This window comes from Adiantum capillus-veneris, chromosome 6, assembly GCF_014529385.1.
Source record: "Adiantum capillus-veneris isolate H3 chromosome 6, ASM1452938v2, whole genome shotgun sequence".
Taxonomy (NCBI): Eukaryota; Viridiplantae; Streptophyta; class Polypodiopsida; order Polypodiales; family Pteridaceae; genus Adiantum; species Adiantum capillus-veneris.
The window spans coordinates 168,276,370-168,420,548 of NC_140936.1; the positions used below are offsets into that span (position 1 = coordinate 168,276,370).

At 40.6% G+C, this 144,179-nt stretch overlaps 1 pseudogene; it reads right to left on the bottom strand.

Annotated features, from left to right (window-relative positions):
- Positions 1-11,950: 11,950 nt before the first annotated feature.
- Positions 11,951-76,148, bottom strand: LOC147456681 (uncharacterized; annotated as a pseudogene).
- Positions 76,149-144,179: the final 68,031 nt, after the last annotated feature.

Consider the following 144,179-nt stretch of genomic DNA (forward strand, 5'->3'; position numbering starts at 1 on the left):
GGTGGTCTAGCCTACGGGCCAACGGTGAAGCTCCACAAACATGGAAAGCTTTAAGAGCTTCCATTATGAAGCAGTTTTTGGCCACCGATGCCAAAGACAAAGTACTCACCGAATGGTGAAGCTTGAAGCTCTCTCCCAATGAATCCATCAAATATGTGACCGAAGAAATGGCGGAGTATGTCAACTCCCAAAGGCCACACACCATATCGGCGGTAATACATCATAATATGGTGACCTCTCAAATCAATTTCCAAATCGGAGCTAAGAGGAATTCTAAGCCCCTTGAAAACAAGGGTTCCAATGAGCCTAAGGGGAAGGACAATGTCCAAACGTCTCCTAAGGGCAATTCCAACAAAGCTAAAGAGAAGGGAGTTTACAAAGGCAAAAATAAACTCTCTCCTGAAGGGCTTGAGGATTATCGCAAGGATAACCGGTGTTTCAAGTGCGACGAACAAGGGCATGCGTACCGCGCTTGTCCCCAAAAGAACAACCGCCATGATCCTCCTAGAGCTACCTTGGTCGAAATCGAAGAGGAGGAAACTCACCACAAAGGATCTCCTCTATGCCATGCTTGGGGAAAGGTAAGAGAACATGATGCTTTTATTCATTTTGACCCCTGTTCTACTCATAATTTTATATCTATAGTGTTGGCCACCAAGCTAGGCATACAAACCTACGAGATGGGAGATGTCCTACCCGCAGACGTCGCTTTCAAGGGGGAAGAAGCTTTAGTCACTCCCTTAATCGGGAAATTGAGGCTCCATGTCCAAAGCTATGTGGACAAAGAGAACTTCTTTATCTCTCCTCTCAAGCATGAGGATGTAATCCTAGGGGCACTATGGTTGGATCGCATGGCTGCCAATGTTAAATTCCCCGAAAGTAGAATCTCCTTTAAGTTCAGGGAAAAAGATATGTATATAGATGCTAAGCAAATGGGTAACACTATACCCATTGTACATACACAAGCTTTCAACAAGTCAATAAAGAGCTCTATTTCCGTGTACATGATTTTTGTCAAAGATTCTCAAAATGAACCTAATGTTTTAGCAAAAGAAAATATACACAACCAAAAGGAATTAGAGTTATCCAATTTTATCAAGGGGTTTCAAGATGTCTTTATTGACGACATCCCTTGTGAGCTACCTCCTAAACGAGGTAATGATGACCATACAATTGAACTTCTTCCAGGAAGTTCACCACCTAACAAACCTCCTTATAGAGTTTCTCAAGCTCAACAAGAGGAGGGCAAGTGCATGAGTTAGTTGAGAAGGGCATGGTTAGGCCTAGCTCATCTCCATTTTGTTCTCCTGTGCTACTAGTGCAAAAGAAAGATGGCACATATCATATGTGTGTCGACTATAGAGAACTAAATAGGATCACTATCAAAAATAGGTTTCCCGTTCCACAGGTAGAATACCTATTTGATAAGCTACAAGGGTCCACCTACTTCAGTAGGATTGACCTAAAAAGTAGCTATCATCAAATAAGGATAGTTGATCAAAACATTGTAAAGATCGCATATCGCACTACGTTTGGCCTTTACGAATACATTGTCATGCCTTTTGGCTTGACCCCGCTAGCTCTCACCATCTTCAAAGGTGGATGAGGTCTTGGGTCTTAGACCGTGAGGGAATTGATGTTGTGTTTGATAAGTGTTTTGCGTAGTGCATGAAGTTTCCATCTTCTTTGCACTATCTAGCATTGAAGGAACACAAGAAATTGTATCGTAAAATGTCTCTCTTGATGGGAGAAACCATAATACAAAGCCTTTTGGAGGGGGGACCGGCTCCATGCAAATCCGGTCCTCAACTGTTGTCAATTGCTTAATTTCTCTCTCTTTTGAAGTATTTTTCATGCTATCTAACTAGGTGTTATGCTTTTTGTTGCTCTCTCCACCCAAGCACTCTTGTTATTCTCATTAGGAAGCTATTCTAATGAAATGCTCACTATGCTCATGCTATTTTCCGCTACACACAAGTTACTAGACCATTAAATGTTACATTTTCCCCCCCTCCCCCTAGACTCATCTTGGTAAGTGGAGACACCACACACTCGCATACATTTGTTTAAGCTCATACAAAGCAAGCATGTGCTACCTTGGACATGTGGCTTAGTAAAGCTTAGTAAACAAAGACTAGAGTCAACTTACTAAATGAAGAAGGCATGATCTAATCTTAGTCCTTAGCTTTTCCTTTCATTTATAATAAAAATCATAAGTTTACCTTTTAATTAATTAAGTCGGATGCAAGACCTTTGCACAAACCTTGGAGGCTTATGAAGCTGACCAGGCTACAACATACCTACTAATTTAGGACCTGCTAAATAAGGATAAGATTTGGCAAAAATAAAACTTATCCTTCGGGATTTAAGACCTTAGAATAGTGCTTTGGAGGTGCCGCGAACCTCTCAAAACCTATTAAATTTAGATATTTTTTGGCAAGTTAGAATTTCACCCTAAGGCTTCCTAGACTTCATATTTGGAGTCTAAAGAGATATTAAAATGACTTAAGCCTAGCACATTCACTTTCTATCTTTAGACTCCTATAATTTCTCTTGATCATCTCCTTTGTCATGTACCTTTGATCAAGGATGGCCAATATACAATTATCCTTCCTTGACATGTACCTATGACTGAGATAATCAGTTAGCGATTACCCTTGCTCTTTTATGGACTTTCCCCTTTTGACCAAGCCTTGTCCAGGTTGGTACACTAATTACAAGGTTAGAAATAAATATTCATGACATTACCTCTCCCTTGAAATCATAGTCACTCTTGAGTATGGGGTGGAAAAATAAATTCATAGTTAGTCCTGTTGATTTGGGTAGAGGATCCCATGTTACCCGTCATCCTTCCACAATGGTGAGACTATTTCCACTTGGTGCTTGAAAGACTTAGTTGTAGCAAGCATGTCTTTACTGAGCCCTAATCATCTTTCGTAGTAGATTGGCAAGGTTTACTAGATGTTTGAGAGACAAAGTTACCGCAAGATTGATTTATGGTATGCATACACTTAAAACTTACGAACATTTGAAAGAAATCTTAGAGCCAAAACAAGACAAAAGTCTTCATAAATATATATCGTTCAGACCTAATTCTTACCTTTGAGAGGAGACTTTGTTAAGTATTTAAAGGTTTACATTATCCGTTTGTTGGATGTCTTGCATCCACCTTGCATCTTCAAAAGGATAATTCTTAAATTTAACAAGATACCTTTGGATAGTCTTATCACTTCTTAAAACTTGGGTGGCTTGCCCTTATAAGGTTTCAAGTGGCTCACATGAAAGGCATTATGAATGAGCCAAGTACTTGGTAACTTTACCTTATAAGTTTTTTCATTGATAGGCTTAAGAATTTGAAATGGGCCATAATATCTTTTTGCTACCTTAGCATAATATTTTTGGTGACATGTTGGGCGACCTTGTATTTCCTTGCCCGTAGTATGACTTAAGTGTTACTTTGGAAACTTGATCCCTTTATGCCCCGCATAAAGTGGAACGTGAGATTCGTACGTAACCTTTTTACGTAAATTCTGTGTAACGCATAGCCTATTGCCACAGAGAATATGACCATCTTGGACATTGAATGGTTCCTCTTTTTTCCCTAGTGCAATAGCTGATATAATATCTTTGAAGTCTGGATCTGTATTATACTCATTTATCATAGAGGATAGATTACTGTGAGTAGCTATTGATACAACATTCACCCTTGGTCTTCGTGAAAGTACATCAACCACTTGGTTTTGCTTACCAGCTATGTGAGCAATATGAAAATTAAAATGTGAGAGAGTATTTATCTACCTCATTTGATTATCACTTAATTTAGTTTGCATCAAAAAGTATTTAAGACTATGATGATCTGTGCACAAAATAAATGGAGTGCCTATTGAGATAATGCTTCCAAGCATCTAGGGCATGTAAGAAAGCTAAAAGCTCTTTTTCATAAATGCCTAGATTCTTTTCTTGGTTATCCAATATCCTAATTTTGTTTGCTATGGTATGCCCTTCCTGACACAAAATATCTCCAAGGCATTGCCCACAAGAATCACATTGGACCTCAAAAGGATTTGAAAGGTTTGGTAATATTAGAACGGGTTGAGAGATAAGCTTTGCTTTTAAATTTTCAAAAGCTTCATTCTCTTTTGCAATCCAGGGTCCATTCAAATCCCTGCTTAGGAGATAATATGACCTAAATGGTGAGTCTCTTTTAAGAAAAACTCACTTTTCTTTTGCTTAATGCAAAGCTTATTGTATCTCAAAAGTGGAAATATTATCTAAAGATGCTTCTTATGTTCCTCAATACTCTTCAAGTAGATGATAATTTCATCTAAGAACTTTGATGAGGTCTAAAGGGCCTTTCCATTATTCAATTAAAGGTAGTTGGGGCATTGGTAAGTCCAAAAAGGATTGCCAAGAATTCATATAGGCCAAAAGTTGTTCGAAAGTTCATCTTATGAAAATCTTGAGGCAATGTCCTTATCTAATGATAATCACTTTTGAGATCTCTTCTACTAACATAGGTAAACCCTTGTAGCTTATCAAATAGATCTTCTATTGTGAGAACGGAAAATCTACTCTTTATGGTTATCCAATTAAGCGCCCGATAGTCCACACACATTCCATAAGTACCATCTTCCTTTTGTACTAGTAGAACGGGTTAACAAAATGGAGATGAACTAGGCCTGACCATCCCCTTTTCCACAAGCTCATTCACTTGCCTCATAATCTCCTCCTGAGCCAGTGAGACTCAATTAAGAGGCTTATTAGGAGGTGAACTAACAGGTAAAGGTCCTATGGAATGATCATCTTGTCCCTTTTGGGAGGTTTCTCCCTGGAAATTTCATGCGTAAACACATCTTGAAATTCATTGAAAACTAGAAAGTTCTAACTCGTCTTTAGTTTCATCTTTAACTTCATTAGGAACACATGCATCTTTCTTAGACTCTTTGACAAAAACCATGTAACAAGAAAGAGAGATTTTCATTACTTAATCTAAAGTTTGAGTTTATACAAGAGGTATAGTGTTGCCCACACTATTAACATCCAGTGTAACATCCTTGTCTCAATAGGAAAAGAGGACTTTTTTCTCCAAAAACTTCATAGTGGCAGCCATGCAATCAAACCATGGTGCCCCTAGGATAACTCTTCATGCTTGAGTGGAGGGATGAAGAAATATTTGTTATCAACATAGCTTTTCACATGGATCCTTAGCTTCATAATCAACCGAGTGACTGAGACCTCTTGCCCTTTGAAAGATCCATATACTTGGACCACATCTTCAATCTCAAAGTCATGAATTCCTTGCTTGGTAGCTAGCTCAATCAAAATGAAGTTGTGGGTAGAGCAAGGGTAAAACAATATAAAAGTGTCATGTTCTCTTACTTTTTCCCAAGGATAAGAGAGTGGTCCTCCTTTGCAATGGCCTTCTTCTTTTAGAGCTTCCACCATGGTGGCTCTAAGACGGTCATTACATTCATTTCTCTTAGGACATGCCTGAGAAACATGACCTTTCTCTCCACACTTGTTATGTTTACGATAATGTTCACCTCTTCAGGAGAAAGTTTTTCTACCTTTGCAGTCCTTTTCTTTCACCTTTCTTTTGTTGTTGTGTTGGAATTAGGGTTGCACAAAAACACACATAGCTTGGAGAAGACAAAGGAAGCTCAAGGCACACAACTAAGAGTGTATTACTTAGTGTACAATGGAAAGATAGATAGCCCTAGAATGAATGGGCGTATATACGATGCACGGGGGGAAAAACCTCCTAGATAGGGAAAAAATGCCCCAACAGTCCTAAGTGTGTTCATACACATCAGTACCACATGTATACGGTAACAAATCTGCCCTGGAGTGATGCGGTGAACGAGAGCTGGCACATGAGTAAAGGGAAGTGCCATGCCCTGAGGATATGATCGGACCACAAAGGGGAGTAAGCCCAAATCTTTGTGGAAAGCTTCAAACTTCTCACGAGACAATGCCTTTGTGAAAAGATCTGCAAGATTGTCCTGTGTTGGTGCATAAGCCAAGCTAATCTCTCCTACTAAGAGCCTCTCCCTGACATAGTGGTAATGCACCTCAATGTGCTTTGTGCGAGCATGGAAAACTAGGTTCCTTGCAACTACCAATGCGCTCTTATTTTGTCACTTTAGATAGTGTTGGCAGTGTCCTGTCCATTACCCAAATCAGCCATAAGGTGTATGATCCATGCACACTCAACCGTAGCTATGAAGACTGCCCTATACTTAGGCTCACAACTAGAAGTGGTCAGTAGGTTGCTTCTTGCTCAACCATGATATTCATGAACTGCCAAGCATGAAACAAAAACCACTTGTGGACACTCTTGTGTCAAAACAACCAGCCCAATCTGAGTCCATAAAAGCATGTAAGTCTGGCGGCAATGATCCCCCCTTGGGATAAAACAAGCCAAGATGTAAAGTGCCACTTAAATAGCGAAAAATCCTCTTGATAGTTTACCAATGCTTAGACCCTGGGCTATGCATAAATATGTTGACCTGTGAGACTGCAAACTGAATATCTAGCCTCGTATTCCAAACATAAATGAGGCAGCCAACAACAATTTGATAAAGAGTGACATCAGCAGGATCACTAGCATCATGTAGACTTAACTTCAAACCTGTTTCCATGGGAGTGGCAATAGGCTTGCAATCCTCAAATCCAAACTTACATAGCAATGTCTCTATGTAACTTTTCTGACACAAGGCAATACCACCATTACACTCCTTAAATTGTATGCCCAAGTAATGATGCAACAGCCCCAAATCTTTCGTCTTGAAAGTAGCATTCAAATCAGCCTTAAATTCAGTAATATGTGCCTCATTGGAACCAATGATTAGCAAATCATCCATATAAAGAAAAACAATGACAAGTACATCGCCCTCACGCTTGACATACAATGTGCTTTACGAAAGCCTTGTTTGACCAAATGAGTGTCAGCTTTCTCATACCAAGCATGAGGAGATTGCTTCAACCCATACAAAGCCTTCTTACATCTGCACACTTTGTCCTCTTGACCTTTGTTGACAAAACCACGAGGCGACGTTACATAAACTTCCTCAAATATGTCACCATTCAAGAAAGCAGTAACAATGTCTGATTGATGTACATCCCATCCAAAATGAGCTGCCAATGCACATAGAAAATGAACAGTAGTCATATGGCAAGTGGGAGAAAAAGTTTCTTCATAATCTATGCCTTTTTGCTGCACATAGCCTTTTGCAACAAGTCAAGCCTTATGGCGATCAACCTCACCATCCGGCTTATGTTTCAACTTGTAAACCCACTTTGTACCAATGGAATTTTTGCTAAGAGGCAAATCACATAAAGTCCATGTGTCATTTTCTATAAGTCCATCATATTCTAATTGCATGGCAACCATCCAATTTTTTGAATTTTGTGCTTCATCAGAAGACAAAGGTTCCTCAACATCATGTAAGCTAGACACAGCCGAAGCATAACAATCTGATGCATAAGAGGCATGGCAAGAACCTAAACGAGTACGACTAGACAAAGGTGCATCCAATTTACTGTCACGCAAAGTGTGCACCAGCCATTTTGGGATACCACTAGCCTGCTCATTTTCAGCCCTTTCCTCATCAAGTACATTACCTCTGTATCAGTAATAGGCTCATCTGTAACATTTTCAAAAACCCCCATAGGCTGTCCATTTGCCTCATTGGAATCTACGTTTGTACTTCCACCACTAAAAAGAGGCAACAAAGTGTCATAAATGTCATGTGAGCTTACATTATTGTCTCTAGTACATGATAGCAAGGGCTGAATAGAATCCTCCACAAACACAACATCCCGTAAAACCAGAATACACTTTGTTTGTCGATGATACAACCGATAACATTTACTTTCAGCACTATAATGAACAAAAATACATTTGATAGCCTTATCATCCAATTTTTTGCGCTGTGTTTGTGGCACCAAAGAATATGCCAAACAACTAAAAACATGCATGTGCTCAATAGAAGGCTTTCTATCATGCCATTCTTCATATGGAGTAATAGACTGCAAAGCTTTTGTAGGACACCTGTTTAGTACATAAGTGGCACACAGGATGGCCTCGAGACAAAAAGAATGCAGCAAAGCTTGACCATACATCGTGCCATTTTTGTAAGTGACCTATTTTTCCTCTCAACGCAACACCATTTTGTTCAGGTGTATAAGGCACTGTACATTGGAGTTTTATCCCACGACTAGCCATAAATTCATTAAATTCATGAAACATATACTCCCCCCCTCGATCGGAACGGAGGGTGCCCATAGTACATTTCGAGACATTTTCAGCCATAGCCAAAAATTATTTGAAGCACATAAAAACTTCGGACTTCGCTTTAAGAGGAAATACCCATGCATGCATGGAGTAATCATCAATGAAAGTCATGAAGTAAAGGTAATTTCCCAAAGATGGAGTTTGCATGGGCCCACAAACATCACTATGCACAAGCTGCAACCTGCATGTGGCCCTAACTGAACCATCCTTTGGAAACATAGAACGCTGCATTTTACCTAAAATACAGCCTTGAGAAACAAATTTGACAGGTGCTTCAAGAGGACGCAAAGAATAAACCTTATCAATTTCTGCAAGCGCAGCAAATTGACAAAATTCAGATGCCCAAAACGTGCATGCCACATTTTTGCATCTGAAACAGTCCTTGAATCAACAACTACATTTGCAAAATTTTGTCCACACTTGTAATACAAAGTGAGCTTATACAACCCACGTCACAAAAGGCGAGATGCAACAATTTCATCACCAAAACTGAGATCATGAACTGTACATATGTCATCCACAAATTTGACTACAAGTCCAAGTCTAGCAGCAGATACAAACAAAAGATTTTTATTGATCCTAGGTACATAAAGTGCATCAACAAGTGTGAAGGAACTTCCCTTTGCAGCAATAAGCACAATCTTTCCAATTCCTTGAACCGGATAAGAGGCAATGTTGGCACAAGTGACTAAATTCCCATGAGGGATAGACTCGAGAGAGGTGAACAATTCACGATGTGAGGTAATGTGCTTTGTAGCACCACTGTCGAAATACCACACATGTGAATCTGCAGCAACTGACATGCATGCATCATGGACAGCAGGATTGTAAGTGCACTCCGCACTAAAAGCCCATGCTGCATCAACATCAGCATCACGGTCTCCTTTCACTGAAGAGTCAACAATGGCTATATTTGTACTAGAACCAGCATTTGCAGTGGAACCACTCTCTTTCTTCTTAGCCTCTTTGGCCTTCAACTTAGGACACTGCTTGATCAAGTGATCATTAGCTTTACAATAATGGCAACACATCTTCTTTTTTCCCTTATCACCATAATTTTCAGACGAATTGTTGGCAGCAGAAGCATTAGGAAGAGGTGATTTTCCACTCGCAGAAGAACCATAAGAAGTGGTTGCATTGCTGGTACCACCCTTTCTTTGAGTAGCAATAAAAGCCTGTTCAATTGCACGCTATCTACTCCTGTTTTTTTTGGAAAGTGATTCTTGCAACAGCAATGTGCATAATGCATCAAACTTGACAACTTCAGGATTTCCTTGGGTCATAAGTCTCCAAGTACTAGCAAAAGTCTGGTAAGAATCCGGTAAGGCATCAAGAACTGTCTGCACAAGGGAACTGTCTGACATGACTTCACTTGTAGAAATAAGTTGCTCATTGATATCCTTGACACCAGCAAGGAAAGTGTCCATATCATCTTCCTCATGCATAATTTTCGACTCCAACTCTTTAGGCGCAGCAATGCAATTTTAGCCTCATTGCGACTTGCATAAAGACCATCCAGAATATCCCAAGTCTATTTTGTAGATTTTGTTGAACGAATGTGAGGCGTAATGGTGCGCTTCACAGATAATGCAATCAACGCATGAGCCTACGCATGCTTTACATCCCACTGAGCTTGTTTTATCATAGGCAAAACAACTCTAACATCAGCAATCCTTGCAACAAGACCTGTAACATCCTCAACATCGCCTACATCCTCAGAACCAGGATGTACATCGATGCCCTGCACAATATTCCAAACGCCCTTTGACACAAGAACATGTTATCATGTAAGCCCATTTACGGTAATTGTTCCCATCCAATATGTCCTCAGCAGCAAACATCTTGAACACATCTGTGTTGTTGCCAGCCATGGTAAATGTTGCACCTGATGTGAAAACTGCCCAAAAGAGGAGAAACAAAGCGGGAACAACACGTGCTATATAGCACAAACCGTAGAAGATTGTAAGGGACCTGTTATGCACAAAAAATGGCACTGATAGAAATTTTGCACAAAATGACAAAATAGCCTGTGCAGTATTGCTTGTAGTGGAAACGGAGGCTGAAATGAGCACGAATCAAAAATCTGAGTAGAGTGAGCTATACTAGCCCTCCCAAAATTTTTGTCGACCTACGAACGCTCGCCAAAGATCATTGAAATCAGAGAAAGTGAGCAGGTGTGTGTTGGAGTTGCTAGCGACTAAGCCCGGGAGGAGGCAACCTGATCTGATACCACTTGTTTGAATTAGTGTTGCAGGAAAACACACACAACTTGGAGAAGACGAAGGAATCTCAAGGCACACAACTAAGAGTGTATTACTTAGTGTGCAATGGAACGACAGATAGCCCTAGAATGAATGGGCGTATATACAATGCACGGGGGGAAAAGCCTCATAGAGAGGGAAAAAATGCCCCGGTGGTCCTAAGTGTGTTCACACACTTCACTACCACATGTATATGGTCACATGTTGTTGTTGTTAACCTTGGGAGAATTTTGCGTTGCATTGTTCTTCCCCTTTGGCTCAATTAATTCTTTGGCTTCCGTTGGCTTTGAGCCCTTCTTGGTCCCTTGTTGGAAATGAATCTTTGAAGCAATCATAGTATGATGTATGACCTTCGTAATAGTTTTAAGTCTTTGTGAGTTGACATACTCACTCATCTCCTCAGATGGGCCTCAGATAGGCCACCACAAAATTGTTGCTTTTGTTCGGCAAAGTCTATCTTTTTGTAGATAGTGGCTTTGAGATGTAACTCCCAAAACTTATCCACATACTTTTAGACATACTCATATGGGGCCATCTTCAAGCTTCGCCATTCCATGAGGACTTTGTCTTTGGCATCACTTGGAGGAATTGCTTTGTAATAGTAATCCTCAAAGCTTCCCAAGTCTTTAGAGCTTCACCTTGACTACGGTGACCCACCATTGACGAGTTGACTTTTGGAAATGCATAGAAACATTTTGGAGCTTTGAATATTTTGAGAAATATTCATCCTCCCCAAAAGCCGCGTTAAATTGTTGGATAAAGGATGGTACTTTGTGAGTTGCTCCAAAGGTTCCATCATAGGTAAGAAAGCTAATGTTCTTTCCTCTCTCTTGAATTTCTTCAACTTATGTAACCTCTTCCATGCCACATAGCTCCTCCTTTTACCTCTTCTCTTCTCTCTCTTGGATGGCAAGTCATTGTCCTCCGAGTCAGAAGATGGTGATGATGATGAAGAGGAAGAGGAGGAAGAAGGCAAAGATGGTGAACGCTTTCTTCACTTCCTCTAACTTGGATTTCTTTCTCCCTTATTTGGATTAGCATAAGAGGGAGTACTTGATGGCTTCCTCTTATTTTTGGGAGGACTAGGTGACCGTCATGCCACCATCTTCTTGGAACAACATCACTTTCATAGGTAGGTGGAGTATCACTTTCATACCTCTCCCTTGAAAGTTTAGGGTGCACTTCTTCTTCTTGAATAGTTTGCATTGGAGTTCTTTCCAACAACATCACTTTCATAGGTAAGTGGAGTATCACTTTCATACCTCTCCCTTGAATAGTTTAGGGTGCACTTCTTTTTCTTGAATAGTTTGCATTGGAGTTCCTTCCGATATCTCCTCTCCATTACCCAAAGAGATTCCTCTTTAGGGGGTCTCACTAGGAGGCCTCATAGGAATTATCTCTTCTTGGGTACTTGAGCGAATTTGAACTTGAAGGGCTTGAATTTGGTTTGACCCTCCACTTGCAAGATAGGGTTTCCCATTGCTTCTTGTAACTTGTCACTAAGGTAGTTGACAACTCTAAAACCATCATCAAAAGCTATACCATCAACCAAATCTGAGTTGTCAATAAAAAATACATTCCCTTCATTATGTTGGGCCATGATTAAATTTCCTTATATGTGTATGCTAACTCTTTTCTTGGCACTTCCAAAACTTTGGCTACCTTTCCTCTTATCCCTTGAAAATTAGCACTCAAGTAACTACACCCGTGGTTTAAATATTATTACTTTCAAAGAGTAGTGGAGTGGGTTTCACAGTGCAAGGTTGGCACTGTTTATCGGGCACTAATAGCTCAATAATGGTTAAGCCGTAGACAAGTCTCTAAACACTCCATTATTAAGACCATAGATCCCGACGGTGTCACCCGTACCCTATAAACACACATACCAAACAAGTTGATAAATATCATTCCCACTTACCCTATTGCAATAAATAACTCCAACCTTTTATAGATTACTCAAGGACCTCTCTTCTTAGGCAAGAAAAGAGAAACCCCAACTCTGATACCAATGTCAGAGAATCTAACACTTACATCTAGATTCAACAAAAATTAACTATGAAAGGAAAGAGTTTTCCTTTCATAGTTAATTTTTCCTCTCTTAAGGAAAGAGTTTTCCTTAAGAGAGGGATAGCTAGGAGAACATAGGTTGTGCTCAATTGATCTTTTTACACAAATACACATTAAACACACTTTAACCATTCACATAATTCAAAGAGAATAACCAATTAAGATTTTCAATCCATGAGCACAAGATTTGTTTGGAATCGGTCCCCCCTCCAAAAGGACTTGTATTATAATCCTCTCAAAAGAGAGCTTTGTTACAATACATGTTTGGGCTCTCGCGAAGCCTTGATTGAATCAAGAAGATGGTGTTCTTCAAGATTCCATGGTATAACCTTGCTTCCTAAACCCTAAACACCCGAATGGGGTAAGGAATTGTGGGGAAAGAGGAAGATGAAGGTAGAGAGAAGTATTTTTCAAGAAAGAGAATTGATATTCCATGTACACTTGCTCATGGGCAAGCTCTTAGCATAACTTAGTAATAGAATAGTAGAGATGGAGAAAAAGAAATTTTCATTGTCTTGGATTTGCATCCATAGCCAAGAGCTAGAGTCTGTCTCTAGAGCTCCCATGAGAGAGAGAGAGAGAGAGAGAGAGAGAGAGAGGGAGAGATTTTTCAATCTTGGGCCCTTGAGAGAGAGTGTGAGAGGAGCAAGAGACTCAAAAATGCAATGAGACCTCTCTTATATAGCTATGCAAGAGTGCAACTAGTCTTAAGTTAGAATGCTTTACACTTGACCAACGAGGTGGGAACACCTTTTAATGCAACTCAAGCATATTCCAACACCTGTCCCTCTTGCCTTTTCACGCTAGAATTCTCCTCCCCCTTATTGGGACTTATCTTGGCAATTGGAGACACCACACACACTCACATACACTTGTTTAAGTTCACACAAAGCAAGCATGTGCTACCTTGGACATGTGGCCTAGTGAAGCTTAGTAAACAAAGACTAGAGTCAACTTACTAAATGAGGAAGGGCTGATCTAACATTAGCTTTTAGCCTTTCCCTTTAACTAATAAAACCATAAGCTTATCTTTTAGTTTATTAAGTCGGGTGCAAGACCTTTACACAAACCTCAGAGGCTTCTGAAGTTGACCCGAGACTCATTATTAGTAATGGAGGGACGTCACCTGCGTGCAACTAGATTAGAGAAACCCCCCTATATAGGACTGCATCTATACAAACCAACCCCTCTATATACGAACAGCGTTGCAATAAATATGCCCCCTCATCTTACATATAGCGATAGCGCCCCTCCTTACATGGATATAAATTTCAACCTGAACATGTGCTATTTAGTAAAATTCCCACATAGGACTTAAAGCAACAAATGTGAAAATTTCACAAATTTCCTTGAATAAAAGATCATTAAAAATAATTAAATGACCATAAGAAGATTAAAGATTTATTAAAATAAACGACCATAGAAAACCCACCACTTAAAGTCACCACTCAACTACAAAACAATTGATTCAAAGTCACTAACAATCTCCACATTGATAATTTGAATAACTTTTTGACAATAAATAACAAAACAATTACCGCGACCTTCCAATTTTCCATACAAACGTGTCAAACTAAGAACACTTAATACATAGAATTGATATGTTACATGAAATCTACGGCAATGATTGCTCAAATAACAAAGTAAGTTTATGATCTCATAACTACCAATCTTTTGTTATTGTAACTTTTTGATCCAGACAATGTTTTGTGTTTTCCTTGAGGGGGGAGACATAGTATAACATGCTTGTATCACATGCATGCATAACCTCTTTTATACACCCTTATGTACCAAAATTTTCTCCTTTCCTTATACCCTTCTATCATTTCATCTTTATACATCCTTAACTGTACTACATTTATTACGAGAATGAGAATAAATCCTTCATTAAGAGCTATATTTGCCTTTTGAAGTCACTTTAAAATGGAATAACATCAACAATTTTTTTTTCATGTAGTAGCCACAATCCAAGAAAGAGTCTTGCCACTACAAAAAAAAATTTTAAAACCAAGAAGCATCTTATATACATATCTAAATGATGTAAAGAAATTTTACAAGTTGCCTTGTAATTGGATAGTTGTAAATGTGATGTATACATGGCCATAAGCTTGTTGTGTTGTACTTTAGTTAGCTTGGTCTTCAAGAGATTGTAAACTTTTGGTGAAAGTACAAGATTCCTTAGTTTAACATTTATGCTCTCTACTTTCTAAGGTGCTAACTAAGGAAGGAGCCAAATTAAACAAGCACCATCATAAGTACTACTTTTGCTTTGGTGAGAACAAGTTTGGCATACTTGACCAAAGCATCTCCAAGCAAAGTGTGGTTCTCCAACAACCCTTCCCTAGCAATTTTATCTTGAATTGCCTTGCCCATACATGTCAAATTGTCAATGATTGATGGGGGTAACGCACATGCACACTCATTATTGCCTCTTTAAAGCTTAAAGCACATTCTCACTCTATAATCATCTCTTAAAGCTCATCCATATCACACTCTCTCTCCCTCCCTCAACTTTAGGGAAGAAAAAGGATATTATTTTATAAAATTCCGTGAAGCTTTTCAAATGAGCTAGCCATTGGTTCATACATGCCTAGAAATCCTCATGCATATGATCCCATTTGTCTCATAGAGTCCCAAAGAATGACCAAACTCTGAGTGCAAACAATTGACCATTGTTGAATCCCATCTATAACATCCCGCTTTCAAGAAACACTAGACATAAACATAATGCATACTATAATGTGCTCCTATATACAATAGATATTTGCAGTACAACCTAAGCTTATGCATCTCCAGTGATAGAAAGTGGTATTTCTCTAGGGATGTGAATGAGCATCCCTACTCATTTCTCAAACGATTATAGTGAACGTATAGCCTTGCTACAGTGTCGTTGGCAATGGAGTTAGGACAATGGCGATGGAGGTCGGTACACGAGCGTGCAGACGACCGGACACCATCCTTGTCAATGACTTGGAGAGAGAGCTGTCACCTCCCTACAATGCAGCTAATGACGGGGGGGGGGGGGGGGGGAGAGAGAGAGAGAGAGAGAGCGTTCAATTGAGAGCAAGCCTACTTGCTTCGAGCATGTGGCTAAGGTCCATGTCCAAAAATCTATCTTTCAACCATCACAAACATTGAATAGGTGTAGTTATGATAAGAAACGTTTCAAAGACACCATGTAACTAGATATGGCCCAAAAGGAAACAACTCACTAACACATCATAAACAATCCTCCAAATAAGTTGACCATAAGTTGCATATTTGTGCTTTGGGGGACATTCAACAACAAGTTTTTTCTCCTGTCACTTGACAACAATAGCAAGGAGATGACCTTAAGAGTGCTACTTTTCTTCCTGATTTTGCTAAGGTAAATATGAGCTTGATGTTGTTGACCCTAACGCTTGCGGGGCATAAAAAAAGGTGAAGATTAAGAGAAAAGTTCCATAGTTAGATGCCTTGAAGCACCTTGCATGCAGGGAGATGTAGCAGGTAAAAGAGCACCATCACGTCTGTCTTCTCTTGAAATGGCACAGAACGGTATTTTGAAGAAAAGCCTTTGCTCTGGTCCAACCTTGATCTACCTCAGCTGCCTGTAGATGGTGAGGTCAATATCTTTTGTTGAAGAAGGGATGAAATCAACACCTATTGCTCGCTTGCAACCTCACAAAGCTTATCAGAATGGGGCTAGCTAGTTGTACACCTAAAAGAAATGTCTTCAAAAAATCTGAGGGGACGTCGAAAATAGCACAAAGGCCATCCACGGTTAGAGACACGCCTTTGAATTTTTTGACAACATCCTTTGGCAATAATATTTTTAAGGAGCTGAAGGCACAACTATAATCGTACAAGGGTTTACATATTTTAGCAAGTATGAGACGAAGCATGTAAGTAAATTGCAATTTTTGTCCACAAACATCTGTCTTCAACCTCCTACAACTTGGTGTGTAAAAGGGTCTTTCAGATTGAAGAATCACTATAGTATTGTTAGATTGACTTGTCAGCAATAAGCACTTCTTAACATCAGTAAGGCTCCGTGAAAGAGAAGAAAAAATAACTATAATGATATTGTTTCATCATTTGGGTAAAAAAAACAAGGGAAGTAAGGACGCATTTACTTACCACAATCCTTGCAAGAGCGTTTGCAAGAAGATCTACAACACAGAGATTGCTATTCTGCAAAAGCTTGAATAGCTACCTAAATATAGGGAGAACATTGGAACCAAAACAAAGTGCACATTAGCATTGGTTGTGCTGAATTGATGACACAAATAGCTGTAGAAAAACTTGTAAAATCTTACACTCAAGAAAGTCCCTCAAGGAGGTCAAATGCATATTTACCTACCTGAAACCTTGATAGCTTTCTCTAAAGCACTTGCACATGAAGATCTTGCAATTCCAATAGGATAAGGTGCACTGTACCGTTTCAAATTTGAACCCAGCTTTGCGCTCAATGGCCGATATCATATATTATTTCATGCGGTCATAAAAGAGTATAGACACACCAATAATCTAGCCTCTGCCAATATATGTAATGAAACCAATGACCCATGTAAACCCACGTAAATTTGAGCCACTATGAAACCATGAGAAGGCTTGCATATACAGCCACACACAAAACACTCCATATCACTCTATCCAATTGGGAAACTTAAGCATGCCTCAAAAAATTATCCATGGGCTTGTATGATATAAGAAGATACCTATTCTTCCCATCCCGACGGGAATGATAGATACAGGTCTAAAATTCTCGTGGAGGCTCACACTGAATAAGACAATAAAGTGTGAGCAATCAAAAGGATGGTTTTCACTTCCTTAATGTCAAAGTTAGATGTACCTAAATGATTAGTTGGACATCTAGACCTTGAGCAACTACATCAGTTTCCTAAAAAATTACGTCTAGAAACTTCCCAATCAAAAGCCAACAAGATTGATGTGACAACGGGATGATTAGCATCATCTTCTAGAAAATAAGGCTTATTAAACAAAAAGTGCAAAAAAACAAAATAACTAGAGAAAATTGTGTGCAACTAACTGATAGGGATACAATTCTTAGAAGATTGAAGTAGGCATTAACCTTGGTCAATGTTTTAAAGAAAGAGAATGATGCACTTCATAAGGAAGTCCAACACAATGTGTAAGCTTTAAAAAATTATAGAAACGGAATGGCTACCTGAAGGAACTCTGTGAGGTGATTCTATTGCACAATGGCTAGATGCAGTAGCAACCACGGTAGGGAAGCCATAGTGGGAAACTACACCTTGGTCCCTCAATCAACACCCCCGCCCCCCCTTCCCGCAATTGTATCTACTGAGCCTTCTACGACCCCTCCTCTACCATTATGGCCATCCCCACCATTATCGAACCCACCTCCATCTCTATTACCAAACCCCTCTCCACCCCCAACCCGCAGAAAGAAGATGAGGATGAAGAAGTGGATGATGAGCATGTTGGTTCCACCCATTATTGCCTGCATAGAGTTCAAAACTTTGGGCTGACAACATGTTAGTGTTAGTTATGTTCTCGTACACACATTGGTACTAGTGCACCCTTGACATGTCCACTGCTCTCTTGGTAATTGAGCAATTTGAAGAAGGAAGACCCTCAAGTAGTGCAAGCACGATATGCGGATTTAAAGTCTCCATCTCTTACAAGAAGATCAAGAACCTAGCTCATCAAGAATCATCCATGCCAAGAGCGCCTAGTTGTGCTCTGACTCGCCTCTACTTGAGGTTTTGCAATGGCCAAAGCTACAAATCCTATCCCCTGGAAAAATGACCTATCTAATATCTTAGGAGTGTCTGTGGGGTCAATGTGTCTGAAAAAATACGGGGGAAATCTTGAAATTCACACGATTTTGCCATCCACAATTTATTGATATCTCCTAAGGCCTCGTTTAGATTGCGCATGCCATGAGCCCACAGACAAGCTGTTGAAGAGCCTCAAAGCTTTAGGTCTAGCGAAGCAGGAAGAGCAAATTAGTTGTGGCTGCATGGTTAGCTCGCACAACATCTGAGCAAATGTGTTTGAAATCAACGCTCGTCCACTTTCGTCATTGTATATCTATGCGCACATCTTTTGCTCCAAGCTATTGAGGCCACCCATTGATTGGTGGGTCCAAAACACATTGTACTCTCTTTTAGCAAATAATTGACTACCACGATCGACCCACGACCCTGCCCTTTCCTCATGTCCATGCTGTCTGAACCACTCTTGATGGTTTGGAGGCACTTTTAGAAATTTATTTTGTAGACGATAGGTCTATATATATAAGTTACTATAGCACTAAAAAGTGTCACCAACATGGCATGTTTTTAGAGGGTTCAAAGGGTGCATGTCCTGCACGTCGATACTCTGCAAGGATTATCCCATGCACGCACCCACGCACAAGAGAGAAAAAGCGCCCTAGCCATTGGCCACACACAATTCACACACACACACACACACACACACACACACACACACACACACACACACACACACACACACACACACACACACACACACACACACACACACACACACACAGAGAGAGAGAGAGAGAGAGAGAGAGAGAGAGAGAGAGAGAGAGAGAGAGAGAGAGAGAGAGAGAGAGAGAGAGAGAGAAAGAGAGAGAGGTGTGCAGGGAGATAAGAGAGAGAGAATGAGGTCAGTTACACATATTGGGAAACTTTTTGTTTTGGAAAGTAGAAAGTTTCCCCTTTCAATTTTACAAATCGGCAAAAAACTCTCCTACTTAGCATTGTCTTTGATTCCTCCAAAGAAATGAACTTATGATGTGGGTGCTCAAATAGCTGGTGGGGGCTTGGCAAAAACACTTTTCCTGGCCCACCCAAAGAACTTAAGGGCATACATGAAACTCTTCTAGTTTTTTGGTCAAAATATGGAGTAGTTTCTTGAAAGGACACTAAGACTTGTTAAATTTTGCCAGTTTTCTTCAAGGAAAGCTTGAAATCTAGTCGGGATTTTGGAATTTTGGCTAGTTAGAAATACACTAAACCCTAGTTTTTTTGCAAACATTGTGCATTGGTCATGAAGAAAATGTTCTCGAATCTTCAATGAGAATAAGGAAGGGTTCATAGCCGTTGTCTCCTAGGGTGTTGGTCACGGTAGTGCCATAGAGGATGCCTTTCAACCTTTCCCTTGGTTGAGTGCTTGGCTCACTCCATCTTACCATACTCTTTATAACACCGACAATAATGTTCACACCAGTGTCTCCAAACCTAAGAAATGAAAGTTGGGCCCACCATCTAGGACCCTCACCAAAGAAATTCTTAACTTTCAAACTTGTTTTTAAAGGGAATTTTGACAGTTGGTCGTCCTAATGATATACTGTACAAAATACTCTCCTTCTTAATAGAAGGGCAATTTTAGGTTGACCCCTTCAAGTACAAGGTCGTTTATTAATGAACCTTTCTTAAGCACAAGGTTGACAACCATTTGAAGGGCAAAAGGGCATCAAATACTTATGCTTATAACACAACCTTTTAAATAAAGCTTTCACACTTTTTGGCCTTGAACATAATGGTTCCTGCATTATTTGACCGATCATATCACATCGCATTTTCTTTAGAACCAGTTTTGAAAAATCTCAGCCGGTCATTTTACATGTAACTTTGATTTTTTGGGGACATTGATTTAGGTCCAAGACTCCAACTACTTGCTCTCCATTTTTCTACCCCCAATCTTTGGCTTGAATAAATGTTTCATTTTACCTAGACTCTTGAACCAAAAGTACTTCAAATTCCCAAGGTTTTTGCATTTATACAATTGGGGATCCCATTTGTATTAATATTTAGACATACTTACACATACATACATGGTTCTTTATTTTGAGAAAAAAAACACCCCACCACCATGCCTATGATGGTTACAAAAAACATCAACAAGCATTGGCAAAAGGGGCTAGCCAAGAGAGCATGAGGCTTATACCCCTCCCCTTATTATCCCCCCCCCCCGCCCCAATACATACGGCATGAGCATGAGATAATAGGGGGACACTCCTATTGTATACGCTTATGTGTGACCTCCAAAACCCCCCCTTTTGTACACTCATGTGGTAACATACGAAAATACAAAGTGAATCCCCTAGGACCCGGGGTTACAACCTACCTGCTAATTTAAGGCCTGCTAAATTAGGATAAACTTTGGCAAAAATAAAACTCACCCTTTGGGCTTTAAAACTTTTACCTCCTATGAAAAACCTTAGCACAATGCTTTGGAGGTGTCGCCAAGCTGCTCCCAAAACCTACTAAATTTAGATATTTTGTGGCAAGTTAGAATTTCACCCTAAGGATTCTTAGACTTCGACTTGAGGTTAGCACAATCACTTTCTATCTTTAGACTCCTATAATTGCTCTCGGTCATCTCCTTTGTCTTGTGCCTTTGATCAAGGCTACCCAAGATACAATTATCCTTCCTTGACCTATACCTTTGACTGAGATAATTAGTTAGCAATTACCCTTGCTCTTTTATGGGCTTTCACCTTTTGGTCCCAAGCCTTGATTGGGTTGGTCCATTAGCACTTCATCAATTTCACTTGTTCTCTTTTTATTTTTCATGTACTTAAGTGGCCAATTTAAGCTAAAAAATACTTTTAGAAGGTTAGAAATTAAGATTCATGACAAATAATTTTGTCCAAGACACTAAAAGATAGATCTTAATTTTCATAAACATTAGACTATGCAAAAATTAGGGCAAATCCATCCCAAAATGATGCAAGCGTATATTAGGAATTTTTGAAATTTTTAGGGGTCTTTTAAGAATTTCCACAAATTTCAGGGATGTTTTAGTAAATTTTTTGATTTTTTTAGAATACACATTATCAATTATTACTCAAGACACACAAAAGATGTGCAAGAATCGAATAAATCCTGCTAAGCACAAATCAAAATTTGACGAGATTCTCGCTCGTAGAATTGTTAACCTGAAGGTTCTTGGGCTTTTTACTAAGGTTATACTTTAAGTCCCGTTTTCAAGTGATATGCAATTTTTGAGGCACTTGAATGTTGAAACTACTCGTATCTTCATGGAAAGAGACTCAACCTTTGGGAATCTCGTGTATGGAGCTGAAAATGATCAAGGGAAGGCGAAGGAATGGAGTTCTAGGGAGTTCTTGATGCATTCTTTCCATTCAGCTAGGCAATTTCTTGAATCATGCATGAACTGTTTCTTGTGCTTGTAACTCAATAATGGAATGAACAATGGAACCATTATGTGTGTTTCCTTTTGTATCTTCTTCATCATCATCAATTGTGGGTGTGTAAAACGTTGAGGGTGAGCCTCAGCACTTGCTGATGTTAATAAAATTAACAAGAATCATTAGTTTCCTCTGAAATACATTCACACACTTCTTTAAAGACCAAGGGTTTTAGAGCACTATGAAGATGAGTTCGATGATTACCTGCAATTTCTTAAATCATGCATGAAATATTTCTTGTGCTTGTAACTCAATGATGGAATGAACAATGGATCATTATGTGTCTATCTATGTGCATCTTCTTCTTCTTTATCAACTGTGTGTGTAAACATGTTGAGGGTGAGCTGCGACAAGAATGAGAAGGAGTCAATTTGTATGTATGTATGGTATGTATATGTCAATATGTACCAATTGTGAAATTTAGAGTGTTTAGTGGAAATTTAAGATGGTGGCCAATAGGCTTTTTTGGCCAACTAAAGCTACCAAGAAATACTTCTTTCCCTTTCTAAAATCTGTGTGTGTGTGTGTGTGTGTGTGTGAAAAATGCATAAAAACTAAGATTGAGAGTGTAGGGTTGAAATTTTGGATGGTGGCGGATAGGCTTTTTTGGCCTATGAAAGCTATCAAGAAACACTCCTTTCACTTCATAAAAGCTCTCTCTCTCTCTCTCTCTCTCTCTCTCTCTCTCTCTCTCTCTCTCTCTCTCTCTCAGGCCTTGCAATCTTGGCCCTAAAATAGGGCGCTTTTGCTATGTCTGTTAGTGCACACGTGCCTGCCATTTTGTGGGCATGCCCTCATGCATTGCTATAGTGTTCCCCTCATGCTCTAGTGCATCCACATTGCCTGCCCTCATGTACTGCTCAGCTAGTGCTACCCCTTAACCTCAACCAAGTGTTAAGGAAAGAGCTATCCGAGAAAGATGTCATGCATGGCGGATGAAGGTCAGGCAGCATTAGAAAAGTTTGGAGTTGAATTTGGGCCTTGTAATAAACGCCATTTCATCGTTGTTAGCAGCAAGCTCACCAGGATACCATTTTTTGGAGCTCTCATTGTAAAAACAATTATTATTTTGACGAATCGGGAATATTGTAACTCCTAATTTCCGGAAAAACTTTGTAATCGATGAGTCGGGGCTACAACATTCCAGATTGTATCAACTTGTCTTTAGTTAGAGCTCCCAGATTATTAGTTTTGACCATCGAAAACCTTGGCTAAGGTATAAAAGCCAATTTTGTAAGTTATTATTAAGTTTTGGATAATAAAATACATAGCGTGAGCTAACAACTCTCACTTCTCTCCTTTTAGCACTTTCTACTCCCTCCGTGATTGTCACATTGTAGTCGCGTCTATTGCGTTGCAACCGCAGGTAAGAGCTCTACGCATTGACGTAAGCATTTCACTGTATTTCGTAGCTTTTGGCGTCGCCGACCCGCGGCCGAATTTCATCATAAGTACGTATTTACACTTCAAAATCAAAAACTAAGCATAGGCGGGGTATTGGGGCATCATTGCTAACCATTTTAGATGCATTCTGTGTCGAAAACGACTAGGCCAAAAATCCATTGCTGTTTATAATCGCAATTTTTGCACTTGATCAAAAGTGAAATTTGAGACCATTAGCATGTGTGCTTAGGTCTTATAAACATGTCCTAGAAGTTTTGTTACGTTTGGATGTCATTTGATGATGTAATGGATGTGATTTGTTTGCCGATGAGCAATTGGCTTGTGGTGATTTCAGTCACTTGAGTGTAGTTTGAGTTAGCTGCGAGTTGTTTGTTGTTTTCCAAGAGATTGACAACCTCTTGTAGCCTCTATGCACTAGTCGAGTCAGCTTCATCCCATGGATTGACAATTTATTGTTGGAATTAGGGTTGCAGAGAAACACACAAAGCTTGGAGAAGATGAAGGAAGCTCAAGGCACACAATAGAGAGTGTGTTACTTAGTGTGCAATGGAAAGATAGATAGCCCTAGAGTGATGGGCGTATATACAATGCACGAGGGAAAAAACGTCCTAAAGAGGGAAAAAATGCCCCGACGGTCCTAGTGTGTTCACACACATCACTACCACATGCATATGGTAACAAATCCCCCCTGGAGTGATGCGGTGAACGAGAGCTAGCACATGAGTAAAGGGAAGTGCCATGCCCTGAGGACATGATCAGTCCACAAAGGGGAGTAAGCCCAAAGCTTTGCGGAAAGCTTCAAGTTTCTCACGAGACAATGCCTTTGTGAAAAGGTCTGCAAGGTTGTCTTGTGTTGGCACATAAGCCCAGCTGATCTCTCCTGCTGAGAGCCTCTCCCTGACATAGTGTTAATGCACCTCAATGTGCTTTGTGCGAGCATGAGAAAATGGGTTCTTCGCAACTGCCAATGCGCTCTGACTGTTAGCGTAGATAGTGTTGGAAGTGTCCTGTCCAAAACCCAAATCAACCATAAGGCGTCTGAGCCATACACACTCAATCATAGCTGTGACTGCCCTGTACTCAGCCTCACAACTCGAAGTGGCCACAGTAGGTTGCTTCTTGCTCAACCATGATATACATGAACTGCCAAGCATGAAACAAAAACCACTTGTGGACACTCGCGTGTCAAAACAACTAGCCCAATATGAGTCCGAAAAAGCATGTAAGTCTGGAAGCAATGATCCCCCCTTGGGATAAAACAAGCCAAGATGTAAAGTGCCACTAAGGTAGCGGAAAATCCTCTTGACAGCATGCCAATGCTTAGACCTTAGGTATGCATAAATCTGTTGACGTGTGAGATTGTAAACTGAATATCTGGCCTCGTGTTGCATACATAAATGAGGCAGCCAACAGCAGTTTGGTAAAAAGTGACATCAACAGGATCACCAGCATCATGTAGACTCAACTTCAAACCTGTTTCCATGGGAGCAGCAATAGGTTTGCAATCCTCAAGTCCAAACTTACATGGCAATGTCTCTACGTAACTTTTCTAACACAAGGCAATACAACCATCACACTGCTTAAATTGTATGCCCAAATAATGATGCAACAACCCCAAATCTTTCATCTTGAAAGTAGCATTCAAATCAGCCTTAAATTCATCAATATGTCTCTCATTTGGTCTTGTGATCACAAATCATTGAGAACCACAATGAGAAGTACTTTTTGTGCTTTTTGTTGGACTGTTATGAAAGCCTCGTTTGACCAAATGAGTGTCAGCTTTCAACCCATACAAAGCCTTCTTACATCTTCACACTTTGTCCTCTTGTCCTTTTATGACAAAACCGCAAGGCTGCGTTACATAAACTTCCTCAAATATGTCACCATTCAAGAAAGCAGTAACAATGTCGGATTGATGTACATCCTAACCAAAATGAGTTGCCAATGCACATAGAAAACGCACAGTAGTCATACGACAAGTGGGAGCAAAAGTCTCTTCATAATCTATGCCTTTTTGTTGTGCATAACCCTTTGCAACAAGTCGAGCCTTATGGCGATCGATCTCACCATCCGGCTTGCGTTTCAACTTGTAAACCCACTTCGTACCAATGGCCTTTTTGCCAGGAGGCAAATCACATAAAGTCCATGTGTAATTTTCTATAAGTGCATCATATTCTTATTGCATGGCAGCCATCCAATTTTCTAAATTCTGTGCTTCATCAAAAGACGGAGGCTCCTCAACATCATGTAAGCTAGACATAGCCAAATCATAACAATCTGATGCATAAGATGCATGGCAAGAGCCTGAACGAGTACGAGTAGACAAAGGTGCATCCAATTTACTATCATGCAAAGTGTGCACCAGCCATTTTGGCATACCTCTAGCCTGCTTATTTTCAGCCTTTTCCTCATCAAGTACATCATGTACATCTACATCAGTAATAGGCTGATTTGTAACATTTTCAGAAACCCCCATAGGCTGTACATTTGCCTCATTCGAACTTACATTCGTATTTCCACCACTGAAAAGAGGCAACAAAGTGTCATAAATGTCCTGTGAGCTTACATTACTGTCTCTAGTACATGACAGCAAGGGCTGAACAGAATCTTCCACAAACACTACATCTCATGAAACCAGAATACGTTTTGTTTGCGGATGATACAACCTATAACCTTTGCTTTCAGCACTATAACCAACAAATATACAATTGACAGCCTTATCATCCAATTTTCTGCGCTGCACTTGTGGCACCAAAGCATATGCCAAACAGCCACAAACACGCATGTGCTCAATAGCAGGCTTTCTATCATGCCATGCTTCATATGGAGTAATAGACTGCAAAGCTTTTGTAGGACACCTGTTAAGTACATAAGTGGCACACATGATGGCTGTTAGGAAATAAGACGTAGCTAAATAGATAATTGAGTAGATTACTTAATGGAGAGAGACAGATTTATATACACGAGATTATAGAGTAGAGAGAGAGAGTACACACGATATACGTGGTTCACCCAATGTGGGCTACGTCCACGGGAAAGCAGCCACTCAATGGCTTTAGTACTTCAAAACAAGAAGTAGTTTACAAAGGGGTTATACCCTTAATGTAGCTCCTGCCTTGCTTCACTCTCACCACCTCACACTCACCTTGTTGCATCAACTTCACACTATGAAATGTGTGTAGAAATGGCCTCCTTTTATAGGCCAAAAGGGCTGCCCTCTCTTATGAGAGACAGGCATGTGTAGCCGCCCTTGTGCGAATAAGTCCAAATCGGACCCTCCAATCCGCCCATGTGTGGCCGTCCTTGAGAAGACAAGTCCGCTTTTGAATTCGGCCACCGGCCACCGGCCATTGACTTCCGACCACCGGCCACCGGCCATTGACTTCCGACCATCGGCCATCGGCCATTGACTACGGGCCACCGGCCAACCGACCGATTGTTTTTCGACCACTTTCCGGCCACCGTCCGGCCATAATATTCCGGCGAAAAAAAAAGTGTCGAGGGCGGGGGTCCCCGAGGCCTTTAAAGTTGCCCCTGATTCTTGTCCGTGAAAATTTTGGTTTCCGGTGAGTGATTTTCCTTCACGCACAATGGCTTCTCCTCATAATGGGGGCCTTACAAATGTGCGCTTTTACCACAGAAAATTACAAGGGTAAATCAAGCTCCATACTTAACAATCTCCCACTTGGAGACTGATCTCCAAACCAAACCTGTGATTGCTTTCCATTCTGGCTTCTTATCCTTGAATGCCGATTGAAGATGAGCAAAAGCTCAACTTCTCCTTGTTGACCACCTTTGTAAACATGTCTGCAGAATTTTCACTTGTATGCACCTTTCCTAGCTTTAGTTGTCCCTCTTCCAAAAGTGTGCGCATGAAGTGATATCTCACCTCAATGTGCTTTGTCCTTGAATGAAAGGCTGAGTTCTTCGCAAGATGGATAGCGCTTTGGCTATCACTGTACAAGACACAATTGTCTTGTTTGAATCAAGCTCTTCTAAGAATCTGTGAAGCCACAGAATTTCTTTGCTTGCCTCTGTCATTGCTACATACTCTGCTTTCGTGGTAGAAAGTGAAACCACTTTCTGCAGCTTTGAAGCCCAGCTTATTGCTGTGCCTCCAACAGTGAACACATAGCCAGTAGTGCTCCTTAGAGTATCTTTGTCACCTGCCATATCTGCATCAGCATACCCTTCTAGAAAAATATCAGTTCCTCCAAAATACAAAGCATTTGTTGTTGTCCCTTTTAGATACCTAAGTATCCACTTCACAGCTTGCCAATGCTCTTTACCTGGGTTGTCCATGAACCTACTCACAACTCCCACTGCATGTGCAATGTCTGGCCTTGTCCAGACCATAGCATACATTAGAGAACCTACCACTGCAGTATATGGAACTTTAGACATATAGGCTATCTCCTCTTGTGTCTTTGGACACATATACTTCGTTAGTTTAAAATGACCAGCCAAAGGTGTAGAAACTGGTTTTGCATTTTGCATTGCAAACCTTTCTAGTACCTTCTTGATGTAATCTTCTTGAGATAGCTTTATTGTCTTCTTCGTCCTGTCCCTTGATATTTTCATACCAAGTATCCTCTTTGCACCACCTAAATCTTTCATTGAAAAAGATTTAGACAGCTCCTCTTTTAGGTCTTTGATGTCTTGCATGTTAGCACTTGCAATCAACATGTCATCAACATACAACATTAGGATGATGAATTTCCCATCTCCCAAATTCTCTGTGTAGACGCAGTGATCCGAGTTGCATCTTGTGAATCCATGATCCAACATCCATCGATCAAACTTCAAGTACCATTGTCTTGATGCTTGCTTTAAACCATACAAGCTCTTCTTTAATCTGCAAACCATTTTCTCCTTACCTTTTACTTCATACCCCTTTGGTTGAAGCATGTAGATTTCCTCCTCTAAGTCACCGTGAGGGAATGCCGTATTTACATCCATTTGCTTGAGATTTAGATCATGAGCAGCCACACGGCTTAAGACAAGCCTAATTGAGTTCATTTTTACAAAAAGAGAAAATATTTCATTGAAGTCAATACCTTTCTTTTGAGAAAACCCTTTTACCACAAGCCTAGACTTGTACCTTTTCTTCCCACCTTCTTCTTCCTTTAGCTTGTACACCCATTTGTTTTGAAGTGCCCGCTTACCTTTAGGCAACTCAACCAACTCCCATGTTTGGTTGCGATGTAGTGAGTCCATCTCCACTTGCATGCTCTTCGTCCATTCTTCTTTGGATTCATGTTGCATAGCTTCTTCATATGATTCCGGCTCTCCAGAATCTGAGATCAAGAGATGGTTGAAGGAAGGAACAAACCTTTCTGGAGGTCTACTTGCTCTTGTAGATCTTCGGGGAATAGGTTGAGGCTCCTCATTTGGTTGACGTTGTTGCACATTGTCACCGTTTGCAGTCCTTGAGTCTTCACCGTCCTCAAGCTCCATGTACTCATCACCTGTTTCTTTTGTTTGTTTTCTTTCCAAGTAATCTTTGTACATATTTTGTTCGTTAAAAATTACATCCCTACTCCTTAAGATTTTACCATCTTCAGGATTCCATAGGCGATACCCAAAGTCTCCTTCTCCATAGCCAATGAAGAAACACTTTTTGGACTTTGCATCTAACTTTGATCTTAGGCTTCTATCTATGTGCATGAAAGCCTCACACCCAAACACTTTGAGAAATGCATAATTCACCGGTTTACCTGTCCATGCCTCTTCTGGAACTCCCCCATCCAATGCCGTTGAGGGTGACCGATTGATTAAGTACACAGACGAACTTACAGCTTCCGCCCAAAGCTCAAGCAGTAGGCCTGCATGTAGCCTCATGCTTCGTGCTCGTTCCATGATTGTCTTGTTCATCCTTTCCGAAATCCCATTTTGTTGAGGTGTCCTTGGGGTTGTCCTTTGCCTCCGAATGCCATTGCTAGCACAAAAGCTTTCAAAAGCTTGGCTGCAATATTTGCCTCCATTGTCGGATCTGAGGCATTTAACCTTGGTACCTGTTTCATTCTCCACAAAGGCTTTCCACCTTTGAAATATGGAAAATACATCGGATTTATTCTTCATGACATAAACCCATGTTTTTCTAGTCACATCGTCTATGAATGTTACATAGTACAATGAGCCACCAAGTGATGGTGTACTTGCAGGACCCCAAACATCAGAATGAACCAACTCAAGTTTTTTATTTTTTCTTTCATTTCCTGATTTTTGAAATTTTACCCTCTTTTGTTTACCATAAACACAATCTTCACAGAACTCTAAGTCCACTTTTTTCAAACCTGGTAGAAGCTTCTTTGTTTGAAGGATTTGCATTCCTTTGGCACTCATATGCCCAAGTCGATAGTGCCACACTGCACTATCAACTTCTGTAGTTGCTGCACAAGCTGAAGGTTGCGTGCTAACAGTACACAAGTAAAGTGTACTGATTTTTTCACCCTTGGCAACCACCAAAGATCCCTTTGAGATCTTCCACCGTTTGTTTTCGAATGCAATGTTGGGACCTTCATCGTCCAATTGTCCCGTAGAGATCAAATTTTTGCGAAGAGAAGGAACATGCCTAACATCTTGAAGCTTCCATTCATTTCCGTTAGCAGTTTTGACAGAAACTGAACCTTTGCCGACAATCTCACAAGCTTCATCATCTCCCAAGTATACATACCCAAAATTACCTTTGGTGTAGTCTTGGAAATGTTGCTTGTGTGGTGTCGCATGGAATGAAGCCCCAGAATCTACTATCCAGGAATTAGACACATTGTCTAATGAGAGAATTAGAGCATCTTGCTCTACTTTACCTGCCACATTGGCCTCCGATGTTGGCTTGTTGTCTTGAGACTCTGTCTCCTTCTTCTTCTTGGACCAGCAATCCTTCTTGACGTGGCCCTTCTTGCCGCAGTTCCAACATTCAAGAACTGACTTTGTTCGTGACTTGCTCCGTCTTGAGCGATCACGACCCTTTTGGCTTTTGAACCTCTCCTTAGGCCTTCCTCTTGTTTCCACTGACAATGCAGCACTTGATGATTCTCCTGTGCTTCTCCTTCGTATTTCCTCGCTTAGGAGAACACCCACAACATCATCAAACTTAAGAGTATTTATACCAGAGATAGAATTACTTACAGCCATCACAAGGCTGTCCCAACTATCCGATAGAGATGATAATATAAGGAGAGCTTGCACTTTGTCATCGAAATTGATTTTCACCGATCGAAGTTGACTTATGCTTGTGTTAAAGTCATTTAGGTGTTCTGCAATTGAACCATTCTCTGCCATCTTTAGATTGAACAAGCGCTTCATAAGAAATACCTTATTGGATGCCGATGGTTTCTCGTAGAAGTCGTCAAGTGACTTCATCAAGTCCTCCGTGGTCTTCATCTCCGAAACATTGAAGGCCACCGTTGACGCCAAGCTTAACCGGATTGTTCCCAGGGCCTTTCGATCAAGGACAATCCATGCTTCATCTGCCATTGTTGCGGGCTTCTTCGCAAGACCACCTAGTGGCAAATAGAGGTCCCTCTGGTAGAGATAGTCTTCAATCTGTATCTTCCAATGTTGGTAGTTTTTGCCGTTGAACTTCTCAATCTTGAGCTTCCCTTCCTCCGCCATAACTCCCACTCAATTCAAGGAATCCTTTCCTTGAGATAATTTAGCTACGAGCAAACCTTGCTATGATACCAGTTGTTAGGAAATAAGACGTAGCTAAATAGATAATTGAGTAGATTACTTAATAGAGAGAGACAGATTTATATACACGAGATTATAGAGTAGAGAGAGAGAGTACACACGATATACGTGGTTCACCCAATGTGGGCTACGTCCACGGGAAAGCAGCCACTCAATGGCTTTAGTACTTCAAAACAAGAAGTAGTTTACAAAGGGGTTATACCCTTAATGTAGCTCCCGCCTTGCTTCACTCTCACCACCTCACACTCACCTTGTTGCATCAACTTCACACTATGAAATGTGTGTAGAAATGGCCTCCTTTTATAGGCCAAAAGGGCTGCCCTCTCTTATGAGAGACAGGCATGTGTAGCCGCCCTTGTGCGAATAAGTCCAAATCGAACCCTCCAATCCGCCCATGTGTGGCCGCCCTTGAGAAGACAAGTCCGCTTTTAAATTCGGCCACCGGCCATTGAATTCGGCCACCGGCCACCGGCCATTGACTTCCGACCATCGGCCACCGGCCATTGACTTCCGACCATCGGCCATCGGTCATTGACTACCGGCCACCGGCCAACCGACCGATTGTTTTCCGACCACTTTCTGGCCACTGTCCGACCATAATATTCCGGCGAAAAAGAATATTCCGGTGAAAAAAAAAGTGTCGAGGGCGGGGGCCCCCGAGGCCTTTAAAGTTGCCCCTGATTCTTGTCCGTGAAAATTTTGGTTTCCGGTGAGTGATTTTCCTTCACGCACGATGGCTTCTCCTCATAATGGGGGCCTTACAAATGTGCGCTTTTACCACAGAAAATTAGAAAGGGTAAATCAGGCTCCATACTTAACAATGGCCTCAAGCCAACAAGAATGAAGTAAAGCCTTACTTTTGACCATACATTGTGCCATTTCCGTCACTGACGTGTTTTTCCTCTCAGCAACACCATTTTGCTGAGGAGTATAAGGCACTGTACATTGGTGTTTTATCCCACTACTAGCCAGAAATGCAGTAAATTCATGAGACATATACTCCCCCCCTTGATCGGAATGGAGGGTGCCCATAATACATTTCGAGACATTTTCAGCCATAGTTAAAAATTGTTTGAAGCACATACAAACTTCGGACTTTGCTTTAAGCGGAAATACCCATGCATGCCTGGAGTAATCATCAATGAAAGTCACGTAGTATAGGTAATTGCCCAAGGACGGAGTTTTCATGGGCCCACAAACATCACTATGCACAAGCTGCAACCTGCATGTGGCCCGAACTGAACCATCCTTTGGAAACTTAGAACGATGCATCTTACCCAAAATACAGCCTTCACAAACGTGTTTGACAGGTGCTTCAAGAGGCGGCAAAGAAGCAACCATATCAGATTTCTGCAAACGCAGCAAACTGGAAAAATTCAGATGACCAAAACGTGCATGCCAAAGTTTTGCATCTGAAATAGCCCCTGAATCTGCAACAACAATTTTGTCCACACTTGTCATACAAAGTGAGCTTATACAGCCCACGGCACAAAAGGCCAAATGCAACAATTTCATCACCAAAACTGAGATCATGAACTGTATATCTGTCATCCACAAATTTGACTACAAGTCCAAGTCTAGCAAGTGCGGATACAGACAAGAGATTCTTCTTGATCCCAGGTACATAAAGTGCATCAACAAGTGTGAAGGAACTTCCCTTTGCAGCAGTAAGCACAATCTTTCCAACTCCCTGAACCAGATAAGAGGCATTGTTGGAACAAGTGACTGATTCCCATGAGAGAGGTAGCTTGGAAGTAATCGTACTTGCTGAGTGCCTTTAGGATTGTAGGATTGTAGAATTAGATTAGGATTTTGAGAATGATTGGTAGATGAGATAAGTCTTAAGATCAATGCTCAAGAAACCATAAAAAACAAGAAAATGAGTGTTTGTGGACACTTTCCACAACTCCATTGCAATAGAATCTAGGAGTAGGGTAAGTAGAATCCAATGTGGTTTTCAAAACATTGCTCTCTCCGAAAAAATCAATTGTGAGTTGTTATGTGAAGTTGCAGAATTTCAGGTCTTCAACCAGAATTAGCATGAAAAGACTGACAACAAGTCATTTTGATTGGAGAGTATGCTTTAAAAGTTGTATGAATCAGTGGGTAAGTTCAAGGACACATTGAGGTAAAAATTTCAAGAGTTTGCAAAAACTCAGACTATTTACTTTTTCTTGACATTTTAGGCCAAATTAAGTTTTGACGAATCAAAGGCTTAAAATAGCTCATGAAAAGACTGTCCACTAAAAAAGTTCCAAAAAGTGTTCATTTTGGGCCTAAAGTAAATAATCACGATTATTTACTTTCAGCTCAAAACTGACCAGGCTTGGTACCAGAGACTCTATGCATGTGTACAAACAATTTTGTAAAGGACCATAGAATTTGGATCACCAAATTGACCAAAAACAGGGTAAAAACTAAATTATGCACTGACTTTCGGGAACTTGAGTGTAAATTGGGAAAATTTTTGTTCAAACTCAATGAATCTTGATTCATAAACTTATATTGATGTGATAGACATGTGTACATGCTCAGTTGACCAAAAAGATGCAAAAATTTACCAAAAGTAAATAATCGTAATTATTTACATCTACCTCATTTTTCAATATTTTTTACCAAGTTAGCATACCACTAACCTTACCATGTTGTATTAAGCCCACAAACCAAATTTTGTAAGATTTGGATCATTGGATTGGAAATTGTGGACAAATTTACAAAATCAGTCTACATATACAAAACTGATGACCAATTGAACAAAAATTGTCCAAACTTGATGAAACTTTGGCTAGGGAGCTTAAGTTGAGATACTTAACAGATCTGTGCCAAGATTGGGACAAAAACTTGCAAAAAATTAGCTGGAGTAAATAATCGCGATTATTTATATCTGCTACAAAAATTGATAATCTTGCATATTTGAGTATATCACAAAGTCAAGCATATCAAGTAGACCACACAAATCAATTTTGGTGAAATTTGGATCACAAAAGTGAGCTTCAAGCCAGATTCTTCAAAACCAAGTCTGCGGACAAGAAATAGTTGCTAAACTTGAATAAATTTTATCCAAACTTAGTAAAACTTGTCCAGGGACCTTAACAGGTTGTATACTTGGCAAATCAAGCCAAAAAGTGCAAAAAACTGAGAAAAGTAAATAATCGCGATTATTTACTATTGCTACACAGAAACACCATTTTTTAGTTTTGAACTTGTATAGTGTTAGACCAACATAATACAAGGCCACCGGGCAATTTTGGGTTCAAACGGATCCAAAGTGGTACATGTTCACTCAGTTTCCAGGTTGCAAATTAATCCTTTGATTTTTGCAAAAGTAGAATCTGAAAGTCTCAACTGGTGACTCACTTAGCTCGAATTGAAGTGATACACATAGACCAGTCTCAATAGTTAGCAAAAACTATATAGTCTTTGTGAAAGAATAGCTAACTTAATTAAAATTGATACAGGAATCAGGTTGCAGACAACAAATCGGTAGCTTGACGAAAGTTGCAATCAAATCAAGTGGAAGAAATTGACAACAAGTCAATCCGACGGTAAGTACTCTATCCAGGGCTTCACAACTCTTTATGAACCTTAGATCTGGTCGTGTACTAGGAAACCAAGGCATATTTGGAGAAACCTCTAGTAGAGTATCCATCGAAGAAAGTGTGAATCAAGGCAATCCCTTGCACACTATCCTTAAAGAAGTCTCAGACACTTTTTTAGATTTAACATCTGAAATGTCTTCCTATTCGAATCACTCAGAAACCGGAACGACAGTGTGTTATAAGCGTATACTCTCTTTTTATAAAACTAATCGCCATGGGAGCTTAGGTTTACCTTGATCCTAACGAAGAGTATGCTATTTTCATTGATGACCATGGTATTGAGTTTGAAGAGGAAATCGGGGCAAACAAACAAGGAAACATGTATATGGATAGAAAAGGAACTCAATATTTACAAATCAAAAACCCTGACGTGATAGACAAATGGGGGTTAGAAGTAAATACCATAATTCCAGATATGGCATCAAAAGAAGGACCACCTACTTTAGAATTTGAGGGATATGATCAAGTTGATTTGAAGCCTTTGAAACGGCTTGATTTCCTCTTCAAACTCAATACCATGGTCATCATGCGAATAGCATACTCTTCATTAGGATCTAGTAAAACAAACAAGGAAACATGTATATGGATAGAAACAGAACTCAGTATTTACAAGTCGAGAACCCTGACGTGATAGACAAATGGGGGTTAGAAGTAAATACCATAATTCTAGATATGGCAGCAAAAGAAGGACCACCTACTTTAGAATTTGAGGGATATGATCAAGGTAATTTGAAGCCTTTGAAACGGCTTAGTACGGATAATCCTAGGATCAGAGTCTATTGTTGGGAGGATAGAAACGTCAAAGATCGTCTATGGACTTTGCATGCCAAATCAGGACAACTAACACCGATGAAGATCATCTATATCTTCAAGATCAAAGATAAGGGTTCAACAGATCTACCAACTACCTGTTTAGGGATTGCAATAACAATAACTTTGTTATGATGATCCTGAGGAGGTAGAACAAATCAAATACCAAGGGTACTCCATAAGGGATTGGATATTGGGCCAAGGACCAGAAACTATTCCAAGAGATGAACACCGTGAGAGATCTTCTAAGAGTAACGTTAAGAAACTAGAAACCACCTCATCATGACACTAAAACCAGTCCAGGGCTACATGAGTCACTATTTCCAACAGACTGGTTTGAAGGACTCGGAATGGGACCAATTGCCAAGAGACTAGGAGTTGAGCCAAATATACGTGTTAGACCAGCTGATTTTAAAAAATGAGTCAGAAAATACAGTGGATCTGGGGATCCATATGACCACTTAGCAAGCTTTTAGCAAGTGCTAAGAGCAAAAGGCATATTTGACTTCCATACTCAATTCGAGGGGTTTGGAATGACATTAAAAGGAAAAGCATTGACATGGTTCCAAAACATTCCACCAAGGTCAATCGTGGACTTAAATACATTAGCTCAAGGATTTGTAGCTACTTGTTTCAAAATGGGGATCAAACATAATACAGTAGTTCAAATCTACAGGTTTAAACAGAAACAAGGTGAGTCTATTAGGGATTGTACAACTGGAATGAAACAATACATTGCAAGATGCCCAGAGCTAGAGATACCTACAGAAGAAAGACTAGTATCATTGTTTCTAGAGGGACTGCTAAACAAAGAACTTCATGCTATACTATATAGCAAGAAGCATATGACCCTAGAAGAGTGTGTGTGAGATGCTATTGACTTAGGAGACAATTGTAATATTTTAAACAAAGAAGATGTCCCTAAGGATAACCAAAGCAAGAAAACAACATCCACCAAACCAGCACAAGGGGAAACGGCTGCTGCAGCATCGCTTTTAGCCATAGAAGACATGCTCAAAAGGATGAATGACATGATGAATAACATGCAAAAAGCACTTATGAGGGGACCAAGACAAGGGATACCTCAACAGGGACAACAAATTAGGCCGCAGAAATGGTGTGCAATCGAGGGTAAATGGACCAACCATGAGACCAATGAGTGCTATTACCGACCAAAGTATGATGGGAATGCTCAATACGTGTCTATAAGACCACAAGGACAACCCATGTACATATATCAGCCTAATATGGTCCCAGCTCAAAGACCACCGATGGATATGGAAATACCTCAACCCGTGTTGGGCCAACAACTTCCATATCCAGGACATAATGCAATTCTTCTAAAGTACATGCATCTAGATGGAGTCATCGATGAACAAGCACTACTGCATGTTAATCCCTATGCTCAGCATAGTCCATCTACAGTAATGGTAGAAGGAGATTGGTATAATTCACATCCACCACCAATGGAAGAACCTGTGACTTATACCACACCAGAGCTTGCACCAATGTATTATGTGGCTAATCAAGGTGTTAAACATCCAATGGTAAGACCCATGATTAAGCCAAGAACTGGAAATATCATAACTGTGGTGCAGATGATCATTGGAAGAATGAATGCCCAGAGCCTGACAAGAAACTCAAGCCAGTTGAAGCTTATTGCATACAATGTTGTAAAAAGGGAGGACACTTCCCGGAAGATTGTTTAAAAAATCCTTTAAGCAAGGATAAAACAGTAGTAAACGTAGTCCAAGTGATACATAGTAGCTTATCTGAGAGTGAACCAATTGTTCCAATCAAGGTAATCACCAGATCCTAGGCTAAGAAAAAGAAACATAACTCCTCTGATGATTCGGAGAATACAAAAATTTCCTCTCAAAAGACCAAGAAAAGCAGAAACAAAAGGTATGAGATGAGAGAACGGAAACAAAGGGCTGAAATCGAGGGAGAAAGCAAAGAAACTATTCCAGGAAAAGGTGAAAGAAATTGGAAGCGAAATAAAAAAAACCACCGTGAAATCTGGAGGATCAATTTTGGTTGACAAAAATTTGAGCCTATTAATGCAGCCTTGGAAGCTTACCAAGCGAAACTTAAAGTAGGCTAAAACATGGAAAACAAATGGAAAAACTATCCTTCTTCAGGCATGAAAGCAACTAAGCTTAAAGCTTATCAAAATTTGGTAAGAATCACATAAGAGATGCTGGAAAAACAAAAACCCAAGCTCAAGAGTATGGCAAAACCTGAGGAGCTTGTGGCAGGAACCAATAAGGAAAAATTCAAAGTGGTGGTAGAACCCCACCTTGAAACAAAAGAGCCATAACTTATAGTGCCGGACCATGAAGATGCCTTAGATGGAATTCCATTCGTAGAAGAAGACTGGCCAGGACATTTATGGGAAAAAAAATTAGACAGATTAATGATGGGAGCTTAACTCTGAAGTCAGCTCCTATAGAGGAAGTTTGGCTAGACAACCTACCACCTGATATGGGCATGGATGTACAATCCTTGTATGGGGATTGCGGATCTGAAGCTTCAGAAATGTCTAAACCATTGACCTTGAAAACACTACCCTCTCACTTGGGACATAGCGAAGATGAATCCATAGTGTATAAAACCACTCAAGTAAAAAGAGCGGAACAGACCCTAGAAGTAAACAACATCTATTCAATCATGTCTACACCCATTCAATGCACTCTTACTTTAGGAGAACTATTGAAAATCAGACCATATTTGTGGGATGATCTACAAAAAACTCTAGAAAAGGTGGGAATAACAGGGTTAATAAAAAAATATTTGAGAAAATTGAAACACGAATTGGATACCAAGGAGATTTGGTCTATTCCAATGATCAAAGTCGAAGAATACTACAAAGGGGAAGAAGGAAACACCACCCTTCCAGTGAAATATAATGACATAGAAACCATGGCAATACTGGATAGCGGGGTAGGCATAGCCATAGCCACGAAAGAAATATGGGAATCCTGGGGACAACCAGCCATTAGACTAACTCAAATGAAATTGCAATTGGCTGATGGACACATCGAAAGACCTTTAAGACTGCTTGAAAAAGTGATAGTTAATTCGTGTGGGATTGAATATCAACACACTTTTTCCATAGTAACTTTGGGAAGAAACTCAATTACGAAATCATCTTAGGAAGACCTTTCATGCGTCAAGTACAACTCATCCAAGATTGGGGAAACAATTACATGTACTTGAAACAAGTGGGATCAATAACAAGAGTTAATCAAAAAGATCACACTTATAGAGATGGGGTAGAGATGTCATGAAAACGCCCAGACAAGAATTTTACTCGGTCTCTTTGACTGAAACTAAGCTTCCATCTTGGTTGAACAAAGACACTCCTATTTGGATGTGCGGAGCTTCAGAAAACGGGAGCTTAAAACGAGAAGAATGTATCTTAGAAAGGGATTGCATAGATGAAGCCTATGTACCTGAACCCTTTCCAGAGCATTTGTTTGAGCCATTTGAGTGGACTCAAATTTTAGCAACAATGGATGTATGTGTAAATATGTCTATGCCTACTCAATTTTGCAATGAGGGGACGGCTATGAAATAATTCCCATACAAATGATTTCAATCCTTCACATTGAAGACGAAATTCAAAAATCCAAAGACTTGATGAAAGCTCAACAAGTCTTTTCAGACGTCTACTATGATGCAACAGATGAGTTAAAAGAACATTCAGCTACCTCAGATGATTCGGGGTCAAAAAAAGAACATCTGAGAGCTAAACTACTCATGAAAGGAGGAGAGGAAAAGTTTTTTGACTTTCCAAACCAGAAACCGAGAAGACAAAAATGGTACAGATGAAAAAGAGACACTAGAAATTTGAAAGCTGGACCTATGCCATCAGTCTCCAGCAGAACACAATTCTTGATGCAGATAGATGCACATGATTGTGTCAAAGATAAAATCACTGGTAGATCCTTTAAATGAAGAACATGAAATGACAAAAACATTGGGAAAGGAGAAAGAAAACTCAAATAAAGCCTAAAAACTAGGACAAGGGTTCAACCATGACATGAATTGAATGGAAAAAAAAGTATCAAGAGTTGAAAGAAGCTATAAAGGAGATATATATGACAAAAATGGAAACCACAGAAGAGGATGGTACATATGTAATGAGCGTTCCATCCCATTACAAGAAATATACTCTCCAAGATCAAGAAATCATAGTCGAACAACCTGTGAAGGAACTACGAAAACAGGGCGAGTCCTATGAAGGACCTGAAAACACAAAAAAAGATAGATTTGGCCAAACCAAGAGAAGAGCCTAGACCTGCCTACATTGCAAATGACCTGATAGAAGGAGAAGAAGAACTTTTTTTAAGATTACTGAAAGAATATCGAGATATCTTTGCTTGGTCTTATAAGGATTTCAAAGGTGTTGATTCAGAAATCTGTCAATATACTATACCCATGAGAGACTATTCGAAACCAAGTAGACAAAGGCCATACACGTATAATGAAACATTTGCCAGGAAGATCAAAGAAGAGATTGAAAAGCTAAAGGAGACCGAATTCATTTATGAAAATGAACACACAGATTGAGTCTCTCCAATTGTGGCAGTACCCAAGAAAAATGGAAAACTACGGGTGTGTGTCAATCTTAAGAAAGTGAATGCAGCTACCATTATAGACAACTTTCCTCTTCCAATCACTGAGCATGTTTAAGAATGAGTTGTAGGTAAAGAATCTTACAACTTTTTAGATGGCTTTTTGGGATACAATCAACTTTTGGTTGACCCAAAAGATCATCATAAATCTGCCTTTGCATTATGCCTTTTGGGTTAACTAATGCTCCTCTCAAATTTCAAAGATTGATGAGCCATGCTTGTAAAGAATATCTTAGGAATTTCTTGGAAGTATATATGGATGATCTATGCGTACATTCATCAATCCGGGCTGATCATTTTGAACACCTCAAAAAGGTATCCAAAAAATGTAGACTTTATAGGATTTTCTTAAATCTTGAAAAGTGCACATTTATGGGTAGACAAGGAAAAATTCTTGGATATATAGTGTCTAAAAATGGCATAGCTACTGATATGGATAAAATTCATGTTATTGCTGATTTGCCTAGACCGACAACAGTTAAGGGGGTTCGAGCCTTCATGGGACATTGTGGATATTACATACGGTTCATTTACATGTACGCTATAATTGCAAAACCCATGTTGATTACACACTTTGAATGGACTGACGAGTGTGAAGAATCCTTCATGAAGCGTAAGCAAGCTCTCACTTCGGCTCCAATATTAACAGCACCAGATTGGAATAATATATCCCACATACATATAGATGCTTCCAATTTTGCCATCGGATGTATACTAGCTCAACCAGGAGATGAGAAAATTGATTTGCCTATTTCTTATGCTAGCCGACAATTGAACATGGCAGAACAGAATTATACCACCACCAAGAGGGAAGGACTAGGAATGATCTATGCCGTAAAAAAGTATAGACATTACCTATTAGCAAACAAATTTGTATTCTTTGTGGACCACCAAGCCTTATTGTACTTGGTCAACAAGCCATGCAACACAGGAAGAATAGTGAGATGGTTCATCATTCTTCTAGAATTTGATTTCACTGTAGTTGTGAAAAAGGGTACCACTCATCAAAGAGTAGATTATTTGTCGAGGGTTATTTCAGGAGAACCACCAAAGGGATGATTTTCCGAAGCAAACTAAACAACGCCAGAAACGCTATAGAGCAAAGAGAAAAACAAAGGGGGTTAGAACCAATCCGATGCCTAGAATAAGAGGAAAAAATCAATTCCTAATGCTAGTAAAGGCGGAAGATTGTGTTAAGGACAAGATTTCTGGAAGAATGAGAGGCAATGATCAAAAGAGCTTACGAAAAGACAAAAGAAGCTCAAGAAATCAAGTTCAAAGGAATGAAACGAAAACTGAACTGAAAAATCAGAAAAGAACAAGCGCAACAGAGAACACACGGAGTCCAAGTTAGAACGTAGAAACAAGTACAGAGAGCTCAAGAAAACTCTGAAAGAAGTTTGGACGACAGAAATTGAGAGTGGAGAGGACGAAAACGCCAAAATCAAGGAAAACATGGATGTTCCCTCTCACTACAGGAAATTCACAATAGAGGATAGGAAGGTGGTATTAACCCAACCTATTCGAGAGAGAAAGGCGAACGAATCTTATGACGGACCAAAGGATGCAAAAAAAGTTGATTTAGCAGCTCCAGGTGAGACACCTAGACCGGTGTACATAGCCACAGATTTGTCTCCAGGCGAGGAAGAGAGACTTTTGAGTCTTCTCAGAGAGTACAGGGATGTGTTTGCATGGTCTTATAAGGACTTAAATGGAGTTGACCCATCGATATGCCAACACACAATCCCACTAAAACGAGATGCAAAGCCTAGCAGACAGAGACCATACACATATAATGATACATTTGCTAAGCGAATCAAAGAAGAGATAGATAAGCTAATGGAAGCTGAATTCATATATGAGATTGAACACACCGATTGGGTATCTCCAATTGTGGTGGTACCCAAGAAGAACGGAAAACTCCGAGTGTGTGTCAACTTAAAGAAAGTGAATGCTGCAACAATCAGGGACAATTATCCCCTGCCGATAACTGATCATGTTCTAGAGCGTGTATCAGGGAAAACAACATACTCCTTTCTTGATGGTTTTTCAGGATATAACCAGCTAGCCATAGCACCGGAAGATCAACATAAAACAACTTTTGCAACGGAGTGGGGAATTTATGCTTATCGGGTTATGCCTTTTGGTCTAACCAATGCTCCTGCAACCTTCCAGAGGCTGATGACGCATGCTTTCAAAGAATACTTAAGGTTGTTTCTAGAAATATACATGGATGACTTATGTGTACATTCTCTTCTGAGAGATGAGCATCTAGAACACCTAAGAAAAGTATTTGAGAAATGTAGGACATATCGCATTTGTCTCAATCCTGAGAAATGTGTGTTTATGGTCCGACATGGCAGAATTCTGGGACATATTATCTCACAAAACGGAATATCCACGGATTTAGAGAAGATAAAAGTTATAGTGGATATGCCTAGACCAACCAATGCGAAACAAGTACAGAGCTTTATGGGACATTGCGGATATTATAGACGATTCATTTACATGTACGCTATAATAAGCCAACCACTTTACAGGTTAATAGTGAACTTTGAATGGACAGAGGAGTGTGAGGAATCATTCAAGAAATTGAAAGAGGCACTCATTACTGCTCCAGTCTTGAAATCACCAGATTGGGAGAAGATATTCCATGTGCATATAGATGCTTCGGCATATGCAATAGGATGCATTCTGGCTCAGCCAAAAGAAGGAAACATGGATTTTTCTATCTGTTACGTCAGTCGACAGCTCAACAATGCAGAGAAAAATTACACCACAACAGAGCGAGAAGGATTAGGAATGATATATGCTGTGAAGAAATTTCGGCATTATCTTCTAGCCAACAAGTTTGTGTTTTTTACGGATCACCAAGCCTTGCTCTACCTAGTGAATAAACCATGCAATACCGGGAGAATAGTAAGATGGTTCATTATCTTACTGGAATTTGACTTCATGGTAGTAGTAAAGAAAGGAAAAACACATCTTAGAGCTGATCATCTTTCGCGATTGACGAATGGAGAAGACCCTATAGGAGTAGATGACGACATGCCAGACGCGTACTTGTTCAACATAGAAATGATACCGAAGTGGTCTCAAAATGTCGTTAGCCTATTAACCTATGGAGGAGAGTTTGATAGAAGAGAATACAACCAGAAACATATTGCTATTCAGCAATCCAAGAATCTTCAATTGGTTGCACGAAGGTTGTATCAATTGGGAAATGATCATGTTTTACGACTATGCATCAATCCTGAGGAATATAATATATATCTGTGCGAAGCACATGTTCAGGAATGTGCATTTCATTGTTCAAGAAGGAACACATATAGGAATTTGTTACAATTGGGAGTCTATTGGCCAGGAATGAAAGAAAGCGTACATGAATATGTCACTGTATGTATTGTATGTTCATCAAAACCGCCAGCAGAGTATTCGACATTATATCAGATAATGATCGCTCTGGAATGGAGTCAGTATATTGTTGAATATCTCACAAATATAACTTTCCCGAAAGGAACGTCAAAAGCTCGTTAGAAATCTGTAGAGACAGAAGCTAGAGATTACGCTTTAATAGGAGATCAACTCTATAAGAGAGGTAAAGACAACCAGCTTAGGATTTGCGCATCAGAGTCTGAGTATGTGATAATCCGGGAGCAAGCTCATGGAGGAGTAGGTGGAGGCCATTTCTCAGGTGATAAGACAACAAAACTTGTCTTATCCGCAGGAATATGGTGGCCAACATTACATATGGACGCTGAGGAATACGTTAAACGGTGTGATGACTGTCAGCGGACCAAAGTACCACTTAAAAGAGATGATATGCCGCTTAGACCAATGATGGGGGCAAGAGCTTTTGCAAAATGGGGGATTGATCATGTCGGACCCATTTCACCTCCTGCATATAAGACTCATGCACAATACATCGTTGTGGCTACAGACTATCTAACAAAGTGGGTCGAAGCAAAGGCAACTCAAAAAGCAGATGCCAGGACCACGACACAATGTCTATATGAATACGTCTTTGTACGATATGGATTGCCAATAGAAATTGTGAGTGATCGAGGCACACATTTTATAAATGAAGTGATAGAGATCCTTCTAGATGAATTCATGGTAATCCATAGGAAATCAGCCCCGTATCATCCACAAGCAAACGGACAAGCTAAAGCAACAAACAAAACCATATGCACGGTCCTTACGAAGATTGTATCTGAGTCGAGAACTGATTGGGACTAGAAGTTGCATTCAACATTATGGGCATATAGGGTAGCATATAAAACATCAATAGGAACGACCCCATATAACATGGTTTTTGGGCTAAATGCTATCTTACCAATAGAATTCTTGATTTCAACCTTAAGGGTGGCTAAGGATCTAGAGTGGACAGGGCACGAGCTTTCTGATAGAATAGATGACCTGGAAAAGCTAGACGAGCTTCGCCTAAAAGCAGTAGCTTCTATTTACGCTCAAAAAAGGCGACAAAAGGAATTTTTTGATAAGCATGTGCGGACTAAAGAGTTTAAGGTTGGGGACTATGTCCTAGTTTACACTCTGAAACAGCATGCTAAGAAGCTTAAAAAGCGAGGGATGGGACCTCTGGTGATTAAAGATCTATCACCAAGTGGAGCCGTCAAGCTTGCTACATTAGATGGAGAAGAAATGCCCAATTGGATTAGTGGATGCAGAATGAAAAAGTATCTTTTGCCGCTAACCCAAGACATGCTTCTCAAAATACATCAAGAAAAGCTGCGTGTCCAGAAAAAGAAAAAGATTGTGGAGGAAGCGAAGGCCGAGGCGAAGGAAAGAATGGAGAAAAGAAGACTACTACGTCAGAAACAGCGCAATGAAGGAGCAATACGAATAAACGCAGTCAGTATAACAGAAATGGATAATGACAAAGAAGAACCCATCATTGAATGCAAAGTAAGAACCAACCAAATAAAAGCCAGAGCACTATTGGATTCAGGAGCTCAAACTAACCTACTTTCACTCAGTTTGTATAGACAATTGACAAATGACACTAAATTACAAACTACCAAGCAAGAGTTAAAGAGTTACTTTGAGAATTCAATCAAAACTGTCGGATGCACAGTTTTACATATACAGATTAACCAGTATGTGTATCTTCATATGTTTTACGTGGTTGAAGACCAAGCTACACAACATCCATTATTGCTAGGACAACCATGGCAGAAGCAATACAATGCAATGATTGACTGGAGTTCTAAATCAGTGCTTATCAAATACGAAGGTGAACGTCAATCAGTTAAATTCACCAAAGGAGCAGAGCCAACTCCAAAGGAAGAATCCAAGAACAAAGGTAAACAACAACCAGAGAAAAAGAAGAAGCAATGGCAACCAAAAGTTTCTATACAACTGGATTGCTCTTCGACGAGGAACTCTCAACATTGGATAAGGAAGACAAGCAATAATATAAGAGCTCAACCTTGGGAAAAAACGGAGTCATATGGAGACCAAAAAAGGTTGTGCCAGAGAACACAAAGGTGGAAAACAGAGTCTTCAATACCAGACAACAGAGTGATTCCAGACAATCAAGGACAGTGAAACAGATCTGGATTCCAAAGAAGTTCATGACGGCACAAAGCTATAGCAAGTAAATTTGGATCCCAAGGATTTGTAAACAGGAACTCCCTTCAGTACAATCCACGGAAACTCCTAGGTATTTCAAGGCGAGGAAATCAACACAAAGAACAAAGCAGGTTTGGGTCGCAAAGAGTTTGTGGCAAGCACAAGCGAAGCGGAAGCAGATTTGGATTGTGAAAAAGAACAACAAGGTAAAGAAGAATCCATTTACTGATTCTACTACCGAAGTGCCAAAACCAACCCAAAACCCGACCACCAATTCTTCAATCAAACAAAGAGCAGCTTTATTGGAAAAACTGTTGTATCATCGCTCTACAATTGCATTGGGAACTTATGACCAAAACAACTACAATGCTTCGTCCACAGACACTTCATAGTCGTCCAGGAGGACTCAGACTAGGAGGGGGGGAGGTATACAGGTATACAGGAGCTACAAAGCAGCTACAAGCGACAAAAACAAAGAAAAAAAAATATATATTACAAGGGCAGTGTCTTACATGATTTCGCAATTTTTATGTTTGATTGCGGATATTGATAAAATTTATGCCCTTATATACCTTGTTTTGCAACAAGAAGAGATCAAATGATGAATTTGGGTCTCTAGACGTGTAAATATCACTAAATAAGAGTGTTTTTGGAGCTAAAAAGTGGAAAAAAGTGGTAATCCAAGTCCAGAAATCACAAATAAGTGTATATTCATATACATAGGGTTACCAGCTATTTATTGTGTATGTTTGGAATTTTTTGGCTTCAATTTGCTATTTTCCTTTATTTTTTATGATTTTCTTGATAAAAGTAAAAGAAAAATAAAAAAGCAGGTGAAATGAGATCAGAAAAAAGAAAAGAATAGATGGTGATGATCCTAATGACAAGGGCAACCCATGGTAAAAATTGAGTACAATTCGGGAAAAGTTGCGGAAAGCCCGAAATGACAGAATTTTGGCAAAGTGGACAGATTTCTCAGAAAAAGGTCAAACGGAGTCCAAATTGAGAAATTTCAAATCCTAAAGTGCATTTCACAACGAGATAGGAGCACATGTAAAATTTTGTAACAAGTGATCCAGGAAGTCCAAAGTTAAGTATTTTTTACTTCACTTACAGGCTCATTTGCACTATTACCCACTTGGAGAGAGCAAAGAGCACACAGGAGCATCCAACCTTCTACAGCCTTCTACGACTGCTACGAGAGCTCAGAGGACACCAGACATGAGAGGTAAACTCGTTGCCATAACCTTTTGATGCCTATCATTAACTTTTGTCGCGAAAACTGAGCAAAACCAAGAAACAAGAGCAGCTGGGGAATGCGGTAGAATGCTAGGTAGTGGCACAACCGCCTAACCAAACCTTGCAAGAACTTATAGGTGGGTTACCCTAGTATAGAAGATGGGTTTCTAACACTCAAAGCTCGAGAAAGAACGACTGGAAAAACCCTAGGTCAACAAAGCCTGCAAGAGGCAAACAGGAAAAAGTTGTCGAAACGACACAAAACTTCTCAGGAAGCTTAACAACATTGAGGGCAATGCAACCATGGAGTATCTTCAGGTTTGGACCACCAAAAGTGGGTCAAAACAACCGATTCGACGACAGACACACAAAGCGTCATTTTGGCATAACGGCTGAAATTGACGACCGAATGAAATGAAACTTCACAAGCAGCTTCAAGTAACTATTGATGACTTATGTTTGCAAGAAAAACCCAAAAGAAAGCTGATTCACTTACCGATGGTGAAAAAGACGCTTTCGGGCAACCAAATGGAGAAAGATGGAGAACGGGGAGCCAAAGTCAAGTTCAACCAAATAGATGGCTTCACAACATATCCAATGAGCTGGAAATGCAACTCTCGAGAAGAAAAGTTGAAGAGATTCAACTCCAAGGCAAAAAGATGACTTTGGAGACTGAAATGCCTATAAGGGGGCTTTTTAGCTAAACTGATGACTCCTTAAGTTGAAAACTAGTTAGCAGGGCTTAGGGCACTAGAACAAAGCATTCTTTGCACAAAAGGACCAACATTTCAAGAAAAGACATCATACGCGTATAATGTCTCACAGCATGAATTTCACATCCATTTCAACATTTGAGTGCATAGCCTCATTCCACATGTTAATCACATCCTATGAACCAAGTATCATGAGAATTGGAGTTAGAAAACCCAAGGAAAACCAAAAAGACGCAAAGTAGGCCATAAAATTGATTTTTGGTCCTAATTTTGTCAAAATAACTCCAAACTCATTGAAACTTTGTAGGATTGTTGTTAAACACATCTACAAGCTATCTGGAACCAAAAAGCACCATTTTGACACAAAAGACATCATACGCGTATGATGTCTATTTGCACTTATAGAGCCAAAACTGCTCATTTGTCATCATACATCCATTATATATATATAATACATGCTACATATGAAATTTGGAACCATTTGGTCAAGAGGATCACCCCATTAGCCCAATTGAGGGAAAATCCTTCACCTAAAGCCTATTTTTGGCCCAAATCCAACATACTCAAGTCCAAACCAAGATTTGAGTAGAGACAGTCCTTCACTAGTACATGGGGAGTCCACAGAACCAGTCCCATGCAAAATTGATGAAAAAGACATCATACGCGTATGATGTCTCCAGAGCCATTTTTAGCCCAAAATCTATCCAAACTTCATAAATCCACTGAATAAGCCTATCTAAAGCCAAATCCAAGCTTATAGAGAAAATTGGTCCAAAAATACACTAAAAGATGTCATACGCGTATGATGTCTCACTATGTGATTTTGGCACCTCAGGGCTTCAACCACCAAACAGAAGTGATCTACATGCCATTTGAAAGTGAACCACCAAGTTTTATCCAATTTGGATAATAAAATCCAATTCCCTTTCAAAATTTTGCCAAGAGCCGAAACTGGACTAAATTGGCCAAAACTTGACCAAATGGGATCCAAACTCAAATCCAAGCATATGATAATCATGTATACACTATCAGCTACAAGCACAACCAATATGAAGTCATTTTGACACAAAAGACATCATACGCGTATGATGTCTCCAGCATGATTTTGAGCCCATTTTGCATATTTTTTCACCTACCTTGCATCCTTAGGCCCTGAATAGCTCATGTTTCAATTTTCAAGTCATTTGGATAGTTAAAAGCTTCACTTCGGCTTTCAGTACTAAAAAGACGCTAACTTCTGAAATTGGAGTTACAGGATCCATGGATTCCACCAAGTCATCGGCAACGAAGAGAAAAAGACCGACAATCAAAGATGCTATTGCAGAAGCGGAACCCTTTGACATTCCAGCAGAAACCCTCAAGCCAACCAAAACTTGGGTGGAGGAAGCAGTATTGGAGAAAGAGGGAATAAAGATCTACCAGGGGACTTTCAGAGATCCTCAAGGGCAAGCGGTGGATGTACCGATGATCCCACAGGAATTGGTGGATTATAGCAGGTCAGGAGACATCAGCAGGTACCTGGAAAGGGCAGACTTGCACATTTTCTTCACCTCGAGACCATCAGGTGTGGATACAAGAAGAGTGTACGAGTTGGCAACATCCATTCAGAAGGATGGAAAAGCCACATTGACAGCCATGGATGGAGAGAAGGTAGAAGTACAGATCACTCCACAGCTAATTGCAGACGCATTGAAGCTGCACAACAAAGGGAGCTCGGTCAGGGAAAGAAGAGAGGCCATAGAGGTCTATGGGCCCAAGAAACAGAATGCGACCTATGGAGATATGGCGGACCCAAGAGCGGCAACCCTTTGCCGACTGTACAACCAATTTCTTCATGTTTGCAGTAAAAGATCGCAAAAGTATAGGACACCACCCCATGCCATTGCGACCACCATCACATGGGCATTAAAGAGCAATATGCCAAAAGAGGTGAATTACGCTCAACACATCCACGAGCAAGTAATTTCCATGCACAACGAGAAGCCAAAATACATAGGAGGAGCGGAAATTCTGACAAGAATAGCTTATGAAGCTATTGGAGCTAGAGATCAGTGGCCAAAGGCTCCCTCCCAGAATGAGTGGCTTAGAGAAGCCGACGAGGAGGAAGAACAACCCGAAGTACCCAAGAGGGCATCCACAAGAGCACGCCGGAAACTAGAAGTAGTTTCAGAACCTGAAGAGGATGTGGACGAGCCACTTAAGAAGAAAGTAAATAAGAAGGTTGCTCCCAAGCAAACCAAAAGTCAGAAAGCGGCAAGGATGGAAAGATTAGTGGAGCAGTTTAGAGCGGAAAGATCTCTAAAGGGTTACTTTGAAGAAAAGTGGGTGCCAGACCCCACTAAAGTCGGAACTAGCTCGGCCAGGCCACATATTGATCAATACGATCAATATATTAAAGCTTATGAGGAGTCAGAGGCTATTTTAAAGCAGCAACCTGTCGAGCCATACACTGAAGAGGAGGTCTAGCAATTAAAAGCTGAGCTGAAAAAAGACGACAAGGGGAAAAGGAAAGTAGATGAGTCTACTAAGCCTCAAGAGAAAGATGGGCAAGCCGAAAAAGGGAAAGCCAAGGAAGCTGAGGACAAACATCCCTCTATGACTGATGTACCAAGCCCGAAGAAGACGGAAAAAATTGTGGAAGAGACCACAGTAGAGGTGGACACAGATGTTTCGGAAAAGCCAGAAGCCGAGACCAAAGAAAAGAAGATAGATCCAGTTCAGCAAAAGAGAAATGATTATGGGGATCTGGTAGAGATAGGATACACCGAAGAAGAGGCCCTTGAGGCAGTTTATGGGATCACCCTACAAAAACAAGATGAACGGAGAGGGATGGAGAAAAAGACAAAGAGTAAAAAAGAAAGTGAAGAGAAACTGGACGAACCGAAAGTACTAGAAGAGCCAAAGCCAGTGGAGGTGGTGGCGGAAAGAGCTTTAGAGTTGACAGATGATGATGAAAAAGACATGCACATGGTGCATGAACTGCTCAGCAAGATAAAAGAAAGGTCCAAGGCAAAGGAAGTAGAGATTGAGACAGCCAAACAAAGGGAAGCAGAGTTGCAGAGAATTTAGAGAATGCTATGACTGAATCTAAAAGTCATAAAGCATCACTCTATGACGCGGAAAACGAGAGAGACGGCTTGGTACTCCAGCTAGCCGAGGCTTCAAGAGAAGTAACAAGTGCACAGGAAGCAAGGGAGCGGATAGAGGATGAGTTGGAGGCGGCTAAGGATGAGTTCATTGAGCTAAGGGAAAGAGTCGAGCTCCAAGAAAGAACAATCACTAGACTCAGGTCTACCCCTAGAGCTAGCAGAGCAAGAACCGAACAAGAGGGAGCTATCGTACCAGTTTTGGAAGACCAGGTCCGAAGCTTACAAAGAGAGCTAAGATTAGAGCAAGTGCAAAGGTTGCACATTGCGGAGGGATCATTGGCCGCAGAGGAGAGGCTCACATTAGAAAATCAAACACTACAGACAGAGAATGAGGCCCTCCGCAAACAGCTCCAAGATCTACAAGAGCAATAAAGAAGAGAAACAGAGACACCACAAGAAGAATCAGGTGGAGCAGCCATAGAGCTACCAGAAACTGGAGAGGCAACCACAATTGAAGATCCAGCCCCAGCTCAAGAGGTGGCCTCGACTTCAAGAATCTCTGAAGAAGAAGAACAAAGGCTCCATGACCAAATAGAAAAGTTAGCAGAGGAGAGTGCCAAGGCGGAAATGGAATGGGAGAGGAGACTCCTAATCTCCATTAGACTTCAGGGACTAGACACAAAAGTGCTCCATGAACAGTGGATGCAACCCAGCCTGCCTTTCCCTTTGATGAAATTTGAAGTGCTAAAGACGAAAAAGAGACTAGAAGGGGAGCAGTATGTCGCTCTTTACGAAGGCGACATCACAAAGGAGGAACAATCAAAGAAGATAGTAGATTCACAACCTAGATGGAGGAAAGGTTGGCTGAACAAATACCCAGCCTACCTCATCTACTTGGTGGAGGCACCAAAGGAGATTCGGGAGGATGCAACCTTTTGCCCGGTGCCAAGAGTCAGAAACTGGAAAGAGCCTTGCAGGATTGCAGAAAAGAAGCCAAATTGGCTTAATTATCCCAGGATGCCAGGACCAAAGGCAGGAGAGAGAATAGGTAAAGCCTACCTGGTGAAAACCCTAACGGGCACCATCAAGCTCTTTACTGGCTCTCCTGACCTTTCATGTCAGATGCTCAAGAAAATTTGCAGGACTCTCTTAGCTTGCATTGAAGTGTTCGCGCCAGATAAATCCACGACCTCGAGTCCACTATCGACGGTCGACACGGTGACTGATATGGTGTACGATCTTTCATTGCAGCCTTCTCCAAAAGTGCTACACCTCCTATACCAAAGGATTATGTTTTTGCCTAGCTTCCACATGCAAACATTCGAAGAAGCTTTCTACACCGGCTTTTTCACCCACGAAAGCAAAATATTCGGCCCAACCTTGACCATCGGCAACCTACGATACGAATCACATTTGCAGATGCTCAAGACGACAGGACTTTATTGACCAAGCATAAAATTCATGTCAGGGACGACATGAACGCGGAGGGGGGGAGTGTTGAGCCAGCAGAGGATCACACCCACATTTTTGCTCACACTCATCATTTTGTAACCATTGATTGTAATAAATGTCTTTCAGACATTAATTTTGATTTGAGCCATTCATTAAGTAACGGGACTCAATTGAGTTTCCAGCTTGTAATCCCGAAGTAATTTCACTTGCTGATGTAATTAGTTAGAGATGATCTCACCTCCAAGGCTGAGGTATATAAGCCAAAGTTTTTGTAACGTAAAGGAGGCAGATTATTAATCAAAGTGAGTTTTTTGAGCGCCGTGACTGTGTCTGAGAGAGAGAGAGAGAGAGTGAGAGTCTTATCTACTTGCTATGCGAGCTACGGAGCCGCCATTGGAGAAGCAACACCGCCATTGTGTTAGCAACGGCGAGAGCTACGCACAGATACCAAGAGTGCGTGCTATCGGCTTCTATGTGTGGTAAGTTCCTACGAGCTTCGGTGTGAGTTTTCTTCCAACTCGTGTGTCGGAATGGAGCGTGCAGCATATCTATAGAACCACAACGAGTAGAGCTACACATTGGTGCCATCGGGGTCAAGTTTCGATCACCTGTATTTTTCGGCCTGTGTTCATACGCGTTTACCACACGGAGTGGTTATAGGTTGATTTTGCAGTTCAAGTCTTTAGGGTGTTGTTCTTACCTAGTGTATAGACTTCCCCTTGAGTTTGAGATCGATTCAATGATTCTAGATCCTGTTTCGTATAGCATTCGTTCGTAGTACGGATTTCAGCCACTTGCGTATTTTAGAACTTAGATTTGATTTCCTTAGTAGTGATTGTCATTAGAAGGTCGAGTAGGTGATTTGACATCCAACTAGTTATTTCCATGCGCCTGCAGGTCAAGCTCCGTCCTCGTCTGACAAATTCTATTGTTGGTTGAGTTCTCGGTATTTAGCTTCCGCTAGCGGCGTAACCGCCTTAACTGAAGGCAATCATCCAGGCATTACCTTGGACCTCAAATAGCTTTGAGAGATCCCATAGTGTAAGCATAAGTTGAGAGATAAGTTTCTCTTTGAACTTTTCAAAGGTATTATTCTCTCTTTGTAGTCCATGTATACTTAACGTTCTTTTTCGTTAAGTCATGTATTGGAACTTCTATAAGCATGATTTTTTTCCCCTATGAAGCTTCTATAGTTATGCACTCATACCTTTAGAGCTTCGGAACTCATGTAGACTCCTTGGATTAGGCCATCTTTTTATTACCTCTACCTTTTGTGGATCCATATAGATACCACCTTTAGAGATAATGTGACCTAATTATTGAATCTCTTGAAAAAAATCACTTTTCTTTTGGTTAGAAGAAAGCCTAATCTCTCTCAAAACTTACTAGTTCATGCTATTTCCTTTTGAACTCCTCTTGCAAAGCTAATAAAGCTCAATAAGGAGGCTTATTAGGCAGTGAGCTTCGTGGTAGAAGCTCCATTGCATGGCCATTGTCCCCTCATTGTGGAGATAGCTCACGGGGGTATCATCAATAAAAACATTTTGGAATCCATTTAGGAATTTAGACAACTCTAATTCCTCTTGATTCCCATCTTTTTTTATTGTTATTGGTTGAAACATTAAATTCATTTACAGATTTTCTAAAAGAAATCATGTATATGAAAATAGAGATTTTCATTAACTTGTGAAAAGCATGCATATTTACAATGGATAGGATGCTACTCGCCTTATAAACATGTATGTACATATCTCCTAGTCATAGGAAAAACGAAAGCCTTTTGCTATGAGCATCCTCTTTTGGAGTTTCCAGCATAGAAACTCAAGGCGGCTCGTTGCGTGCATTTCTTTGGGGACAAGCACGATAGACATGCCCTTGCTGTCCGCACTTGTATCATTTGTTATCCTTACTATAAAACTCTAGCTCTCTTGGAGAAAGTCTATTTTTACCTTGTAAACTCCTTTCTCCTTAGCTTTGTTATCGCTGTTGCTAAAATTGCCTTTGGAGGAAGTTTGAGCATTATTCCTCCCTCTAGGCTCATTTTGATCCTTCACTTCCATGGGATTAGAATTTCTCTTAACCCCTTGTTGGAAATTGATTTGAGAGGTGACCATAGTATGATGTATGACTGCCGATATGATACTAGGCCTTTGCAAGTTAACATACTCGGCCATCTCTTCAGAAATACCCCCACATAATTGTTGCTTTTGCTCCCCAAAGTCTATCTTTTTGTAGACAGTGGCTTTGAGAAGTAAATCCCAAAACTTATCTACATACTTCTGGATAGACTCATAGGGAGAGAGTTTCAAGCTTTGCCATTCTGTGAGGACATTGTCTTTAGCGTTGCTTGCCAGAAATTGTTTCATGATGGAGGCTCTTAAAGCCTTCCATGTCCTTGGAGATTTTCTTTGGTCTCGTAGGCTAACCCACCATTGGCGAGCGGAGCTCTGGAAATGCATAGATACCTGACACAGTTTAGAGGACTCTATGAAGCCCTCATCACCAAAGGCCACATCAAACTGTTGGATGAAGGCCAAGATCTTGTCCGTACCACCAAAGGTGCCATCATAGGTAAGGAAAGTGGTGTTCTTCCCTCCCTCCTTGAACTTCTTCAGCTTCTTGGACCTTCTCCATACTGGATAGAACTTGTGATGGCCTTTCCTCTTGGGCTCTTTGAGAGAAGAGCTGCTACCTTCATTGGAATATGAGGAAAGTGATGAAGATGGAGAAGAGGGTGACCTCTTTCTCTCTTTCCCTTATTTTGGTACCTCTGTTCCCTTTTGGTACATCTTTGGAAGTATTGGGAGACTCACTTCTTTCTCCTTCCCTTGGTGAAGGCTCTATAGTAGAGACTTCGCCTTTCTTCTTGCATGGAGGTAAGCCTGCTAGTAAACATTTAAGCGCTTCGTATGGGTTCTCCTCTTCTCTCACCGTAGAGAGCCCTCTCTTGGAAATCTCTTGAAGACTTCTCAGGTGCTCTCTCTTTTGGGGGATTTTGGAGAATCCCATAACTATGAAGTTGTTGGAAAACTTCACCTTGTAGGGCTGGGTTTCCCATAGCTTGTTGCAGCTTAGAAACAAGACAATTGATAAGCATGGGAGCATCATCATTAGCACCTTCATGTGCAAAATCAAAGTTATCAATGTTCATTCTACTCTCTTAGTTATTGTCAGCCATGCTAATTAAACTTATGTATATACTTAGTGTATGCTTTGGCAATTCAAAACCTTAGTTGCCACTCCTCTTAGCCTTTGAAAATTGGCTCTTAAGTATCTACACCCACGGCTCAAAGTGGTTAATTATAGAGAGTAGTGGAGTAGGTCTAACATAGCAAAGTTGTCGAGGGCTAGCTCCTTTCGGACTTCTTATGGCTCAATAATGGTAAAGCCATAGAAAAGTCTAAAAAGACTCCATTATTAAGTCCAAAGCTCCGGAGGTGTGCACCATATCCCACATAGTGGGCTCAACAAAACGGATAATAGATCCCAGTTCCACTTACCCTAATATAATTAAAAACATCAACCAATTATAGGCTACTTAAGGACCTCTCTCCTTAAGCAAGAAAAGAGAAACCAAATGCTCTAATACCAATGTAATGGAAATGGCCTATGAACTTAGAGAATAGTAGAATTCAGAGAATTAGAGTGAGCAAACTTTGAGAGCAAAGAGGGTGAACTTAGTTGGTAGTAGCAACTTAATCATAACACTTAATTAACTAGACATGAGCAATACTTTTGAGAGAGAGAGAGAGAGAGAGAGAGAGAGAGAGAGAGAGAGAGAGAGAGAGAGAGAAAGAGAGAGAGAGATAGATAGATAGATAGAGAGAGAGTTTAGAGAATATGACAACAGTTGAGGACCGGATTTATGTGGCACCGGTCCCCCCTCCAAAAGGCATTTGTATTATAGGTTCTCCCGTTAAGGGAGACTTGGTACAATACAATTTTTGTGTTCCTTTAGACCTCTTTGGCGGTATGAAGAAAGAAGCTTCATACACCAAGCTTTTGCTTAAGAGCAACAATCAATCTTAGCTTGAAAACAATCAAGAACTTGTGAGAATTATCAATCATTGTGTTCCCTAAATCATTTGGGTGCATGAAGATGTAAACTTTTATGCATCAACTTGTGTTTAAAGCAACAATTAATCTATCTTGCAATAAACCATTAGCCTTCTTGCAATAAGCATAACATAAACTTGTGGAAAGCATTGACTATCCCAAGCCTCGGTCCCAAGACCTCAAACACCTTCGAAGGTGGAGAGAGCTAGCAGGGAATGAAGGTAGGGAAGAGGAAGAAGAAGTATTCCGTAGGAGAAAGAAATAGTTCCTCACTTATCATCACTCTTTTTGCTTAGCATACATAATAGCATAGTAATGAGGATGGAGAAGATGGCAAGCTTAAGCATTGAAGCATAGCTCTTGGTTGGATTTGCATTCCATAGCCAAGAGTGTTGGTGTAGGCTCTCAACTTCTCAAGGAGCTTGGAGAAGAGATGGAGTTCTTGCACCTTGCATAGCACACAATGAGAGTATGTGTGAGTGTGTGTGTGTGAGTATACCCTGTAAGCAACCCCCCTCCTTGCTAGGTCAACCCCCTCTTTTAGATCATGCTAGAAGCTCATTGGACCCCTTCAAGCCTGACCAATCACATGCAAGATTCATATCAAGCAACAAGGGTAGTCTTGGAACAAGTGTCCCCCTTTCCACTTTGAGAGAGAGGACTTGATAAATGCAAAAACAATTAGATAATTGTGGTAAATTATCGTTGGACCCCTTTTTAAGCCTAGCCAATAGGATTCAAGCACCTCATGGAGGTAACATGGGCAGGGTCTTGACATGTGTCCTTGCTGCCTCTTTAGGCTTAGGCTTACCTTGTGTGTGTGTGTGTGTGTTCTCTCTCTAGCCCCTAAGAAAAGGGCTCGCCCCCCTCTTTGTAGGGATCTTTTTGACCTTTGATGCTCAAGCACCTTAGTCATCAAGCATGACTAAGCACTTGGACTAGGGGTCAGTCCCACAAGCATCTCGAGCAAGTCAAAGCACCTCAAGCACCTTAATCATGTAGCAGGTCAAGCACCTCAAGCACCTTAATCATGCAGCAGGTCAAGTACCTCAAGTACCTTAATCAAACACCTCAAGTAGGACAAGCACCTTGAGCTTGGGTCGGGTTCCCACCTCAAGCTCAGACCTAGCTTGACTATGGTCCTAGGTCTAAGGAATTTTAACACTAACCTTTGGAGGTCTTGATGAAGCTAAACCTAAGATCTTTTAATCTCCATTGGTAGCCTTGCTCTTTGACAGACTATCTCTCATTTGGACCCCTTTACCATTGGCCTCGTGTTGAGATAGATCTGTAAGCACATGTCGATATTCTACCTCTTGTTTCCATTTATCTCTCCCATATTAATTGATCAGTTCAATATGAGAAAGTCTTTTAGGAATAGGTAGATAGTAGATTTTATGACAACATAACTCCCGAAGAGTTTGGCAAGTAAGACGTGTTTTACTTTGATATTTTGTTGGTTTCTTGTTTTTTTTCATCTCTAATCCAACATATATCTCTATTTCCATCTCTCTCCCTAATCAAATCTCTCTCTCTCTCACTCTTAGAAAGTCATTCTCCCTACAAATTCTGGGTTTTCCTTGCTACATGAACATCTCTCCCCATAGTATCCTTATTGCCTACGGGCAATAAGGATAGGGCTTGGGAGGTAAAAATCTTGCAGTATCCTTATTGCCTACGGGCAAGAATAGGGCTTGGGAGGTAAAAATCTCTTTTCTTCACTTATCTTATGTCTACATTTTTCACACACTAGAAATATCATAGATGAATAATCCACACAATGTGAACCTCTATCGCTTCCACTCTGTGCGATCTATTGCAATTAATGTTTGGATTAGTTGTAAAATACACTTTCAACAACGTATAGTGTTTCTCTTTGGCCTAGAAAGGAAGGCTCAATAAAATACTTCTTTCACCGGATCCCATCATACTACCCCTTACAAACTATAAATTTTCATTTGCCATAAGTGTAGTTATCTTGCTATGAACCAAGAGGATTTGTACAAACAATTAATCCCAATCACTAGACAAAAAATATATATTATAGTAAGCACAAAATTACAATTCCAAAGAACAATTCGTAGCCTGTTTGGTCGGCAAGGATTGAATGTTATTAACTCATCTATTAACCTTTTTATATTACCCATGATATGATACGACCATAGCCTTGATGTTTTCATCTTTGTGTTGTTTTGATATTGTCTTTTGTGTTCTTGCTTTGTATGTGTGAGTGCAAGAGAGAAAGAGTGGTTCTTTGATTGCACTTCCTTCCAAACCCTAGACTTCATGGCATCTATGGTATAACTCCTTCATATAGTTTTTGGAGTTCTCTCACAAACTCTCACAGCCAAAAGCCCAGTGCTTTCCTGGCAAGACCAAAAATTTCACGACATATTTTTGGTGAACCCGATGCAAATCTGCCAGGGTGAGATTTTGTGGGTAACCATGGGTGATCATGTGGAGCAACATGGTATGTATTTTGACCCAGCAACAATGCAAATGTTTCAAGTATTTGCAATGTTCATGCAAAAACAACATGCCACTGAAAGAAGGGAGATTTTAGCAACCAAATCCATACAAGCGGTCGTCAACAAAATGGATTAGTTCAATGGTAAAGATGTAACCAAGTACTTGTGCGTGTATGTGAAAGAGATGAGTTGTATCGTGTGTCAAAAGGTGAGATGATTCAAAGCCTTGAGCTAGTTGTTGCTCTAGAAATTAGGGAACATGTTAGGGCAATTAAAGATGGGCATGGGAGAAACTGGGAAGAACCAAAATTGTTACCATATACATGTGGTAGTGATGTGTGTGAACACACTAGGACCGCCGGGGCATTTTTTCCCTCTTTAGGAGGTTTTTTTCCCCGTGCATTGTATATACGCCCATCACTCTAGGGCTATCTATCTTTCCATTGCACACTAAGTAACACACTCTCTATTGTGTGCCTTGAGCTTCCTTCGTCTTCTCCAAGCTGTGTGTGTTTCTCTGCAACCCTAATTCCAACAATTGGTATCAGAGCAGGTCACGTCCTCCCGGGCTTAGTCACCAGCTGCTCCAGCACACGCCTGCTCACTTTCTCCGATTTCAGTGAGCTTTGGCGAGCGTTCGCAGGTCGACAAATATTTTGGGAGAGCTCGAAGATTCTGGTTTGCTCAGAATTTTGATTTGGGCTCATTTCGGCCTCCGTTTCCACTACGGGCAGTACTGCACAGGCTATTTCGTCATTTTGTGCAGATTTTCTGTCAGTGCCGTTTTCTGCATAACAGGTGCCTTATAGTCTTCTACGGTTTGTGCTATATAGCACAAGTTGTTCCGGCTCCATTTCTCCTATTTTCGGGCAGTTTTCACATCAGGTGCAACATTTACCATGGCTGACAACAACAACACAGATGTGTTCAAGATGTTTGCTGCTGAGGACAGGTTGGATGGGGACAACTACCCTATGTGGGCTTATATGATGCAACATGTTCTTGTGTCAAAAGGTGTCTGGAACATTGTGCAGGGCATTGATGTACGTCCTGGTTCTGAAGATGTAGGCGATATTGAGGATGTTGCAGGTCTTGCTGCAAGGATTGCACCTGTTAGAGTTGTTTTGCCTACGGCAGAACAAGCTCGTTGGGATGTTAAGGATGCACAGGCTCATGCATTGATTGCGTTGTCTGTGAAGCGCACCATTATTCCTCACATCCGTTCAGCAAAATCTGCAAAACAAGCTTGGGATATTCTAGCAGGTCTTTATGCAAGCCGCAATGAGGCTAAAATTGCTTTGCTGCGTAAAGAGCTAGAGTCGAAGATTATGCATGAGGAAGATGATATGGACACTTTCCTTGCTAGTGTCAAGGATATCAATGAGCAACTCATTTCTGCAGGTGAAGTCATTTCGGACAGTTCCCTTGTGCAGACTGTTCTTGATGCCTTACCAGATTCCTACCAGACTTTTGCTAGTACTTGGAGACTGATGACCTAAGGAAATCCTGAAGTTGTCAAGTTTGATGCATTATGCACATTGCTGTTGCAAGAGCCACTTTCTAGAAAAAACAGGACTAGGCAGCGTGCAGTTGAACAGGCTTTTATTGCTTCTCAAAGAAAGGGTGGTAACAGTAATGCAGCCACTTCTTATGGTTCTGCTGCGAGTGGCAAAAATTCTGTTCCTAATGCTTCTGCTGGCAGCACTTCGTCTGGCAATTCTGGTGATAAGGGCAAAAAGAAGATGCGTTGCCATTATTGTAAAGCCAATGATCACTTGATCAAGTCGTGTCCTAAGTTGAAGGCCAAAGAGGCTAAGAAGAAAGAGGGTGGTTCCACTGCAAATGCTGGTTCCACTACAAATGCAGCCATTGTTGAGTCTTCTGTGAAAGGAGATTGTGATGCTGATGTTGATGCAGAATGGGCTTTTAGCGCAGAGTGCACTTACAATCCTGTTGTCCATGATGCATGCTTGTCAGTTGCTGCAGATTCACATGTGTGGTATTTCGACAGTGGTGCTACAAAGCACATTACCTCACATCGTGAATTGTTTACCTCTCTCGAGTGTGTCCCTCATGGGAATTCAGTCACTTGTGCCAACAACGCCTCTTATCCAGTTCAGGGAGTTGGAAAGATTGTGCTCACTGCTGCTAATGGCAGTTCCTTCACACTTGTTGATGCACTTTATGTACCTGGGATCAAGAAGAATCTCTTGTCTGTATCCGCACTTGCTAGACTTGGACTTGTAGTCAAATTTGTGGATGACAGATGTACAGTTCATGATCTCAGTTTTGGTGATGAAATTGTTGCATCTGGGCTTTTGTGCCGTGGGCTGTATAAGCTCACTTTGTATGACAAGTGTGGACAAAATTTTGCAAATGCTGTTGTAGATTCAAGGGCTATTTCAGATGCAAAACTTTGGCATGCACGTTTTGGTCATCTGAATTTTGCCAGTTTGCTGCGTTTGCAGAAATCTGATATGGTTACTTCTTTGCCGCCTCTTGAAGCACCTGTCAAACATGTTTGTGAAGGCTGTATTCTGGGTAAAATGCAGCGTTCTAAGTTTCCAAAGGATGGTTCAGTTAGGGCCACATGCAGGTTGCAGCTTGTGCATAGTGATGTTTGTGGGCCCATGCAAACTCCGTCCTTGGGCAATTACCTGTACTTCGTGACTTTCATTGATGATTACTCCAGGCATGCATGGGTATTTCCGCTTAAAGCGAAGTCCGAAGTTTTTATGTGCTTCAAACAATTTTTGGCTATGGCTGAAAATGTCTCAAAATGTACTATGGGCACCCTCCGTTCCGATCGAGGGGGGGGAGTATATGTCTCATGAATTTAATGCATTTCTGGCTAGTCGTGGGATAAAACACCAATGTACAGTGCCTTCTACACCTCAGCAAAATGGTGTTGCTGAGAGGAAAAACAGGTCACTAACGGAAATGGCACGATGTATGGTCAAAAGTCAAGCTTTGCCGCATTCTTTTTGGCTTGAGGCCATCATGTGTGCCACTTATGTACTTAACAGGTGTCCTACGAAAGCTTTGCAGTCTATTACTCCATATGAAGCATGGCATGATAGAAAACCTTCTATTGAGCACATGCGTGTTTTTGGCTGTTTGGCATATGCTTTGGTGCCACAAGTGCAGCGCAGAAAATTGGATGATAAGGCTGTCAAATGTATTTTTGTTGGTTATAGTGCTGAAAGAAAAGGTTACAGGTTGTATCATCCGCAAACAAAACGTATTCTGGTTTCACGGGATGTAGTGTTTGTGGAAGACTCTGTTCAGCCCTTGCTGTCATGTACTAGAGACAGTAATGTAAGCTCACAGGACATTTATGACACTTTGTTGCCTCTTTTCAGTGGTGGAAATACGAATGTAAGTTCCAATGAGGCAAATGTACAGCCTATGGGGGTTTCTGAAAATGTTTTAGAACAGCCTATTACTGATGCAGATGTACATGATGTACTTGATGAGGAAAGGGCTGAAAATGAGCAGGCTAGAGGTATGCCAAAATGGCTGGTGCACACTTTGCGTGATAGTAAATTGGATGCACCTTTATCTAGTCGTACTCGTTTAGGCTCTCGCCATGCATCTTATGCATCAGATTGTTATGCTTTGGCTGTGTCTAGTTTACATGTTGAGGAGCCTCTGTCTTTTGATGAAGCACAGAATTCAAAAAATTGGATTGCTGCCATGAAATCAGAATATGATGCACTTATAGAGAATGACACATGGACTTTATGTGATTTGCCTCCTGGCAAAAAGGCCATTGGTACGAAGTTGGTTTACAAGTTGAAACGCAAGCCGGATGGTGAGATCGATCGCCATAAGGCTCGACTTGTTGCAAAGGGTTATGCACAACAAAAAGGCATAGATTATGAAGAGACTTTTGCTCCCACTTGTCGTATGACTACTGTGCGTTTTCTATGTGCATTGGCAGCTCATTTTGGTTGGGATGTACATCACTCAGACATTGTTACTGCTTTCTTGAATGGTGACATATTTGAGGAAGTTTATGTAACGCAGCCTCGCGGTTTTGTCATAAAAGGACAAGAGGACAAAGTGTGCAAATGTAAGAAGGCTTTGTATGGGTTGAAGCAATCTCCTCGTGCTTGGTATGAGAAAGCTGACACTCATTTGGTTAAACGAGGCTTTTGTAACAGTCCAACAGAAAGCACATTGTATGTAAAGCGTGAGGATGATGTATTTCTCATTGTGGTTCTTTATGTTGATGATTTGCTGATCACTGGACCAAATGAGAGACATATTGTTGAATTTAAGGCTGATTTGAATGCTACTTTCAAGATGAAAGATTTGGGGCTGTTGCATCATTACTTGGGTATACAGTTTAAGCAGTGTGATGGTGGTATTGCCTTGTGTCAGAAAAGTTACATAGAGACATTGCTATGTAAGTTTGGACTTGAGGATTGCAAACCTATTGCCACTCCCATGGAAACAGGTTTGAAGTTGAGTCTACATGATGCTGGCGATCCTGATGATGTCACTCTTTACCAAACTGCTGTTGGCTGCCTCATTTATGTATGCAACACGAGGCCAGATATTCAGTTTGCAGTCTCGCAGGTCAGCAGATTTATGCATAGCCCAGGGTCTAAGCATTGGCAGGCTGTCAAGAGGATTTTCCGCTACCTTAGTGGCACTTTACATCTTGGCTTGTTTTATCCCAAGGGGGGATCATTGCCGCCAGACGTACATGCTTTTTCGGACTCAGATTGGGCTGGTTGTTTTGACACGCGAGTGTCCACAAGTGGTTTTTGTTTCATGCTTGGCAGTTCATGTATATCATGGTTGAGCAAGAAGCAACCTACTGTGGCCACTTCGAGTTGTGAGGCTGAGTACAGGGCAGTCTTCACAGCTACGGCTGAGTGTGTATGGCTCGGACGCCTTATGGCTGACTTGGGTGTTGGACAGGACACTGCCAACACTATCTACACTGACAGTCAGAGCGCATTGGCAGTTGCGAGGAACCCAGTTTTTCATGCTCGCACAAAGCACATTGAGGTGCATTACCACTATGTCAGGGAGAGGCTCTCAGCAGGAGAGATCAGCTTGGCTTATGTGCCAACACAGGACAACCTTGCAGATTGGGCTGGTTGTTTTGACACGTGAGTGTCCACAAGTGGTTTTTGTTTCATGCTTGGAAGTTCATGTATATCATGGTTGAGAAAGAAGCAACTTACTGTGGTCACTTCGAGTTGTGAGGCGGAGTACAGGGCAGTCTTCATAGCTACGGTTGAGTGTGTATGGCTCAGACGCCTTATGGCTGATTTGGGTGTTGGAGAGGACACTGCCAACACTATCTACACTGATAGTCAGAGCGCATTGGTAGTTGCGAGGAACCCACTTTTTCATGCTCGCACAAAGCACATTGAGGTGCATTACCACTATGTCAAGGAGAGGCTCTCAGCAGGAGAGATCAGCTTGGCTTATGTGCCAACACATGACAACCTTGCAGACCTTTTCACAAAGGCATTGTCTCGTGAGAAGCTCGAAGCTTTCCGCAAAGCTTTGGGCTTACTCCCCTTTGTGGACTGATCCTGTCCTCAGGGCATGGCACTTCCCTTTACTCATGTGCCAGCTCTCGTTCACCGCATCACTCCAGGGGGGATTTGTTACCATATACATGTGGTAGTGATGTGTGTGAACACACTAGGACCGCCGGGGCATTTTTTCCCTCTTTAGGAGGTTTTTTTCCCCGTGCATTGTATATACGCCCATCACTCTAGGGCTATCTATCTTTCCATTGCACACTAAGTAACACACTCTCTATTGTGTGCCTTGAGCTACCTTCGTCTTCTCCAAGCTGTGTGTGTTTCTCTGCAACCCTAATTCCAACAAAAATTAGCTTTAAAGGAGGAATATTTCATGGAGGACTCTGAGAGAGTGACCAAAAGGACATTCTTAGAATGGGTAGTCAAGCCAAAGCAAGGACTATCAATAACATAGCTACTTAGGGAATTTGAGTGGCGCTATGCACAACTCACAAGGACAGAAAAGGCCACACTAGATGTAGATAAGATAGATCTTTTCTTACAAACTGCAGGTAAAGAGTTTCAAGAAACTTTGGAGCTTCTTCTTGAAGATAAAGATATTGAGCAAGGACTAAAGACCACCGACTGGAATGAGGTTGAAGGTGTTGTTTCACTACTTGCCAAACGACAAAGAAGAAGGGACAAGATGGTAGTAAACACTACAAGTCCTTCCACCTCAACTTCTGACAAATGGTAAAGCCTACTTTTATCGCTCCTAAGTTTGATGTGTCGATGCTAGATGAGCTTGTGGAGGAATGCGTGACTTGAAGGTGAAGCTTGCAAAGCGTGAAGAAAAAGGCCAACCATCAGAGTCACTTCCTAGGAAAAGACAACAACCCAAAGAAGGTTTTGTTAATATATGTATTTGGTGTGATAGTACATACCATGTAAGAAGGGATTGTGATAGTTTTAGTGATGCTTTGACAAAAGATGTTGTCTTTCTTAAGGATGATAAAATCCACTTAAGAGAGACAGGTCTACCCTTGAGAACTAACTTTGGGAAGGGGGGAATGCAAACCTTAGTTGAAGATATGGCAACTAACCATGCCACCTCTTCAGTTGAGGCATCTACTTATGGAGTAAAAATTGAGCATCTTAGTGATGAAGAGGTGAGTGACTAGCATGGTCGACTTTGGCCAAATGTCATGCAATTAGCTAAAAAGGGTTTTAAAGCTTACAAAAGAGATTCTACATGAAGCAGGTGATTGCATACGTCTAGAAACAAGATGGAGTGATCCAGTGGATTCAATGTCTGTCCATGCCTACATTACAAACTGCCAAAGCCATGAAGCTATTGTAGAAGAAAAGTGTAGGCGTGAAAATGGTGATGAAGGGCCTTCAAAAAGAGCTACAAGAAGTGGAGGAAATAATGATGAAGCACCTTTGCAAGCACCACCAACACAGGAGGCACCTTCACTAGAAGTGACCATGGAGGAAGCTACAACAGGGAAGAGGTAAGCCAAAAGGACCAACTTACAGACTACAATCTGACATTGAGCTTGCTACAGACTTGAAGAAAGTTCTAGAGGAGAGGATTTTGAATAGCAAGGTTGAGTTTTGTTTGGGGGAGGTGCTTGGCATAGCCAAGTGTGAATTCCATGAAGAAATTATCGACATCATCAAGAGAAAGAAGCAAACACTTGGAGAGCCTATTCGCTCACAAGCTGAAGGCGATACTGTGAAGACACAAGGAGTACAGGTGCATGCTAAAGAAGTTGATGGAGCTATGGTGGGATGCTACCAGTCTTCTTCGAATGTAAGGCAAGTAAAATTTACTGATGATGGGGAAGAATCTCAAAGTATTCCTAAGAGCCACTATTCTAGAAGCCATTGGACATGGGCTAGTATAGAGACATTGATCAAGGTAGGTGATCTTGAAGCACCATTTGTCGCCTTAATTGACTATGGTTCTAAAATAAATATAATGTCAAAAATTCTTTATAACAAATGCAAATGGCCAATGGAAACATAACATGGTTGGATGGTCAAAGTGGCAAACAATTCATCAGGTGAATTGTATGCAGCATGTCCAAGTGTAAAGGTGACAATAGGTGATGTAAAGGTTGAGTATTACTTCTTTATACAGGACACATCTTCATATCATCTTATCCTTGGACAACCCTACATTGTGGGAGTTTGAATGGAAACAAAGGTAATGGATGATGGTTCAGCTTATCCCAGGATACGATGCAAAGATGGTAAACGCGCTAATCAATTTCTCATAGTTTGTGTAAACCATGAAAGAAATCGTGACAACCTCAAAGATCATCCTCTACCAAAGGTGAGCAAAGAGTATCATGACCATAGGGAAATGATGGATTTTGGCCAAGTACCATTGTAAAGCGGGATTGCAGTGGTACAGAAAGAAAATGGTCTCGCCTGATCCAAAAATAAGTGAAACTTTCTCAATGGGCTCCTTGGCAATAAGGAATGGGTCAGTATGTTTTACAAAACTTGAAGATTTGAAGAGATGTGAGAGGAAATATCTACATAATGTACAAATAGGCATGAAAGAGAGTGGGTTGTCAGAGCCTAATGAAAATGTTTTGGGTTTGTGTGAGCAAGTTTCTTTTGTAGATACTATGGGTGAGCTTGATGCTATAATGGAGTCTATTTTGCATCTTGAAAATGAAGTTGTGGAAGTATGCTCTATGGAAATGTATCAAGTCATAGAAGCCTTTGAAGAGAACCAATGTTTTAAGCAAACAGTTGGCCCAAAAATCAATGGTGAAACTAAATACAAGAGTGTAGCAAAGAAGGTGAAACAAGAAGCTTCACCCTTACCACCCAACAACAGAGAAAAGATTGAGCGTGCTTCTTTGCAACCAAGTTTGAGGAATCCTAAAAAGATTGGGCACATCTGCACAAAGGCGTCTTTTCAAGAGTTGTAGATTGGTTGCGAGGAGTTTCTAATACAAGAGGAGACAAAGCGATTTAAAGAAATGCTTTCAAAGCATGGCAAGGATTTTGCCTTTGAGCCACATGAGATAGGATGTGTTGATCCTTCTATTGTAGCTCCTATGGTAATTTTTACAATACCTCATATGCCTTGGAATCTGTGGCCTATTCCGGTTCCAAAGGCTCATTTCCTCAATTTAGTAGAGCTATTGAATGAAAAGATCAAAATGGGGATTTTGGAGTCTTCTTGTGCTCCATACTTAAATAGGTCGTTCACAATTCCAAAGAAGAATGGTGCTCTACGCTTCATCCAAGATATGCAACCAATGAACAAGGTGACAATTAGAAATATAGGTACAGGTCCAATTGTGGATGAGTTTACAGAGGCGTTTGCAGGGAGTTCAATCTACTCGATGGGGGATCTCTACTCAAGGTATGATCAATTTTAGCTTGCGATTGAAAGCAGAGACTTGACAACCATGAGTACACCTTTGGGTTTGGTAAGGATGTGTACCTTGCCACAACAGGGAGCAACCAACTTGGTTGCACATATGATGAATGGGATGAATAAGGTCTTACATGACTTTATTCCTCAAATCACAATGCCTTTCAATGATGATTTTCCTATCAAAGGATGTGAAGAATGTGAGAAAGATGAAGCTTTGGATATTGGGGGGTGCCGCAGGTTTGTGAAAAATCACATAAATGATTGTGATAAAATTCTATCTAGGTTGGAGGAAGTGAATCTTACTTTGTCAGGGAGAAAGTCTATGTTTGGTGTCAATGAAGTGCTCATTGTGGGGCACATGTGCGGGCCATATGGTAGGAAACCTTGTCCAACAAAGGTAGATGCCATCCAAAGAATGAAAGAAATATGCACTAGCATCACTAAGGTTAGAAGGTTTTTGGGAGCATGTGTCTTTTATGTTATTTGGATTCCACATATTATGCACATGTAGCTAATCCTCTTTATTAATTGCTTATAGAAGCACATGTAAAAGCCATGAAAAAGTTAAAGGAGTTGCTCCAGTCATCAACACCAACTTTGAGAAAGGTAGACTATGAGTGTCAAAGGCCAGCAATTGTGACAGTAGACACCATTCCTATAGGAATTGGATGGGCAATAGGGCAAGAGGACAAAGAAGGACACAAGTATGTGGTGAGATTTGGAGCAAAGGTACTAAGTGCTCGTTTTTAGAGAAACTATCCACAGATAAAGAGAGAGTCATGGGGTATGGTTACAGCCTTGAAAAATGGGAAAGAGTACCTAATTGGTGCATGTGTGGTTGTAGAAACAAATTGTCTACCACTTCTTGGGATGATTACAAGCTGCTCAACGCCAAACATTGCTATGTTGGGATGGATTGCCTACATTAAGTCCTTAAATCTCGAGTTTAAGCACATTGTAGATAGCTAAAGACCCCGGGGCAGTCACTTATCAAAAGACCCATATATCACGTGCGTTCAAGAGGTAATTAATAATACGCCAATATACATACTATACTTACACTGTGAGCTTATTTAAAAAACCCCCACCCCCCTCTGTATGTATACATTTTTATACATTTTGGTCTTTTAATAATCCTCTCCGGTTAACTCATGTGATATCATACACATTCTAAAAAGTGACCGCCCCAGGGTAAAGACAATAAAATGGAAGATATGCTATCATGGGCAAGGTATGAACATGAGTCACAGATGATTGACGAGGGAGATGATGTGGGCACAAAGTTCTATTCTGTCTCTCATGTCAAAGGTAACAATGTCTGCATGACTAATCCACTTGAATTATTCTCGAAAGAGCTTTATGAAGGTGATTGGCTTCTTATTGGAAACTACTTGAGTACTCTAGCAAAATAGGATGATTGGTATGAACAAGAATTCTTTGCAGGAAAGCATGCCTACTTTTTGAGGGATGGTTACTTGTGGAAGAATCCTAAACAAAAGGGTGTTACACCACAAAGGGTTATATGTAAAAAAGAGACTCAAGTAAAGCTCATCCATGAGTTTCATGAGAGTCTATGGGTTGGACACACGGGTGCATGGGCAACCTTCTCCAAGTTGAAAGAAAAATACTGGTGGAAGGGTATGTATAAAGATGTATCTCAATTTGTAGAGTCATGTGTAACTTGTCAAATGTATTCAAATGTCCGACATCGTGATGGATTTCACCCTACATACCCACTATCCATGCACTATAAATGGGTTGTGAATCTAGTCACAATCCCTTTTCGACTTTGGCAGATGAGATACTTAGTTCTTGCACGAGAGGACCTAACTAATCAGGTTGAAGGGCGAGCATTAAGAGCTAAAACCATGGAAGCTGTGTGCAAATTCCTTCTTGATGAGGTGATTTGCCATTATGGTTGTGTGGGAAAGATCACTACAGATAGAGGTGAGCTGGATGTCGAGGAATCAAGGGAGTTCTTTTCTAGATTAGGAATCAAGCTTTCTCTTACTACAACTTACAATCGTGAAGGCAATGGAAAGGGTGAAAGAGGGCATCCTCCTATCATCAAAGCTTTGGCCAAGGCTTGCAAAGGAAGAGTTGGCGAGTGGCCAAAATTGTTGCCATATGCTTTATGGGCTGATCGTACAACACATAGCTCAATAATTGGTTATATGCGTGCGGAGCTGATGTATGGTTAAAATCAAGTGGTGCCGATTGAAGATACAATTCCCACATGGAATGTACTACCTTGGCAGGAAGGGCTTAACAAGGAAGGTCTCCTTGCATTGCACATAAGGCAACTAAAGAGAAGACCTGGAGACATTGAGGCTGCAAAAGAATGACAAAAAAATGCAAGGTTGGAAAACAAGGACTACTTTGATAAGCGACATCGGCTCAAGAGCAAAGCAATTGACAAAGGTGACTGAGTTTTAGTGTATGATAGTAGCCTTGATAACCAGCACGCATGACGCACACAGTCATGCATTAGTTTTCAAAAAGATGGTTTGGACCGTATGTTGTAAAGCATGTGCATGAAAATGCTACTTACACCTTGTTTGGACTAGATGGTACAGAGGTAAAGGTTCCCATTGCGGGGAAAAGAATCAAAGTGTTTAAGAGAAGAGGAGATAGTGATCCAGAAGATGTTGAGGAGGAACAGAAAAACACAGGTGAAGATCAAAGTGAAGATCAAGCGTTGGAAGATATCAATGAAGATGAAATCATGGAAGATCTACAAGGGAACTGAAACTACAGAAAATCATATGTGGCACATACAAGAGGATGCAAGTTTAGAGGGGGTGGATGTCGTGTTGTGACACGTATATAGTGGGAACGAATGCTACAAGATCTAACTTGCAACTTTTTAAATACATAATGTGCATATGCATATCTAAGTATAATAATAAGCTTTCTATCTCATCCTATTATTTATCTCAAGGGTAACATATTCTTACTTTACCATCAGAAAGTACTATGGGCAACGTGTCAATAGCTTCGCCTCTTTAACTTGGGACAAAAAGCATTGGTTCTTTCTTTTTACTATCTCATTATCATTTCACACCCTAGCTAGATCCTAAATCTAGGGCAACTTTCAATATATATATATATATATATATATATATATATATATATATATATATATATATATATATATATATATATTCTATGTATTTTTCATATATTTCACATATTTCTTTTTAATAGCTAGTAGGAAGGAATCAAATCCCAGTGGGAAACTAGCTTGCATGATTCTAAAAAAAGATACACTTATTTTAATGCATTATTGCAAGGATGATTACAAAAATTTGTCAAGGAGCAATGTCATGCTTTCATATTGCATGAGGTGTCCATTGTGGAATCAAATGAAAGTCTAGGCTAAGGGGACCACAAGAATTTTGATGCCAGAAATGTACCCTATGTTGATGATTTTTTAATACAAGGTTCCAATCCGAATTGTAAAAAGTACATAAAATGGGAGCCGTAGCTTATGGCTGAATTTTCTGTCCCTATTTTTACTTTTTTATTTGGAGCCACGGTTGAGGAGATATGATCAAAATGGCGGACCGTCTGGCCACATCATGCAGGGACAACTCATTTCAAACTTTGCCAGTTCCTGTTCACACTGGCTCTTCTCTTTCTTGTGTAACCCTTGGGGGTTCCCTTCACCTATAAAAGGGGACCTCTTCTTCCTTGAAATTCATTCATGAGGGAGTGAGAGGATTGATGCCTAATTGTAATTAGCCATAAACATAAGCCTAAGCCTACACTTGCTCCTAGAGGAAGACTAGCCAATCTTGTAAGCTATCCTTGGAAGATCAACTCTAACCAAAGAAGATCTTGAACTTGGTGCATCGATCAAGACTGAAGTCTTTCTTCTTCTTCTCTCTTCATCATAATGGTGCATAACTCCCGAAGAGTTTGTCAAGTTGATATTTTGTTGGTTTCTTATTGTTTTTAATCTCTAATCCAACATATATCTCTATTTTCATCTCTCTCCCTAATCAAATCTATCTCTCTCACTCTTAGAAAGTCATTCTCCCTACAAATTCTAGGTTCTCCTTGCTACAGGTACATCTCTCCCTGTAGTCTCCTTATTGCCTATGGGCAAGAATAGGGTTGGGAGGGAAAAATCTCTTTTCTTCACTTCTCTTACATCTACATTTTTCACACACTAGAAATATCCTAGATGAATAATCCACACGATGTGAACCTCTATCGCTTCCACTCTATGCGATCTATTGCAATTAATGTTTGGATTAGCTATAAAATACACTTTCAACAACGTATGGTGTTTCTTTTTGGCCTAGAAAGGAAGGCTCAATGAAATACTTCTTTCACCGGATCCCATCATACTACCCCTTATAAACTATAAATTTTCTTTTGACATAAGTGGAGCTATCTTGCTATGAACCAAGAGGATTTGTACACACAATTAATCCCAATCACTAGACAAAAAAATTACAATTCCAAAGAAAAATTCGTAGCCTGTTTGGTCGGCAAAGATTGAATGCCATTAACTCATCTATTAACCCTCTTATATTACCCATGATATGATATGACCATAGCCTTGATGTTTTCATCTTTGTGCTGTTTTGACATTCTCTTTTGTGTTCTTTCTTTGTGTGTGTGAGTGCAAGAGAGAAAGAGTGGGGCTTCTTTAATTGCACTTCCTTCCAAACCCCAGACTTCATGGAATCTATGGTATAACTCCTTCATATAGTTTCTGGAGTTCTCTCACAAACTCTCACAGTCAAAAGCCCAGTGCTTTCCTGGCAAGACCAGAACCTTCTCGACATTGATCTATGGTGTTCCATAGAACCTCCACATGCATGCGTGCACGGAACGAGATATGGTCTCGTGCAAAGAGAGAAGAACTCCTATTACATCGACCATCACTTGCTATTATTTATTTTGTGCAAAATGAATGATACAAATTGTCAGCGGAATATCCAAACTCTTGACATTTATTGGATCAAAAGAGGCCATTAATTTTTCTTTTGAGGAGGAAGATCGGCACATCATGTACAATCTATCCTCAATAATCCACTTGGCCGATTAGTCCATTCAATAGTGCACAGGGTTCTACTTCCATAGAGAAGATAAACATCTTGTAAGGTAAATGGTTCCTCTTTCTTCCCTAATGCAAGGGCTGAAATCACATCTCTAAAATTGAGATCAATAGCATACTCATCTATCATAGAAGATAGACCATTGTGAGTTGCTATGGAAACCGCATTCACTCTTGGCCGTCTTGAGAGTGCATCAACTACTTGATTATGCTTGCCAACAATGTGAGCAATATGAAAATGAAACTACAAAAGAAAATTTTCCCACCTCATTTGTTTGTCGGAGAGCTTGGTCTGCGTCATGAAGTACTTAAGACTTTGGTGATCCGTTTGCAGAATGAAAGGAGTCCCCAATAAATAGTGCTTCCATGAGTCTAAGGCATGTAGAACTGCGAGAGTTCCTTTTTATATATGCCTGAAGCTTGCTCAACCGGGTCAAGCCTTCGGCTTTCATAGGCTATGGCGTGCCCTTCTTGGAGTAAAACATCTCCAAGGCAATCACCACAAGCGTCGCATTGAACCTCAAATGGCTTTGAGAGATCCGGTAGTGTAAGCACATGTTAAGAGATAAGCTTTTCTTTGAAAGCATTGTTCTCCTTGGCAGACCATGTATACCTAACGCTTTTCTTTGTTAGGTCATGTAATGGTCCTGCAATTTGTGAGAACTTTTCTATGAAGCGTCTATAGTATGCACACATACCTATAAAGCTTCTTAGTTCATGAAGATTCCTTGGTTTAGGCCATCCTTTTATTACCTCTAACTTTGATGGATCCATTTGGATGCCATCTTGAGAGATAACGTGACCTAAATATTGAATCTCTTGCAAGAAAATTTCACTTTTCTTTAGATTAACATAAAGTTTATTCTCTATTAGAACTTGAAATATTACTTGGAGGTGTTGTTTGTGTTCATCTAGTGAATAAGAGTAGATAATAATATCATCAAAGAACACTCCTGTGAAGGTTCAGTGAGGCCTGAATAGATTCTCCATCAAGCGGTTGAATGTGACTGGTGCATTGGTCAAGCCAAAAGGCATGACAATGTATTCATAAAGACCAAACGTAGTGTGCAATGCAGTCTTTACAATATCTTGATCAACTATCCTTATTTGATGGTAGCCACTTTTTAGGTCAATCCTACTGAAGTAGGTTGATCCTTGTAGCTTATCAAATAGGTCTTCTACCCGTGGAACGGGAAACCCATTTTTGATAGTGATCCTATTTAGTGCTCTGTAGTCGACACACATACGATATGTGCCGTCTTTCTTTTGCACTAGTAACACGGGTGAGCAAAATCGAGATGAGCTAGGCCTAACCATGTCCTTCTCAACTAACTCATGCACTTGCCGCATAATCTCCTCTCGTTGAGCTTGAGAAACTCTATAAGGAGGTTTGTTAGGCAGTGAACTTCCTGGAGGAAGTTCAATTGCATGGTCATCATTGCCTCGTTTAGGAGGCAGTTCACAAGGGATGTCGTCAATAAAGACATCTTGAAACCCCTTGAGAAAATTGGACAACTCTAATTCCTTGTGGTTGTGTATATTTTCTTTTGCTAAAGCATTAGGTTCATTTTGAGAATCTTTAACAAAAATCATGTACATGGAAATAGAACTCTTTATTGACTTATTGAAAGCTTGCGTATGTACAATGGGTATGGTGTTACCCATTTCCTTAGCATCTATGTACATATCTTTTTCCCTGAACCTAAAGTAGTTTCTCCTTTTAGGGAATTTAACATTGGCAGCCATGAGATCAAACCATGGTGCCCCTAGGATTACATCCTCGTGCTTGAGAGAAGAGAAAAATAAGTCCTCTTTGTCCACATAGCTTTGGACATGGAGTCTCAATTTATCAATTACTCAAGATTCTTGCCCCTTGAAAGCACCATCTGCGGGTAGTACATCTCCCATCTCGTAAGCTTGTATGCCTAGCTTGGTGGCCAACTCTGTGGATATGAAATTGTGAGTAGAACCAGGATTAAAGAGAATAAAAGCATCATGTTCTCTTACCTTTTTGCAATCATGGCATGAAGGAGATCCTTTGTGGCAAGGTTCCTCCTCTTGGATTTCAACCAAGGTAGCTCTAGGAGGTTCATGGCGGGTGTTCTTTTGGGGACAAGCGTGGTACACAGGCCCTTGTTCGTCGCACTTGAAACATCGGTTATCCTTGCGATAACGCTCAAGCTTTTCAGAAGAGAGTTTGTTTTTGCCTTTGTAAACTCCCTTCTCCTTAGCTTTGTTGGAATTGCCCTTAGGAGACTTTTGGACATTGTCCTTCCCCTTAGGCTCATTGGAACCCTTGTTTTTTGTGGGCATAGAATTCCTCTTAGCCCCTATTTGGAAATTGATTCGAGAAGCCACCATAGAATGGTGTATAACCACCAATATGGTGCATGGCCTTTGGGAGTTGACATACTCCGTCATTTCTTCAATTAAGACCGCACAAAATTGTTGCTTTTGCTCTCCAAAATCCATCTTTTTGAAGACAGTGGCTTTGAGATGTAGGTCCCAAAACTTGTCTACATATTTGTGAATGGATTTGTAGGGAGAGAGATTCAAGCTTCGCCATTCGGTGAGTACTTTGTCTTTGGCATCTATGGCCAAAAACTGCTTCATAATGGAAGCTCTTAAAGCTTTGTATGTTCGTGGAGCTTCACCGTTGGCCTGTAGGCTAGACCACCATTTCCTGGTGGACTTTTGAAAGTGCATAGCTACATGGCGTAGCTTAGAGGACTCCGTGAAACCCTCATCTCTCCAAACGCTGCATCGAATTGTTGGATGAAAGCCAAGCCTTTGTATGTAGCACCAAAGGTGCCATCGTAGGTAAGGAAAGAGATACTCTTTCCTCCCTCCTTGAACTTCTTCAGCTTTGACGATCTCTTCCATGCGGCATAGGATTTCCTATGGCCTCTTCTTTTTGATGGTTCAAAGGTTGCACCATCACTTTCTTCAGAACATGAAGAATTTGAGGAAGATGGAGAAGAGGGTGACCTCTTTCTCGCCTTTTTCTTGCCTTGATCTTCTTTGTCTGCACCATCACTTTCATAAGAGGAAGAGGATGAAGAAGATGGATAAGAGGGTGTCCTCTTTCTCGCCTTTTTCTTCTCTTGTTTTTTATCATCCCTCTTTGAATTATGGTGTGAAGAAGTGTGTGATGGCCTTCTCCACTTAGGAGGTGATGGAGAGCGTTTAGCCCGCCGTCTTCATGGAGCCATCTCCGCCAAAGTGGCAGGAGACTCACTTCTTTCTCGTTCCTTTGGTGGAGGCTCGTGAGTTCTCCTTTGAGAAGGAGATGCGTCATCAAGAAGCAAATTTTTGAGCCCTTCGTATGGATCCTCTTCTTCTTCCCGAATTGGAGAGAGGCCTCTTTTGGGAGTTTCACAAGGAGGCTTCCTAGGTACTCTCTCGTCATGGTAGGGAGCTTGGAGAATCCCATGAGCACAAAGCTGCCGTTGCACTTCTCTTTGGAGGGATGGGTTGCCCATGGCTTGTTGAAGCCTAGAAACAAGGTAGTTAACAAGGATAGGGGTATCATTAGTAGCCTTCTCATTAGCAAAATCAAAGCTATCAACATTAATTTTAATCTCTTTACTTTTGTCAGCCATTGTAACAACTTTTAAGTGTAAACTTTTTAGTTGTACTTTGACACTTCAAGCCCTAGTTGCTACTACTCTTTACCCCTTTAGAAAAAACACTCAAGCTACTGTACACGTGGCTCGAATACCATTAATTCCAAGGAATAGAAGAGAGGGTCGTTCAACACCAAAATAGCACTGGATCCTGTCAAGATTCTAATAGCTCAATAGTTGTTAACAAGCCCTGTAGGACTCCACTATTAAGACCATAGCTCTCGACGGTGATGCCCCATTATCTGCACAAAGGCAGGCGCACTGCAAGGCTGAAAAATCCCTATTCTACTTACTCAAATTCAATTAATAATACCAACCATTTATAGCTAGCTTGAGGACCTCCCTTCTTGAGCAAAAAAAGAGAAACCTTGTGCTCTAATACCAATGTAACATTTAATAGCCTAGTAACTTGTGTGTAGCGGAAATTAGCATGAACATAGTGAGAATTTCATTAGAATAGATTCCTATGAGCATAACAAGAGTGCTTGGGTGGAGAGAGCAATAAAAAGTATAACACCTAGTTAGATAGAATGAACAATACTTCAAAGGAGAGAGAAATTAAGCTATTGACAATAGTTGAGGACCGGATTTACATGGAGACGGTCCCCCCTCCAAAAGGCTTTGTATTATGGTTTCTCCCATCAAGAGAGACAATTTACAATACAATTCTTTGTGTTCCTTCAATACTAGCTAGTGCAATGAAGATGGAAGCTTCAAGCACTAAGAAAAACACTTATAAAACAAAACATCAATTCCCTCACGGTCTCAGACCTAAGACCTCACACACCTTCGAAGATGGTGAGAGCTAGCAGGGTATGAGAGTAGATTGAGAGGAAGAAGGAGTAGTCTTACGAGAAAGATGTACACCTCCTCACATAATCACTCATATTAGCATAGCCTAGCTTAGTAATTAGCATGGTAGAGGAGATGCGCATGCATTGAAGCTTGGCTCTTGGTTGGATTTGCATCACAAAGCCAAGAGTTGTTGGTGTAGGCCTCCCTTCTCACAAGCTTGGAGTAGGTGATAAGCTTTCCATTAAAGCTTGAGAAAGAGAGAGAGAGTCTTCTTACTCCACACATTGACTTGTGTGTGTGTGTGTGTGTGTGTGTGTGTGTGTGTGTTTGTGTGTGTGTGTATGCAATAATGCCTTGAGAAAATTAGCCCCCTCTCTTTCTTGGTCGACCCCTCTTGCTATTTGCTCACACTCACACCTTATTGGCCCTTTCCAGGCTTAGCCAATGAGTATTAAGAAGCATAAGTGATAGCCTTCTGACACGTGTCCCCCTTTCCACTTTTGTGAGAGATTTAGGTAATTAATTAATGCAACTAAACTCTCATTGGACCCCTTTGCCTCCTGGCCAATAGGAATCAGGTAAGCCGTTGGGCTACTGAATGCTCATTGGACCCCTTGAGAGATTGTCCAATAGTCTTCTAGAGAGATTAATTCTTATTGGTTCTTTTATTAAGTGTTTTTATATTAATTAAACTTGATTTAATCTAGCCTAATTCTCATTGGTCAACTTCCATATACATCCAATAGGATTTGAGTACACCTTGTGGGTATCTGGCCTAGGGAGCTGACATGTGTCCCTCATTCCCTTTGTGTAAAGGGAGCTTGTGTGTGTGTGTGTGTGTGTGTGTGTGTGGTTCTCTCTCTCCCCTACTTGCAAGGCTCGCCCCCTCCTTTGTAGGAGTTGTGAAGACTTTTTGGGACGCACACAAAAAAGCATCCAAATTCCCTAGTGTTTGACCTTTGGACACAACCTATGAATTTTGGAACCTTAGAATTTTGGAAGTCTTAATGGGCTGAACCTTAGGGTATTTTAAGCCCATTGTTGCACATTGCTCTTTTGCAGATGGCCCCCCCTTTGGATCCCTATTTTTGCTCCTTTGGATCCCCACTGTGGCCGGTCTGCCATCTTAACCAATATTCTATCTTTTTCTCCCATGGCACTTTCCCAATATTAAATGATCAGTTTAACATGAGAAAATCATTTAGGAGAATTAGATATTACTTAGTATGACACATGCAATTTGAAAATCTCCTTAACAAACACTTGTGCAAGGTCAAATGTAGTAATGGTTGTCTTAACTAGAATGAGATGTGTAACCTTAGTGAGTAGCTCAACAACCATCGAATTATATCCTCCTTGGACTATAGGTAATCGAATGACAACATCATGCTTATATTCCCACTTCATTAGGGGAATATCAAGTGGTTTAATTTTACCAAGGAGGTTATTTATCTTGGCCTTAATCCGTTGGCATGTCAAGCATTTGCAAACGTAGCATAGCATATCTATCTTTTGCCCAATTGGATACAAGATTTTGTGCACAACATTAAAGCTATTTGCATACCTTGGGTGTCTAAGTGGGACTATCCTAGGTTTGACTAAGATAGCCTTCATTAATTAGTATCCTTTGGTACACACATTTATCTATACTATATATAATGGAGGGAGGGATTCCAACCTCTCGCCTTGCCAAAATAGCTTCCTCAGGTGAGCGATCTCTGCAACCTAGCGACACAGGGAGTGCGCCACACACACACACACACACACTTGGTCACAACATATGAACATGATTGCTAGTTCTAGTTACAACTCACACACACACACACACACACACACACACTCACACACTTAGTCACTTTATCTAGGAATAAGCTGTTGCATCCAACTACATACACACATACCTTTTGGAAATGCATTGTACTATGGCTCCTTTGAATAAACAATGGGCTTGCCAGTGCATTGGACTGTGGTTGCTCTAGCATCTCATTCTGAAGGGTGTTGTTGACTATGCTCTGAATCATTGTAATATCCAACTATATGAACTCGAGTTGAAACTTGAGTTGTTGCCTTATGGGAGATTACCTTGTGCTTTACTATACAACTCCTAGCTTTTTTAGGTTGATTACAGTGGTTAAAATAGAGATATCCACCATAAATACATACCTTTATCCAAAAACCCCCCCGCACCCATGTTTGGGCTACCTTGTGGGTACAACCCCCTAATATATCTCTTACCGGGTTTAGTTAGAGACCATTCTTTGGCCTCTTACCTGGGTGGCTTTGGATTTGATTTGTTCTACTAGGTTTTTTCACTCTATTGTGGCAACTCATAGTGCGTCACGACCTCGTTCTGATGACCTCGCGTAATGAGGGGCTGCTTGGAATGGATTCTTTGCCTCCCTCTCATAGGATTAGTCTTAGCTGTAATACCTTTTACACTCATTGAGAATGATCGATGCTAGGCTGCTGCAGCACATCCACAACTGAGTATTTTTTTGGAGATCTTCCCTGCCTCTTCCACTATATAAAGGTGAGGGGTTCTTCCCTTCACTTAGACTTGGTCTCCCCTGGCACTTTGGAGAGAATCTTGGGGTTATGTCTGCTCACAGGTTTTATATATTTTTTCTCAATGCTTAAAATAAACCCCTGCTCTATTGGGTGATTATAAACAAGTTTTTCTAACATCTAGATTATTGAGAGAACTGTTCATTTGGAAATTTTTAGCAAAAGAATATGATATGAGAACCTAGGTTCAAATTTTCACACATCAGTGAAAGGCCTTTTTGCTTCTTGCCTGGTACTGACTGCATACATACTTAGTTTTTTGCTACTGTAAAAAAATGGCATCAAATCTAACATACATATGGATAATGTTCTGGTTTTTGATACTGATGGTGGTGAGTATAAGGTTGAAATCCTGATGGTGTTACTGGTTATGCTTCCTAAGGTTTTTTACCTTAGGAACATTGGCAAGACTGTGCATTTGGGATTTTCTTTAGCTAAAGCATACAGTTTGATAACCTCAGCACTGATAATTACACATCAATAGAGGGTTTCTTTTGCTTCCTGCCTGGTTCTGATTACATACACTCACTCTAAGTTGTTGTTGCTTGACAAAAAAGTGGCATCAATTCTTAACAGACGTAGGTTACCTAAATGTGTTATATTATGGTAATATTGGAAAACTGAGCTGATTGTGTTGATCACTGGTTGATATTCTGAAATACTATGTGATGATTCATATTCTGGTGGGATATGTAGAGATTCATGGAAACTTATGAAAAAATTGGTGCTTTTTTGCATTAAACTTGATACTTATGGTGAGATTGGTGGCATTACTGGTTAGGCTGCCAAAATCTGAATTTAGATAGTTGCAGTTGTTTATCTGGTTATGATACATACAATTTGCAGAAAATCTTGCGAAAAAATGGATCTAACAATTAATAAAAGATAACTTTTGTATCTCATGAGGTTTCCATGGTATATTCCTTTGACTCTTTACAGGTTTGATCTCTTCAAGTTAACCAAATACTGGTCTTATAAACCTACAGCCTGCTTAATGGTCACTAGCTGGCTTTTTGGGTCTTGGATTTCTGGCATAGTCCCGATCTTTCTCTAGTTATATCTTACTCTCACAAACTTGGGTGTGGGTGGAGTTAGCTGGATCTGGCTTTGATTCTGACTGATACATCATTGGCTCTGGCTTATACTGCTCTAGGCTGTTTTTAAGATCCTTTTTCTCCTTGCTCACCTGTCTAGACTTTGTCACACTGACCTAGCATGTAGCTTGCTGCCATTTACTAGGAGTATGGTTTGGCTTTTTTCTGGTTTGGCCTTATACATAATCTCCTTTTAAAAGAGAATTGGCTGACTCTGGTTGAGCCACTCTGGTTTTTAAGGCTTTTTTGGATAATGGCTTAAAAACTTTTTAGCATGATGATATTTTTTCCTTGATAAACTATGGAATAAGGTGGCGATCAGGCACACTTCCTTGGGCTAGTGGTTTTACTTCTTTCTGGCTTGAGAAGCTGTGTTTTTACTAGGAAATTCTGAGAATATTTTTTATATTCAGGGAGCTCTGCTCACCTGGCCTCTATGGTGTAACAAGAGTTAAATGCTAACTAACTTATGGCTTATACACAAAACATGGGAATTTTTTATGATTAGCTTTGGTCCTCATGCTAATTTTGACATAATTCTGGTCAAGTTGGTCTTATGGCCTGCTCACTGTGCTCGAGACTTTGCTATCTAAAAACTTTGTTTTCTCAATGATGGATCGCTTTGGCTCGAAATAAGGATGAATTGAGTGTAATTTTACAAATCGTGTTCTACTCCACTTTTTGTGACTCTGGCCGATACTTCCCTAGGCAAATTAATCCAACCGCTACTGATAAAGATTTCGTTTTGGTACTTGAGTATATGCCGATGGGTAAAAATACCTATTACAAATTATGCTAAGTTCTAGCGGGTTAAGTGATCTGGTCTACAACACATTCTTATGGTTTTACATGGTCTCTGGATATGGCTAGCTTGGTCAAGTGATAATCCTAGTTGATTCTGGCCTTGAAGGGCTCGACATCGGAACATATTTTAAAAAAGGATGAAATTACATAACTGAGCATTGCATGCAAGCGTTTTTTACATACAATGATATAGATTAGTCGACATTTTTACATTAAATGGATATTATAAAAAATAATAAAAAGAAGCTAAAATATATGAGTACCTTTGGCAAGAATATGATGGTAAAAAATCCTTGAGACTTTAATATGCAGGACAATAACTAGTAATTTTTTTTTAAAAGTTTGACATGGATAACAACTGAAAGATTCTTTGAAGCCTGCCATACGTAGCCAAGTCTAACATATCTGTTGTCTTGACTATATGGATGTAGGTGAGAATTCTATCTTGGCTTAAAGAGGTTTAGCTTGCTGCAGTCCGACTTTGAAAACACTTGATGATTGAATTGGGATAGTTCTAATACCTTTGTACAAATTCATTTCGAATGATACTTCATTCTATTATGTTGTACAGTTATGAGTCAAAGACTGAGTTGTTTCTGTACTTATCTTTACCTAGACATCTTTAGCTAGTCGTCTTTTTTAACATCTTGTTCATTGGTGTGTTATTTATTTTAATTAAAACAACTACACACACACACACACACACACAGATGGGTAGATACATAGGTAGATAGATAGATAGATAGATAGATATATAGATAGATATACAGATAGAGAGAGAGAGAGAGAGAGAGAGAGAGAGAGACATAGAGAGAGAGAGGGAGGAAAGGAAGTGGCACATGAGCTTGGAGCGCATGCACTTGCATCTGCCCTAATTTCACAATGAGATGTAGTCACTTGCGAATATTGCAGACCCTCCTCAACACCCTCAGCTATAAGGCCAATGAATTTTTCATATTGAAATTTGATTTGAACTGAGGCATCCAACAACACCCCTGATGCATACTCTATTTTAAGTGAACTGTGGCCTTTGACATTAACATCTCTCGACCCCCAATAGGCACAAACCTTGGGATGTACTATGTGTTAGAGTGAGATGGATGGATGGGTAGAAAAAGCGAGAGGTAGTCCGAGCAGGTCACTTGCTTGCACACAACAAGAGGAGTCCATGTGGGTAGAGCTGAGGATTGAAGTTGGAATCAAGAAAGGTCTAGATGGAGTGTGACATTATGAGTAGTTAGAAGGAGCCATGGGTGATGGTGATGCAGATAACGACACCTTATATTGGCCTATGTGGTCCAATAACTTTAGTATCATAGAAGGGGAGGGCTATGAGGGGCATGTGCATGGGTTGAGTGGCAAATGAACGTGGTGGAATGAGCTACGTATTGGGTAGTGCAATAACTCAAGGTCAACACGGGTTTGAGGGTGATGGTGAGAGGGTTGGTAGTGTTAGGCGGTAACAAGACTAGAGCAATCTATACTTCTATACTATATATAATAGGGGAAGGGGTTTCAGCCTGTTGTTACCTTGGTTGCAAAACCCAAGTAGCCTTGGATAGCCAATTTTGCAGGTGTTATTTTAATCTTGGAGGGTTCCATACTAATTCTTTGTTAAAGAATATGATGTTAAAGAATATGTCCGTTGTGCTATGGGCGGCTGGACACTGACTATACTATGTTGTAAATATACTTTGGATAATAGTTCAAAAAAGAAGAAGAAGAGAAGAGCAGCTCGTTGAATGGCTGCTTGCAGGGTAACGATTGTGTGTGTGTGTGTCCCAATGTGTGTTGGTGCGTGTGCGTAGTCTTCTTTCCTACCTTCTCCATCACCTACGCACTCTACAAAGTGGTATCAGAGCTCAGTTTAAGGAGCTACTGTCAATACACAGGTTTCCACAGCTCTGGAAAACAGCAAAAAAGAGAGGTTTTTTGGTCATAACTCTCTCACCCGAACTCAGAATACAGTGATCCAGGAGTCTATCTTTATGTTTTTGGGCGTTCCGGACGCATTGGCATACTCAGATTTGCCAAAATCTACAATTTTCTGCAGCAAACAGCCAGCTCACACAAGCATAGGAGATGTCCAGTTTTGCACTCGGTAGTAGATTTACAGGTTACAGGTAAAGAATTCAGCATTTACACAGGTTTTGGAGAGCGACATAGAGCTTTTGCATCATGATATTGTGTTATCGAAGATTATGTTTGGTTGTTGTGGGTCCGTTATGGACAGCCGCCTATGTAAGAAAGGTTGTGGGAAGAAGTTGAGGCGGTTATATTGTCAGATTGAGTACTTTGTGGTTATGTATGGATATGCGGTTAATGTATTTTGGAAAACTGCAGCCTTTGTGAGGGTCAAGTGAGGTTTTTTGAAGCCTTGCATTGGGAGCTTTGGTACCTTGGCAAGGTGGATTAGGTACTGGAGCAAACCCCCGGCTGGCCCCGCGAAAGACCTCATATGTCGTTTACGACTATGGGAAGAAGGTGGATGTATGGAAATGTGGTACAGGACAGCGTATGGATTGCATTTGCATACAGGTCCATGTGGACATTGTTTTAGAGTATTTATGCATAGTACTGAGTCAGTCTGTGGTAAAGTGAGTCAGTGGATTTTCCCTTGGCAGTGAGAGATTTTATGTCAGTGTTTATGAGTACTTTGGTTGAGATTGTCACTTGAGATATTGTCCAAATACAAACGAAACTCTGCCGAAATTTTGTCAAAAATCCTTTGGAAGAAATTGAGAGAGTGAAGATGGCAGAAAGTTCAACTCAAGTCACACAGATTGTTGGAGAGAAGCTGACCAGAGAGAACTACAGCATATGGTCTTACAGGATGGAGAACTTTATCATGGGCAAAGGTTTATGGGATTACATTACAGGTGAACAAGAGTGTCCCGAGGTTGGTTTGGAACCAAATAGAGAGAATGTTGAAGCACATAAAACATGGCAAGTAGGGGTAGAAGGTTACAAGAAGTGGATCGAGAATTCAAGGAAAGTGATGCATTGGATTTCACTATGCATTAGTGACTTCTTTATACCACATGTGAAGAAGGCTCAATCTCCAAAGGAAGCATGGGAGATACTAGCAAGAATGAACATCTCCAATACAGAACCACGAAAAGTTCACTTGAAGCAAAGGTTACATTGTGTATGGCGAGGAAATAGATCCATATCAGATTATGTGACAGAGATAAAGCAAATACAGGAAGATCTTGCGATCATTAATTTTGAAGTTCTAGATGATGACTTAGTTTCAGTGACATTGAATGGTTTGGGACCGGAATACAAGTCATTGGATACATCTATATCTGCTCGAGGAAACATGCCTGATTTTGAAGAGTTAGTAAAACTTTGTTTGCAAGAAGAGGTAAAGTTAGGCAAGTCAGGTCCTTCTACATCAAATAACAATTCCAGAGATCAGGTTTTTTACTCTAGAGTTCGTGGAAACAATAGAGGTGGAAGAGGAAACTATGCTCGTAGAAACAATGCTGGAAGAGGTCAATGGCAAAACCAACAAAGTCAAAGTTACAATGATTATAGCCAAAGAGGCAGGGGGAGAGCCCGGACTCGTGGACGTGGAGGTGGACGATTTGTACATCCTCAAAGAGATGGATATTGTAACAGATGTGGCATTTATGGTCACTTTGAAAGAGAATGTTACACAAGGCTAAATCAAAATCGTGATCGTGGTGGAAGAGGCCGAGGTTATGGCAGACATGGAGGAAACTTTGCTGGATACAATCCTCATGATCAAAATATATATGACAATAGATCGAGTGGACATTTATTTCCTATGGAGCATGTTGTTGGAAGCATGGTTGAGCCACATCATATAGATGACTGGTATTTAGATAGTGGTGCAACAAATCATATGACATATCATGGTGAATGGTTTGACAGAAAAGAGAAATTAGAAGAGGATGAGTTTGTCGCTACAGGTGATGATACTATGCATCGGATTACACATGTTGGTTCAGTTCCATTGCTAGAAAAAGACGAGACATACAACACATTGGGAGATGTTCTATATGTGCCTTCAATCACAAAGAATTTAGCATCAGCTGGACAGATGACAGATCAAGGGTTGCAAGTCCGTTTTAATCGTTATGGTTGCTTCATAGAGGAGTTTCACAAAGGTAGACCAGGCAAGATATTGGCACGTGGAAGAAAGAAAGGTCGCTTGTTCTCATTGGAAGCTGAAGATCCATGTTTACACAGTGGTATGTATGCAAACAAATCAGCCACTCAAGATAATTGGGTAGAGTTATGGCATAAGAGGATTGGTCATGTCAATTTTAGAAGATTAAAGCATATGCAATCAAATCAAATTGTACGTGGATTACCAAAGTTTGGCAGATTGAATTTTGATCATGTTTGTGAAGCTTGTCAATTTGGAAATCAATCTCGTTTACCATTTCCAAAGAGGGGGAGGATTAGCCAAAGTCCTTTGGAAATTGTTCATTCAAATATTTGGGGACCTTGTGATCATGCTACGCCAAATGGTTGTCGATATTTTATCACATTCACGGATGATTACAGAAGCATGACATGGGTTTACTTTCTAAAGGCAAAGTCAGAGGCATTTGAGGTATTCTTGGAGTTCAAAGTTATGGTTGAGAAAGAGAATGGTTGTCAAATTAAATGCCTACGTACAGATGGAGGGGGAGAGTACATGTCACACAGTTTTGATGATTACTTACGTGAACAAGGCATAAGAAGACAGATTACTTGTAGATACACACCACAACAAAATGGAGTTGATGAGAGAAAGAATAGAGTCATAGCAAAGATTGCAAGAGCCATGATGAATGAGATGAATATTCCATTAACATATTGGGCTGAAGCAGTTCATACAACAGTACACATTATGAATCGAACACCAACAGCTGCCATTCATGAAATTTCACCTTATGAGAGACTTTATGGGATCAAGCCAACAGTTTCCTACATGAAAGTTTTTGGATGTGTTTGTTATGTTCATGTGCCAAATGAAGCAAGAAAGAAGATGGAGCCAAAGGCAGTGAAGTGTTTATTCTTGGGCTACCCAGTTGAAAAGAAAGGTTACAAGTGCTATGATCCTACGACAAGACAAGTTTATGTCAGTAGAGATGTCAGATTTTGTGAGCATGAACCATGGTATAAACCAAAGCCAGTGATGATAGAAGATGAGTATGAAGAGCAAGAGAATGTGCGTCATGTTGTTGATAATCCAGGACTATCAATAAGAACTATTTCAGCACCACATATGGCAGAGGAGAGTACAGGAAGTGTCAACCCATGGAGTGGTCGTTTGCGAGATAAGAAGCAAGACGAGAAAGGTAAGAAGAAAGTGGTTGAAGAGAGTTCTGGAGATGAAAGTCTCGATGAAGAGCATGGTTTACCACATTTGAGAACACCTGGTAGTAAGTATATTGAGAAATAGTTACCCCCATATGCAAGAGTTGAAGAGAAGAGTGCACCATAGTTGAGAAGATCAGAGAGGGTGCGTTATCCAATTGATAGATTGACATACAACGGCTACATGCATACACATTATGCATACATGGTTTCACGTGTGCAACATAAAGAGCCTACATGTTTTCAAGAGGCAATTGGAAAATCAGAATGGGAGTCAGCTATGGATGATGAGATGGATGCTCTTGTGAAGAATGACACTTGGGATTTGGTTCGCTTGCCAAGTGGAAAGAAAGCAATTGGTTCAAAATGGGTATACAAAGTCAAGTGCAAGTCAGATGGTAGTGTGGAAAGATACAAAGCGAGGCTTGTTGCTAAAGGTTATAAACAAACAAAAGGTCTTGATTATGATGAGACATTTAGTCCAGTTGAAAAGATGACAACAGTCATATTGGTGATAGCAATGGCAAGTATGTTCGGTTGGAAGTTACGGCAAATGGATGTAGATAATGCATTCTTGAATGGTGACTTGGAAGAAGAAGTTTATATGATACAGCCAGAGGGTTATCAACACCCAGAGTTTCCATATTATGTATGTAAGTTGAAGAAAGCATTGTATGGTTTGAAGCAAGCATCTAAAGCTTGGTGTGAAAAGATAACTAGATTCTTGAAGAAGATTGGATTTAAACAGTCTATTGTTGATCACTCATTGTTTTTGAAGCATGTTGATGGAGAGATCGTCGTTATTGTTATCTATGTTGATGACTTGATTCTCACTGGAAGTCATGATGAGCAAATTTTTCATGTCAAGAAGAGTTTGTTGAGAGAATTCAACATGAAGGACCTTGGTGAGTTGAGATTTTTCTTGGGAATTGAAATTGTCAATACTTTATCAGGAATTTGGATGATACAAAGACAATATGCGTTGGATATGCTTGAGAAGTATGGAATGACAGCGTGCAAATCGGTTGATACACCTCTTGATCAAAATGTGAAGTTGTTTGATAATTGAAAATTACATTGAGGATGTCACTATGTACCGCAAGATGGTTGGAAGCCTTGTTTACTTGACAATAACAAGGCCAGATTTGAGTTATGCAGTGGGTGTTGTGAGTCAATTCATGCACAAGCCATGTAAAAGTCATCTTGATGCAGTGAGACGGATTATGAGATATGTGAAAGCCACTGTCAGTTATGGAATGTTTTATGAAAAGAATGGGAAGCTTTGTCTTTATGGTTACACAGATGTAGATTGGGCAGGAGATTTTATGGATAGAAGATCTACAAGTGGTTATGCATTTTCCATTGGCAATGGTATGATAAGTTGGAGTAGCAAGAAGCAATCAACTGTAGCATTATCAAGTACAGAAGCTGAATATCGTGGAGCAGCTTTGGCAGCATGTGAAGAGTCATGGTTGAGAGTGCTTATGGTAGACTTTGGTTTTGACTATCATGACAGTGTCATTATATATTGTGACAATATTAGTAGCATCATGTTGGCAAAGAATCCAGTCTACCATGCTTGCACTAAACACATTGAGGTACATTATCACTTCATTAGAGAAAAAGTTTTGGCAGTTGAGATTGATTTGGTATATGTGAAGACAAATGATCAAGTTGCGGATATATTCACAAAAGCTCTTGGAAAGGAGAAGTTTTGCTACTTTCGTGAAGCATTGGGAATCCATCATATGCAAGCTTACTTTGAGCTTGAGGGGGAGTGTTAAAGAATATGATGTTAAAGAATATGTCTGTTGTGCTATGGGCGGCTGGACACTGACTATACTATGTTGTAAATATACTTTGGATAATAGTTCAAAAAAAAAGAAGAAGAGAAGAGCAGCTCGTTCAATGGCTTCTTGCAACGTAACGATTGTGTGTGTGTGTGTCCCAATGTGTGTTGGTGTGTGTGCGTAGTCTTCTTTCCTACCTTCTCCATCACCTGCGCACTCTACATTCTTTTCATTGCTCACACTCTCACAACTTCATCGAAGGGCCGTTAGAGTGCAAATTAGTCAATAAGTTCAAGCACACGCACTCGCACACCTCCCTAAGCACCAATGATTTTGTGAAAACAGAGCAACACTAAGAAGTAACAATATCTGCTACACAAGAAAATATGGAGGGGAAGAGAATAAGTGTTTCTTTTGTTAACTCGATTCAAGATTGTGCAACAAGCCCTGGATGAGCTTCTATCCACAATCTTGTCTCATGGAGTCCATCGATTGCAAGATATGCCTAATAGGGTCATAGCCAAGAAGGGAGAGAGACGCTTTTAGCAAACGCAGAGAGAGGGCATCTCTCCAAATTCAATCACGTACACTTGCACCTTGAAGGCATGTGGCATTACACAAGATGGTGATATGGGCAAAAGAATTCATGATGATATTTTCAGTCAAGGGTTGTTGAAAGAAAACACCATGCTTGGCACTGCCTTGGTCGACATGTATGCCAAATGTGGTGCACTTCATAAAGCACAAAAAGTGCTTAGAGGAGATTCTTGTCGAAAATGTCATCTCTTGGAATGCACTGAATGTGGGATATTCCCAACTTGGGTAGGGCCAAGGAGCTCTGTGCTATTTTTGGAAGATGCAAAGTGAGGGTGTCTCTCTAGATGCAATCACATACGCTTTGTGTTGTTTTCAGTGTATGAGAAGTGAGGGTGTCTCTCTTGTCTGCAATGTTGTCTCATGGAATGCATCGATTGCAAGATATGTCCAATAGGGTCAAGTTCATAGAGAGAGAGAGAGAGAGAGAAGGAGCTATTTTTAGCAGATGCAAAGAGAGGGAATGTCTCCAAATGCACTCACGTACACTTTCACATTGAAGGCATGTGGAATTACACAAGACAAGATGCTAATATGGGCAAAAGAATTCATGGAAATATTGTTAATCAGGGGTTGTTCAAAGAAACATTGTGCTTGGCACTACCTTGGTTGACCTTGGAATGCATTGATTATGGGATATGCCCGGGCCAAAGGGCTCTAGGATGTTTTTAGCGGATGTGAAGCGACGGTGTCTCTAGATGCAATCACATACGCAAAGAAAGGGTGTCTCTCCAGATGCCATGTTGTCTCTTGGAGCACATTGATTGTTGCAAGATATGTCCAATAGGGTCAGGGTCAAGAAGAGATAGTGCTAGCATATCTAAGCTAAGAAAATCCACATAGCACTACCAGAGGTGGTGCTTGTTGGAATTAGGGTTGCAGAGAAATGCACACAGCTTGGAGAAGACAAAGGAAGCTCAAGGCACACAACTGAGAGTGTATTACTTAGTGTGCAATAGAAAGATAGATAGCCCTAGAACGAATGGGTGTATATACAATGCACGGGGGAAAAATCCTCCTAAAGAGGGAAAAAATGCCCAGGCGGTCCTAGTGTGTTCACACACATCACTACCACATGTATATGGAACAAATCCCCCCTAGAGTGATGCAGTGAACGAGAGCTGGCACATGAGTAAAGGGAAGTGCCATGCCTTGAGGACATGATCAATCCACAAAGGGGAGTAGGCCCAAAGCTTTGTGAAAAGCTTCAAACTTCTCACGAGACAATGCCTTTGTAAAAAGATCTGCAAGGTTGTCCTATGTTGGCACATAAGCCAAGTTGATCTCTCCTGCTGAGAGCCTCTCCCTGACATAGTGGTAATGCACCTCAATGTGCTTTGTGCGAGCATGAAAATTTGGGTTCCTCGCAACTGCTAATGCACTCTGATTGTCAGTGTAGATAGTGTTGGCAGTGTCCTATCCAACACCCAAATCAGCCATAAGGCGTCTGAGCCATACACACTCAACCGTAGCTGTGAAGACTGCCCTGTACTCAGCCTCACAAATCGAAGTGGCCATAGTAGGTTTCTTCTTGCTCAACCATGATATACATGAACTACCAAGCATGAAATAAAAAACACCTATGGATAGTGTCAAAACAACCAGCCCAATCTCAGTCCGAAAAAGCATGTAAGTCTCGTGGCAATGATCGCCCCCTTGGGATAAAACAAGCCAAGATGTAAAGTGCCACTAAGGTAGCAAAAAATACTCTTGACAGCCTGCCAATGCTTAGACCCTGGGCTATGCATAAATCTAATGACCTGTGATACTGCAAACTCAATATTCGGCCTTGTGTTGCATACATATATGAGGTAGCCAACAATAGTCTGGTAAAGAGTGACATCAGGAGCAGGATTTCCAGCATCATGTAGACTCAACTTCAAACCTGTTTCCATGGGAGTGTCAATAGGTTTGCAATCCTCAAGTCCAAACTTACATAGAAATGTCTCTATGTAACTTTTATGACACAAGGCAATACCACCATCACACTGCTTATATTATATGCCCAAATAATGATGCAACAGTCCCAAATATTTCATCTTGAAAGTAGCATTCAAATCAGCCTTAAATTCAGCAATATGTGCCTCATTGGGAGCAGTGATCAGCAAATCGTCCACATAAAGAACAACAATGAGAAGTACATCGCCCTCACGCTTGACATACAATGTGCTTTCTGTTGGACTGTTACAAAATCCTCGTTTGACCAAATGAGAGTCAGATTTCTCATACCAAGCACGAGGAGATTGCTTCAACCCATACAAAGCCTTCTTACATCTGCACACTTTGTCCTCTTCTCCTTTCTTAACAAAACTGTGAGGCTGCGTTACATAAACTTCCTCAAATATGTCACCATTCAAGAAAGCAGTAACAATGTCCGATTGATGTGCATCCCAACCAAAATGAGCTACCAATGCACATAGAAAATGCACAATAGTCATACAACAAGCAGGAGCAAAAGTCTCTTCATAATCTATGCCTTTTTGCTATGCATAACCCTTTGCAACAACAAGTCAATCCTTGTGGCGATCGATCTCACCATCTGACTTGCGTTTTAACTTGTAAACCCATTTTGTACCAATTGCCTTTTTGCCAGGAGGCAAATCACAATAAGTCCATGTGTCATTTTCTATAAGTGCATCATATTCTGATTGCATGGCAACCATCCAATTTTTTGAATTATGTGCTTTATCAAAAGACAGAGGTTCCTCAACATCATGTAAGCTAGACACAGCCAAAGCATAACAATCTGATGCATGGCAAGATCCTGAACAAGTACGACTAGACAAAGGTGCATCCAATTTACTGTCACGCAAAGTATGCACCAACCATTTTGGCATACCTCTAGCCTGCTCATTTTTAGCCCTTTCCTCATCAAGTACATCATGTACATCTGCATCAGTAATAGGATGATCTGTAACATTTTTGGAAACCCCCATAGGTTGTACATTTGCCTCATTGGAATTTACATTCGAACTTCCACCACTGAAAAGAGGCAACAAAGTGTCATAAATGTCCTGTGAGCTTACATTACTGTCTCTAGTACATGACATCAAGGACTGAACAGAATCTTCCACAAACACTACATCACGTGAAACCAAATTATGCTTTGTTTGTGGATGATACAACCTGTAACCTTTGCTTTTAGCATTATAAACAACAAAAATACATTTGACAGCCTTATCATCCAATTTTCTGTGCTGTGTTTGTGGCACCAAAGCATATGCCAAACAGCCAAAAACACGCATGTGCTCAATAGAAGGCTTTCTATCATGCCACGATTCACATGGAGTAATTAATAGAGTGCAAAGCTTTTGTAGGACACCTGTTAAGTACATAAGTGGCACACATGATGGCCTCAAGCCAAAAAGAATGCGGCAAAGCTTGACTTTTCACCATACATCGTGCCATTTCTATAAGTGATCTATTTTTTCTCTCAGCAACACCATTTTGTTGAGGCATATAAGGCACTGTACATTGGTGTTTTATCCCACGACCAGCCGAAAATGCATTAAAGTCATGAGACATATACTCCCCCCCTCGATCAAAACGGAGGGTGCCCATAGTACATTTCGAGACATTTTTAGCCATAGCCATAAATTGTTTGAAGCACATAAAAACTTCGGACTTCGCTTTAAGAGGAAAAACCCATGCATGCCTGGAGTAATCATCAATGAAAGTCACAGAGTATAGGTAATTGCCTAGGGATGGAGTTTGCATGGGTCCACAAACATCACTATGCACAAGCTGCAACCTGCATGTGGCCCTAACTGTACCATCCTTTGGAAACTTAGAACGCTTCATTTTACCCAAAACACAACCTTCACAAACATGTTTGACAGGTGCTTCAAGAGGCAGCAAAGAAGCAACCATATCAGATTTTTGCAAACGAAGCAAACTGGCAAAATTCAGATGACCAAAACGTGCATGCCAAAGTTTTGCATCTAGAATAGTTTTGAATCTACAAGTAGATTTGCAAAATTTTTTCCACACTTGTCATACAAAGTGAGATTATATAGCCCACAACACAAAAGGCCATATGCAACAATTTCATCACCAAAACTGAGATCATGAACTGTACATGTGTCATCCACAAATTTGACTACAAGTCCAAGGAACTGCCATTTGTAGCAGTAAGCACAATCTTTCCAACTCCCTCAACCGGATAAGAGGCATTGTTGGCACAAGTGATTGAATTCCCAAGAGCCTACAAACAATGGTGTGCTTCATAGACAATGAAATCAATGCATGAGCCTACGCATCCTTTACATCCCAACGAGCTTGTTCTGCCATAGGCAAAACAACTCTAATAGCAGCAATCCTTGCAGGAAGACCTGCAACATCCTCAACATTGCCTACATCCTCAGAACTAGGACATACATCAACGCCCTACACAATATTCCAGATGCCCTTGGACATAAGAACATGTTGCATCATATAAGACCACATAGGGTAATTGTCCCCATCCAACCTGTCCTTAGCAGCAAACATCTTGAACACATCTGTGTTGTTGTCAGCCATGGTAAATGCTGCACTTAATGTGAAAATTGCCCAAAAAGAGGAGAAACAAAGCGGGAACAACACGTGCTATATAGCACAAACCGTAGAAGACTGTAAGGCACATGTTATGCAAAAAATAGCACTAATAAAAAATTTGCACAAAATGACAAAATTGCCTATGCAGACCTGCCTATAGTGGAAACAGAGACCGAAATGGCTTCGAATCAAAAATCTGAGCAAACTGAGCTCTACGAGAAATCCTAAAGTTTTTGTTGACTTGTGAACACTCGCCAAAGCTCACAAAAATCGCAGATTGTGAACAAGCGTGTGTTGGAGCTGCTGGCCGACTAAGCCCGGGAGGATGCAACCTGCTATGATACCAATTGTTGGAATTAGGGTTGCAGAGATATGCACACATCTTGGAGAAGACAAAGGAAGCTCAAGGCAGACAACTGAGAGTGTGTTACTTAGTGTGCAATAGCAAGATAGATAGCCCTAGAATGAATGGGCGTATATACAATGCACGGGGGAAAAAACCTCCTAAAGAGGGAAAAAATGCCCCGGCGGTCCTAGTGTGTTCACACACATCACTACCACATGTATATGGTAACAGTGCTACCGTTGGAGGCGGTGCTGTTGTAATAGTCTCTATAATATAGATGATGGGCATGAACTAGAGTAAGCTACCTTTGATAGTCTAGATGTGATAATACATCTTCCTTGATTCTTTTAATTATAGGGTTATTGGGTATAGGTATGAGACACAAAAAGGGCTCTCAACTAAGAGAATTTGCAAGAGTTTTTTTTTCCCCAAGGCAATAGATAATGTCAAATTCATATTCTTGTAGAAGCACTACATAGCATCTTTGTTGCATGTACGATGTTAAGAGTGTAGTTTTACTTTAAGCTCTTATGGTTGGATAGAAGCCCAAATTGTTTGTGAAGTCATGCCTCCAAAGTTTAAAGCATGAATGACTACCAAAAGTTCAAGGTAATAGGTTGGGTAGTTCATTTCATGAACCTTAAGCTTAGGTGAGGCAAAAGTTACTAGTTTGCTTTCTTGAACTAATACTCATCCAATTGCTATGCCAGTTTGTAGTTGGTGGGAACATTCTTTTAGCTACTTTAGAGAGATGCCTCACACTAGTCCTCTCTAGAGACTCTAGCTTACGGCTTTCCAAGTTACCACCAGTGGCAGATGCATCGTGGAGGTGCAAAAAAGCAATTCTATACTGACTATACAATGTAGTCAGAACCTAATGTTGACACCTATTAAAAGGACCTATTAATCTCATTTTAGTCTCTTTGCTTCTTGAGATTATTCACTCTTGTATCCCATAACTCTAGAGCCTATGAGATTTTACAAGTAGTTATTGGTGATCGATTGTATCATTCGTACTTTGTAATCCACAACCTTGATTTAGGTCTTTAGTCAAATATATCTAGAGTCTAAACTTTTTGTGTCCAGCTATACTTTCAATCTGAATAATTTGAATTTGAACTATTTTTTGAGTTACCTTCATTCAGTGTCCCACAATCCCATAACTCTAGAGCCTATGAGAGTTTACCAGTAGTTATTGGTGATCGATTGTATCATTTGTACTTTGTAATCCACAACCTAGATTTAGGTCTTCAGTCAAATATATATAGAGTCTGAACTTTTTGTGTACAGCTATACTTTCAATCTGAATAATTTGGATTTGAACAATTTTTTGAGTTACCTTCATTCAGTGTCTCACAATTTGAGCTGTCTATTTCATTTCAGTCCAATCATCCATCTGAAGTCTGAGTTTATCATTTGAATTTTATGGGACCCTTTAAGAAGGTTATCTTCGGGAAGAATAAGTACATAGTCATGGCAACTTGCTATGCAAGTAAATGAGCGGAAGCTAAGGCACTCCCCAACAATACAACCAAGTCCACAACTTGGGTCATATATGAACATGTCTTGTGTTGGTATGGCCATCTCTGGAAAAACCAGGGAACTCATTTTATTAATGAAACTATACAAATCTTGATTGAGATATTTTCCATCAAGAATCGGAAGTCAATGTTGTACTATCCCAACTGCAATGGACACGTTGAGATTACTAATAAGACTGTAAATACCATTTTGACTAAGATTGTGCAGAAAGAACCTCACAAGTGGGATGAAAAGCTTCAGATAGCACTATGGGCATACCAAACAACCTACATTTTAACCACAAGAATGACACTGTTCAGAATGGTGTATGGAACAGAAGCTCTAGTACCTTTGGAATTTGTAGTGCCTAGTATCAAACTTGTAATTGAACATGATAGGGATTATAACACTAACTAAAAATGAGACTGGAGACTTATTGGAGCTGGATGAGATTAGACAATGAACAATTTGGGACAAGAGGAAGTGCAACAATGGAGGAAACAATGGTATGATAGTAAATTGAAAGTACGAGAGTTTCAAAATGGGGGTATAGTTGTATTGGTCTAAGTTAGGGCCAGAGAAACACAACGTAACCCAATAAAAAATTGCATGGTCTAGGCCTCATGAGGCTGACTCGGTATTTTTGAATGGTACAACTAGACTGAAGGACTTGTTTGAACTATTTGTTATGTGGTATTTACAATGGTTGTTAGATAAAGCTATATTATTCAGGAGTAGGGGACATCCCACACAGACTGCTCAACTATCCGATACATTAATTCTTAAACTCATACACTGAATTTATTTATAGGCAGATTTGATTATAGCAAAGATGACCAAAGTCTAGAACCTATCAAACATGCAGTTCCACATCCAAATCATTTTAGAGACTCAGCTAGACAATGAGCCAGTATTTGAAGTGACCAATGGTAACTAGCAGTGCATTAAAGAGAAAATATTTTCACAAAATGAGACAATAATCATTACAAGGACTAGCCAATGCATGCTCACCATGTCAATAATGAATGTTCTTCTCTCAAGGCACAAAAGGAATGGGAGTTGTAGCACTGGCACCAAAGCCAAAAGAATCAATAGAGCAGACTGTGTAGGCACTGGAGTTGATAGGACCAAAAGGCCAATCAAAGCCCTCTATTCCAACAACAAAGAAACTTTGTCTAGGAAGATCTATCTAGGCAAGTTCATTTGATTCACACCCCAAGAAGAAAAAGCTAACAAAGGAGTTATAGGACAGCTTGAAGGGCAAAGTAAAGAAGCCAGCTTGATGAGCCTGAAAGCCAGTTGAGAATCAAGATAACCAAACAGATAAATGAAACTATAAAGTCCTAAATCTCTAGAATCGTCTTCAAGTAGAACAAGAAGATGAGGAGGAGCAGTCATTGAAGAAAATCTAGGGAATGAAAGAAGACTATGCTAACTTGGAAGCAATTAACTCTAACTTGGCTATTGCAAATAAGAATATAACAAGATATTTGAAGAATAAGACTATTAAATTAGCTCTAAACCAAAAGCAAACAGCCAACAAAAGTTTGAGGGCAGTAAGAAGTGGTATGTAATAGGCATCCTTGACAAGTATATCTACCAATCTGTGGTATATATCACAGATTCTGAAGGAAAAATGACATTGAGTTTGGCAAGCTGAGAAACTTGGTCAAGAACATGATGAGTGATTTGAAAAACTCTGCTTCCAAATACACTGATGCATTGGCCAATCAGGCGCTCATTGAACATCTGTAGGGGATAGCTAGGACCACGATGAAGAGGATGAAGACAAAGATGAGGAGGATGATAAGAAGGAGGATAAAGATGATGACACTTTAGAACCTGATCGAGACTCTAATCCAAAGTCAAACGATGACAATGATGATGCAAATACTCCAGATCAATGACAATCCAATGGAGGGGTTGATAAAACATCAAATATTTCCAAGGGACAACCTAACTAGAATCCAAGAAATAAACCATATTATCGAACTACAGAGATACTAAGCAGAATAGTGGGACACATAACCAGCTAGCTCTGGTACAAAGGGGCAAATGGAAAATTGTTCAAATAGATGAATATTTAGACACTAACTCTGCAGTCTCAAATAAGTTTTTGAGTTTGAACAAAAAGCTAAGGCAATAAAAGAAGCTCCAAATCTAAAGTTATCTAAATGATGACTATGCTTACTGAAATTTGGAGAGATTCAAAATGCTATATGTCGGAGCTTGGATAATGGTAGCCAAATGGAAGGTAGAAAAGTGTCATGACGGAGAGGAATGCCAGCTACCTTCTCACCCTAATGCCATTCAAGTGCTAAAAATAATTCCAAAGTAAATGATTGTGCAAGTAGAATCAATGGCAACCCTCAGTTGAGGAAAATGACCATGATGAATGTAAAGAGTTTGAGAATTTAGTTGGAGATGCTATTAGGGAATATACCTACTTGAGTGCATGAAAGACGCCAGAAATGAGATCAAGGTGACACTTCAAAACATGCAAATGTGTCAAAAGATACTTGATCACATGGTAGCTTCTCTCCTAGAGAATCATACATCAAGTAGCAAATGCAAGCTAGCTAGAATGTCAATCAAGGGGCAAGAACAATCCCTCAAACACCTACTCCATTTGGTTGGGATTATTTGAAAGATAACGTATGCAAAAAATGAGATAGTCATGAACTACATTGAAGCTATACTAGACTCACATGTCCTAATGTATGCATGGCCTATGTGTGAAGATGAGCTTCTACCTAGCTATCCATCCAACATATAATGAAGCTATTGACAAGATGACATAGGTTCAAATAGTAAACCAACTCTGAGAGTGGAACGAGTGCTCCAATGCTCAATGGGTAGCTTGGAAATCTATGCTCAATAACACTAAAAAGAAATATAACTTCTGAACGAAAGGAAAACTTGGCTAACTTCAAAGCAATGATGACCTAGTTGAAGGACCAACTAGGGTAGTTGGTGAAGTACACAAATGACCTCCTTCAACTGTCTATTCAAGCATCAAAGATTCCAGAGAAGGATCTACCCAACAAGGCCAATTACAAGTCTCAATTTAGAGAAATGTTTGATATCCTATTTGAGGCCAGAATCAAGGTCTATCACAAGCTGGCCAGAGCAAGGTTTGGCCAAGGGCAAGAAAAATCTCTATGATCATGATACAAAGTAGTGGAAGTAGCTCATGCCTACAAAGTGAAAATCCTCACTTAAAGAAAAGAGCAACTAGAGCACCCTATATGTTTAATCATGAAGGAAAATGCAACCTCCATCACTCTTTAGAATCAGATGGTTATGACAATCTAGAACCAACCAACAAAGTTGTGGGCCACCAACCCTATTTGCTCAAAAGTCACTTGCTACAATTTAAAGACCTACATTGAAGAAGGCACTATATAAGAGGAAAGGCAAACGCAAAGATGAAGCCCTTACCTCTAAAATTTTGATTTGTCAAAATTCAAGAAACGGGAGGAGGATGTAGTTGGCATGATTAGTCTTTTATTTACTTTAGAGAGATGCCTAGCACAGGTCCTCTCTAGAGACTCTAGCTTGAGGCCTTCCAAAGTTAACTTGAGGCTTTTCCATCCTACCCCACGTTGCCATGGATAGATGCAACGTGGAGGCACAAAAGAGTAGTTCTTTTACTGAATGAATGTACATTGCAGACAAAACCAAGTGTTGACATGTGGGACGCATGTCTAACCTCACCATCCTATCTTATTGCAGTATTAGCGAGAACCACGATTAATTTGTCAAACCATGGGATGAAGCTGACTCGACTAGTGCATAGAGGCTACAAGAGGTTGTCATTCTATCAGAAAACAACTAACAACTCGCATCTAACTCAACCTACACTCAAGTGACTGAAATCACCAAAAGCCAATCGCTCATTGGCAAGCAATCATATCCGTTACAGAATCAAATGACATCCAAATGTAACGAAACTTCTAGGACAAGTTTATAAGACCTAAACACACATGCCTATGGTCTCGAACCCCACTTTAGGTCAAGTTCCAAAATTGCAATTATTAACAGCAGTGGATTTTTGACCTAGTCGTTTTCAACCCAGAATGCATCTAAATGCTTAGCAATGATGCCCCAGTACCCCACCTATGCTTAGTTTTCGATTTAAAAGTGTAAATTCCTAGTTATGATGAAATTAGGCTGCGGGTTGGCGACGCCAAAAGCTACAAAATATTTGAATGGCTTACGTCAATGTGTAGAGCTCTTACCTACGGTTTCAATGAAATAAACGCAATCGTAATGTGACAATCATAGAGGGAGTAGGAAGCGCGAGAAGGAGAGAAGTGAGCGATGTTAGCTCATGCTGTGTATTTCTTATCCAAAACTTATAAAAAACTTACAAAAATTGGCTTTTATACCTTAGCCAAGGTTTTTGGGTGGTCAAAACTAATAATCTAGACTTCTACCAAAGCTGGGTAATGACTGGCTGATACAATCTGGAAGCTTGTAGCCCCGGCTCATTAATTATAGAGTTTACCCGAGAAAATAGGAGTTTCAATATTCTCGATTTATCAAAATAATAAATGTTTTACAAAGAGAACTCCGAAAAATGGTGTCCGTGTTAGCTTGCTGCTAACATTCCCCCCCTCCTCGCCTCTGTCGTCCCTTGACACAGCTTTATGGGCTGAAATAGTCTTCGGGTTGACGGCTGGCGAGGCGATCATTTAGCTCGTCCAGTGCCTTCTGGTATCTGATTCTTCTTTCTTTGTCTGGCACTTGCAGAAATTGCATTGTTACTTTACTCTTGAGCTCCACCACTGAGTATCCTACAAACCTGGATGTTAGGTTGCTGATCATCGGTGCAAATATCTTCGTTCTCCAGGCGAAGAATCCAGTGTAGAAAGCTTCTTCAAAGGCCATCATATTATTCAATGCCAAGAACATACACCTGGCATAGAATCCATAAAGGACTTCTTCTAAAGGTTGCCCACTCAGATCGTAGCATAAGCCTTTGTTTCCTTCCAAGAATGATATCCATGGGACCCCTGTTTTCTCAGGTTCATTAAAAACTTGTAAACATGTTAGTAACATTCTACAATTTTATACAGCATGGCACATAAGAGATCTGGCAGACTCTTGAAGAAAGCCATGTCCTTACTCTGGGTACATGACAGAATGTTGGATCTCTTTGAAGGGCTACAGGTGCTCTTGTGAATAGAATCAGGTATCTCGGATTCTTGTTCAGCCAGCTTAACCTCCACTTTGGGAGGTCTTTATCTGCACCATCTTCTTGCATATCTTTGTACAAACTTTCTTTCACCCGTAATAGTTCCACTTTGATGAGAGGGTACGACAGGGATTGTTGGTGCCATTCAGTGTTGATCTGATTGGGAGTGAGTTGAGTGACGTTCAGAATTTCAAAATTTCCACCAGATCACCATGTAGACATCCTACGCGTAGGATGTCTTTTTTCTCAGAATGGACTTCTGTTTCTACCCAAGGTGCTTCTTGATGCATATAACAAGAATATGTGATCACAACAAATTTTGGATGTCAAAATTGGTCAGAATCACCACTTTTGGGAAAATATTTCTCTGAAAGAGTAACATCCCCTTAACTCTTAGTCTATATGTCCAAATGACATGAGCTTTGGTGTGTGTGTCCAACACAACATGCACAATATGGGTATGATGTCAAAACTTGATTTTTGCTTCCAGAATCACTCTCTAGACATCCTACACGTAGGATGTCTACTGATGAAATTTTTGGCAGAATTCATCCACAGGCATCCGCAAGTCTTGAGCACTACTTTCCAAGCATTCCTACCAGTTTTTATGCAAAATTGTGCTCAGAATCTTAAGTTTCTTGTTTTCGCGTTTTTGACACTCCGTCTTTGGTCTTTTGGGTGTCATGAGTTGGTCAAAACTCTAGTTTCAATGTATACTTAGGGTAAAACCCCCCTTCTGAACACACTGGTGCAATCAAAATTTTCAAATAAATCTCCAGAACCCCCTTGAGACATCCTACGCGTAGGATGTCTATGTTTACAGAATTGAAGGTTTTCTTCACAAAACCCTTGCAAATTCTCTTTTATATGCACAGCATCAGTCAGTCATACAAAAATATCCACAAAAGCTTATTTAATGCATTTTTACCCTCAAAAGCACACTTTTCCGTGATTTCAAATGCAATCAAGCACTTTAGCAAATAATTCAGTGCTGAATAGCTCTAGAGCAGAATCGGATCACTTACCTAAAGCTACTCCTACAAATCATATGGGGTTTTGCATCTATGAGTAGAAAAATGCTTCATTGCCACACACGGACTAGTAAACGCTTTTATCACCTCACAAATCACTCGACCACCAACAACTACTCTAATCCATAGATCCTAACTAAACCTATCTAGTCGCAGACCCTCAGCAAGACACACACTTTCTGGCTATCCACTTGATCGCGGAATATCCTCTTCCGGATCCACTTAAGAAAAACGCTTTCTTTAGTCGAAACTAAATCAAGAAACCATCACACGAGTGTTAGTAGGAAACCTACTTAGGTCCTTGTGTCCCCTGTAGCGGCGCCAATGTTGCGGAAGCGACTCACACACCCATCAAGTGCATGCAAACACTACCTAGATCAACATAATGTCAATCAAGGACACAGATGACACGATAGGCACACGAAGGAAATCTCTTTAGCTTGTCAAGCTGAGACCATCCTACACATACAACACTCTCGAAGGCCAACTAAACCACAATCAAGAACCTCACTGCTCTCAACTTCACCACCTAGCCACATACACACATACGGAAGCTAACTCACCTAATCATGCAAGATTCGTACGAAACTTAAGGAACACCATCCTCTCACTAGGATACACCTGTCCCTACGCTTCTACACTCAAAACCCTCACTCTAAACCCGTCTGCGGAAAACGCATAGGATGACAGAGCAGAATTTTGAAAGTGCTTGAAACTGAAATTTATGAGTACCTATGCGTAGCTTATGTCGCCACGATTTTATAGACTACTAGCACGCAGAAAACAGACATCGTTTGATACACTTACGACCACAAATAGCTCGTAGATGCGTCGGCGTGTGGGCTTCGTCTCGCGTGGAATGCTTGGCGTTTTCGCGTAGCTCTCCTCGAGCCTATAGCAATGGTGCAGTCTGATCTCCAATGTGTTGAGCAAGCCGGGCGTAGCGAGAGGATAAAGCTCATGCTCACTCTCTTTCTCTCTCACACATAGTAGACGGCAGCGCTCTAGTTTAGATTATGATTAAAGTTCCCCCTCCCTTTACAAAATGATCTAGGTACCTTATATACTAAGGCTACCTTAGGTTTAACCAAAAATGGGGTTGAAAGGGTCAAATGGCTTTGTATTTACAATCTGGAAGTGCCATTGCACCCCGGCTTCTGAAACTAGAATAACTACTCATTACAAATGACGTTTATAGCCATAATCCATAGCATTTCATAACTCGCAAAAGATAAGACTTTGGTACGAAACTTGACTTATGTTGTGTTGTTGACCCAGCGGTCAACACTCCCCCCTTCCGCGTTCATGTGGTCCCCGACATGACCTGATTGTCGATGGCGATGTGGTCTTTGCTGTCGTTTTGGCTTCATCTATTGCACTGCTTGTAACCTTGTCGAACCACAACAAGAACTATGATCCATTAGAGCGGACATCTATCATCATTATCATTCATCTTTTGAGATCCTCTGATTACTTTTATGTCTACTCTTATTCATTGGGGACTTCTTTGTTCCTGTGAAATCATGTTGTTAGTGTTGTCTGCAGCTTTGTCATTGTAGGCCATTCTTCGACTCGCCATTGAGGAGAAGTATGCTATGATCTGAAATTGGTGCTCCAATTCTTTTGTCAATTGATTTGAGTAGCATTTCCTTATTGTTGATGTAGAAGGAATATGTACAAGAGGATGGTGATAGGTGTCTTTAGATTAGTGTCTAAAACCTGGATGACCAAAGGGAAAAAAAACCCGGTGGGAAAAAAAATGCCTTTGGTATACGCTCTTATTGGAGTTGAGCAGTTGAACGTGAAGTACATGTTCATGAAAGGTGAGTGCTTGGGTGAAACACAGAAAGAGTGCCTGATGCAAGTGCCAATTATGGGACACTCTATATGCATATGAGAAATTTGTCACCAAAAGCATGCAATGTGAAAGAAGGAGATGATGGGTGTTTCGAGGAATAAATGTAGCACATGTGACATCAAAAGATGTCTCAATAGCTTCCACCTTTCCAAGAAGGGTTGTCGATGTAGAAGTTTCTCCACTCGTATGTCACTGTTCTCAGTACGTGAGTGTCTTTTGAACCTTCTCCTTCACTTCACCAGACTTAAGTACTTAGACTTCGACTCTTTTGCTCACCTATACCAGCATGAGCGACACAACGTAAATATGATCAACTCTTCCAGCTTGAGCAGTACCTAGAATAGCTAAGATGCTTAGACCACAGAGAATATTACTTGAAGCTTTGGGACTAACACCTCACTCATTTTGTGACTTAGCTACTCGACTCTGACTTGTATGACTTGTCGGTTGCATGTTGACATTGCTTTGTGACAAGTTCTTCGGCTGTTGTAGTGGCTGCTGAGACATACTTCGTGAAGTTTCATCGTTTTCCTTTACCTTCTTATCTTTGTAGTGCTCAGGCCTCTCGTCAGTCTTTTCTTCATGTGGATTATGGATTTTTTTATTTTTTCTTAATAATAAACAAAGAAAATCTTAAAACAACTCAACAAAAGAAAAATCATTCAAATAGAAATCTAAATGCTATGTACACTATACACATGTCCCTAGGGGCTCATATATGGATTTTGTCCCCATACTCCTGTGTAACACTACTATGAGGGCATATACTCTAAATTTCGTCAAAAAAATATCACAATAAAACGCAAAAATTCAATGCATCTCACAAAACATTTCCCTCTAATAGTCATAATGTTAGGTCCGCATTCAGAATGCCTCCCCCCTTCCTATTTGGAGTCATCCTTTACGACAGGATATCGCAAAGGGTATGTGTTGTGCTTGGGCAATTAAAAGTTGTGCCTATGCAGGCCTTGTAATGTAGCCCTATTATGCATACATAGTCAATGCATGGAAAATATTTATGTTGTGCAAGATGTGGGTATAAGCAATTTTCTTATGGGCATTTGTTGGCGAGGCTTTCTATTCTAAGCAATGTAATGGTCTTTGAAGCTCCTGTATCGTTGCTTGATTGAAGCGACTTGCTCTCTTCTAACTGTACTGTAATCGTAGGAAGAATTGTAAGAATTCAAGCGGCGATGCACTGACAACAGTTTTGTGTTCTTCTTTGGGACCCATTTCTTTGCAATTATTGGTTGTTTTGTTGCTAACGCTCGTTTGGGAACCCATACTTGCCCTTGCTTCGTTTGTGTTTGAAGAGACTTCTTTGGGATCCACCTTTTTGTTGTGTGAGTCGACAGTGGTCTTTGCTTCAGCCCTTGTACGTTTGGTTGGGGACGGGATTTAGGCTTTGAAAGTTGATACTGTGGTTGTTTTGGAATCCAAATGAATTCCTGACTTTTTTGTGCTTGAATCAACTTCTTTGGAGCCCAAACTTGAGTTGTGAAAGCTTGCGACTTTGTGATATTCTTACCCGTTCGTGCACGCTTTCCTTGTTTTTGTTTTGGTGTTGGATCTTGTGATTTGTCATTAGAGATCTTTGTCTTCTTGATCCATATCTGTTTTTGGCCGATTTGGCTTTTTGGTATCCAGATTTGTCGAGCTTTTTGGCTTTGACTTGTTGTCCTGTTCTTTTGACCTGTCATGGTTGTTGTTGAAGGGGTTGGTGATAGTGATGGCCTGAGTTGATGATAGGGGATGTCGTAAGATTCATCACTATCGCTACTATCCTCAGCAAGGTTGACTTCTTGTACTTTCCCTTGATTTTTTGGCTGGTAGTGGAAAGTTACTGTCTGTTTGCTCGTGGGTGGTAGTTTCTTGGAGGACTTTTCTAGCCCATTGATTAGAGCATTGTTAGCTCGTTGCTCTGGTCGTATTCCTCCTAGCTGAGTCTTTGCATCCTTATTAGGAGCCATGTATGAGGATCCTTGTGGTGGCTGTGTCTTCACCAAGGACTTTGGAATCCACTTTTGATGCACTTTATTCGTGTAGCAATGACATTGATTCCCGGGTCGTTGATCTTCTTGAAGCTCGAAGTGTTCTACAGAATCATAGAACTCGTCGTCTTCTTCATCTTTTGATTCTCCACATTTCTTTGTTTGCTCCTTATTTTGAGAGTTTGTTGATGTCTGGATCTCTTCGTTTTCCTGGATTACACTCACTGCAAAATAAGGAATGACATCATAGCCATTTTCATCACAAAACTTTGTTGTGGGAGCATCCTCCACGGAGCACACGTCCAGAGTAGCCAAGATGTGTTCCCATCCAAAAGGCTCTAACTCTTCTTCAGGAAATGGTTATGGGATATAGTCCCTATCCTCTATAACACGCTCTAGGATACATTCCTCACGTTTCAAGCTACCACATTGTGAAGCTCCACACATCCACAGTTCTTTAGGCTTACCTAACCAAGCTAGAAGTTCTGATCCTGCTACTGTGGCGGAATCAAACTCCTCAACCAGTGTTCTCGTCACATCCCTATAGCTATGGTCCCTCAAGTTTATCTTTGTTATGGTTTCCATATGTCTCAGGTATATATGGTCATAACCCCAATCTTGGACCATTTTCAATTGTCGCATGAATGGTCTTCCCAGAATGATGTCATAGTTGTTCTTCTTGCCAAAGTCAACAACAGAAAAAGTGTGTTCATATTCAATGCCACAAGAAGTAACAAGTACTTTTTCTAGCAGTCCTAGGGGCTTTTCCTTGTGTCCGTATGCAAGCTGCAGGGTCATTCGTGTGGATATCAAGGCAGGTCTTCCCCATTTTTTCCAAACCTCTTTGGTTGCAATGGCCAAACCAGCTCCACTATCAAGGATTGCCATGGTTTTTACACCATTGAATTCCACACGAAGGGTGGTGTTTCCATCTTATCCCTTGTAATACTCGCCTACCTTGTTTAATGGCACTGGCCTAGTATTTAGTTGAGGCATTTCAAGCTCTTTGATGCCTTCCTCGATTTGAGTCATTGGGGTTTTTACACCAAATTTCTCTAGACATTTACCCACATTAGCCCACATGTTTGGTCTTATTCTGAGCAACTCAGCTAACATTATTGTACAGGTGACTGGGGTAGATAGAATATGTACTAGCCCCTTTGAATCGATGGCCTTGTTGGGAGATAGTCTGTGTGATGGGACTGCAACCACATCTGACTTGGTCTCATACTCTCCCATGTAGGACGGTAGTGTTCTTCGCGAATGGGGTTGACTATCCATAGATTGTACAGATCCTTTGTCACCCCAATACGATTGCACGTCTAGATTCATTTGAGATCCAGTCTCAAATTCCTCTATTGGTGGTAGAAACACTCCTCGTTCATCACCAGTCTTGTCTACTAGTCTTCTTAGGTCATCGGCTTCATTGGCCTCTCTGACTTGTTTCCACAATTCGTCAAGACCATCTATCTCTTTACAATCCTCAGGTATAGCTTGGTGAAATCCCTCGGAAGAGTTATCCGTGGTATTCAGTACTATCCTTGGTTCTAATGCTGGGTCTTTGAGGTTTGGTCTGTGCTCATGACTAGAATCTGGCTCTTTTAGTTCTTGGTTTGGTGGGATTACTTGTGTAGGCAGGACACGAATCACATCCTCAGGTTTTGCAACTGGTGGTTCTAGTAAAGCTTGGGCTGTTTGAATCATTTTTTGGCACATTTCAAACCTTTGCTTTTCTAGTTCCGCATAGGGATATGTCATCCACCTGTGTTCTTGGGTTTGGTTGTTTTTGAGCCTCACATCATAGGCTTTCAAAAGGGAATCTAATGTCTCATTAACCTTCTCTGCCAACACAGATCCTCCTAAACTAGCACTTCTCGGTTTCTCATCCGTGGATGGTTCTTCTAGAGGTTTAACCATGTGTGTAAGAGAAGGTGCCTCCTTTTCCTCATGTTGTTTTATCTTCTCCTCAGCTTTGGTAAGCTTCTCAACTAGGGATTTTTGCTCTCGTTCCCTGCGTGCTTTCATCCTAGTCTTTCTAGCTTTCCAACTATTTCGTTTGCTCTTGGTTTTCTAATTAGGTGCGTCTGTCTTTGGTCCATCATCTGTCTTTGGACTCGTGTCACTTTCCGTGTTCTTTGTCTCTGGATTCTCATTAGCTTTCTTTTGAGCTTGTGCTCTCATAACCACTTGAACTGGTACGACATTTTCATTTTCTGAGCTACTAGGTAGCTGAACAATCCCTAATACATTTGTCGTGATTTTCCTGATTTGGTTTGGGTTTTTCGGGCAATTGGGGATCAAGTAGGTGATGCCACACTCAAGACAATAGGCATTTACTTCAGTGATCTCCGTATGAGGACATTGTTTGACCAAGTGGTTGTCATGACTTTTGTGACAATCTGTCTCTGGTTGAGGAGATTGTTTTAGCATTTCCTCTTGGCTATAAGCAAGCTTTGACCTAGATAAGCCGCTATTTGCAATGAATCGCAATGTCCTTTCGTCCATTTCATACCTTCTTTCTTTTGACTGAAACCCAGGAGGTGGAGGTTGTACGGGCCTCACCACTCCATGTGTTTCTCTCACATTTTGTTGCTCCGAAGGGTAGTACTCACTTTGGTTGCTATACCACATTGTAGCTGGTACTGGCGTTGGTTTATTTGATGCTTCCATCATTGGCATGTATCTCATGTCTACCGGCATTCTAGCACTTGGCAGCGGAGGTTGTTGTCCTAAGACAAGCTGTGGCCTTAAAACTCCTACTGGTCCTGGCGCATTCCCCGTAATGTATCTAGGTGGAGTAGGTGCTTCTGGAACAGGTTGTACATACCTCTCCCTAGCATTTTCCATGCTATAATAGCACTCTTCCCCCGTATGGTTCGTCCATTTTCTCTTAATTTCACACCACTTCAGCTCTCCCGAATCAGACCTTACAAGAGGAATCAACCTCTTGACCAAGTCGTCTCAATAAGCTTTTCTTGATCAATACGTGTCGTTGGCTTGGCAATGGACTCACTTATCTGTGAAACACTGTGCTGAGAGGATGTGTCATTCCTTGACTCTTTAAGTCCTTTTCTTTGTATGCCTCACAGTTATCCACTAGATATCTTTGATCAACTCGTTTAGCGTCATCCTCCTTATCATATGCAGATCCTTCTGAAGGCCCGCATGTCTCATTCCCTGGATAAAGATCAGCATCAGTCATGCTTATGTAGGTAATTCCGCTCTCGGACAGAGCTTAACATATCTCTTGAGCCGTAATGATGCTTTGCGTACTGATTCATCCTCTTTCTGTTTGAATCTATGTATTTGCGAGACCGTGTTGTGAGCAATGCCTTTTGGCGAGAATTCTTCAATAAACTCCTCAAACAGCTCATCTAGGGTCTCAAAATCCCATTTTTCCACCGAGTCAAACCATGTAGCTGCATCATCTTCTAGAGTCAATCCAAATCCCGCAAACTGTGTCGCAAAATCTAAAACTTCCTCTACTCTAATCACTCTTCTAAAAGCCGTTACGTGATCTCTCGGATCTTTATCTCCGGAGTATTTTATGTTTACCTATTTCTGGACTTGGGATGGTCTAACTCGTCGATTGTCTACAAGTCTAACCAGAGACTCTCCCAATCCTTCTCTCGTTATCGCTCTTGAAGGGAATCCTGGTGGCTCTCTTCTTGGAATTCCTATAGGAATTCTCGTGTTTGGTGGAGGCATTTGTGGTCCTTCATTGACCAAATATCCACCTCTTTCTAGATCAGTTTGTGGATTTGTGCTTTCTACAACTCTGTATTCTCGTCCATACTTGTCGACAACTATAGATCTCCATCGACATTCGACTCCGTATGTGTAGACATATAAGAGCTTGTACTCCGTTATCTCTTCTAGGTATGGATCTGAGCACCTATAAAGGTTGACCTCATTGTCGTCAATGTATCTATATAGTCCTTCACTCTCATGACCAATCATCCAAACTCTCTCAACAAGATGGATCTTTATCAATTGCAAGTTTGGAAGATCCATTGTGGGAGGATATTCCTCTATCGTCGGGATCTCCAAGCTTTTGTAAGCTGCGTTTGAATCTAGGGTAGACATGATTTCTGGGCTTAAGAGCTTTTGCTTGGTTCAAGTAGACTTAGTCTACTGTGTTCAAGTGCTTTGGTTAGGGAAAAGTCGAAACTATGTCCAAAACCGTAACCGTTTCGTCACAATTCTCGCAAATTGTCGCTTTTAGACACCCCTAACTTGCGGATGTATTTTGAGGCCTCAAACGACTTTTTTTTTCAAAGTTGACCTAAAAGGTTGCCCTAGATGGTTGCTCTAAGATCTGTAGAGTCGCTCTCAGGCTACGTTTTGATATAAAAACTTTTTCGATCCGATACCGTTTGTGAAACTTATCGCCAAAATAGTGAAATGCAGTTTAGACTGGTCAAAATGAGTCCAAATTCAATTTTAAATGAAGATTTGGGATCTCTGTGACACTGTGAACACTCCTGTATGGTCAAAAGTACAGTTGGACCCTAAAATTGGCCTAGAGACATCCTACGCGTAGGATGTCTATATGCTCAGAATTAACAAAATTTGGTCCAGAGACTCCCCTTAAGTCCAGCAACACAATGGTATGCTCAGAGGTTGATTTGGACCTAAAAATGGCCTTGAGACATCCTACGCGTAGGATGTCTTTTTGCTCAGAATGACTTGAAATTCTCACCCCAGCTTCTCCTTGATGTGCTGATCACAGTGGTGTGCTCATAGGTTGGTTTGGAGTCATAAATCAAGCTGGAGACATCCTACGCGTAGGATGTCTAACTGCTCAGATTTTGTCCAAACTTGATCCCAAGATTCTCCTAGTGCTCAGCAACCCAATGGTATACTCAAAATTGAATTTGGATGCCAATAGGTCAAGATTTAGGCTGCAAGAGCTTCTAGTGCACTCCAAGAGTAGGATGTCTGACAATTCTTGTTTTTGCTTGGTAAATAGGCCAAACAAGGTCCAAATTCACTTTTGAAAAAAATTCTGGAATCCTTGAGACACTTAGAACCTCCCTTTATGGCCAAAGTAGAATTTTGACCACTTTATGACCCTGGAGACATCCTACGCGTAGGATGTCTTTTTGCTCTATTTCAGCTTAAACTTGCACTGTAGCTTTCCCTTGATGTGCTAAACTCACAGCTATTTTTACTTTTTGATTCTGACACCTATAGGTTGGTCAAATGATCAAGAATCTGTTCCAAAAGCTTGATGTCCGTTCTGATGAATTCACCAGTCAAATCAACTCCAAATTGGACCAAAATTGACTAGGAGGCTTGCCTAAGGCTATATAACACCCTGCTATGTCCACGGTTTGAATTTGGCCTCTAAATCATGCCTTAGACATCCTATGCGTAGAATGTCTGACTGCTCAGAATTGCCCCAAATTTGAACCACAGACTCTCCTTAAGGTGTTGATCACTGTGGTATGCTCAGAGGTTGATTTGGAGTGCTAAATCATGGTGAAGACATCCTACGCGTAGGATGTCTAAGTGCTTAGAATTGTCCCAAACTTGAGCCACAACTTCCCCTTGATGTCAGCAACTCAATGCTATGCTTAGATTTTAATTTGGATGTCAAAAGACCCCAAAACTAGCTGTTCTAGCCTTTTTTTCTCAAAAACAAAACGCTAAAGTCTGCTTAAAACCCAATTTTCTCACCCAAATGAGCTGAAAACTCTCACATGCACTCAAAACATCATGTATAACATGCACATGAAGTCACCCTATGGTTTGGTCTCAAAAATTATACCTTGGACACAATTTGGGTAGGATGTCTGGCAATTTTCGTCTTTTGGTCTTATCCTGTCAAGATATGGTCGAGTTCCCCTTTCCAGGTGAAAATAGGGTAAAACCTACCTTCTGAACACGTTGGTCAACTCAAAATTTTGAAATTTCCACCAGATCACCCTGTAGACATCCTACGCGTAGGATGTCTTTTTTCTCAGAATGGACTTCTGTTTCTACCCAAGGTGCTTCTTGATGCATATAACAAGAATATGTGATCACAACAAATTTTGGATGTCAAAATTGCTCAGAATCACCACTTTTGGGAAAATATTTCTCTGAAAGAGTAACATCCCCTTAACTCTCAGTCTATATGTCCAAATGACATGAGCTTTGGTGTGTGTGTCCAACACAACATGCACAATATGGGTATGATGTCAAAACTTGATTTTTGCTTCCAGAATCACTCTCTAGACATCCTACGCGTAGGATGTCTACTGATGAAATTTTTGGCAGAATTCATGCACAGGCATCCCCAAGTCTTGAGCACTACTTTTCAAGCATTTTTACCAGTTTTTATGCAAAATTGTGCTCAGAATCTTAAGTTTCTTGTTTTCGCGTTTTTGACACTCCGTCTTTGGTCTTTTGGGTGTCAAGAGTTGGTCAAAACTCTAGTTTCAATGTTTACTTAGAGTAAAACCCCCCTTCTGAACACACTGGTGCAGTCAAAATTTTCAAATAAATCTCCAGAACCCCCTTGAGACATCCTACGCGTAGGATGTCTATGTTTACAGAATTGAAGGTTTTCTTCACAGAACCCTTGCAAATTCTCTTTTATATGCACAGCATCAGTCAGTCATACAAAAATATCCACAAAAGCTTATTTAATGCATTTTTACCCTCAAAAGAACACTTTTCCGTGATTTCAAATGCAATCAAGCACTTAAGCAAATGATTCAGTGCTGAATAGCTCTAGATCATAATCGGATCACTTACCTAAAGCTACTCCTACAAATCATATGGGGTTTTGCATCTATGAGTAGAAAAACACTTCACTGCCACACACGGACTAGTAAACACTTTTATCACCTCACAAATCACTCGACCACCAACAACTACTCTAATCCATAGATCCTAACTAAACCTATCTAGTCGCAGACCCTCGGAAAGACACACGCTTCCTCGCTATCCACTTGATCGCGGAATATCCTCTTCCGGATCCACTTAAGAAAAACGCTTTCTTTAGCCGAAACTAAATCAAGAAACCATCACACGAGTGTTAGTAGGAAACCTACTTAGGTCCTTGTGTCCCCTGTAGCGGCGCCAATGTTGCGGAAGCGACTCACACACCCATCAAGTGCATGCAAACACTACCTAGATCAACATAATGTCAATCAAGGACACAGATGACACGATAGGCACACGAAGGAAATCTCTTTAGCTTGTCAAGCTGAGACCATCCTACACATACAACACTCTCGAAGGCCAACTAAACCACAATCAAGAACCTCACTGCTCTCAACTTCACCACCTAGCCACATACACACATACGGAAGGTAACTCACCTAATCATGCAAGATTCGTACGAAACTTAAGGAACACCATCCTCTCACTAGGATACACCTGTCCCTACGCTTCTACACTCAAAACCCTCACTCTAAACCCGTCTGCGGAAAACGCATAGGATGACAGAGCAGAATTTTGAAAGTGCCCGAAACTGAAATTTATGAGTACCTATGCGTAGCTTATGTCGCCACGATTTTATAGACTACTAGCACGCAGAAAACAGACATCGTTTGATACACTTACGGCCACAAATAGCTCATAGATGCGTCGGCATGTGCGCTTCGTCTCGTGTGGAATGCTTGGCGTTGTCGCGTAGCACTCCTCGAGCCTACAGCAATGGTGCAGTCGGATCTCCAATGTGTTGAGCGAGCCGGGCGTAGCGAGAGGATAAAGCTCACACTCACTCTCTTTCTCTCTCACACACAGTAGACAGCAGCGCTCCAGTTTAGATTATGATTAAAGTTCCCCCTCCCTTTACAAAATGACCTAGGTACCTTATATACTAAGGCTACCTTAAGTTTAACCAAAAATGGGGTTGAAAGGCTCAAATGGCTTTGTATCTACAATCTAGAAGTGCCATTGCACCCCGGCTTCTGAAACTAGAATAACTACTCATTACAAATGACGTTTATAGCCATAATCCGCAGCATTTCATAACTCGCAAAACATAAGACTTTGGTACAAAACTTGAGTTATGTTGTGTTGTTGACCCAGCGGTCAACAGAGAGCGTCGATCACCATTTCAAGTTCCTTGGAGTTTGGGTTGCGGTTTAAAGCTGTTGAACGGAGTCTCTCTGTCATTTCGTGCATGTGACGTGCATATTCATTGACTTGGACTATTACCTCGTCGTTTGACTGCCACTCCTCCTGTCGTGCCAGCTGATGTGCTTGCAGCCTTATATGTTGCTTCTTGCTGCTTTGTAACTGCTGGTGGTTCTTGTGTGGAGGTAGATGGGCGGTCTTCTTCTTGGCCATCCTGAGGCTTTGATGCCTCGGTACTTTCTGGTTCAGTAGAAGTAGAGTGTGTGGGCTCCGACCTTGCTATCTCTTCAGGTGTCGGCCTTTCTTCCTTTTGTGGATCAGGTTCTGTCTCATGTGCAGTGGTAGACTCTTTTCTCGCATCTGCTCCTTTATCAGTCTCTTGTTCAGATCCACTTGCCTTTTCCTCTTCTGGCTTTTGAGTATCTTCTGCAGCCTTCTCCGGTTCCGGCTCGGCTTCTTTTTCTTTTTGTCTGTCGGGGTGGCAGTCTCTTGTGCGAATTCTGTTTGTTGGGTGGACTCAGAATCTTTCTCTTTCTCAGACTCCGCCTCATTGGTGTCTTTGCTTGCAGGTGATGGTGGCGGGCTAGGCATAGGATGGTCTTGTTGTTTTGTAGGCGGCGAGGTGGATTGGGGAGATCCATAACTTTGTTCTTGTCTAGCCATTTCCTCGGCTTGCCTTTGGTCTTTCGCCTCCTTGGCTTTCTTAGCATCTTCCGCTACCTCCTTCAGCTTTAGAGCTTCAGCCGCTTGGTACATTTTTTCTAAACGTTTTGTTGGATCATCCGCCTCTTTTCTTGTATGATGCTTCGTTCGAGGGCCTTTAAGTCCAGCAGGTACCCATTTTTTTGGGTCCTTCCCTTGTCCTTGTCTACTGTGCTGTTTCTCTCTTTCAAAGCGCGCTTGTTTTTGAGCTGGCTCTTCTTGGTGTGTGGCCACATATTTCCTTTTCATCTCTTCTCTCCGAGCTCTCTTTTCTTCGTTGTCAGAGCCCTCACTGCTGTGCCGTTGCGGCGAGCTATCCGCTGACTCATCATCAGATTTATATAATCTTTTACCTAACCTTGTAGCTCTAAGAGAGGGTTGTGCTACCAATATCCATGTGTTCTGGTCAGGGGTAGGTGGTAGGTTGTCGGCCATGCCGATGGCATGATATGATATTCTATTCAAGACCTCTACCGCACCCAAGTACGTGATTTTGTCGTCCTTCTTGGTGCCCTTCAAGGTTGTCAAGACATACTACGCGTGGTCCACTGGTTGTCTTGTTGTTGACTTGAGAACCTGAGTGAATGTGGTGGCCACGGCGTGATTTGGTGTAGTGTACCTTGGTGGCCTTTTTGCCAAGAAATGGAAGTGTTGGTGGTACAAACGGGATGGCTCTTCCACTTGTTTGTGAATGAGTTCTGCGAATGTAGCCGCGGTTGTCTCTTTGGTAAATGTGCCTACGGTTTTTCTATCCCTTGCTCGCATGGTCATCCCTTATGTGGGCAGTCTGAGTGCCTCTGCCACTATTTCTTTTGTGATCACTACCTCGATCTTGTTCCCTTGGGGGTTGGATATCTATGCGGTTCCGTCTTCTTTGATGGTGGATATAAGCTCATAAGTGTTCTGAAAATCCACTCCGCAAGGCTCTTGGTCGTAGAAATGCCTGAGCCCCAGCCTGCGGTTAGCTTCTTTGGTTTCTGGTTTGGCTGCTACATCATAGACTTCTTTGGGTAGGAGTTGTAACTCCACTTGATGCCCTTCTTCACTTTTGAACCTGCCAACGAAGACTGTAGTGTGGTGTTCTTCCAGCTGTTCTCTAGAGAGGTAGGATGCCTTTGCTGCTTTGACTGACTCGGAGTCTAGTTGATACGCGGGCAGTTCTTGTAGTTTCTCTTTTTGGTTTAGCTTCTTCTTGGCCCTCTCCGTTGCTTGCATGGCTCCTGTTTAGTGAATAGAGTGCAAAGTTAGCAGATTTGTCAGAATTTTCTCTGAAATATCCTTTAGGCTGAAATGCTGACAATTTGGTCCAATTTGCTTCAAATCAATTTTTGAACAAGCAAAGATGCATAAAAACATGCAAGGAACAAAACTATATGGTCAAACAAAAATTTGCAACCAAAGTAAATAATCGCAATTATTTACAGCTGAGAAAAATTTTCAACTTTTTGCAAACTTGGCTTTATGGGCTTTAAGTATATACCAAATACATGCTCTGAGTGAAATATGGGCTCATTTGGATGCATAGGGTGAAAATGGTACCAGATTTTGGCTTTAGGTCTCTGAAACAGTAGATATAAGGGAAATTTGAGATTTTGAGCTCCAAATTGATTCAAAATTGGCTAGTGGGCTTATTACATCATGTACTTTGAATGTATGATGGCAAAATATCAAAATTCCTCAATTTTGACCAAAAAGTAAATAATCGCGATTATTAACTTTTCTTCCAAAATCGACAATTATTTTTTGTACTAATTGGTTCTAGGCATTGTATAGACCTTGGGTATGAGATATGAAGCGATTTGGATCAAGAAATATTGTCCATAACCCAAATTTTGGCTTGCAAAGACTTCTTTGCGTTTTTTGGCAATTTTACAAGTAATGGGTGGTCATTTTGGCTCATACTTGATTTTTGGCATGTAATAGGTGTGTACACATGATAGATGAGATGATTTGACAATTTCCAAGCAAAACTGATGCAAAAGTAAATAGTCACAATTATTTACAACAGTGACAGAAACTTTGCAAAACCTACAAATTTTGACCTAGACATGTTCAATACACCTAATACAAGTCCTAAATTGAATTTGGTCAAGTTTGGTCATGCCGGCATCACTTTGTGCTTTGTCGACTCTGAAATCACCTCTTTTTGTGACTACACTTTATGTTGGGTTGGTCGGTCAACTTTGAGGCTTTGGACTTGTCCGCAACACAGTCGTGAAGCAACCTGTCCAATTCTGGCTCATTTGGAGTCAGTTTGGCCTCGTATGTCGAATTTGACGCTTTGTAACCTTCGAGCCGTTTTCTGCTTTTCAAGGGCTTTGCTTGATGGATTTTACCAAACCAATCATATACATTGTATATGGACCTCATTAGCAAGCCATCTGTGGAGTCAGGTCAAAATTCTAGCATTTGCCAAAAACCTAACTTTTCTATTGTGGACCCCCTCGACCCCTAATGAATGGTCATCTGATGGTATAGAAATATTCTATTATGTTAGGGCATGCTATGGTTCAAATCCCATCCGATTTGGTCAAGCTGGTAGGCCGCTATGGTCAGTTTTAGGTCGTAGGTCTTCATGCACTGCTCGGTTTCTAGGGTTTTTTCTAGGGCTTTAGACTAGCTACCGGCCGTACAAAATGGATCATTTTCAAGTAAAGAAATTACCCCTCATGTCTCGTGTGAGACGGCGCTGAAAACGGTCGACTATGGGATCCAGAAAAGTCGCGCGAAAGAGGCCGAAATCCTCTCTGCAAAGGCTCCAAGTGGAAATGAGGTGGTTTTAGCCTACCTTGGATATCTGTACCCGGACTTCCCGAACCAAATTTCCCCGGATTCCCCCGTTAGTCCTACTAGGCCGTGAAATCTATGTTAAACTCAAAAATTTCCCTGATCGGATTCCTGTAACTCATTCTGCAAGAATTTTGCAAAAGTAGGCCTGGCCGCCTAATTTAGGCTTTTCGCTTCCATCTTTTGATTTCATCAATATTTTTTGTACTTATCCACCTTGTCTTTATGATCACCATCGTGTCTTCCATTTTTCCATCTGAGCTTCCCTGCTATTTATTATTAATTTTTGACCTATTTATTTGAAAAAATCAAAGAAAATAGCAAAATGCTCTAAAAAAGTAACATAAAAATCCAATAATTAAGAAAATCCCTTGAAAAACATAGGTTTATTGTTTTTTGTTGGATTTTTCTATTTTTAAGCTTCATTATCAATAAAAATGATGAAAAATACCAAAAAAAGGACTATTTTTTATGATTTTTTGATAGTATATACACTATTTGCACTCATCCGGAAGATATTATCAGTGAATTTTCCCTTGATGATGAATTATAAGGGCATTATTAGGTAATTTTGCAAAAACTCACACGTTAACATCAAACTTTAACTCCCTCTTCAAACATTACCCTTAATTATTTAGTACTTAGGACTTAGTACTTAGTGCCCTTCCACCCCTCCTAGAATGCGTACTCTGGCGGGACGACTGTGTGCATAGGTTGAACAATCGTGTCTATGCATAGCCGTGATTGGCTCTACCATGATATGAAGATCAATGCAATTCAAACCAATATGCTGTGCAAGAGCTGGGTCTTGAGTAATTAACTCAAGGGTTTTCGATGTCGAGGTTTACTGTTGATGTCTTCCAAAGAGAAAATCTTGTAGCTTGTGTGCTCTTTGTCTGATTGTACCATCAGGATGCTTTAGCACACTGATTGCTTGAGCTGTTTGTAGCACTTTTGACCGTTGTCGAGCTTTTTCTCGCCATTGGTAGCTTGGTTGGCTTGGGGATGCATGGTATGTTGGAGTCTTTTGAGACTTAACTCGCGATTGCTTGATTGGTTTCGCGGTTTGTGGAGAAGATATATGCTCCTTTTTCTTCCAAACCATTTCTATGTTAGGTTCCTTGCTCGGAGATGCTCGTCTCTGTGTTTTAACCCTTGGAACCTTCTTTTGTTTTGTCGGTGAAGTTTTAGGCACCCAGATCTGAATCGGTTTATCCTTAAGCTGTGCATTTTGGTACCCAAATTTTCCTGACTCCTTACATGCTATATGTAGCATTTGATTGTCTAGGAGATGGAGAAGATTGACAACTTCGTTTGGTCTGCGGATTACTTCTTTTCCATTCCTCCTTGCTTGGTGCAATTGGAACAATGAGTTCCCTCCTTTAGGTGATAGCTTTAGTTGATTGGTATCCCAATCTGGTACTGCTTTGTATGTACGCATCTAGGAAATTTCAAGAATCATTGTCTCATTCATGTGTTCATCTGGTAAGCATACAAACTGATGGGGACATGAACATCCATGTACTATCGCATTCAAGTTGACTACTCCTGATGTTGGAGTTGGGTTCTTGTTGCATCCTTTGATTGTCGCTATTCCTACCGTCAATGCTTGACTTGTGGCCTTCTTGTATGTGGAATAACTAACTGCATTTACTCTAGCTCTTGTGTCGACCAAAGCATTGGTGCTATGATTTGTTGACTTGTACTTTGATGCGCAGATCCATTCCATCTAACCAGTCATCATCTGTTGAAACTGCGTCTTAAGGTAATTCCCATTGTCGATCCCCTATTTCCAAAGTGTTGATGGGAATCGATATCTGTTGATTCTTGAGAGCAGCTTTCCGCTTGAGTACCCGAAGTCAAGTTTCCTCTTGGGCTTCCTCAATAACCTGCTGTCATTTGATCTTCCTTGTTTGGCTGCATGCATTCTTTCTAGCAATTCATTGGTTAGTGGCAAATTGTATTTCTTTAAACGACATCCACTAATCCAATTAGCCATTGGTTCACCATCTAGGGTGGACAATTTTACTGCTCCACTTGGAGATACATCTTCAATGATAAATGGTCCGTTTCCCTTTTTCTTAAACTTGGGAATGTGTTGCTTAAGGGAATAGACTAGAACTAAGTCCCCTTTCTTGAAGGTCTTTGTGATTAAGTGGGAATCAAAAAACTGTTTTTGTTTCCGCTTTTGTGCATAGATATGAGCTACAACATTTAGCCTTTGCTCGTCTAGCTTTTTCAAATCTTCAAGTCTTTCTGACAATTCATGTCGAGTCCACTCAAGATTTTGTGCTACCCTTAATTTCGGCAATAGAAATTCTATTGGAAGTACGGCATCAAGACCATAAACAAGGTTAAAGGGTGTAGCATCTAGAGTTGTTTTGAATGAAACTCGATAAGCCCATAGAGCAGCATGGAGATTCATTTCCCAGTCTGTCCTTCCTGAACTAACCACTTTAGTTAGTACCGAGCTAAGAATTTTATTCGTATGCTCAGCTTGTCCGTTTACTTGTCGGTGATAGGGAGCTGATTTGTTATGGATGACCATAAACTCATTAAGCAAATACTCTATTACCTCATTGATAGGGATTACTTGTCGGTGATAGGGAGCTGATTTGTTATGGATGACCATAAACTCATTAAGCAAATACTCTATTACCTCATTGAGGAAATGAGTTCCCCGATCGCTGACAATCTCTATTGGCAGTCCATACCTTGTGAATACATACTCATATAGGAATGCAGCAGTGGTTCTGGAGTCATTCTTTTGAGTTGCTTTAGCCTCGGCCCACTTGGTCAAATAGTCCGTGGCTACAATGATATATTGAGCTTGGGTTCTATAAGTAGGTGGCTGTATCGGTCAAACAAAATCTATACCCCATTTTGCGAAAGCTCTAGCCCCCATCATTGGTCTTAAGGTAATGCTTTCAATATTGGAGCTGAGATGAGAGATTGCTTAAGCTTCATGAAGGATTATTCACATGCCTCGGTCCATTCAAAGTGTGTAATCAAGCTATACATGGATTTTATAATTATAGCGTACATATAGATGAACCGTTGGTAATATCCACAATGTCCCATGAAGGCTTGTACTCCCTTGACTGTTGTTGGTCTAGGAAAATCTGCAATGACATGAATCTTCTCAATATCAGTAGCTATGCCATTCTTAGGCACTATATGTCCAAGAATTTTTCTTTGTCTACCCATAAATGTGCATTTTTCAGGATTTAAGCAAATCCTATAAAGTCTACATTTTTCGAATACCTTTTTGAGGTGTTCAAAATGATCAGCCCGGATTGATGAATGTACGCATAGATCATCCATATATACTTCTAAGAATTTCCGAAGATATTCTTTGAAAGCATGGCTCATCAACCTTTGATACGTGGTTGGAGCATTAGTTAACCCAAACGGCATAACCCGATAGGCAAATATATCCCATTCTGTTGCAAAAGCAGTTTTATGCTGATCTTTTGGGTCAACCAAAAGTTGATTGTATCCCGAAAAGCTGTCTAAGAAGCTGTAAGCTTCTTTTCCTACAACTCGTTCTAATACATGCTGAGTTATCGGAAGAGGAAAGTTGTCTCTAATGGTAGCTGCATTCCCCTTTTTGCGATTAACACACACTCGTAATTTTACATTCTTCTTGATTACTACCACAATTGGACACACCCAATCTGTGTGTTCAATTTCATAAATGAATTCGTCTTCCTTTAGTTTTTCAATCTCTTCTTTTATCTTCCTGGCAAATGTTTCGCTATACGTGTATGGTCTCTGTCTACTTGGTTTTGCATCATCTCTCATGGGTATGGTATGTTGACAGATTTCTGGATCAACACCCTTGAGATCCTTGTAAGACTAAGTGAAGATATCTCGGTATTCCTTTAACAAGCTCAGCAAAAGCTTTTCTTCTTCTTCTGTTAGGTCATTCACAATGTAAGCAGTTTTAGGCTCTTCTCCTAGTTCAGCCAAGTCTATCCTTTTAGTGTTTTCAGGCCCTTTATAAAACTCACCCTGTTTCCGGAGTTCCCTAACAGGTTGTTCAACTATGATTTTCCGATCTTGGAGAGTATACTTTTTGTAATGGGATGAAACATGCATTACATCCTTACCATCCTCTTTTGTGGTTTCCATTTCGGTTGTGTATATCTCCTTTAGAGCTTTTTTCAACTCTTGATACTTCTTTTTCCGCTCAACTCTGTTCATAAGTGGTTTCTTATCCTGTGATTTTTCTTGAGTACCCTTCCTTGTTTTTCTCGATGTTTGAGACATTTCTGAGTTTTGGTTTGAAGGATATCTGCCAGTTAATTTGTCATTGATGCAATCATTAGCATCTATCTGCATCAGGAATTGTGTTTTACTGGAGACTAATGGCATAGGTCGTGTTTTCATAATTTTGGTGTCTCTCTTTTGTCTATACCATTATTGTCTTCTTGATTTCTGGTTTGGAAAGTCAAAAAACTTTTCCTCCCCTCCTTTTAAGAGTATAGCTCTCGTATGCTCTTTTTCTGACCCCGAATCTTCTGAGGTAGTTGAGTGTTTATCTAATTCATCAGTTGCATCGTAATAGGGGTCTAAAAAGACTTGTTGAGCTTTCATTAAGTCCTTGGGTTCTTCATCTTTGTTTTCAATGTTGAGGATTGAAATCATTTGGATGGGAATTATGTCGTAGCCATCCTCGTTGAAAAATTGAGTAGGCATAGACGTATTCACACATACATCCATTGTCGCTAAAATTTGAGTCCACTCGAATGGCTCAAATAAATGCTCTGGAAAGGGTTCAGGTACGTAGGCTTCGTCGGTGCAGTCCCTTTCTAGGATACATTCTTTTCGTCTTAAGCTTCCGTTTTCTGAAGCTCCACACATCCAAATAGGAGTGTCTTTGTTTAACCGGGATGGGAGTTTAGTTTCAGCCGAAGAGACTGAATCAAACTCTTGGATGGGTGTTTTCAAGACATTTCTATAAGTGTGATCTTTTAGATTGACTCTTGTTATAGATCCCACAGGCTTCAAGTACAAATAGTTGTTTCCCCAATCTTGGATAAGTTGTACCTATTGCATAAAAGGTCTTCCCAATATGATTTCATAGTTGAGTTTTTTCCCAAAGTCTACTATGGAAAAAGTGTGTTGATATTCAATTCCACAGGAATTGACTATCAATTTTTCAAGCAGCCCTAATGGTCTCTCAATGTGTCTGTCAGCCAATTGCAATTTTATTCGATTTTGTCTAATGGCTGGCTGTCCCCAGGATTCCCACACTGCTTTAGTGGCTATGGCTATGCCAGCTCCTCTATCCAGTACTCGCCATGGTTTCAATGTCATTATATTTCACTGGGAGGGTGGTGTTTCCGTCTTCTCCTTCATAATATTCTTCGACCTTGTTCATAGGAACTAATCGAATCTCTTTGTTTTCCATTTCATTTTTCAATTTTCCCAAATTCTTCGAGATTAACCCCATTATCCCCACCTTCTCTAGGGTTTTCTGTAAATCGTTCCATAAGTATGGTGTGAGTTTTAACAGTTCTCCCAAGGTAAGAGTGCATTGGATGGGTGTAGACATGATTGAATGGATGTTGTCTACTTCTAGGGTTTGTTCAGCTCTTTTTACTCGAGTGTTTTTGCACACAATGGATTCATCTTTGTTATCTCCCAAGTAAGAAGGTAATGTTTTTAATGTCAATGGTTTTGACATTCCTGAAGATTTCGATCCGCAATCCCCGTATAAGGATTGTACATCCATGTTCATATCAGAAGGTAGGTTATCCAACAAGACTTCCTCTATAGGAGTTGACTTTAAGTTAGGCTCCCATCATTGATCTCTCTTACTTTTTTCCATAAGTGTCCTGGCCAGTCTTCCTCTACAAATGGAATTCCGTCTATGGCATCTTCGTTGTCAAGCACTATAAGCTCTAGTTTGTTTGTTTCAAGGAGGGGATTTGCCACCACATTGAATTTTGCTTTCGTTTCTTTTACCACAAGCTCTTCAGGTTTTGCAATACTTTCAAGCTTGGGTTTTTGTTTTTCAAGCATTTCTTGCGTGATTCTTACCAAATTTTGATAAGCTTCCAGCTTAGCTGCTTCTATGTCTGGAGATGGATAATTTTTCCATTTATTTTTCATGTTTTGGCCTACTTTAAGTCCTGCTTGGTAGGCTTCCAAAGCGGCATTAATAGGCTCAAAAATTTTATCAACCACAATGGATCCTCTAGATTTCACGGTTGTTTCCTTGAATTCACTGCCAGTTTCTTTCAACTTGTTCTGAGCTACCTTCTTTGCTTTCTCTTCGATTTCAACCCATTGTTTTTGTTTCTCATCTCATATCTTTTGCTTCTGCTCCTTTTGATTCTTTGAGAAGAAACTTTCGTATTTTCCGAATCATCAGATGACTTGTGTTTCTTTTTCTTTGCCTGGGCTCTAGTGATTAGAACAATCAGTTCACTCTCTGATGAGCTACTAGGCATCACTTGGACTACGTTTACTATGGTTTTTCCCTTGTTCAAAGGATTTTTAGGACAATCTTTCGGAAAGTGTCCTTCCTTTCTGCAACATTTTATGCAATAGGCTTCAATTGGTTTGAGGTTTTTGTCAGGCTGTGGACATTCGTTTTTCCAATGGTCATCAACACCACAGTTATGACAGTTTCCTGTTCTATGCTTCATCATGGGTCTTCCCATGGGAGGTCTGACACCTTGATTAGCTACATAATACATCGGTGCTAGCTCTGGTGGAGCATAAGTCATTGTTTCTTCCATTGGTGGTGGATGTGGATTATACCAATCTCCCTCTACCATTACTATAGATGGACTAGGCTCTGCATTGGGTGTAACATGCACTAATGCTTGTTTATCTATGACTCCTTCAGAGTGCATGTATTTTACAAGAACTGCATTATATCCTGGATACGGAGGTTGTTGTCCCAACACCGGTTGAGGTCTTTCCATACTCATTGGTGGTCTTTGAGCTTGGGCCATATTAGGCTGATATCTATACATGGGTTGTCCTTGTGGCCTCATTGGCACATACTGAACATTCCCATCATACTTTGGTCTGAAGTAGCACTCATGGGTCTCATGGTTGGTCCATTTACCCTCGATTGCACACCATTTTTGTGGCCTAATTGGTTGTCCCTGTGGAGGTATCCCTTGTCCTGGTCCTCTCGTAGGTGCTTTTTGCATGTTGTTAATCATGTCATCCATCCTTTTTAGCATATCTTCTATGGCTGAGAGTGGTGCCGCAGCAGCCGTTCCCACTTGTGTTGGTTTTGTGGATGCTTTTTTCTCACTTTGGTTATCCTTAGGGACATCTTCTTCGTTGAAAATTTTTCAATTGTCTCCTAGGTCAATAGCATCAGACACACACGCTTCTAGGGTTGTATGCTTTTTACTGTAGAGTATAGCATGAAGTTCTTTGTTTACCAATCCCTCCAGAAACAAAGATACAAGTCGTTCTTCTGCAGGCATCTGGCAATGTATTGTTTCATTCGAGTTGCACAATCCCTAACAGACTCACCATGTTTCTGTTTAAAGTTGTAGATTTGAGCTACCGTATTATGTTTGATCCCCGTTTTGGAACATGCAGCTACAAATCCTTGAGCTAATGTGTTCAAGTCCATGATTAACCTTGGTGGAATGTTTTGGAACCATGTCAATGCTTTTCCTTCTAATGTTATCTAAATCCTTCGAATTGAGTATGGAAATCAAATATATGCTCTACACTTAGCACTTGCTTAAAGCTTGCTAAGTAATCGTATGGATCCCTTGATCCACTGTATTTTTTGACCCATTTCTGAAAATCAATTGGTCTCACGCGTCTGTTTGGTTCAACTCCCGGTCTTCTGGGAGTTGGTCCTGTTCAGAGTCCTTCAAACCAATTTGTTGGAAATAGTGACTCATGTAGCCCTGGACTGGCCTTAGTGTCACCCGGTTTTCTACGTGATGAGGTGATTTTTGGTTTCTTCACATTACTCTCAGATGATCTCTCACGGTGTTCATCTCTTGGAATTTTTTCTAGTCCTTGTCCCAATATCCAATCATGTATGGAATACCCTTGCTGTTTGGTTTGTCTACCTCCTCAGGAATCATCATAAAAAAGTTGTTTTTATAACAATCGCTAAACAGGTAGGTTGGTAGGTCTGTTGATCCCTCATCTTTGATCTTGAAGATATAGTTGATCTTCATGGCCGTTAATTGTCCTGGTTTGGCATGAGAAGTCCACAGAAGATCTTTTATGTTTCTATCTTCCCAACAATAGACTCCGATCCTAGGATTATTCGTATTAAGCGGTTTCAAATGCTTCGGCTTCAAGTCTACTTGGTTATATCCCTCAAATTCTAAAGATGGTGGTCCTTCTTTTACTGACATATCTGGGATTATGGTGTTTACTTCTAACCCCCATTTGTCTATCACGTCAGGGTTTTCAACTTGTAAATACTGAGTTCCGTTTTGATCCATGTACATTTTTCCTTGTTTGTTTGCCCTAACCTCTTCTTCGAACTCAATACCATGGTCATCAATGCGAATAGCATACTCCTCGATAGGGTCCAAGTAAACCTAGGCTCCATGACGGTTAGTCTTGTAAAAAGATAGTATATGCTTATAGCACATTGTCGTTCTGGTTTCCGAGTGAGTCAAGTAAGAAGACATTTCGGATGTTGAATCTGAAAAAGTGTCTGAGACTTCTTCAAGAATTGTGTGCAAGGAATTTCCTTGATTCACGCTTTCTTCGGTAGATACTCTACTGAGGTTTCTCTGAGTATGCCCTAACTTCCTAGTATACGACCAGATCTAAGTTTCATATAGACTTATGAAGCCCTGGATAGAGTACTCACCTTTGGATTGACTTGTCATTAATTTCCACCTGATTCAATTGCAACTTTCTGTCAAGCCACTGATTCCTCGTCTACAACCTGATTCAATTGCAACTTTCTGTCAAGCCACTGATTCCTCGTCTACAACCCGATTCCTGTACAAATTTGATCAAGTTAGCTATTCTTCTATAAAGACAGTAGAGTTTTTTCTATTCTCGTGATTGGTCTCTGTGTATCACTTCAAATCGAGCTATGAGAGTCAAAAATTTGACTTTCAGATTTGACTTTAGCAAAAATCAAAGGTTTGATCTGCACCCTGAAAACTATGTGTACATGTATCAATTTTGATCTAATTGAACCCAAAATTGCCCTGTAGCTTTATATTATGTTGGTCTATCACTGTATAAGTTCAAAAGTAAAAAATGATGTCTCTGGATAGTAGAAGTAAATAATCGCGATTATTTACTTTTGTCAAATATTTGCACTTTTTTGATTGGTTTTGCAAGTGTACAACTTGTTAAAGTCTCTAGACAAGTTTCAACAAGTTTGGACAGAATCTGATCAAGTTTATCAACTGTTTGGTGTCCACAGACTCTGATTTCGAGAATCTGGCTTTAGTCTCACTTTTGGGATCCAAATTTCACCAAAATGGATTTGTGAGGTCTACTTGATGTGCTTGACCTTGTGGTATACTCAAATTTGCAAAATCATCCAGTTTTGAAGCAGATGTAAATAATCGCGATTCCAGCTATATTTTTGCAAGTTTTTTCCCCAACTTTGACACAAATTTGTTAAGCACCTTAAGTTAAGGTCACTAGCCAAGTTTCATCAAGTTTGGACAATTTTTGGTCAAATGGTCATCAATTATCTGTCCGCCTAACTTTACAAGTTTAGTCACAAATTTCAATCCAGTGATCCAAATCTTGCCAAATTTGGTTTGTGGGCTTATTACAACATGGTGAAACTAGTGGTATGCAACTTGGTCAAAAAAGTTGACAAATAGGGCAGATGTAAATAATCGAGATTATTTACTTCTTACAATTTTTGCAAATTTTTGGTCAACTGAGTATGTACACATGTTTATCACATCAACATAAGCCTATGAAACAAAAATTTCAACAAGTTTGGATAAATTTTCCCCCAATTTGTACTCAAGATTCAAAAAGTCGGTACAAACTTTAGTTTTTACCCAGTTTAGTGATCCAAATCTCTTAGGCCTTTACAAAAGTTGTTTGTACACATGCAATGAGTCAATAGTATGAAACTTGGCCAATTTAGAACAGAAAGTTAATAATCGTGATTATTAACTTTAGGCTTAAAATGAGCACTTTTTTGCAATTTTCTCAAAGACAGTCTTTATATAATGTATTTTAAACCTATGAATCAAGTCAAAAGTTAATTTGGCCTAAAATGTCAAGAAAAAGTAAATAATCTAAGTTTTGGCCAACTCTTGAAACTTTTTACCTCAAAGTGTCTTTGAGCTTACCAACTAGTTTAGACAACTCTTAGGCTTACTCTCCAGTCGGATTGAGTGGATTTGAGTCTTTTCGAGCTATTTCTAGCCGTAGACCTGAAATTCTGCAACTTCCAATAACAACTCACACTTGATTCTTTCAGAGAGAGCAATGTTTTGAACTCCACCTTGGATCCTACTTTACCTACTCCTAGATTCTCATGCAATGGGGTTGTGGAAAGTGTCTACAAACACTCGTTTTCTTGTGTTTTTTATGTTTTTCAGAGCCTTGATCTTAAGACTTGTCTCGTCTACCAATCATTCTCCAAATCCTAATCTAAATCTACAGTTCTACAATCCTAAAGGTACTCAACAAGTACAATTACTTCCAACCTCCCTCTACACAGCCAAAGACAACAACCTTAAGCTATGCGGTTTCTAAAAGAAAGTTTTGAACTCTAGGTGAACCTAGAGGAAGTTAAAGGACAACTACACAAGACGCTCGTGTTTTTCCCTAGTTTAGGTTTCTTCAATCCCTGACAGCAGCGCCAAATGTGGGACGCATGTCTAACCTCACCATCCTATCTTATTACAGTATTAGCGAGCACCATGATTAATTTGTCAAACCATGGGACGAAGCTGACTCGACTAGTGCATAGAGGCTACAAGAAGTTGTCAATCTCTTGGAAAACAACTAACAACTTGCATCTAACTCAAGCTACACTCAAGTGACTGAAATCACCAAAAGCCAATCGCTCATTGGCAAGCAAATCACATCCGTTACAGCATCAAATGGCATCCAAATGTAACGAAACTTCTAGGACAAGTTTATAAGACCTAAACACACATGCCTATGGTCTCGAACCCCACTTTAGGTCAAGTTTCAAAATCGAGATTATTAACAGTAGTGGATTTTTGACCTAGTCGTTTTTGACCCAGAATGCATGTAAATGCTTATTAATGATGCCCCAGTACCCCACCTATGCTTAGTTTTTGATTTAAAAGTGTAAAATCCTAGTTATGATGAAATTAGGCCGTGGGTCGGCGACGCCAAAAGCTACGAAATACTGTGAATGGCTTACGTCAATGCGTAGAGCTCTTACTTGCGGTTGCAATGCAACAAACACAATCGCAATGTGACAACCAGAGAGGGAGTAGGAAGCGCGAGAAGCTTATGCTGTATATTTCTTATCCAAAACTTATAAAAAACTTACAAAAATTGGCTTTTATACCTTAGCCAAGGTTTTTGGGTGGTCAAAACTAATAATCTAGAGTTCTACCAAAGCTGGGTAATGACTGGCTGATACAATCTGGAAGCTTGTAGCCCTGGCTCATTAATTACAGAGTTTATCCGAGAAAATAGGAGTTACAATATTCCCGATTTATCAAAATAATAAATTTTTTACAAAGAGAACTCCGAAAAATGGTGTCCATGTTAGCTTGTTGCTAAAATGACACCTATAAATAGGACCCGCTAATCTCATTTTAGTCTCTTCATATCTAGACTCTTGTATCCTCTAACTCTAGAGCTGAGCAAAGTTAGTAGTAGTCAGTGCCGATCAAATACATCAGTTATACTTTGTAATCTAGAACATGGTTTCATGTCTTCAAGCCAATATATCCAGAGTTTGTGTTACCATATACATGTGGTAGTGATGTGTGTGAACACACTACGACCGCCAGGGAATTTTTTCCCTCTTTAGGAGGTTTATTCCCCCGTGCATTGTATATACGCCCATCACTCTAGGGCTATCTATCTTTCCATTGCACACTAAGTAATACACTCTCCATTGTGTGCCTTGAGCTTCCTTCGCTTCTCTGCAACCCTAATTCCAACAATTGGTATCAGAGTAGGTTGCGTCCTCTCGGGCTTAATCGCCAGCTGCTTCAACACAGGCCTGCTCACTTTCTCCAATTTTAGTGAGATTTGGCGAGCGTTCCTCGCAGGTCAACAAAAATTTCGGGATTATTTGTAGAGCTCAATCTCCTCAGATTTCTTTGGGCTCATTTCGACCTCCGTTTACACTACAGGCAGGTCTGTACATGCAATTTCATCATTTTGTGCAGAATTTTTGTCAGTGCCATTTTCTGCATAACAGGTTTCTTACAGTCTTCCACTTCGTTTCTCCTATTTTTGGGTAGTTTTACATCAGGTGCAGCATTTACCATGGCTGACAACAACACAGAAGTGTTCAAGATGTTTGTTGTTGAGGATAGGTTGTATGAGGACAATTACCCTATGTGGGCGTCTGGAATATTGTGCAGGGCATTGATGTACGTCCTAGTTCTGAGGATGTACGCGATGTTGAGGACGTTGCAGGTCTTGCTGCAAGGATTTCTCCTATTAGAGTTTTTTTGCCTACGGCAAAACACGTTGGGATGTAAAGGATGCGCACGCTCATGCATTGGTTGTGTTGTCTATGAAGCGCACCATTGTGATACAGAATGGGCTTTTAGTGCAGAGTGCACTTACAATCCTGATGTTCATGATGCATGCTTGTGAGTTGTTGTAGATTCACACGTGTGGTATTTCAACAATGGTGCTGCAAAGCACATTACCTCACATCATGAATTGTTCACCTCTCTCGAGTCTGTACCTCATGGGAATTCAGTCACTTGTGCCAACAATGCCTCTTATCCGGTTCAGGGAGTTGGAAAGATTGTACTTACTGCTACAAATGGAAGTTATTTCACACTTGTTGATGTACTTTATGTACCTGGGATCAAGAAGAATCTTTTGTCTGTATCTGCACTTGTTAGACTTGGACTTGTAGTCAAATTTGTGGATGACACATGTACAGTTCATGATCTCAATTTTGGTGATGAAATTGTTGAATCTGGCCTTTTGTGCCGTGGGCTATATAAGCTCACTTTGTATGACAAGTGTGGACAAAATTTTGCAAATGCAGTTGTAGATTCAAGGGCTATTTCAGATGCAAAACTTTGGCATGCACGTTTGGGTATCTGAATTTTGCCAGTTTGCTGCATTTGCAAAAATCTGATATGGTTGCTTCTTTGCCGCCTCTTGAAGCACCTTTCAAACATGTTTGTGAAGGCTATATTTTGGGTAAAATGTAACGTTCTAAGTTTCCAAAGGATGGTTCAGTTAGGGCCACATGCAGGTTGCAGCTTGTGCATAGTGATGTTTGTGGGCCCATGCAAACTCCGTCCTTGGGGAATTACCAATACTTCGTGACTTTCATTGATGATTACTCCAGGCATGCATGGGTATTTCCGCTTAAAGGCGAAGTCCGAAGTTTTTATGTGCTTCAAACAATTTCTGGCTATGGATGAAAATGTATCAAAATGTACTATGGGCACCCTCCGTTCCGATCGAGGGGGGGAGTATATGTCTCATGAATTTAATGCATTTCTGGCTAGTCGTGGGATAAAACACCAATGTACAGTGCCTTATACACCTCAACAAAATGGGGGGAGTATATGTCTCATGAATTTAATGCATTTCTGGCTAGTCGTGGGATAAAACACCAATGTACAGTGCCTTATACACCTCAACAAAATGGTGTTGCTGAGAGGAAAAACAGGTCACTTACGGAAATGGCACGATGTATGGTCAAAAGTCAAGCTTTTCCACATTCCTTTTGTCTTGAGGCCATCATGTGTGCCACTTATGTACTAAACAAGTGTCGTATGAAAGCTCTGCAGTCGATTACTCCATATGAAGCATGGCATGATAGAAAGCCTTCTATTGAGCACATGCATGTTTTTGGTTGTTTGGCATATGCTTTGGTGCCACAAACACAGCACAGAAAATTGGATGATAAAGCTATCAAATGTATTTTTGTTGGTTATAGTGTTGAAAGCAAAGGTTACAGGTTGTATCATCCGCAAACAAAGTGTATTCTGGTTTCACGGGATGTAGTGTTTGTGGAAGATTATGTTCAGACCTTACTGTCATGTACTAGAGACAGTAATGTAAGCTCACAGGACATTTATGACACTTTGTTGCCTCTTTTCGGTGGTGGAAGTTTGAATGTAAATTCCAATGAGGCAAATGTACAGTCTATGGGGGTTTCCAAAAATGTTACAGATCAGCCTATTACTGATGCAGACGTACATGATGTACTTGATGAGGAAAGGGCTGAAAATGAGTAGGCTAGAGATATGCCAAAATGGATGGTGCACACTTTGCGTGACAGTAAATTGGATGCACCTTTGTCTAGTCATACTCGTTCAGGCTCTCGCCATGCATCTTATGCATCAGATTGTTATGCTTTGGCTGTGTCTAGCTTACATGATGTTGAGGAGCCTCTGTCTTTTGATGAAGCACAAAATTCAAAAAATTGGATGGTTGCCATGCAATCAGAATATGATGCACTTATAGAAAATGACACATGGACTTTATGTGATTTGCCTCTTGGCAAAAATGCCATTGGTACGAAGTGGGTTTACAAGTTGAAATGTAAGCCAGATGGTGAGATCGATCGCCATAAGGCTTGACTTGTTGCAAAGGGTTATTCACAGCAAAAAGGCATAGATTATGAAGAAACTTTTTCTCCCACTTGTCGTATGACTACTTTGCGTTTTCTATGTGCATTGGCAGCTCATTTTGGTTGGGATGTACATCAATTAGACATTGTTATTGCTTTCTTGAATGGTGACAATGTGAGGAAGTTTATGTAACGCAGCCTCGCTGTTTTTTCAAGAAACGACAAGAGGACAAAGTGTGCAAATGTAACAAGGCTTTGTATGGGTTGAAGCAATCTCCTCATGCTTAGTATGAGAAAGTTGACACTCATTTGGTCAAACAAGGCTTTGATAACAGTCCAACAGAAAGCACATTGTATGTAAAGTGTGAGGGTGATGTACTTCTCATTGTGGTTCTTTAGGTAGATGATTTGCTAATCACTGGACCAAACGAGAGACATATTGTTGAATTTAAGGGTGAATTGAATGCTACTTTCAAGATCAAAGATTTGGGTCTGTTGTATCATTATTTGGGCATATAGTTTAAGCAGTGTGATGGTGGTATTGCCTTGTGTCAGAAAAGTTACATAGAGACATTGCTATGTAAGTTTGGACTTGAGGATTGCAAACCTGTTGCCACTCCCATGGAAACAGGTTTGAAATTGAGTCTTCATGATGCAGGTGATCCTGCACATGTTACTGGTCATAAAATCTAATATCTAATATCTAACCAACCCAAATGATTTTCTCATATTAAACTGATCACTTAATGTGGGAGAATAAACAGGAACAAAGGTTATGATATAGACATGTGCTTATAGATCTATCTCAACACGAGGCCAATGGTAAAGGGGCCCAAATAAGAGATGGTCTATCAAAGAGCAAGGCTAACCAATGGAGCATAAGACCTTAGGGTTTGCTTCATTGAAGACCTCCAATAATGTGTGTAAAAGTCCTTTGACCTTAGGTAAGCTAGGGCTGAGCTTGCGGTGAGAATCCGACCCAGCTCGAGGTGCTAGTCCTTCTTGTCATGCTTGATGACTGAGGTGCTTGAGGTGCTTGATGATTGAGGTGCTTGAGGTGCTTGATGATTGAGGTGCTTGAGATGCTTGAGGTGCTTGATGATTGAGATGCCTAAGGTGCTTGACATTCTTGAGATGCTAGGGTTTCACTTGAGGTGAGAACCCACAAGCTTGTGGTGGGAACTAGGCCTATGAATGAGGGGCTTGATGTGTCAAAAAGTAAAATATTCAATCCCTACAAGGAGGGGGTGAGCCCTACATGAAGGGGAATGAGAGAGAACACCCACACACTCACACAAGGCATGCATGGTACAAAGAAAGCAGAAGGGACACTTGTCAAGTTCCTCCTCATGTTGCCCTCATGGTGTGCCTGAAGCCTATTGGTTGGCCACCCAAGGGGTCCAATGATAATGTAGGAGATTTAATTAATTGATTTTTCATTTATCAAGTCCTCTCTCTCAAAGGGGAAAGGGGGACACTTGTCTCAAGGCTACCTTTGCTGCTTGTAATTCCTCCTACTTGTGATTGGCTATAGGCCTGGAGGGGTCCAATGAGCTTCAAGCATGAGCTACAAGGGGGGAGGGGGGTCGACCCAAGCAAGCTAGGGGGTTGCTTAGGGGGTATACTCACGCACACACACTCACAAACACTCTCATTGTGTTCTATGCAAAGTACAAGAGCTCCCTCTCCTTCTCTAAGCAAGTAGAGGTTGAGAGCCTACACCAACACTCTTGGCTATGGAGTGCAAATCCAACCAAGAGCCATCTCCTTCTTCTTCATTACTATGCTATTATGTATGCTTAAGCTTGCCATCTCCTTCTTCTTCATTACTATGCTATTATGTATGCTAGCAAGAAGAGCTATGATAAGTGAGGAACTAATTCTTTCTCCTATGAAATGTTTCTTCTTCCTCTTCCCTACCCTCATTCCCTGCTAGCTCTCTCCACCTTCGAAGTTGTTTGAGGTCTTGGGACTGAGGCTTGAGATATTTAAAGCTTTCTTCAAGTTTATGTTATTCTTGTGATGCATGAAGCTTTCCATCTTCATTGTATCACCTAGGTCACAAGGAACACAAAGATTGTATTGTAACAAGTCTCTCTTAATGGGAGAAATCATAATACAAATGCCTATTGGAGGGGGGACCAGCTCCACATAAATCCGGTCCTCAACTGCTGTCATGTTCTATAAATTCTATCTTTTGCAAAAGTATTGTTCATGCCAAGCTAACAAATTGCTATGATTATGTTGCTATCTTCAATTATGTTCACCCGCTATGCTCACAAAGTCATTTCTCAAAAGTACTCTCATTAATTTCCGCTACTCTCGAGTTAAATAGGCCAATTCCACTACATCACTCTTTACCAAATTGTTGTTGGATGCCTCATTTATGTATGCAACACAAGGCCAGATATTTAGTTTGCAGTCTCACAAGTCAACAGATTTATGCATAGCCCAGGGTCTAAGCATTGGCAGGCTGTCAAGAGGATTTTTCGCTACCTTAGTGGCACTTTAGATCTTGGATTGTTTTATCCCAAGGGGCGATCATTGCCGCCAGACTTACATGCTTTTTCGGACTCAGATTGGGCTGGTTGTTTTGACACGTGAGTGTCCACAAGTGGTTTTTGTTTCATGCTTGGAAGTTCATGTATATCATGGTTGAGAAAGAAGCAACTTGCTGTGGTCACTTCGAGTTGTGAGGCGGAGTACAGGGCAGTCTTCATAGCTACGGTTGAGTGTGTATGGCTCAGACGCCTTATGGCTGATTTGGGTGTTGGAGAGGACACTGCCAACACTATCTACACTGATAGTCAGAGCGCATTGGTAGTTGCGAGGAACCCACTTTTTCATGCTCGCACAAAGCACATTGAGGTGCATTACCACTATGTCAAGGAGAGGCTCTCAGCAGGAGAGATCAGCTTGGCTTATGTGCCAACACATGACAACCTTGCAGACCTTTTCACAAAGGCATTGTCTCGTGAGAAGCTCGAAGCTTTCCGCAAAGCTTTGGGCTTACTCCCCTTTGTGGACTGATCATGTCCTCAGGGCATGGCACTTCCCTTTACTCTGTGCCAGCTCTTGTTCACCGCATCACTCCAGGGGGGATTTGTTACCATATACATGTGGTAGTGATGTGTGTGAACACAGTAGGACCGCCGAGGCATTTTTTCCCTCTTTAGGAGGTTTTTTCCCCCATGCATTGTATATACGCCCATCACTCTAGGGCTATCTATCTTTCCATTGCACACTAAGTAATACACTCTCCATTGTGTGCCTTGAGTTTCCTTCGTCTTCTCCAAGCTGTGTGCATTTCTCTGCAACCCTAATTCCAACAGTTTAAACTCTTTGTATCTAGTTGTACTTTCAATTTCAATATGAATTTGAACTACCACACCAGATCATAGCCCTTAATCTCATCTCCCAATGTATTCTTTTGATTTTACATCATGGTGCATCAAGGTTACTCATTTAATTAATTCATCAGTCTAAGACAAATAAATCCTAGAAAAAAATCGAGCGGTAAGTGCATGTGCAGGTACATGAATGTGCATGTGTATGCATGGACATAGATGTGCACGTGGATGACCCATGACCATGTGCATGTGGATGCACCCATGACCATGGGTGCATCAAATAGGCAAGAATGTCTCTAAGCATGAGAGCCCTTTAGGTGGTCACCCAATTGGAATGGAATTCCTTGTGGGGGAAGGTATAGACACTCTAGCATGTGTGGTGTCACAAGGGACCATGCTAGACTCTTTTAGCAATAGGGGATGACCCAACAAGGATGGAGAGAGCTTGTGCAAGGCATGGGAAATCAAGTCCCTAGATTGAAAAATCTATATAAAACCCTTTTTTCACTCATTTTACACACACAATCAGGGAACTATACTTTGTTGCTGTTGCAAACACAATCTTGGTTATGAAAATTATGTTTGTTTTTGTGATTTTGTTTTGATGCATTTCTTCTCCCAATGCAAATGTTACTATACTACTTATACTTCTTGTTTACCTAAACCAAACTGTGTTTCTAAAAAAACCAACAACAAATTGGGCTATACACTATCTACTTTATGTATCTTGCGTACATATGCAAGGAAAAAGGAATATATTGCATAAACTCTTTTTTGAAAATGACATTTGCATTTAATCAAGAGGTATGCTTACTTTCATTTGGGGAATTTGTAATCACAAGATTCTCATCAACACAATTTATAATCTAATCTATCTTCACTTGTCTTAAGTCTTTATGATGTTAGAGAAAGGAAAAGTATTCAGAACTTGGTATTATATAAATATTGGTGATAAGTAGCAAAATGTGTGTTGATAGACGAGCGAATAGATGCCAATCAAAAAGTCAGCGAGATCTGGTTAATACCAAACTCAGTTACTACAATAACTGTACAGGAAATAGTCAATCAAAGGATCAATCTAAAGGCTATGGGGGACCTTTTACCACTATCACGGAGTCTAGTGTCTTGGAGCTCATTATGCTATTGTACTGTCATTGAGCCCATAGTATACTTTGGCTCATACTGTTGTACTCCAGTAATACTGACTTGAATACATACTCTAGTTCATCTTGTTCCAGTTTCCATTTGAGTTCCAATCTTGTATTTCATTTCAGTCTTTGTCTGTTTTGGTATCTAAAGTCTCTATGTAATTCTGCTTACCTGGCCTGAACTAACTCTAGCTGACCAACGTAGAATAGTTATCACAAGTGACCAACTCATTCCAGTGTTGAGCTCCATAAATCCACGACAACAAATTTGAGCACAAGGCACACTTCCAACAATAGAGTACATAATGGAGATGGAGGTTGATCAATTTCTAAATCAATCAATAGATTATTGCATATAGCATGATAATCCAATTATAACAATTAATCCAAACCAATCAATAGCTTACCACTTATACAACATGACAAGTCAATCATATCAACCAATCAATCAATATGACATTATCTACAATCTAGCAATGTGACAAACCAGCCATGTCAATCATCCCCAATCAACTAATAGCCCAACCTCTTGTAGCATAACAAACCATCCGTATAAACTTCTAATACAAAACTTGCAAAGCATAAATTGGTATTACAACCCAATCAAATTAACCTATAATCTCTAACCTGGCATAACAACCCAACCATATTAACTTTTAATCCAAAACTTGCAAAGTATAAATTGTTAAATCGTTACCATCTCATCCAAATAGAATTTTTAAGCCATTACCATCTCATCCAAGTAAAATTGTGAAACAATTGAAACAAACCATAAAGACTCTCCCACCATAACCATGGTAGGTAGCTCTACCACTTATAGAGCATAGAAAAGTATGAATTGATACAAGAAAATACAACTTAATATAACCAAAAGTCTTAATCCAATACTAGCATAACTTTCATACTCTATCTAAATAATCTAACATGACAAAACAAAATTACACGCATTCTTTGTGGATGGTCACAAAAGTGAAGAATTTCTTGAGCAAAAGAACAAACATTAACGTGCTACCAATTGCACAGGTTCTTGAAAAATTGCTTGCAAAAGATGCTCTCTATCGTAGTTTGTGAGTGCAAAAGAGTGAAGACATAATTGTGCATACAGATGTAAGAAGACGTATACATAGGAGAGATCCTCATCTCCAAAAGCATATTAGATAGCTATGAGAAGACCTATGGTGATGAGTCATAGTCATTCTTCTTAAATGCCTTGAGTGATTCAAAAGAGTTCCTATGTACATAGAAGCACTCATCATGCATAGAAAATCTAAAAGATCCTATGGAGATATAAGGGGATGGCATATTCTATAGCACACTATTTATATTTAGGTTGAGCTATGTTGGGTACACAATCTTCTTTTTTCAGGATATTCTGAGCTTAATTGGCTTCTAAGGTGGCCCAAGGAGTTTCAACTTGAGTTACCTTGTTAGATATATCAATTGGGTGTGGGTTACCAATTGGAATCTAGGTGGCAAAGAAAATGTGATGGGATCACTCTTTGCTTCAAAATCTTTGCTCTCCATAGATGATGTGATTGTCACCAAAATCAATTGTATCATAGATACACTCTTTAAAATGAAGGTCTTATGTTTCTTTCCATAGAAGTTTGCATGTAATGTCCTGTTAAAAAAATTCCTCATGTCAAATTGTAGCAAAAGGTGTGGCAAAAAGGGAACATGAGAGAGAGAGAGAGAGAGAGAGAGAGAGAGAGAGAGAGAGAGAGAAGTCTTGTGCGCCTCCCCCCCATCTCCATCTCCAAACCCCCCCCCCCCCCCCCCCTTCCCCTGAAAAAAAAAAAAACATAAAATGGGGAAAATAGGGGAAAAATAAGGTGCCCATCAAAAGATCAAGGATTTCAAGAATGAAGAAGGAATCTGCAAGTCTAGTCACCACTACATTAAGAAAACCTCTCGATAGAGAACCACAAGGCTAGGATAGAGAATTTTGTCCACTTAGGGAGACCAATTGTACACAACCACCATCAATGTTTGCTAGGTCTTAGGAACATGTGTTCGTTGCACAAGCTAAAGCTCCATTCCATGTACACCATGCTAAGTGGGTATGTCATCAAGAGTTATAGGTTATAGGAAAAGTTGGAGATGGGTTGCACTTCCTCCGAGTATTGTTCGAGTATTGTTCAAGCCATCCCATTCAAAAGTTTTATATGACAATGCCAAAATCCAATGTACACATGTCCACGACCATGTATCACAAAGATAAGCAACCTTTGACTCATGTGATGCATCATCCTCCAAAGACTAAATAGGTCCTTTAAGCTCTACCAAGGAAGTAGGAGCAACCAACTAAGCCTAGTGTTGAGTGAGCACACCTAATCTTTGACATTGTATCATGGCAAAGGTGTTTATTAAGAGGTGACCAAGTGGATAACGCCTAAAGAGAAGGGACCTAGATTTGAAGATAAGTACGTGCCATGTGCTGGTGAAGGCTAGTTGGAATCACGCTAGACCAAGGGTGGTTTGAAAGATGGGGGTGTTGATATCAATAGGTATAAAGGGGTGGAAGCAAATTACATTAACTTGACTAAACGACAAAGGGTGGGAGGATAAAATGGAAGGATGGCAAAGAAGGCAAGGGTGGTGATGTGGCATGGATGGTCGTGGTGGTTGCCCTCATTGGTGGTGGTTAGGGTGGTGACCAAGAGTTTGGCAAGCGATTATGGGAGGGGGACGGAGAAGCTAGAAGTCGGTGGAAAGGGGAGAGGAGCTAGAAGCTGGTGGTGGATTTGGATAGGGAAAAAGCTCGCTCCAAAGAACTCGCTTTTTAGCCATCTGCACTTAAAGCCACTTATTTAAAGCATGCTCAATCTATATCTATTATAAGGGTTGGTTTCTTGGCTTGATAAAACAAGCTTTTGAGGATAAGCAAAAAAAAAGAGTACAAATTGTCTTTATTTGTGTTTTAGGGTGTGAAAGGTCCCTCTCTTTAATTTCCCTATGTGACTTTTTCTTGTTGAAAGGCGCACATGATTCACCTATTTTAGTTTATTGCGATAAATTATACTTCTCGGGGTGTGTGTGTGTGTGTGTGTGTGTGTGTGTGTGTGTGTGTGTGTGTGTGAGAGAGAGAGAGAGAGAGAGAGAGAGAGAGAGAGAAGCGGAGACCACACTTGGGTGAAAGAAAGGTTATTCTCCAAACACACTCCCATGGAAGAGAGAAGAAGATCTAAAGTTTTCCCATAGTACTAATAATCTATAGATCTCAACAAATCTATCATGTGAGTCTTAACTCAAGCCCTGTTATAACCACTTTACCACACTTGTGATAACCACTTTACCACACTTGGGATAACCAAGTTTCCATACATGAGAAAAGACGATTTAATATCGTAGGAAAAGTCCCAGGAGACACATGAGAAAAGAAGTTTTAACATCGTAGGAAAAGTCCCAGGAGACCTTAGGCCGGTCCGGGTAACCTAGCAAAAGGAGTGGGCACTCCAGCCTGCTGGCGGATATTTATCAGGGAAAAAAATTTGAAATATAGGAAAGGTAGAGAAGGAAGGTGTGTGTGTTGAGAAGGAGTTTATTTTGCTGTTGTGTATTGTTTTGTTAAGAAGGTGTTGAAAGGTACTGCATTTTGTGTTTTTCTGTGATAAGGTGTGAGGATTAAGGTAGTAGATCCATAATACTAGTTCTATGTAAAGTACAGTAAGTAGTTCTGTTGGCTAATGAGTTGCTATAGTAGTGTGTAACAGTAGCTGTATTAGTTGTAAGTAGGTAGGTGAGGTGTGTGGGGGCTCGCGTGCACAGCACGGCTGCGGCGACCTTATCCCAAAAAAAAAAAAAGGACCGGGATCGAGAATATCTCTTAGACCCAAGCCTAGACCCAAGCCCAAGCTCACGCTCAAGCTCAGGCCTCAGTCGCCCTTTAAAATTACGCATTTTAGCCTTACGCATATGCAAAAATCGACCTTTTTGGGGACCAACGGAGCTTCAAGTGACCGAACGTGGTGTTGTAAATCACACCACAACCACCTAATCGATACGCTCGTTTTGAGCTATCACACACTCTAATCTAAAAAGTGATAATTAAAAAACATTAAAAAAACATCAAAAAACGAGTGAAAACGGGGTGCAAAACGCTTAAAAAAGTAAGCGGTTAACCTTCGAGGTTATTCACCAACGCTTGTAGGGTGCCAAAGGCACATGTATCTACGCTCTGGTCGTGTGCTAGAGGCCGAGAAACTAGAGAGCATTTTGACCTACACGAGTTCTCAATATCCACCTACCTTAGGTTTCGGGCCCTCGGCAGGGACCCAAAGCAGTACAAACCAAGACCCAAATATAGCGGTTAGTGACTCTTCCTCTAACTACGACGTCATGGAGGGTTACCCAATGCCTAATCTTGATAGTTCAAGCCAAGACATGCAGGCCATGGGCCCACGGTCCGGGCCGAGCGTGCTTAGCCGCTTGAAGGAAACCTTTAGTAGAGCCACTCACTCAGAACATGGAGCTAACGATGTAAATGAGGGGGGTGGGGAAGTAAATTCTCCATTCATGACCAATGTAGACCCTATGCTCTTAGAGAGTGTGCACGTGAATACTCCATTCACGGCACCCCCTAACTCTTCAGAGTTATTCCCCTCCGAAGTTATATTACGTGATGGTAGAAGCCTTGTTGAAGTTCAAGAGGTCGAGCGATATATCATTGCAGCGAGGGAAAAGTAAATTGAGAGCTTACGCAAGGCGAAGCAATAGAGAGAGTTAAAAGCGAAAGCTCCTATGCCAATATCATTGCTAGGAGAGCAATCGAGTGCTCCTGAATTAGCGACCACTAAGGGTCAACCCACAGAGAGCCACATTGCATCTAGTTCAAAGGACACTCCTAACACCTCTATCCTAGATGAAGCGTTCTTAAATGAGAACTGGGAGTACGAACTACAAACGGAAACTCTAACGGAACTATACACAGGTCACACCTATCACGTGGGTTGGTTAGATGTCCTACAATCCACAGCGGGTGCTACTAGTGTGGAGGATCAACAACAAAGAGTTTGTGAGGTCATCCATAGAGTTATTGAGCTAGAGAGACAGAACAAGGGGATCCACATGCCTTCAACGGGTCTCATGAGATTCTTAAATACAGGTAAGGCTAAACAACCAACCTTATCGCAAATGGAGACTCCTCGATAAGTTCGATGGATCCTCCATATGTTGTTTCGCCAGGGGTCTCATTGCAATCTGAGCCCACAAGTGATAGCTTTACTTTTCCAAGTCTAGCTCATCTTTCCCTTGATGACACCACAGCTACCATGCCTACCCCAATGATGGGCATGCCAAGAAACACACCATAAACCTCATTTGTTAGTAAAGCACCGCTACATGGTAGCTCAATGCCTACAACAGTACCTACAAGTGTGTACCAATCGTATACACCTATGGGTCCTCATACTCATGTAGTCCCTAACCCTCCCATTGTTTCAACAACCTATGCTCCACAACCACAACTCCCAAATTCTTATTTCCATGGGACCATACCGGCTAGCATTAGCATGTCACATCCGATGTCTGCTATGCCTAGAGCCACACATATGAACTTTGGGCCGCCACATGGCACGAGACCGTACCAAACATGGAACCCAAGGGCTTTCTACGCGCCAAGCCCAATGCCAATACCCACTCCACATGTAGTTTTTGGAGCGCCTACACCCACGATTCCTGCTCACTTAGGTGACTTGGCAACATTTGCTCAAGCTATCGGTTGATCTATTGCTGAGAATATGCATACCACGCCTGATAGAGAGCCTAGAAGTAAGGCATTACAAATAGCCAAACTCACACAAAAATTTAGTGGAGATGGGGATGTGAGAAAGCATATCGAAGTGTTTGAACAAATATGTGATTCTCTAGGAGAACATAATGACTTGCATAAGAGTAATGATTTAAGCCTAACCTTAAGTGGGAAGCCAGGGGATTGGTATAGAACCCTAAGCGTGGAAGAAAAAACGATTTACCCTACTCTTAGGAGACTGTTCTTGAAAGAATACATACTAGAGGCAGTGCTTTGGGGTGTAGCCTCTCAGCTCTAGAAAGTCGAACAAGAGGAAGGAGAGTCAGTAAGAGACTTTATTAGTCGCTTAAAGCATTTGAATTCTCGTTGTAATCCAGATGAGAGCTTCAATAATAATCAATTGCTTGATAGATTCATTAGTGGATTACGACATGAGGATATCTACAATGGCCTAGTCATTAGAGGTATCACCACTTGGGAAGCAGTCACCACCAATGCGATCCAATTGGAGGATAATTTACAAGGAGAAAGAGTGTATGTGGAGCCTAAATCTCTAGCTCGCAAGCATCGGGGCATCAACCAATGACCTTAAAGCCTATTGCTAAGGAGCACAAGATATCTAAGATGACTTTAGCATATCTCACCAAGGCTATTCAAGAGAGTCTTAGAAACAATCGTAATGCAAACCAATCAAGCAAGCACGTCTACAATGCTAATACTCATGTGTAATCAATGTGGCATAGATCATTTGATTGCCCAATGTCCAAACAATCTAGATGAACCAAAGATCATGCCATTAAACTTGATTGAGGTTACCGAGGAGCCATTACCAAGTACACCGGTGGTACCAGTAAACGTACTCACATGATCAATGCTCCAAAAACAAAATTATATTCTTGAAGAAAGAGACACAGCATCAATTGCCCAATCTCAGAGGAAGAAGAAAACACAAAGGAAGAAATCGCAAAAAGCAGCGAAGTCAGACCCCAGTTCAAAGACCAACATAGGAACTGGTGACGACCCCGTATATATGAACAACGCTGAAGAGGATTCTGATTCTGGTGAAACCATGGAGACCAAAACGACCACTAGGAAAGAAACCAACAAGGAAGATTGTCATGAGCCACAATGGCCAGGACCCAAGAAGAAGATAGGAGCTTACCCAAACCCTACAGAGAAGATCGAGCGAGTCAAGAAATTAAGGAGTTTGGTAGAAGATACCCAAAGGGATCTAGAGCCAGCACCTAGGCAGATCCAGATTATAAATACAGTGTTCCCTACGCAACAACAACCTCAGAAAGTCCATAGATCCCTAGCCATACCTAGTGTCATCCAAGAAGAAAGTGATCTAAAGTCATGGGAAAGTGGACGTACTCACTTCTTGTTATAAAGAATGTTTACAAAGGGACTACCTGACCCTATCGAAGAAATGGAGATCCCGTGTTCCCCACTTCGAGGGATTGAAGCCCAAAAGGTGTCATTAAATATTGACAAATTGATGGATTTCATGGCTTCCTAAGTCAGAACCACCATCATGTCCAAATTATATGGAGATCCTGAGCTATTCTTAGCTCTTCGAGCTTTCCTCAATGGAGAACTGAAGGTCGGGCTACGAAAATTTTCTCAGATGGATGGAGCTAGGGAGACTCCAATAGAGGAGGAACACTTAGATCCACAACCCAACCTAGATGAGAACCTTGTTGTAGAAATACCTTAACAAGTTGGGACAATACTTTGAGGGTGATGAATCCAATGCAACCATACCAATCACTACCAAGGGATTAACTGTGAAGAGAATCCTTGATGGTGTCGTTGGGGTCAGCATTGTGACAAAAAATTGATGGGAAACTATGGGAAGACCTTACCTTGTGACCACAACCATACTAGTGAAGATGGCCAATGGTTCTATTGTTAAACCTATTGGGATGCTAGAAGATCTCAAGATCAAGGTCTTTGGACATAAAATAAGAGTTACCTTCATTGTTATGGATTTCTTCAAGCACACTATGTCATCTAAGATGATCTT